Source organism: Dermochelys coriacea, chromosome 16, assembly GCF_009764565.3.
Source record: "Dermochelys coriacea isolate rDerCor1 chromosome 16, rDerCor1.pri.v4, whole genome shotgun sequence".
Lineage (NCBI taxonomy): Eukaryota > Metazoa > Chordata > Testudines > Dermochelyidae > Dermochelys > Dermochelys coriacea.
The window spans coordinates 24160426-24304604 of NC_050083.1; the positions used below are offsets into that span (position 1 = coordinate 24160426).

General features: G+C 46.3%; 1 protein-coding gene across 4 annotated transcripts; it reads left to right on the forward strand.

The window, feature by feature from the left end:
- The first annotated feature begins 1014 nt into the window (after positions 1-1014).
- Positions 1015-65920, forward strand: GAPVD1 (GTPase activating protein and VPS9 domains 1). Of its 4 annotated transcripts, none has more exons than XM_038374325.1 (26): positions 1015-1227; positions 23984-24199; positions 26145-26988; positions 32399-32485; positions 33769-33903; positions 34035-34224; positions 38189-38349; positions 44628-44757; positions 45822-45947; positions 46674-46847; positions 47180-47320; positions 48293-48427; positions 49103-49222; positions 49813-49890; positions 50065-50438; positions 51043-51130; positions 52197-52277; positions 52565-52687; positions 53271-53400; positions 55611-55720; positions 56559-56718; positions 57273-57460; positions 58543-58756; positions 59454-59526; positions 60920-61117; positions 61842-65920. In XM_038374325.1, the coding sequence occupies exons 1-26, from the start codon at positions 1220-1222 to the stop codon at positions 61980-61982; spliced, it is 4425 nt and encodes a 1474-aa protein (XP_038230253.1). In that variant the 5' UTR covers positions 1015-1219; the 3' UTR covers positions 61983-65920. The 4 variants fall into 4 exon arrangements, 3 of the variants coding, with proteins under 3 accessions (XP_038230253.1, XP_043354617.1, XP_043354616.1); XM_043498682.1 differs by having other exon boundaries at positions 1105-1227; positions 44628-44694; XM_043498681.1 differs by lacking the exon at positions 1015-1227 and adding an exon at positions 20284-20426.
- The last annotated feature ends 78259 nt before the right edge of the window (positions 65921-144179 follow it).

Genomic DNA, 144179 nt, shown 5'->3' on the forward strand with positions numbered 1-144179 from the left:
TTTAAAGCTTACTTGAGGACAATTTCATCCTCAGACAGTGTTGTTAGTTGAGCAGGGTGTTGTCCTTGTTGGCTGACTTACAGCTTCTTCTGCTGTTTTTACTTCATACATTTATGATCTCATTTGAGACACCCAGTCTTTATATTTAATTACATTTATGAGGAGTCCAATAAAAAGTGGAAGCTGAAATCCTGAACTGATGGTTACAAAATCAGAATAGTAAAAGATACAAAGATAAATGTCTCAGGCAGGCATGTTTATGAGGCATTTGTCAGAGGGTGCAAATTTGACTTAAACAACTCTCTTCTTTTGTGGTGTCTACAAAAAAATCAATCGTGGCTAAGTAGGTTTGCCATTGACCATTGTTTTTGATGGTGACCAGTACAATTTGTTCCCTTGAGCTTCCCATGCCAGTGTGTTTTACTCACCTGTTTTCTATAGTTTTATACTTACATTGCAAGCTCTTTGGGACAGGGGCTGTCCTTTTTCTAAATGGGGGCACACTGACTAGCACAAAAGGACCCTGGCCTCTAGGTACCAATATGAATAAACAATAAAAGGAACATAATAAATGTTCCTTATGCAAGCAAGAGCTTTATTTAGTTCAGTACACTTGGCAGGCCCAGCATCTACACCTCATGCAATACAGTAATACAAAGCGTTAAAATCAGAACTACAGCGTAGGCAGCCTGCCTGCCCGTGCCTGTGGGCTAAGGCACGCTGGGGTTCTGTGCCAGGCCTCCCTCCATGTACGACAGTCCGTTTCCGCTCTGGTAGCGGCTGTCTGCTAGTTCGATGCCCGTTTCTCCCAAAGGCAGCCCTAGGTTCGCAAAAAGAAAAGCAGTACTTGTGGCACCTTAGAGACTAACAAATTTATTAGAGCATAAGCTTTCGATCCGATGCATCCGATGAAGTGAGCTGTAGCTCACGAAAGCTTATGCTCTAATAAATCTGTTAGTCTCTAAGGTGCCACAAGTACTCCTTTTCTCTTTGCGAATGCAGACTAACACGGCTGCTACTCTGAGCCCTAGGCTGTCTTCCTTTTCTCTCCCCTCCTCTTTCTGTCCCCGGACCCCGCCCATCGCTCCCCTCCTGGAACCACATCTCCCAGAAGGCCTGGCGCCCCACGCCGCATGCGCAGTGACGGGCCTGCTCGCTCTCGCTGAGGGAGAAAGACGCAAGCAGCCGCGGGGTCTCGGTGGAGCGGCGGCGGCGGCACATGCAGAGGTTGGGCCCCTTCCCCTTCCCCTTCCCCTCCCCCTCTGGCGGCTGCTGGCCCCGGCCCCGGCCCCGGCGCGCGCGGGAGCCCTGGGGCCGGAGGCCGAGTCCTCGCGCCCCCTGCTGGGGCGGCGCCGGGGGCCTCGGGCCCGCTGCCTGCTCTCCGCCGCCACTCCCTGGGCCGGCGGCCCGCCGCCCCGCGCCGAGCTCGGCGCCGGCCCCACGGAGCCCGCCGCGCCGAGGGCGCGGGGAGGGGCGTGTCGGTGCCCCCCTCGCGCGCCTGGGAAGTGGGCAGGGGGCGCGGTGGCCAAGGTCACTGGGACCGGGGCTGTGGTGCGGTCCGGTGCCCTCAGCTCAAACCCGTCTTCCGTGCCTGGTAACCAGCCTGCCGCCCGCTGCGGGCTTCAGCGCTTGCGGGAGAGGGCGAGATGGACAATGGCAAAGCCGCAGCTCCCCCCATTCCGAGCAGTGCCGGGGGTGCTGGAGAGAGGAGTGAGAGAGCAAAGAGGAAACTGCAGAAAGAGCCCGCTCTTCTCGACGAGTAGTGCCACAGCGGGGAAAGAGGGAAAACCAGAAATGATAAGGGAATGTATTTGTTGTGATGTATGTTAAATTCGGTCATAGTAGCTGCTTTTGTTTCTAGACAGATGAATGTAGCTCTCAAACACATTCAGCATTTGTGGTGCAGAACCATTCAAGGTCCCGTTTGACTTCTTGCCTTCCCAGGAGCCATTGTTACCTGGCATGTCAATATTTAGCAAACTGCAGCCATTGAAGTATTAATGAGTCTTCTCCCCCTGGCATTCCAAAGAGAAGTACTGCAGGACCCTAGCCCTGTCTGAGCTAAGTCACTGTGACAGTACCAAGGTGTTTTAGAATGAATTTGGGTAGCTTTTATTATCGAAGTTTTGGATATATTCATGGACTAAAAAGCTTTACCTGGAAGAGTATCCCGACTTTCCCACCTCTTGGTTACTGATGGAATGTATCTGCTCAAATGGAATGCTTTTTTCTTTGCTAAGTCATGATATTGAATTCTTCTCTATGGGATCAGCTTTTATGGCATTAAGGAAAACGGCACTGTTAAAATTGCTGATCTTTATAACTGAACATATAACCCTTTGTTTACTAACAGGGGTTGGTCACTTTTTCCTTTTGATGGATGAAACACGTGGCCTGCCATGTGTGAGAGAGACAATCTGAAGATGATAGGGAATGAATTAATTATGCGACAAGTATGAAAGTTTTTGAGAGTGAACCTCAGTATACTAGGTAAGAAGATGGACAGGAGTCTTCAGAAAAGAGACTTGTACATTGTAAACTGCTGTTACTTCACAGAGAACTTTAAACTATTCTGTCTAGGCATCTTTTTATACATCCCATTTTCATTATTTATTTGATCTTTTTATTACTTTCTTTGTATGAAAATATGTATGTGTCCTGAGAGTTTTTCTGTTCCCTAATTGAAATTAGTTTTCACTTCATCTTTGGTTATAGTACCAGTCATTTCTAGAGACTTCAGATAGGAAATAAATAGGTGAATTCTTATGACAGCCATCCTAATTCTTAAAGAATGGGACAGAGACACAAATTTATTCTTAAATAGCACATTTTTTTTCAAAGTTTTCTGTGAGACATGGCTCTCTAACAATGACAGTGATTTCTTCTAACTGTACAAATGTGTTAGATATCAAGCTCGCGTGTCATAAATGTGTTATTGTCAAAAAGTATCTTGGGAAAAGACTGCCCAGTCGTATTTTGATGGAGTCCGAGGCTATGTCTACACTACGCACCTTTTAGCGACACAGCTAAATGATTGGGTCTAAATTAGCTATTACCATTTAAGAAAGAGATCTTGGAGTCATTGAGAATAGTTCTCTGAAAACATCCACTAAATGTGCAGGGGCAGTCAAAAAAGTGAACAGAATGTTGGGAATCATTAAGATAGATAAGACAGAAAATATCATATTGCCTCTATATAAATCCATGATCTGCCCACATCTTGAATACTGAGTGCAAATGTGGTTGCCCCATCTCAAAAAAGATATATTGGAAAAGGTTCAGAAAAGGGCAACAGAAATCATTAGGGGTATGAAACGGCTGCCATATGAGGAGAGATAAATAAGACTGGGACTTTTCAGCTTGGAAAAGAGACGACTAAGGGGGATATGATAGAGGTCATAAAATCATGACTGATGTAGAGACAGTAAATAAGGAAGTGTTACTTACTCCTCATAACACGAGAATTAGGGGTCATCAAATAAAATTAACAGGCAGCAGATTTAAAACAAACGAAAGGAAGTATTTTTTTCACACAACCTGTGGAACTCTTTGCCAGAGAATGTTGTGAAGGCCAAGACTATAACAGGGTTCCAAAAAGAACTAGATAAGTTCATGGAGGAAAGGTTCATCAATGGCTATTGGCCAGGATGAACAGGGATGGTATCCCTAGCCTCTGTTTGCCAGAAGCTGGGAATGAGTGACGGGGGTTGGATCACTTGATGATTACCTGTTCTGTTCATTCCCTCCTGGGCACCTGGCATTGGCCACTATTGGAAGACAGGATACTGGGCTAGGTGGACCTTTGGTCTATCCAATATGGCCATTTTTATGCTACAGCCATGCCTCTAAAAGATGCGCAGTGTAGCCTCTCAGAGAGAGCTCTGCCGCCGACAAAGCACTGTTCACACTGGTGCTTTTCATCGGTAAAACATTTGTTGTTCGGGGGAAGGGTTTTTTTTTTTTTTTTTTTCACACCTCTGAAGGACAAAAGTTGTATATAAAATACAAAAGTCCAGTGTAGACAAAGTGTGAGAATCTGTTCGACACTCCCCTTTATCTGCATCATCTTTAATCAGACTGTGACAACTGCCTATTTGTCTAGCCAGCCTACCTACATCAATCTCCTTAAAGGGGACTCCTGATTCAGATCTGTACCTCTTTATATCGTTATGGGCTTTCTTACTAATTTTAATATGAAGACTGCATCAGAACTTGTCTCTCACTGAATGCTTTCTTAAAGAAACCTTGCCCACTTAAGATCTCCCTGCTTTGTGCCCAGCATCCTGGTAGGACTGCAGGATGGTACTCATTTGTACATCTTCCTGTTCCAAGTTACAAACCTCTTCAAGAAGATCTCATAATTCGACATTTTTAATACTTAGCCTCGTACAGTAGAAACTAGATCTGTCACAATATTTTTATTTTCCTATTTCATAGTCTTTAAATATTTCAGACTAATTGGATATTTTAAATCACCCTTTACTTCCAGTTCTCAAAATGCAATACAAAACTCTCGAAGGGGTGTGTGATGGAGTGGACTGGGCCCAAAGACCCCCTGCTGGAGGCCTCAGGGTTCTGCCACATCCATCGCAGGGAAGGAGCAGTGAAGAGGTCCTCCAAGAAAGAACTGCAGGCCTGGCAGCCTGGAAGAGCCACAGGGCCATGGAAGGTTTGCTAGCAGGGACCGAGGGAGCATTGAGGGAGCTCCTGGCTGGTTGCTAGGAATGAGTAAGGACTCAGCCTGGAGAGGGCTACCGGAAGATAGTGTCTCCAGGGAGGAAGCCCTGGCGATATAGCCCCGTACCACGGCTGGACTACTTAAAGACCAAAGCCCAGGGAGGGCTAGAGAGAGAGAGACACCACCAGAGGGGTACTGAGATTGGCCCCAGTGGATCATATATCCGAAAGGGGGTTGTGCTGGTTAATATGCAGACAGTGTGACTCAGGCAGAGCACTATGTTGCTGACAAACGCGCCTGAGAAAGCGGTCACCAGCACTAAAGAACACAGACATGCCCAACTAGAAGAGGGCACTTGCGGTGGGTGCCAATCCCATTACAGGGGGTTAATCTTCACAATGTTGCTGGGGAAATAAATCACTTTTATCGTGTGTGTCTGAGGATATAGTCACATTAATTCACAGTGATCCTGCATGCTGTTCCACTTGAGCAGATCCCAGTGCTCGCATAGGGCCATGCTGACTTCAGTGGCCACCCGTGCAAAATAGTTTACAGGATAAGGGCCTAAATTTGCATTACATGAAAATAACCTTCCTAATATGAAAAATTATTTTAACGTTTTGTTATGTACAGCCTATTTGAAAATACACACTTTTAAAGCGATTATATATAAATATAGCTTCTCTTTCCAGCAGATGCTGAATCCTGCTAATGTGAAATAAGCCCTTCTTTGCTTCATAACTTTAAGACCCTCCCAATCTCGTATATTCTTTGGGGAGAGTGTCACTTAGTAAAATGTCCTAAAAATATAATCATGTATACACATTAGAAATATATTAGCAAGAAAGATATTGCTGGCCCCTTATTAATGGCCATTTTTAGCATCTCTTGTCTTTGTTATTACTTAAGAAACAGACAATTGTAGTGTTTTTTTTGTTTTGTTTTTGCTTATGTCATGAAAAATTTAAATGTAGTGGCATTGGTATTTACAGAGTTACAAAGTTTGATGTGGCTTCAGTAAACAGTTCTGTAATGTTTGTCTAAAAGTTCACCTGCCTTCCCCGTGTCAAATATTTCTTGTGAACTTTTGTTTTTTTCTGTAAATTTAAGTAACCTGTGAAAATGGCATGTTTACAAATGTGGTTTTGAAGTGGTTTTTTGATTCTTTTATTGTTTTGGTTTTTTGAGTAGGAAAGTGATCCTCTGGGATTAAGCTAGCAATTGTGGAGTCTGAAAGTTTGTCTCCTCTTGTAAATATAGACAATCTTAAGTTTATCTGTTTTTAACTGTTATAAAACCTAAAGCCTTCACACTGTTTGTTTACATTTCGCAGATACTATTTATTTATTAATAAGTATAAAAAAAATGTTTGGAGAGAGGGACTAATTCCCCACAACTACCTGTTTGTGTGTGATGACATCATTTCCAGACTTTCAAAGATGACTTTCTTTGAAGCTGAGATGATAGAAAATAAATTGGAATTGTGCTACAATGTACTTTGGGACTAAGATCTGAGTACTGGGCTTTACATCTGTAAATGAGAGAGAACAATTGCAATTTGAGTTTTATTGGTAATCATATCAATATTTGTTTAAATTTATAAAATATAAAAAGATGCCATTCTTAAAACAGTAGGTGTGTTTGACATAAATTAGAGGCAGATAATGCTAGCAACTAATAATCCCGAACTCCCAACCATCACACCATCCTTAACCCCTATCAAGTTCCTCTTACTTCAGAGGTCTTGGCAAATAGGTATGCTTTGCAGTGTGCCTTGGAGCTCAACAGACCTGGGATGCTTTGGACCAGGGAGAGGAGGTTGCAAGCTGCTCGTGGAAAACAACCTATTGGCATCCTCCTTTCTCTTAAATCCAAGGGATTCCAACTTGTGCATATCTGCTGTTGCAAGTGTGGTAGGATGGCATAAGAAGAGAGACAATGCCTTAAATAAGATTGTTCAAGCTATTGGGTTAATGATCATTTTATAGTAATACCTTCACTTATTTTTTGCAGCACAAAATGAGTCATCTGAAAAAATGGCTATGTCTACACTGCCCCTCAGTGTCAGCAGTGGGTAGGATTAGTGTAGAAACATGCAGCAATGAAAAGCAAGTTGCATCCACACTAGAGAGAGTAGCTACTACCCATCTCAATGAAAGACTCCATCAGCTGGAGACAGCTGTTAAAAATAGTGTAGATGTGGGAGGTGCTGCTTGGACTTCAGAGAATCCTGTAGGGTATATTCAGGTATACCTTTATTTGCCCAAGCAGTGCCTCCCTGTCTACACTGGTGTTTATCCACTTCATGGGGGGCGAACAGTGTATGTATTTATATGCTGCCATAAATGGTGTGCAGCGTAGACATATTGTTAGATGCTGTATAAGTCCATCCATCAAGTGATCGATGTACTCTCTAAAGGGATCCTGAAAATTAAGGTTTCAGTGTAGCAGCTATGTTAGTCTGTATTCGCAAAAAGAAAAGGAGTACTTGTGGCACCTTAGAGACTAACAAATTTATTTGAGCATAAGCTTTTGTGAGCTACATGCATCCAATGAAGTGAACTATAGCTCACAAAAGCTTATGCTCAAATAAATTTGTTAGTCTCTAAGGTGCCACAAGTACTCTTCTTTTTTTGAAAATTTAGGGACTTCCTACCTCGCACAAAAAAAATCCCACCTCATAGTTTAAACTATAAATTATTATTAGCCTAGATTTCAAGATGGGTTGAGGCTTCCACCGAAGACAATACTTTGAAAAAACAAAGCATCTTTTCTGTAAGAAAAACCTTGGAGATAGATGTGAATGTAAGCACCATGTATAAACATTTAGCCTTCTGTTAAAGAAAATATTCTATCTGAATTTTAAAACATTGTTTAGATAGATATGTTGTTGTTCTCTCTCTTTTCTTTTTTTTTTTTTTTTTTTTTTTTTTTTTAAAGTAACTCCTGAAGTAGGGTGATGAGACTAAACTAAAAATTTAGTGTGTGGTTAGTAAAGGAGGAAGACATTTGCCTTTTTGCCTATCGGAAATGTATGCAAAAGGTCACCAGATAGTGGTGTGGTTTTTTGTTTGTTTGTTTGTTTTTTGTTTTACCACACCAAGGTGGACAGACTTGATTACAAACACCACGATATTCTGATACTAGTTGTGCTAAATTGTGCCCAGGAATAGTAATCCTGTTAAATAGACAATACATTCAGTGTTGCAGTGAAGCCAGTGGGCACAGGTGAACTTGTAATGCAAAGTTAGGTTAGTCTGTTTTTGAAGATGAGGTTTGAAAATTTGGGATGCTGGTTTTTAAAGTTTAGAACTCAGTTCATATAATTTATTTAGCTGTCTTTTGTTTACAAGTGAAATTTTCAGCTTTAACTTTTTAGCTAGCTGTTTGAGACGCATGCCATTTATTTAAATCCAAATTCTGTTGCTTTTTAGCTGTTACTGTAAATGTTAATGACACAGGAAACGTTTGATATTTTCATGTGGGACAAATTAGCAGGAAAACCAAGCAAGCTTGCTTAGGAGATATTTTTCAGTTTGACGGAATGATTCAATTTTATCTTGGTTTGCCCTGCCTAAATTTGACCTGTCCAAACTTGCTATGGAAGCTGAATCCTGTGTTAGCTCCATGCTAAAAAAAAAAAAAAAACTCGAAGCAAGAAATCTTCCAAGGGAAAAGAAAAGGAAAACTATAACTTACTAGTGATTTTACTGCTTTGGTAAATAATCCTTATCAATTTTGATTAACGCCTTATTTTAGTGAAGCACAGAAGTATTTTATAGAGCTGGTTGTTTCTTTACATTACAATACAAAATCAGACATGTATTTCATAGTAAGCATTGGTTAAATTTTCAGTCATCTAATTCAATATAGTGGTTTTTAGGATTTTATTGCTTTTTGTCTGTCTGTCCTAGGCATTTATCACCTTGATATCTAAGCACCATATCCCCTTTTTCTTATTTTGTGACAACAGTTGTCAAATGTCATGTCAGTCAGGTATGCCAAAACATATTTCAGCTCATGCTATCCAAGAGCATCATGATGTGTTGTATATTATTAACATTAATCATTGTATTGCAGTACATTTTTGTGGATGGTCATTCTTTTTTAGTAGTATTTAAGCAACCTCATGATAATTTACAGCTGCAATACGCTGAAGTGGTTTTTTTGGTATCTACATTGAAATTACAGAGATACCTGGATTTTTCATATTAAATTCCTGCTATTCGCTTAAATTCTATTGTTTTTGCAGCCACATGGAATTTAAACTTCCGTTTGTCACAGAAGTTATTTAAATATCTGGATTTTATAAACTTTTGTCCTTTGGACAACTATAAATAATCTTTCACCTATTCAAGTTGATAGGTTCTTTGTCTGGGACTATAAAGTGATTTCATGAGCACTTATAAGCTAACACAGTCATGGGCAATCATGACCTTTTGTATTCCACAGAAGTTAATAAGAACATTCTTTAAAGTTCTTGTCTTGAATGCTGGAGTGAATTGACCTGCTTTCCGGTACAGGAAGGTTACAGCATATAAAATTGTTTGCTCATAATGATTTCTTTAGATAAGTATGAAGGGAGGAACTTTATTTGATTTCTCTTCCCCCCCCCCCAAGTATTCACAGGAGCTGGGTGTGACAGGTTGGACCCCTTAAGATGCCACCTGATGTGCTGGGATATCGCTGAGCCCACCTGTTCTGCCAGCCAGGGCCTCCTTTTACGCGTCTTGCTGAGCCAGGCTGTTATGCCTCCTCCAGCATACGCACGGGCAGGGCCACACCCAACTGCTGAACGACACAGACACTGAGATCAGCTCTGGGAAGCCTCAGTTTAAGGGACTTGCCCCAGCACTCGGGTGTCCCACCTCCCTTGGAGTGCAGGCCCAAAGGTATATTATGAAATCCGCCCTCTTCCTCAATGTGGAGGAAGCTGCTTCCACCCCCCCCCCCATTATGAATTGCACAAATGGGGTTATATTATAAACAAGAAATAAGTTTAACTACAAAAGATGAATTTTAACTGGTTAAAGAGATAGCACACAGAACAAAGCAGATGTCTAAGCAAACAAAACACACATACTAAGCTTCTTTTACTAAAGATGTTGGTTACAAATAGTAATTTTTCACCCTAAACATTGTCACAGAAAGATTACAGAAAGTCTTGAAAGGCAGCTACACTGGCCTGCAGCTTGAGACTTCAGGTAGTTCCACTCACAGTCTGGACACCCTGTCAGCCTGGGTTCAGCCCTTCTCCCCTTAGTTCAGTTCTTGCTTCCAGGTGTTTTTCAGCGTCTCTTTGGATGGAGAGGCAGAGGAAAACCATGATGATGTCACTCCCCGGCCTTGTATAGCTCTTGTGTATGGTGGGAACCCTTTGTCTCCCAGTGGAAGAACACTGGCATTCCAAGGGGTGGATCAGACCTGTGTCTCTGCAGGACTGTGTCAGCCATTACTCATAGGCTGTCTGGAGCATCCACAGAAAGACTAAGCTCTTTCACGTCCATTGTCTTTGCTAATAGGCCATTACCACTACATGGATTTTCCATTGTTGTACCTGAAGGGCTAGTTGGGAGTGACACCTAAAGTAACACGTATGAAATACAGATACAAATAGTCAATATTCCTAACTTCAGATACAGAAATGATACAGGCACACACATTGGATAACCACATTCAGTAAATCATAACCTTTCCAATGATACCCTACATGAGCCATCTTGTATAAAGTATACATCAGTTATGTCATATTCATTTCATAAGCATATTTTCATAAAGAATAGGGAGTGAAACATCACATTGAGTGTTTCAGAGCAGGCTGTATTCCTAATTGTATTTAGAGCAGTGAAAGTGAAACTGAGCACAGTCATTTATTGACATTGTTATTCACGTGCTTCTCTTTTTGCTGAATTGGAGTTGGTTAATTTGGTCACTTACAGTATTCAGTAATGTTTCTTTATGCAGTAGTTTGAAGACTTCCAACATGCCATACCTATCAGCTGCATTCCTTTACTTTCATAAGGACATGTCTACAAAATTGTTAACCTACCTTATGCCGGCATAAAGCCGTTGCAGTAATTACATCACTTGGCCTGTCTACACTTTGCTCCTTGGGCCAGCGATGTGCTTCCTCACCAGCAGCATTTGTATTGTTTGTACTGTCGGTCTGGGGCATTGTGGGATGGCTCCTGAAAGCCGGTAACAGTCGGTGGAAGCAATGCAGTGTTTACACTGACAAAGTGTTGACCTAACTACGTCGACCTTGACTCTATGCCACTCATGGAGGTGGAATTATTAAGTCAGAGTAGCAGGGCAGTTACATCAGTGGGAGCAAAATTTAAGTGTAAAAACTTCCTTACTTAGGTTGACTTAAGCTGCCTTGTGTCGACCCAACTCTGTAATGTAGACCAGACCCAATGTTCACAAGCTGTATCTTAGGGCTAATCCACACTAGCAATACTAAAGTGGTGCCGTGGCAGCACTTTAATGTGTCTTGTATGGTTGTGGCAGAAGCGCTCTAAAAAAAATGACCTCCACGAGGGGCGTAGCTACCAGCAGTGGGGGCATGGCCCCTAGGGCTGGTGCGCTGTCTATACTAGCACTTTACAGTGCTGAAACTTGTTTTTCACACCCCCGAGCGAGAAAGTTGCAGCCCTGTAAATTGCCAGTGTAGACAAGCCCTGAGTCTTCGTTAGTTTCCAGTCAGTTTGCCTTGTTACTCCAGACTTCCATATGATTTTAGAAGCATTGTTGAAAACTGGTGAGTGGGAGCAGTGCCTCTCATTGAGGCAGTGCTTTTTCCAGAGGCTGAGAGTTCAGTAGCAGTTGTTAGCAGGTCAACCAACTTAAAATATGGAGGACTATAAACCATAAAAGCTGTTTTCCAGATGAGATAAGATTGACTGCACCATGTGAAAATCCAAATTAATTAAAACTTTTTGTCAACACATTTTGTTCTTACTGGCAACCGATTCACCAGTTCACAGCTTTAGGTTTGTATGCACTAGTGCTTACTTCGATATAACTCAAGTCACTTAGGAGTGTGGAAAAGTTACCCGAGTGATGTAAGTTTTACCAACCTGAGCACCGGAGTGGACAACGCTTTGTCGGCAGGAGAAGCTTACCCGTCAACATAGCTACTGCCGCTCGGAGAGGTGGAGTAATTATGCTGACAGGAGAGCTCTCTTCCATCGGCATAGAACGTCCGTACTAGCAGCGCTACGGCGCCGCAGCTACATGGGGGCAGCTGCACCACTGTAGTGATATTAGTGTAGACTAGCCCTTAGTCTCACCCATCTCGACCTTGAATGGTCTTTTATTGTGTTTGAATTTCCACCACAAAGAGACACATTTTTCGCTTTTTGCGTGTTCATTTCAGAAACCATAAAGCTAGAGCAGGGGTGCGCAAACTTTTTGGCAAAAGGGCCGCGTTTGGGTGGGGAAATTGCATGCAGGGCCATGAATGTAGGGCTGGGGCAGGGAGTTGGGGTGCGGGAGGGAGTGCAGGGTGTGGGAGGGGGTGTGGTGTGTAGGAAGAGGCTCAGGCCAAGGGGTTGGGGCGCAGGAGGTTGTGTGGAGTGGGAGGGGGCTCAGGGCAGGGGGTTGGGGTCCAGGGAGGGGTGTGGAGTGTGAGAGGAGGCTCAGGGTTGCGGGCTTGGGGCAGCGGCTTGGGGTGCAGCTGGGGGCTCAGGGCAGGGGGTTGAGTGCAAGAGGGGTGTGGCAGGGGGTTGGGTGCAGGAAGGGTTTGGGGTGTGGGCTCCGGCACAGTGTCACTTACCTTGAGCGGCTCCAGGGTGATAGCAGCGCTCAGCGCGGCTAAGACAGGCTCCTTGCCTGCCTACCCTGGCCTTGTGCAACTCCCGGAAGTGACCTGCGGCCCCTGAGGGAAGGGGGGCAGAGGGGTCCACTGCCGTGCCTGCAGGTACCTTCTCTGAAGCTTCCATTGGCCACGGTTCCCCGTTCCTGGCCAATGGGAGCTGCGGTGGGCGGTGCTTGCAGGCGAGGGTAGTGTGCGGCCCTCTTCCCCCCCCATGGCAATCCCCCGGGTCAGATACAAAGCCTTGACAGGCCAGGTCCGGTGCCGGTCTGATGCCGACATCTGCTGATGAATGTAGTATCTTAGGGAAACTACAATTTTTGTATATTTATAAATATCTTTTTTTCCCTCTTGACAGCATAATACACTTTAAAAGATTATATTGAGGTAACCTGATGTGTTCTGCCATGTTGTGGCACTCTAACTTGTCAACTTATTTTTAGATATATTGCACTCGTGTGTCAAGATATTAAAAATGTGTGTGGGAGTGTTTAATTTGGATTCTGAGCATCACCTGATATGGAGTCACTCCTTTGTGGACTCTTGGAGTAAAAACATGCTGTGCTTTTATTCTGATGATCAGAATTAACCTAAATTGTTGTCTCTAATCTAAGCCTGTCCTGTATTTTCAAATGACTATATAAATGAACCAATGTCACCATAAAGCCTTACTTCAGTAATAAACTTCCCATCCAAATCCTCTCCATAGCCACCAATGTTGATCCTACAAATAAGAAAGCAGACTGATTTGGGGGTAAAGTATACTGAATCTTCTTTCCTGTAGAAGTTTTTCTTGAGTGGCTAGATCACCTATAGAACCATGACTGGCAAAGTTTGATTCATATCTTCAAATTCAAATCTCCTAAGTGATGTTTGCTGCAGTATGTCAGATGATTTACTGGAGTTCCGAGAGTGAGGCTCCACAGGGGATTTAGACTGAAGCTTTTTTGATTCATGTCAGGCGACTCAGTGTGCAAGTCGCACCAATAGTATGCACGTGGAACCCCTGTTCCATTTTCAGTTTGCATCGTGTGAACGTAGCATAGCATTCTAGGGAGGAAGGATAGCTCAGTGGTTTGAGCATTGGCCTGTTAAACCCAAGGTTGTGAGTTCAATCCTTGCGGGGGCTATTTAGGGATATGGGGTAAAAATTGGGGATTGGTCCTGCTTTGAGCAGGGGGTTGGACTAGATGACCTCCTGAGGTCCCTTCCAACCCTGATATCCTAGGACTCTCCAGGAGTATCCCTTGGTCCTTTGCTTCATTGCTCAGCAGTCTGCATCCTGGGATTGTTTTCACTGGGAATTGTGGGAAGCCAGGTGGATTCACTTAAAAAAAAAATCCTTTCTCTCCTGTCTTCACCCAATACTTCCTTTCTGGACTGGCTCATGCCATTTTCAAATTGCTATCGGTCAGCGTGGACCCAAAAAGCTCTGCTGCTGGTATGGTGACAAGCATGAGTACACAAAGAATGCTTGGTCTGTGTTACAGCATTCAGAGCTGGATGAATTCAGCATTGGACTTCGCCTGTCACAATGTGGAGCAGATGATGCAGCAGCAGCAGCAGGAGGATACTGTGCATTGGTGGCAGCAGGATGAGGGAAAAGAACAGGATGCTGCTGGGCTGTTAAAATAAGTGGAATGGCTCCTGGATCATTTACACAGTGTTCAGCGCTGTTTCTGATCCTGGGAAACCAGTGTGGATTGTCAGGAAAGGATCATTCTGCAAAGCTGGGATGATCAGGAGTGGTGAGAGAACTTCAGAATGGAGAGGGCTACTTTTTGTGAGATCTGTTCAGATCTGACCCTGGAGCTTCAGTGATAGCGCATCAACAAGTGGTGTCCCATACTTGTGGAGAATTGGGTTGCCATTGCTGTCTGGAAGCTGGCCACCCCAAATGTACCAGTGTGTAGCCAATCAATTTGGCTTTGGGAGATCAGCTGTTGGGAGTATTCTCATGCAGATCTCCTGTACCATTATTAAGGTGCTCTCTAATCAGGTTCTGAAGCTGGGTAATGCTCAGGAGATTATTGATGGATTGGCACATCTGAAGTTCCCAAACTATATTATGGCAATTGATGGAAGCCATGTGCCATCATTCCCCTTTCCTTCCCGCTATGAGGGCACAGAATTTATAATCCGAAAAGGATACTTGCCGATTTTGCTCCAAGGACTCAGTGCATCACTGTGGCAGGTTTACAGACATAAATGCAGGTTGGACTGAGAGGGTCCACGATGCTAGCATCTTTCAGAACTCAGTGCTATTTCAGTTATGAAGAAAGGACTTTGGGCTCAGGAGCACTATGGACATTAATGGTGTGGAGGTTGGTCCTATTGTTCTAAGAGACCCAGCTTATGCCTTGATAGTTTGGCTAATGAAGCCATACACGGGCTGCTTGGACAGAAGGAAGAAACATTTTAACTATTGCCTGAGTAGTTGAGTGTGTGTTTGGTCATTGAAAGGCAGATGTTTATGATATAGTTTGGAAGCAGAAGAAAAAAATGATTCAGCCATTCTAACTGCATGTTGTTTTTCATAATATTTGTGAGGGTGAAAGCCTTACTGGTGGGTGGGAGGTTGAGGTCCAGAGACTTGCTCAAAGGTTGAAGCAGCCAGCAAGACATCCCATGGAGAACGCAAACACCCAGGGGAATGCTATCTGGGGTGCCTCTTGTTTGTGTTTTGAATCTTATGCCTGAAGATGTTGCCCATGGGACAGTGGGGGCAGGCGGGTGTTGGGATGCAGACATTGTGAGCACTGGGGTATTTTGTGTGGGTGATTGAAGTTTAACATTCTGTATAGGCTTTTACAAAGCACATGAATTTTCAGCTTTATTTAAAGGATTTTCTGTGTTTAAAATCAATGATTTCTCATAATAGATGCATTGTAAACTGTTTTTTATTAGGAAATAACAATAAAAAACAAAGTTTTAATGAAACCCATGGAAAAATATCTTTGTATTTGGAAATACGTTTAACTAATCTTCTTAAGTAACTAGATGCACACAAACTTTTAACTACTGCAACGGGGCAAACAAAACTCGAAGTGCAATAGTAAGGACATTTCAAATACAACAATTTGGAGTGTTGGAGAGGTGTGCATAAAATTAAAGACAAGTATACATCTTGTTGCTGGTGGTTCTTGGCCGCATGGGTTCTGGGATTGAGTGTTGTGGCTTAAAATTCTCATGGCCATTGCAAGACTCAAAAGAGCTGGACACAAATGTAGTGTCTACAGCAGTGGTTCTCAACCTATTTTCTCTCCTTCAGGTTAGCCAGCCTACTGGAAGTAAATAGAGGCCCAGTCCTTGATGGTCTGGATGCTGCAGGCATTGTGGTTGTGGGAGGAGGAGATGGAAAGAGTCACTTATTCATATCCAGACAAGTCATGGTAGCTTTTTTTTTTTTAAGTATGTATGTGTGGCTTTATCTCTCTGAGCTTCCTCCAAAGAATGGGAAGTGATCTGCATGTATAAAGGGTAGTGTGTACATTTGGCTTTGTCTGTCATATCTACTTTCAAGCTGTTTGGGGTGGGTGGTTGGAGCTATGTTGCAGGTTTGTTTTTGCAGTTTGTGTGCTGGAGATGCTTCTGTGGCATTGGAGATGTAAAGGGGAGAGGTTATGGAAGGTGAGCTGGATAGTAATCTCCTTTGGGCTGTCCTCATTCTCGATGATGTTACACGGAGGCAGGTGACTAGGGGGAGAGAATGATCTTATTCAAAGAGACAAAGGGTAGACTAGTGAGAGATGCTCAGAAGTTATTCACCAGGACACTTCCCCGAGAAGTGCTGCAGGAGTGGAAGGAGCTTGCAGTCTACAAGGGTTGGGGGCATGGACATGAGGCTATTCCCTATAATGTGCAAAACAAAATCAAGGTATTTCTCAGTCTAAAGTTCTGCTATATCTCCCTTGCAGACATGGAGAGAGTGCAGAGAAAAATAGAAGGGATCCTACAATAATTGTCAGCTACAATGCATCTTGCAGGGCATTTGTACCTCAGCGGGGAGTGATATTGTTTGTGCCTTGACTGGGCAGGCAGTGTGCACTTATACCTCATGTAAACTAACCACATTTCTTTTCCTGTAAGCACTGTCTCAATAAACTGAATTTTGCACAAATGAATGCCTTCATTATTCAAATCTGCTGCAGAGGTAGGGGTTGAGAACATTGTAATTCCACCATGCTGGCAGGCACCATTTTGAAGCAACAGAAGGAGGTGGGGAGGGGGGAAGGAGGCAGAGGCTCTTAGCTAACATCTGCCAACAATAATGAATAATAAATTGTAAAGATAGGTACTTGCATGCTGAAGCTCCCATCAGGAGGTCTGACTTCCATCTTGGCTTGAGTTTTTGGTGGGGATTCAGTCTCATCCACCACAAGGCAGAAATCATGGTCCAATGGGACAGGGCAGGATTGAGGCTGGTGTTCCAGCTGTCTGTTGTCAGGTTTCTGAGTTCCAAAAGGATCCCAGCTCTCAGGGGACAGTTCATCTTCTGATGTGTCGAGCTGATGTGTCATCCTTGCTGTGGGGGACAGTGTGGGCAGCAGACTCCAGATAGTGCAGTGATTCTCAACTCTGGTCCACTGCTTGTTCAGGGAAAGTCCCTGGCACACCGGGCCGGGTTGTTTACCTGCCGCATCTGCAGGTTCGGCCGATCGCAGCTCCCACTGGCTGCGGTTCACCGCTCCAGGCCAATGGGGGCTGTGGGAAGGGCGGCCAGCACATTCCTCGGCCCGCGCCGCTTCCTGCAGCCCCCATTGGCCTGGAGCAGTGAACCACGGCCAGTGGGAGCCACAATTGGCCGAACCTGCGGCCGCGGCAGGTAAACAAACCGACCCGGCGCGACAGGGGCTTTCCGTGAGCAAGCGGTGGACCAGACTTGAGAACCGCTGAGAGAGTGCCTTGGTTGGGTTGTACTATAGTTAATACATTTAAAAAAAAAAAAAAAAAAAAGTGGACAGATCACATTCCCCACTGGATTGTGTCCTTTTATCCCTTGTGTCAACATACTTTCTTGTGAGCTGCTAAGTCTTTATCCGGCACTGGTTGGCATCTTGTGGATATCTGCTTTGCAGTGTCCATGAAAAGGTCCGTGGCTGGCCACAAGAGTTTCCTCAACTTATGCTTCACTCCAGATGGTGAGGAAGTCCAAAGTGTCGGCACAGCTGCATGCAGCATGTCGTGGGGCTTTTGGAGGTCTATTGTGGTTGTATCACCAGTATAATGGTACAATAGGATCCAAGGGCAAATGGGCAACATCTTGCTCTGCACCATCTTTTCAAGGGGAGAAGGGTTACCCTGGAAGCTTGGTATCAGGAAAGGGAGGGCACACATGTAAATGGATAGGTCAGTAATGGTTGACCTGCAAAGCATTGTGGGGTAGCCTTTGAAAGCATGCAAAAAGTGGTGCACAGCAATTGTGATCGCATAAAACACCAAACAAAATCCATTTAAAGTAGTCCTAGTCCACTGTGCAAGAGGGATCCGGTGTTCCTGATAAATGCAGAGTTAGTGCTCGGTGCTGGGTTGTGTCATTTGTATGCAAGCATTTTCAAACCAGATTAACTAGATTGGATCCAGTTTAAAACTCCAGTGTTAGGCAAGCCCTCTGAGAAGGCAGTAGCTATTATCTGAAAGACTTTTATTGGCTGATCTTGTTGGCCTGGTTTTTACAGGGAAAAGAAATGTGTTAATTGAGCTAACTTGAGGTGAAAACTAAATGAAGATAAGACGGTTTACATATATATTTTTTTTACACAGATTAGCAGGTCAAGTTAAAAGACTTTACACACAGCAGATGAAGTTAATCTACGAAATGCCTTATCTTCATTAGGATTTTACCTCAAGTTAGCTAGCTCAAGATAATGCCTCTTGATTTTCCCATACAAGGAAGATGAGACGAATGAATTTAAAGCTACTTCCCAGCATTGTTCATGAATTTGGGATGACTGTAAGGAGAAATAAGTTTCCCTTCCTGGTTTGCTGATCAGGTTTTTGGAACTTCTAGGTTAGTGAATGAGGGTGTGGGGAGAAGTGAGGCATGGTCTGAGTCTCAAATATCGTAAACTGAGCTCTGCTACTGACTCATCCTTGTGGTATTGGGCAAAAAACTTTACCTCTCTCTGTTTTTCCAGTCTATAAAATTATAATTCTTTACTATCCAATCTCCTCTCAAGAAATTTTATTTGATGTCTGTGACATTCCTTGAAGATAAAGTCTTAGCACTTATATAAGTATTAAAATCTCTTTTGAATTCAAATTTTAGTTATAGTCTGAAAAGTGACTTTAAAAATGATTGTGTTCTTCTTGCTTGTTCTGTTTATAAGTAATTTTTTTTTTTTTTTAAACTGTCAGCCCTGAAAACTCAGTTTAGGCATTGAAAGTCAAGCTGAGTTCTTTCAGGCACATGCATCATAATAAGTATTAAAGATTCTTAAGGCTATATTCTGCCTAGGTTTTACCTAGAGAACTCCATTGTCTTCAAATGGTACTGTACATCAGGTGTAACTTCGGTCAGAAGTTGATCTTGAAATTGGAATTAGTTGATCTTGAAATTGGAATTTAGTTTAATAAATCTGATATATGAGCCAGAATAAACTTCAGCTTTTTCTCCCATTGCTGTACTGGCTCTGAAGAGCTAACGGGAGTTGAAAAAATGACTCCCAATGTGACTTCATGTTAAGTGATAATATGGACACCACCTGGAAAGAAAAAGAGGGCAATCTAGAGAAATATTATGTAGAAAAAGAAGCCAGTGAATATGGCACTCGGAAACCTGACTGACCAGCACAAGACAAAAATAAATAGTGGAAACTGGTAGAAATCCTATGCACCTGAGGTGCAGGAGGATAAAGAAAGGAGGAGATAAATTTTCCTGTTTTCTGAAGTATCCACCTCACTCCTTCTCTCCACCCCCCCCCCAACCAAATAAATAAGTTGATATGACCAGTTTCATATTGATTAAGTTGCAGTCCTGGCTTTCAAGTTATGGACAAACGACTTTTGTAAGCGCTTTCTTTTCCTGCCTCATAACTAAGCTAGTGGGATTGAAAATATGCTGTCTGTATTTTTTGGAAAGTATGTTTGAAAGCTCTTGCACTTGAAAGCATTCTGGGTCCAAATTCTGCATTCCTGTGTGCCATGCAACTCCAGAGTGAATAATTGGAATTTGGCCTTAAGTCCAAAATATTATTTGTTTCCTATATTTTTGCTGTTTTAAAATCAAATCAAGTTGGCACTGAATTTGTCCAGGTATGTTTCCAGAGAAAATGTGGTTAAATATGTCAGTCTGAACTCCAGCTCGCCTTGTGCTTGAGTTAATTAAAATGCTGTTGTCACTTTGAACTCCAAGTAGGTCCTCTGTTCTATATCAAGGGATCCCAGGAATTTAGAAAAAAGAAAAGGAGTACTTGTGGCACCTTAGAGACTAACAAATTTTTCTTTTCTTTTCTTTTCTTTTTGCGAATACAGACTAACACGGCTGCTACTCTGAAACCAGGAATTTAGAAGTGTCAGAAGATTTTTTTTTTATTGTATGCAAATTCTCAGAGTTGCCTTAATGTTATTTAACTCCTTTGAAATCCTGACTCGCCTTTCTAAAGCTAGTTAGAGGATATTTCTTGCTTTTTTTTTTTCAGTACAATTTTGTGAAGGAAAGATGAGTGCACTGATATTTTAGCTTTTTAGAGATCTATCATAGGCAGTCTTTTCTTCATAAATAACTTTCTGCTTATACTCTCATTTCCTCTACAGTTGAAGGTAATGTTATGACTAGCAAACAAGAGGGACGTGTGAAGAGAGAGCTGGCTTCCTTCTTACCAAAGCTGAATTTGCATTATTGCATCCAACTACTAAATCTAACTGCAGGGATTTTATCATATAAAAAAATCTCATGTTTTAGTCACAAAAATAAAACTCCTTATTCAAAAGATGAGCAAATGAAGTCCTTAGAATAATGAATAGCTTTCCAAATAACATAGCAAAAATGTTTCATAAAAAAACATTTTAAAAGTATTTTGGTCTACTCCAGGTTCCAAATAGCATGTCTTTACATAATTGAAAATGTAGGATAAAGAGATCCATTTGAAAGTTGCAGTCTTTAATATTGAGTAAAGGCATACTATCCCCATTTTTAAATTACACCAACTATTAATTGGTGGTGAAAAGCATTGAATAGTCTTCCTGTATTTCAGTTTCCATTGTGAAAGAGGTTGCCTTTGCAAAGTAAAACTTCTCCCTAATAACAATTTGTAAAATCTAATGAAAATGTTCCTTACTCTTTTCTATATACACACACGCACTGTACAGTCCCCTTTTGAATTAAAAAAAACTTCTTTTTGTGCATGTCCAAGAAAAAAAACAAGCTCAACAAGAGATTGTTTTCACTATTTAAAACAAAGACTTTGTGAAACCCTATGCAAGTATTTGAGATGTAATTTTATTTTAAGGATCTGAAACTCATGAGATGCAGGTTAATTATAAAATGTCATTATAATAGGGGAACTTTGCAAAACTAGGAACTTGTCTCCCCTCAAAACGTACACAGTGCATTTTAACTCCTTCTGGATGAGAGACAATGAATTAATAATTCTACGCCATGGTGCCTGGGTACTGTAGAGATGAGGGCCATAAAAGTACCTAGGCAGCTCCTTAACTCATCCTGATGTGCTTCTTTATATCAAAATTTGTATGTTATAGCTAGCTTGTTTTACATCCATGTGCTTGGATTCCTTGTGAAAACAGAGGAATACAATGACGTATGTCACTATATACATCTTTTTTTCTGGTCACCTGAAAGTTGCTTTAACATAGATATTTATAATCTGTTTCTTGATTTTTATTGTAAGAATAATTTTGTTGCATGAAATCATTTTGTTAGAAACCTTATGCTGCTGGCACAGTTCTGTCACATTAATAGCACTTCTCCATTCATTTAATGAGGCAGTCACCTTTAAAACTTTTTGTAAAGGTACTTTGTATTCTTCTTGGAGTCCTTTTGGTTTAATGTATCAGAGGGGTAGCCGTGTTAGTCTGTATGCACAAAAACAATGAGGAGTCCAGTGGCACCTTAAAGACTAACAGATTTATAAACTTTCGTGGGTAAAAAAACCCACTTCTTCAGATGCAACTGAAGTGGGGTTTTTTACCCATGAAAACTGATGCCCAAATAAATCTTAGTCTTTAAGGTGCCTCCAGACTCCTTGTTGTTCTTTTGGTTTAATATCACTTTCAAGTAGAGCGAGGATCTCAGCATGAACTACAACCTTTGGATTGATTTTTGTTAAGGATACTCTGAGTCTCCTTTTGCAAGCTTAAAAAATGCTTTGTAAATTGAGGTGTTCAGACATTAAATGTTTAAACATTTCTATATAAAAAGATTATATGACAGCTATTTATGGTTTATATTCAGTTGGATTATAGGGTTTTGCTTGTCAAGTCGAACCATAGGTGAGGGAGCTTGGGTAAGTTGTTGTTGGTGACCCATGCTCTTGAACCATCAGGGTTTCTTTAAAAATTCTGTGCCCAGTTAAGGAAGCTAATAAATATTATTTGGAAAGGATCCTGTGATTTAGTGCTGGTATGGCCGAGAAGATCTTTAAAAGAGTACAAAAAGAAGAGTGATATGCCTGCAAATCATAAATCATACTCTAGTTCCCTGAGTGTGGGAGCAAGTAGCATTGTGAGATCCGGCTTCACTGAAGGTGCTAGAGCTGATAGGGAACAGACAAGCATTCCATTTATTATTGTATTTAAGTACCCATCACCATAGTATTTGGGTGCTCTAACATATACAGGGTGGTGGAGCTGGTTATAATTCTTCCTACCAAATTAACACTCAAGAAGGGCTACGTCTGTTGGTGAGGATGTGAGTGGTCAGCTAAGGTAATTTTCTTTGTATGAAATCAGGTGAGGTTAATGGCTGCTCAATTTTCTTCTCTGTAATTGTGCTTACACAAATTATATTCGCAAAAAGAAAAGGAGTACTTGTGGCACCTTAGAGACTAACAAATTTATTAGAGCATAAGCTTTCGTGAGCTACAGCTCACTTCATCGGATGCATTTGGTGGAAAAAACAGAGGGGAGATTTATATACACACACAGAGAACATGTTCTACCCTCTGTTTTTTCCATCTAATGCATCCGATGAAGTGAGCTGTAGCTCACGAAAGCTTATGCTCAAATAAATTTGTTAGTCTCTAAGATGCCACAAGTACTCCTTTTCTTTTTGCGAATACAGACTAACACGGCTGCTACTCTGAAACAAATTATATTGTCTTTGTTAACATGGTTTTCACAAATGATTCCTCAACGTCTTAATTTCAATAAATGGAGGGAAAAAAGGAAATTTCTTTTGAATAACTTGACCGTTTTATAATATATCAACAGCAGTATGCCTTATCTATCTAGTCTTTTAAATTGGGTAGTTAGCATGTTAGCTAACAGGTGCAAAGATCACACCTTTTAAATCCTAAACTAGACAAGTTGCATCTGATTAATATTGCAATATCTGATTATATCATCATATAGTTACATATTTGGCAAACACTTCTTAGTAGCCTTCATTAAATTTCTAATGTAATGAAAGGTTTTAAATACTATGATACTTTTTTGGTTTATTTAGCCATTAAGAAGCAAATAAGGTATTTACAAAGTACAACTTAGCTGCTGTTGTACTGTAAAGGACTGTGCAGATTTCCTTTCCAACTTGAGGTTTCTTCAGTTTGTTTTGTCATTTAGAGAATTTCTGGATCATGGCCTGCAAGTACATTCCTGTGAGTTGGGATGTTCAAGGAGACATTGTTGAACGAGTTCTGCTATTGAGTAGCAATGTATTCTGTAAAAAAGAAAAGGAGTACTTGTGGCACCTTAGAGACTAACAAATTTATTGGAGTATAAGCTTTCGTGAGCTACAGCTCACTTCATCGGATGCATCCAGTGAAGTGAGCTGTAGCTCACGAAAGCTTATGCTCCAATAAATTTGTTAGTCTCTAAGGTGCCACAAGTATTCCTTTTCTTTTTGCGAATACAAACTAACATGGCTACTACTCTGAAACCTGTCATGATACATAGAGTACATAATCGGCAATAACCCAAATTTAAGTGGATCGATTTAACAATACGGTTTAGATATTAGAATCCAAATACTCGGGTACATCACTCATGAAAAGTTGTACAGAGATTTGGTAGTGGAAAGCAAAATATATTGAGTGGAAATTCTCCCTCAGTAATTGAGAATTAGGTTGGTTGTCGATTTAGAAAATATGGTCCATGAGGAAAGTAGGGATCAATGAGGAAAATAGGGATCAAAGATAGGTAGGTACTGTAGTTACAGTAAGTCATAAATTTACAATTATTACTTGATTCTTAAATTTTATCAGGAATTTTTTGATAACTTTTCAGTATCCAAATTCTTTTTGCCTGTTGGAGTTTTAAAAAATAGAAGCTATGTATAATGTGAAATTCTTCATGTATTTTCCCTTTTGCAGTGAGTACTGTGTAGTCCTCTCACCCTCAAAGATGGTGAAGCTGGATATTCACACTCTGGCTCATCACCTCAAGCAGGAACGACTCTATGTAAACTCAGAAAAGCAACTTATTCAGAGATTAAATGCAGATGTATTGAAGACAGCTGAGAAACTGTACCACACAGCCTGGATTTCCAAGCAGCAAAGGATTAACTTGGACAGACTTATCATAACAAGGTGATAAATGCTTTGGGGAAAATTGAACTCCTAAACTCTTGTGAATTAAAAGAATTCCATGATTCTTTTCATACTGTATATTGAGCACAACAAGTGATTCTCATTACAAAATTTTAATGGCTATAAAGCCATTCTAAAAATTATTCTAAAACAGGAAGTCTGAGTTGTCTCAGATTTGCTCTGAAATAGTTTACTCTCTACTCTTTTTTGGGGGGGGGAAGGGGGCTTCTTTTGTGTGTGTGCGTACGTATGTTGCATCTCTTCTGATTTGTAGTTCATAGCAAGAAATTAGGTTTTTATTATTAAACACTTGAATTTGTTGTTGTAATGAAGCTCATACATTGACGAATATTCAAAAAAAAATTTTTTTCTGTGAAACTTACAATAAAGATTGTAGATATTAACTGCTACCTTTTTTTAAAGGAAGAATTCTTTCAGTGTATTTTTTACTCTGTTGTCTAGAGCAGCATTTTTCAAAGTTCGGGAGCAAACCAATACTGGGTCATGGAATGTCAGGCACTGGGTCGCTCTGGTCAGCACCTCTGACCAGGACATTAAAAGTCCAGTCGGTGGTGCTGCCCAGCTAAGGCAGACTAGTGCCTACCTGTTCTGACACTGTGCCACACCCTGGAAGCGGCCAGCAGCGAGTCTGGCTTCTAGGAGGGGGAGCCACAGGGCTCCGTGCGCTGCCCCCACCCCGAGCACCGGCTCCACACTCCTATTGGCCAGTTCCAGGCCAATGCTGGCTGCTTCAGGCTCAGCGTGGTTCGTGGCGCCAGGATAGGTGGGAAGCCTGCCTCTGCACTCCATGCCCCAACCCTGCACCCCAATCCCCTGCCCTGAGGCCCCCCCAAACCTGGAACCCTTTCCTGCACTCCAAATCCCTCATCCCTGGCCCTACCCCAGAGCCTACACCCCCAGCCAAGAGCCTCCTCCCCCATCCCTAATTCCCAGCCCCTTCGGTCGCGGGCATCAACAATTTTCCTCAAGTGGGTCCCCAGAAAAAAAAGTTTGAAAAACACTGGTCTAGAGCTCCTGCTAATGGATTCAGAATGCTGTTTCTTTTAGATTTAATTATTTGTCTATTAAAAATTAGGGCTGTCGATTAATCGCAGTTACCACATGCAATTAATTCAAAACAAATTAACGTGTTATTTTTTTAAATGAACATTAATCTTACACCTCTGGAGATGGGATGCAGCTGGGAGGGAGGCACTGCTTGCCCCAGTGAGCAGGAGGTGGACAGGAAGAAGCAATTTGGGAGAGCTGGTTTAAACACCTTCTGGGGTGTGGGGGCAGGAGAGAAGAGCCTGGCCTTACGGGGTGTGCGAGGGAGGCCACCACCCAGGGCTTGGTGCTGTAGGGAGAAGTGGGGAAGCTTCTACATGCCTCTGGGGCAGGGATACCTATGCTTCACTGCTGCCCCTGGCCAACCTGCTCTGGACCGGGAGCCTGCCTCCTGTCTTCTGCGCAAAGTGGAGGTGAGGGACTGATGTCGGGGTGTCCCCTTGCTCCTGCCTGGGTACCCAGTCATTGCTGAGGTGGGGGATCGGGGTGCCTGTCTGCTGCTGCCTCAGGCGTGAGTGCTGCCAACAGCAGCTGCTGCTGGCTGAAAAAAGCATTCAAGCATCTGAGTGCTCTGCTTAAAGAGACAGCATTCCCCCAACACGCGCGCACACATGCAAATATTTGTAATAAAAAATAATACAAAGTGAGCACTGTACACTTGGTATTCTGTATTGTAATTTAAATCAGTATATTTGAAAATGTAGAAAACATCCAAAAATATTTAAATAAATGGTTTTCTGTTATTAGTTTTAGTCACACTGTTAAACATGATTAATGGGGACTATTTTTTATCTTGTGATTAATCGCAATTAATTTTTTAATTGTTTGATAGCCCTGTTACAAATAATTAAATTATTTAACTGTTTTTTCTCTGAAGTGCTGAAGCTTCTCCTGCTGAATGCTGCCAGCATGCCAAAGTCTTGGAGGACACACAGTTTGTTGATGGGTACAAGCAGTTGGGATTTCAAGAGACTGCTTATGGAGAATTCCTCAACAGATTGAGAGAGAACCCTAGGCTTATTGCTTCCTCTCTGGTTGCTGGAGAGAAACTCAACCAGGACAACACACACAGTGTCATTCACACGGTCTTTACTTCCATCTATGGCAATTGCATCATGCAGGAAGATGAGAGCTACCTCCTTCAAGTTTTGCGTTACTTGATAGAATTTGAACTGAAGGAAAGCGACAATCCCAGACGGCTTTTGAGGAGAGGTACCTGTGCATTCAGCATTTTATTCAAACTTTTTTCTGAGGGACTCTTTTCTGCAAAACTCTTCCTTACTGCAACATTGCATGAGCCAATCATGCAGCTGCTGGTGGAAGATGAAGACCACCTAGAAACAGATGCAAACAAATTGATCGAGAGGTTCTCTCCCGCACAACAGGAAAAACTCTTTGGGGAGAAAGGCACAGAAAGATTCAAACAAAAAGTCCAAGAAATGGTGGATTCCAATGAGGCTAAGTTAGTGGCTTTGGTGAACAAATTCATTGGTTATCTCAAGCAGAACACATACTGCTTTCCGCATAGCTTGCGATGGATTTTATCACAAATGTACAAAACACTCTCCTGCGTAGACCGGCTGGAGGTTGGGGAGGTGCGAGCAATGTGCACGGACCTCCTGCTTGCATGTTTCATTTGTCCTGCAGTTGTCAACCCAGAACAGTACGGAATAATTTCCGATGCCCCAATAAATGAGGTGGCAAGATTTAATCTGATGCAGGTATGACTTTTTTTTTTTTTTGGTTACTCTAAACAAATGAGACCAGATAAGAATGGCCGTACTGGGTCAGACCAATGGTCCATCTAGCCCAGTTTTTTGTCCTCCAACAGTGTCCAATGACAGAAGCTTCAGAGGGAAGGAACAGGGCAATTCTGAATTATGCATCCTGCCATCCAGTCCCAGCTTCTAGCAGTTGGAGGTTTAGGGACACCAGGAGCATATTGTTGTGTCCCTGACCATCTTGGCTAATAGCCATTGATGGATCTATCCTCCAGGAATTTATCTGATTCTTTCTTTTTTAAGCTGCCCAGCAGACTATCAATTGCTGGGCAGTTCAGTTGTCCCTCCCCCCACTGCCTTGTGCTGCTCCTGCCCTCTGCCTGGAGCTTCTCCTGCTTGCTGTGCGGGGGGAGGAGCTAATGTCAAGGTGTCCCCCTCCCCCTGCTTCTGCCCCCCATCTCCACAGAGCAGGGAGGACATGACAGGGCACAGGATGGAGGGAGCTTGCTGGCAGCAGCTGCTGTCTCAACTTGCTGATCTACTTAAAAAGGCAATGTACTTAGAGTGGGGTCAGCATACTTAAAGGGGCAATGTGCACAGTGTGTCTCTCTCTGTCTCACGCGTGCACACGCACATGGTGCATCTCTCTGTCTCTGCTATGCTGTTTCTCCCCCCTCCTTTTATGCTGCCTTGTACAGTGTGAGGCTACAGTAACAACAATGTGTTGACTCTTATGGGCTCAGCAGAGTGCTAGTTCATCATTTAGCAGTAAGGCATTCACTGGGAAATGTCCCACCCTTTTCTACCCTCTGACTCCTCCACCACCTCAACCAAGCAAAATTTCCCTCCAACCTAACCCCCCCATTTACATTAATTCTTAATAGGGAAATTGGATTTGCTTAACATTGTTTTGCTTAAAGTAGCATTTTTCAGGAACATAGCTACAACATTAAGCGGGGAGTTACTGTACTTTTACCTTCAGCGCATCCCATGGCAATGAGTTCCATACATTGACTGTGTGTTGTGTGAAGAAGTTTTGTTTGTTTAAACCTGCTGCCTGTTAATTTCCTTTCATAATTTTATTGACCTCTATCATAGTCCCCGTTGGTTTTCTTTTCTAAACGGAACAATCTCTCCTTGTATATGGAAGATGTTGGATACCCCAGTCATTTTGGTTGCCCTGCTCAGTACTTTTCACAATTCTAGTATCTTTTTTGAGATGGGGCAACTAGAACTGCACCTGGTATTCAAGGTTTGGGCATACCATGGATTTTCTGTTTTCTATTTCCTAACATTGTTAGTTGTGTGGGTGTGTTTTTGTTTTTTTTTGGTTTTTTTACTGGCACTGTGTGCTGAGTGGATGTTTTCAGAGAACTATCCATGATGACTCCAAGATCTCTTTCTTGAGTGGTAACAGCCAATTTAGACCCCATCATTTTAATGTATAGTTGGGATTATTTTTTCCTTTGTGCATTACTTTTCACTTAGCAACATAGAGTTTCATCTGCTGTTTTGTTGCCCAGGCACCCAGTTTTGTGAGATCCCTTTTGTAACGCTTCACAATCGGCTTTGGACTTAACTATCTTGAGTAATTGTATATCATCTGCAAATTTTGCAACCCCACAATTCAACCCCTTTTCCACAGCATAAGTCCCAGTACAGATCCCTGGGGGACCCCACTATTTACTTCGCACTATTGTGAAAACTGACTGTTTTTTCATATCCTTTGTTTCTTATCTTTTAATGACTTACTGATCCATGAGAGAACCATTCCCTCTTATCCCATAACTGCTTAGTCTGCTTCAGAGCTTTTGGTGAGGGATATTATCAAAGGCTTTCTCAAAATCCAAGTATGCTTATCAACTGGATCACCCTTGTGCACATGCTTGTTGACCCCCCTCAAGGAATTCTAATAGATAGGTGAGGCATGGTTTCCCTTTACAAAAGCATATTGTGTTCATCCATGTGTCTGATAATTCTGTTCTTTACTATAGTTTCAAGCAGTTTGCCTGGTACTGAAGTTAGGCTTATTGGCTTGTAATTGCCAGGATTGCCTCTGGAGCTTTTTTAAAAATTGATGTTACGTTAGCTACCCTCCAGTCATCTGGTACAGGGGCTGATTTTAAGTAATGGGTTATGTACAAAAGTTAATAGTTCTGCAATTTTATATTGGACTGCCTTCAGAACACTGATAAAATTAATAGTAATAAGTCACCAGGACCAGATGGTATTCATCTGTTTGTTCCAGCCTCCTCTATTGACACCTGAATCTGGGACAGTTCTCAGATTTGATACCTGAAAAGAATGGCTTGTGTGAGGGTCTCCCTCATATCCTCTGCAGTGAAGACAATGCAAATAATTCATTAGCTTTGCTGCAACAGCCTTGTCTTCCTGGAGTGCTCTTTTAGCACTTCAATTATACAGTGCCCTACTGACAGTTTTGTCAGGCTTCCCGCTTCTGATGTACTTAACTTTTTTTGTTGTCAGTTTTTGTCTCTTGAGTTAGTTGCTCTTCATATTCTTTCGTGGCCTGCTTTATAATTGACTTGCCAGAGTCTATGCTGCTTTCTGTTTTCTTCACTAGGATTTGACTTCCAATTTTTAAAGGATACCTTTTTTGCCTCTTATTTCTTCTTTTACTTCGCCGTTCAGCTATGGTGGCATATTTTTTTTGTTTTTAAAATTTGGGGTATGCATTTTGTTTGATTATAATTAATCCTATTATAATAGTCTCCCTGTAGTTTGCCGGCATTTCACCCTTGTGACTGTTCCTTTTAATTTCTGTTTAACTAACTTCCTCATTATTGTACAGTTCCCCTTTTTGAAGTTAAATGCGACTGTGGTGGGTTTCTTTGCCATTTTTCCCTCTACACGGATGTTAAATTTAATTACATTATGGTGTCTATTATTGAGCAGTTCAGCTATATTTAACTGCTGGCCAGATTCTATTCTCCAGTTATGACTAGATTAAGACTTGCCTCTCCCCTTGTAGGTGCCAGGACAAGCTATTCTAAGAAGCAGTCATTTATGGTATCTAGAAATTTTTCTCTCCATCCCTTCCTGGGGTGATATGTACTACATCAATATGAGAATAATTGAAATCCCCTATTATTATCGTGTCTTCTACCTTTATAGCCCCTTTGTAGCCTTTCCCTGAGCATTTCACAATCACCATCACCATCCTGATCTGGTGGTTGGGTAGTATATTCCTACAACTATACTCTTATTGTTCAATCATAGAATTTCTATCCAGAGAGATTCTGTGGGGCAGTGTTATTAATTTAAGATTTTTACTTTGACTCTGTACTTTCTTTCACATACAGTGCCTCATCGGTATGACCTACTGTCATTCCTGTATATATTGAATCTGGATATTACCATGTCCCATCAGTTCTCTTCCTTCCACTAAGTTTTTGCAATGCCTATTCTGTCAATATCCTCATTTAATGCATCCGATGAAGTGAGCTGTAGCTCACTAAAGCTTATGCTCAAATAAATTTGTTAGTCTCTAAGGTGCCACAAGTACTCCTTTTCTTTTTTGCGAATACAGACTAACACGGCTGCTACTCTGAAACCATTTAATACCTGGCACTCTAGTTCACCCATCTTAGTATTTAGCTGTCTAGCAGTTGTATATAATCATTTGTACATTTTGTGTTTAAATGGGGCTCTTCTACATTTGACTGTTCCTTACTAGCTCCTGTCTGTACTTTACCAAATTCTTTCCTATCGTCTTTTCCTCCCCATCCACAAGGTTTGCTACCCTGTCAAAGAAAGCTATTAGGTTGGTTTGACATGGTTTGGTCTTGACAAATTCATGCTGATTGTTACTTATGACCTTCTAGGTGCCTGCAAATTGATTGCTTGATTATTTGCTTAATTTGTTTCCGGGTACTAAAGTCAAGCTCACGAGTCCGTAATTCCCCGGTTGTCTTTTTTCCCCTTTTTTAGATTGGCACTATATTTGCCTTTTTCCAATCCTCTGGAATCTCTCCCATCTTCCATGACTTTTCGAAGATAATCGCTAATGGCTCAGATATCGCCTCAGTCAGCTCTTTGAGTATTCGAAGTTGTATTTCATTAGGCCCTGGTGACTTGAAGACAGCTAACTTGTCTAAGTCATATTTAACTTGTTCTTTCCCTATTTTAGCCTATGATCCTACCTATTCTTCACTGACATTCACTAAGTTAGATGTCCAATTGCTATTAAACTTTTTGGTGAAAACTGAAACAAAGTCATTTAGCACTTCTGCTAAATGTCTGTCTCTTTTGTCCTCTGGATGGATGTACACCATGTTGCTTATTGGGAAACTACTCGCTGTATTAATGCTTTAGAATATGCCTTCAGGTGACAGAATTTGTCTTTGTACAAATGTTTTGGGAACTTAATATTCATTAGTGGTATTAAACAGCACCCATTTGACTAAAAAACTACTGCATGTTCCATGTACCTGGGGCAAAACAAGATATACATTGATGCCAAGTGTAACTGGTATACTGACTGACTGAAATTCATTTCAGTAAGTTTCATAGAGCAGAAAGAGTGCGCATAGCAGAAGGGGACCTTAGTCCTGAATGGGTTCTTTAGATGCTGCTGTAAAACAAGGGATCACTTATACACCTGCTGTATTGTTTTTTGTATATTCTTATAGGACTCACAATTTTATAAACCTCTTGGTGACAGGTGAAAAAGTTAAGGAGGGTTATTTTTCAGGAAAAAGATGTTAAGCCGTGTACAAACTGAGTCAGAGGTTTTGTGTTTTTTCCATGTGTGTCTAGAAAAATTTACATGGCCTTTAAAAATTTTCAGGTCTAAGACTTCTAGGTTCAACCCTCATCCCTTCCATATTTGCTGTGAAGAATCAGAGCCTAATAATCCAGCATAGTCTTAAAAACATACGGAAAATAACTGCTCCACATGCAATATTCAAACAAATGGCTAGGATTTCTTTTACAAATAATGAAATAATTTCAAATAAGGTACGATTATATACATTGTTCATTGAAAAAGATGGAATTAAAACAAAGCAGCCTTTGAGTTGGGAGAGGAAAAAAGTACAGTTTTCGTAATAGGAGAAAATACTCTTCCTGCTTAGATAACTCAAATAGCTTTTAGTGAAACTTTCATAGAATCATAGGACTGGAAGGGACCTCAAGAGGTCATCTAGTCTAGTCCCCTGCACTCATGATAGGACTGAGTATATTTCCACATAGAACATTTTACTTAGAGCCCAAGAACAAGTCTGAGAAATTTTAGCCCCAAAAGTAATGTTGGGAAAGTTTATATGTAAATTAAAATAGTCGTTTAAAATGGAAGCGCTTTCTCATTTGATTCCTGTATTACGATGTATCTCGTTGTTCTGTAATGGTTTCTGAAATATTTGTCCGAAGTGTTCTTTTTCCATTTTAGGTCGGGAGACTTTTGCAGCAGTTGGCAATGACGGGCTCTGAAGAGGGAGATCCACACATGAAGAGCAACCTTGGCAAATTCGACAAAGTAAGAGTCACAAAACAGTACTTATGTACGTATTTGACACTTTGCCTTTCTGTAGCCCCTTTCGTTTGAGAATCTCAAAGCACTTCACAAACAAATAAGCTTCACAACCCTCTTATGAGGTAAGTGAGCAGTACATATAATTTATGGATAGGTAAATGGAGGTACAGGTTAAGTGACATCTGCATGGTTGCATATAGTCGGGGTCAGAGCTGGGAATAGAACTTGGAGTCGTGCTTTCTGACTACTAGACACACAGTACTTAGAATCATAGAATATCAGGGTTGGAAGGGACCTCAGGAGATCATCTAGTCCAACCCCCTGCTCAAAGCAGGACCAATCCCCAATTTTTGCCCCAAATGGCCCCCTCAGGGATTGAACTCACAACCCTGGGTTTAGCAAGCTAATGCTCAAACCACTGAGCTATCCCTCCCCTGCTTAAATGAAAACATTAACAAAATGTCAATATATGGCACTTTCTAAAACAGATACTATGTGATTTTTTTGTTTTATAATTTTCTCTGCTGAATCTAGTGTAAACGACTTTCATTTAAGGGGACACCATGTAGTCAATTAAAAAAAAAAAAATTGCACACCTGCCCATGGATCTTCCTGTCAGTTTTTTGCCTCATTTCCTGTCTCTCCCCTCATCCCCCCTCCTTTTTTTTTTTTAAAGTAAATTGTTTACTCTCCAGACATTACTTTATGAAGGATGCACACACAATAGGGAAACTGACTCTATGGAGGAAACAATGAAACTAACTATACACGATTGCTTTCTGCATTTGACAGCATAACTAACAAAAACTTTTTTGCTCATTTCTTTCAATCTCTCTTGCTACTTGTAATGAAACTAGGTAAACATTCAGTCAGGTGTAACTTTTAAATTGACAGTTTCCTTATTTGCCTATCCCTGTGCCCTATAGTTTTGTTTCACTTGTAAGCTATGCTCAGCTGTTTCCTGAGGAAGGAACACTTTAAGTACAAGTTCATTACTGTGAGTTAGTTTAAGTCAAGTGCCTTTGCATAACAACATTTTTAAAACTGTACTTAAATAATGAGGACTTCAGAATCTATTTAAATAACACCTTCAAACGCAGATATGGAGTGAAGGGATCTCTAAATTTTTTGCATAATTTTGTACTTACTTTTCTTTGGCTAAAATATGTTTGATTTGCTATATATATAAGAAGCAGCAAAACTGACATACCTCTTGTACCTTTATGTTCTTCTGTAGCTCTAAAATGTGAAAACATTCACTAAAAACCTACGTCTTCTCCTTGCAGAGCTGTGTTGCTGCATTCCTGGATGTTGTTATTAGTGGGCGCGCTGTGGAAACCCCTCCGATGTCCTCAGTTAACCTTCTAGAAGGATTGAGTAGGACTGTGGTTTATATGACATACAGCCAACTTACTAATCTGGTAATATCCTGGTTCTTGAATAGGAATAATATTTTCCTGCACACACTTGCAAGAGAGACAGAAGTGGGTGTAGTAGATTAATATGTAGCTTCATGCTCCTTTTCTTAATTATACAAACTCTAATTTTGTAGGTTGGTTTTATGCGAAATGTAATGTCAAGTGACCAACTGAAGGAAGATCGGATGGCTCTGGAAAACTTGTTGGCAAACTTACCCCAGAACAAACCCGGGAAAAGTAGCAGCCTTGAAATGACTCCTTATAATACTCCACAACTCTCCCCTGCAACAACCCCAGCCAACAAAAAAAATCGACTGCCTATAGGTGAGGAAGATTGAGAGAAATTCTTACAGCAAAGGCTTTTTGTTCATAGGCTGTCCTGCACCCTGTATATGCTTCTTCAGCATTTCTTCAGTACTCTTGCAGGATATGCTTAAGTTTTCTTCACACCACTTCCACTGTGTGTGTGTTTGTGTGTAGCATAGCTGTCATTGAATCAGACTTTATGGAATGAAAATATCTGTTGGATCGTCTTTCTGGTGTAACCAATCTAGCTGGACTGTACTTTTACCATATTTTTTTTCTAGTGCCTTGTCTAGTCAAGTTTGAAATTTCCCAAACGATGTTTCCACCACTTTCCTTGGAAGAATATTCAATAATCTAATAGTTCCAATTCATATTGTAATTTTTCCTTTAATCCTACTTACACCTCTTACAGTCAACTGAATTTTAGTGTATTCATATAGTAAATGAAGTTGTAGGGTTCCCAGTTTACATGTAATGTAGATTTAATATAGTCTAATCAGCATATGGTAGTGAAATGGTGCAGGCCACTGGATAGGAGAGAAGGAAAGGAAAGAGTCAGAGATTGAGTGGTGGTGAGGATAGTGCAGTTGTCAACATTGATACAGAGGGGGTTTGGATATGAGGAGAGAGTAGAAGGAAAGAAGGATGTTCAGGTTTTGCAGTATTTAGAGAAGTGGCAGGATGTTTGTAATAAAGCGCTGTAGAGACAGGAAAAGATGGGAATCTGATCAGTTGGGGAGAGGTTAGGCATGGGGAGGTAGATTTAAATCATCACCGTGGAGGTGATGAGTGGAGAAGATTACTCAAGCGATGAGAGTGGAGTGGGGAAGAAAGCCAGGGTACAGACATTTGGCAACATCAGCATGGAAAATGGGAGGAAGGGGGATCCATTGAAGATAATGCTTAAAAAAAAAATGCTAAGCAGTGTAAGAGGGGAGATTGCCTTGTAATTATGCTGTCTTAAATCTGGCTATTGATGTAATGTAGCACATTCTCTTCTGAAGTATAGAATTTCAGGATCTTGTACCTTTTCAGCTCAAAAATATCCCATATCAAAATGTGACACTTTTTCCTCTAGATCCTAAAGTATTGTACTCTGTTCTAGTGTTTACTTATATGATTGGAATATTGGTATTCAGTAGAAAAAGAGCTTGGTATTTATCTGTAGCATAGGGCAAAAATATTATACTTAAAATAGTAAACTAAAGGTAGTAATTGCTAAAACCTCATTTTGGTTCCCTGAGTTATCCTTACCTCTCTGTGCACAACTGCTATTCTAAGTTTACATTAATGAAGTAACAACTTGTTTGTATTTATTTTACAGTTTAAAATATTTTTGTTGTTCAAAGGCTTGATTTTGTTTCTGTTTAATGCTGTCGAAAACCAGGACAACAGTTGGCAGCCATTACTGCCTGGGATACTTCTACCACCAATCTCACAGCTCACATTAATCTAGTAACCCCATTTGGTGGGTAATGGACTCTTTCCCTTCTTCCTCTATGCAAAACTTTTATTTACTTCATAAAACCATGCTTCTCATGCTTGTTTTTAATTTGCTTTGTGCCAGGCTTCTTCTTTTATTCCATTACAAAGGCCAATTCCTACTTAAATAGCTAGAAAAATGTAGTAACCTAAAAAGCCTCCTCTCCCTTTGATGCATGATAATTGAAGGTAAAAATTTCACTCTCAATTTGCGCATTTGGCCTCAGCTCCCATGTTTCAACCGAGGAAATTGATGCCATGCTAGATAAGAAAAGGAACTTCAGGTCTTTGACTCCTTCTCTAAGGTGTCCAGAATGGGGAGAGGAAGAGAAGATTATATTAAAAGGAGTTACAGAGAACCACAAAATAATCAGGATGGGGTTATGATGTTGCTTTGCCATGTGTTTGTCAGTTCCTGATGATATAACATTGGGTCTTCAAGTTTGTGATTTTTGTGTGCCTTCCTGCAGTTCTTGCTGGGTGGCTCTCCAGTGCAAGGTGTGGCATACCACTGTTCTGAATGACTTATTTCTCTTACCAGCACCTGCTCTGAATAGGGAAGAACCACCCAAGGCCAGGCTTAGAGTGGCATTTTCCATTTTATTTATACCATCACAAAAATTATAAATTAGCGTGCCCAAGAGGTAAAAAGAATGAGGGCTTACCAGCTTTTGCTTATAAGTGTTTGTTTGACACGTTCCATCTAGTATACACTTGAATCCCCTTTTATATCAGTTTTTGCTGAAAAGGACTTGCTCAATAAAGTACAAAACTGTCTTAAATGTCTTAATAAAAGGTTTACTCTACAAAACATTGAAAGCCTTCAATAATGCTGCTTTAGAACCTAGTCGCACAAAGGGCTGTGTGCCTCTAGTTTCTGTTGACTTTATTGGAAAGTGCTCAGCAAGTCATGGGATGAAGGGCCTTCATTCTTTTGTAGTGCTGTACATTTGGCTAGAAAGTTTTATATGTTGGTTTCTTTTTAAGTAAGAGTTCAGGTAGCTGCTTTAAACAGCACTGTCTGAATTGCTGCCACTGTGCCTTCCCTTACAATGAGAGGTGTGTGTCTCCTATGAATTCTCTGCCTGTTCTTGCAGGCGTTCAGGGATTGGTACCAGCTAACATATTTTGAGTAACTATCACTGATGTCTGGGTAAAAAGAAAGGAGTATTTGTGGCACCTTAGAGACTAACAAATTTGAGCATAAGCTTTCGTGAGCTACAGCTCACTTCATCGGATGCATTCCAATGTCTGGGTGCAGTCCAGAGAGTTTGCTGGTGAATGCTGAAGGGATACTTTTTATTTATTTGTATGGTGTCCCTAACCTCTGTTTGCTAGAAGCTGGGAATGGATGACAGGGGATGGATCACTTGATAATTCCCTGTTCTGTTCATTCCCTCTGGGGCACCTGGCACTGGCCACTGTTGGAAGACAGGATACTGGGGTAAATGGACCTTTGGTCTGACCCAGTATGGCTGTTCTTATGTTCTTATTAAAGTAGTGCTTTAACAGTTCTTATTAAGGATCTGGGCTTTAGGCACTGTACAAACATATAGTAGTAGATGATGCCCTAAAAAACTGAATTTATAATCTAATCATTATTTCACGGCCTAGTGCGTAGCATTAAATCATTCTGGTCAGAGGTCTTGGAGATTAGAATTTTAAATGCTGGTTCTTAGATGTTCAAGTAAAAAAAAAAAAAAAAAAAGTCTCTCCCCACTTCATCTTTCTCCTTCCTGCCCCCATATCCACCCTCTACATTGTTTCCGAACAGACCTCTTAGCCATAAGGAGCTTGATGCCCTTCTAGCTGGCAACGATAGGGTCTTTGAGTTTCCATGCTCGTTGAATTCAACAAGGGCCCAGCCAGAACCCATAAATGGTTCATTGCACAAATGCAAAAAATTGCTTTTCCAGTTGTTGGTTTGTTTGTCTTGGTCTCCTGCTTTTTGATGAGCATTTTCCTATTATTTAATGCAACGGAGATCTCTTATCAATGTAAGGTGCCTTTAGGTCATGAGGTTGTGAGGTTGGAATGACTGCAGTTTGTAGGGAAAAAAACACCACTACTTAAAAGGTATTTTAAACATGGGAACTGAAGTGCCTTTCTGGTAGTGCTCTGTTTTTGCAATGGTACAGAAACAGAGGGGAGTCTCTCTTGTAAAGGAAAAATGTGTGCAGATAACCTAAAGGGAAAGCTGTCCTGCCCATCTGGGTTTAATGGAGAAGCATGGTACATTATATGCTTCTTAAGCCACTAGGCTACAACTCTGATATTTTCACAGTAGTGCAATAGTTAAATAATTACACAGCCCCAGTGTCAATTTTACACATCCCCAATATCAATTTCCACCTTTCCAGAAAGTTGTAAATTGTTTTTTGCATTTTGCCCATTTTTTGATATGCATGTGCTAACATCACACTTGTGTATTTGTAGATAATCTGAGAGTTTAAATATTGTAAACCTTCATAACACTCTATATTTTAACATGTATCATTAGCTACCCGTAGCAGAAATAGATCAAATATTCCAATGGACCAACATGGAGACCATGAAGGATCCTCCCAGGATTCTATACAGGAAGTTCAGCCAGAAGAAGTACTGGTTATTTCTTTGGGAACAGGTCCGCAGCTTACTCCGGGTATGATGTCAGAAAATGAGGTATGAACTAGGTGTCAAATATAAATCACATGCTTTGAGAAATGAAGAATGTATATTCAGACAATGAAATAATACTAAATTTGTGATAAACTAAGACAAGGTTTAAATTGGAGAATTAGGGCGAAAACCCTTTGTTTATTGTATTTAGGTGTTGCAAATGTTCTCCAAACCACAACTGATTTCTATTTATAATGATTAATACGGCATCTAGATTAAACAGGTAGATGGGTGTGCCACAGCTTTCCATTCATAGATTACAAGGCCAGAAGGGACCATTGTGATGTAGGTTGACCTCCTGTATAACACAGGCCATAGAACTTCCTCAAAATAATTCCTAGAACATTTTAAAGTAACATCCTTTTAGAATAATATCTGGTCTTGGTTTAAAAATCGCCAGCAATGGAGGATGTACCACACCCCTTGGTAAATTGTTCCAATGGTTAATTACTCTCACTGTGAAAAATTTTATACTTAATTTTCAGTCTGAATTTGTCTAGTTTCAACGTCTAGCCACTAGACCATGTTATATCTTTCTCTGCTAGATTGAAGAGCTCATTATTAAATATTTGTTCTGCATATAGATATTTAGATATTGTAATCAAGTAACCCTTTAACCTTGGCTGTGTTAATCTAAATAAATTACTCTCTTTGAGGCCATCACTATAAGGCACATTTTCTAACCCTGTAATCCTTCTCATGGCTCTTCTCTGAACCCTCTCCAATTTATCACCATCCTTGAATTGTGAGCACCAGAACTGGACACAGTATTCCAGCATCGGTCGCACCAGTGCCAAATAAAGAGGTAAAATAACCTCTGTATTCCTAATCAAGATTCCCCTGTTTATCCGTCCCAGGATTGTGTTAGCTCTTTTGCCCACATTATCACACTTGGAGCTCATATTCAAATGATTATCCGCCATGACCCCTAAATCTTTTTTCCATCACTGCTTCCCAGGATAGTCCCCCATTTTGTAAGTATGGCGTACATCCTTTGTTTCTAGATGTATACATTTACATTTAGCTGTTTTTTAAAACACACATTGTTCTCTTGCACCCAGTTTATCAAGCAATCCAGATAATCTGAATCAGTACCTATCTTCTTCATTATTTACCACATCTCCAATTTTTGTGTCATCTGCAAACTTTATCAGTGATGGTTTTATGTTTTCTTCCAGGTCATTGATAAAAATGTTAAATAGCATAGGGCCAAGAACTGTTCCTACAGGACCCCACTGGAAACACAGCCTCTCAATGAAAATTCCCAGTTTACAGTTACATTTTGAGATCTGTCAGTTAGCCAGTTGTAATCCATTTAATGTGTGCAATATATCATTCTAGTTTTTCATTAAAATATTGTGGGGGGGCCAAGTCCAACACCTTTCAGAAGTCTAAGTATATTACATTTATCAACCAAATTTGTAAATTCATCAAAAAAAGATATCAAGTTAGTTCGACGGGGTCTGTTTACCATGAACCCATGTTGACTTGCATTAATTACATTGCCCACCTTTAAGTCTCAATTGAGACTGACATCAGCGTCTGGCTGGCAGGCCTATAATTGCCCAGGTCATCCTGTTATTCTTTTTAAAAATTGGCACAACAGTACCTATCTTACAGCCCTTTGGAGAACTGGGGAGGTTCCAGGACATATTGAAAATCAGCATTAATGGTCCCAGCAAGCTCCTCGCACAGCTCCTTAAAACTCTTGCATCAAAGAATTATCTGGACCTGCTGATTTAAAAATGTCTTACTTTAGTAGCTTCTGTTTAACATCCTGCAGAGATACTAGTGGAATGGAAGGAGTGGCATCATGACCATAGGTTGAGATTATATCCTCTGTTTTTTCACCAAATAAAGAACAGAAATATGTATTAAACTACCTTATCTGTTTTTTCACATTATTATTGATGATTCTACATTTCCATCTAGTAATGGAAATACCTTTGTCGGGATTCTTTTTGTTCCTAATGTGTTTTAAATACTCCTTATTGTCCTTAATGCTGTTTGCCATATATTTATTCTTGGGTTCCTTTACTTCCCATGTCCGTTTTCTACAATTCCTAACTTCTGATGTATATTCATTTTTGTCTGCTTCACTTTCCTTCCATTGGTTATATATTTTTGGGTGTCTAGTAAGATGTTCTTAAATGATTCCCAATTATCATTCACACTTTTCTGATTAAATTCTTCCTCCCAGCTGATTTGGCTCGTAATTGTTTTCAGCTTTGTAAATTGGCCCTATTAAAGCACCAAGTGTGTGTGTGTGTGTGTGTGTGTGTGTATATATATATATATATATATATATATATATATATATATATATATATATATATATATATATATATAGCTGGTCTGGACTTTATTCTGCACATTATAAATGTGATCAAGGAATGATCACTTGTCTTGAAGCTACCGTTAATTTTAGTTCTGTGGTCGGTTCCTCTTTATCTGTTAAGACAAGATCTAATAAAGAATTCCCCTGTCTTGGATGCAATACTTTTTAAGTTAGGAAATTGTCATCTATAATGTTTAGAAATTCCAAGGATGTTTTAGTACTGGTAGCATGAGACCTCCAGCATATGACGCTCAAATTGAAATCCCCCCTGACACGTTTTTTTGCCTACAGTTTATAGATAGGCACATAAGGAGGCCGTCATCCTGTTCCCTAGTGTGATCTGGTGGTCTGTAGCAGACACCAACTAATATCCCATCTTATGCTTTTATCTCTTAGGACATTGGTCCATAATCATTCATCATCACTTTCTTCCGAGTTATCTATGACTCGGAAACATTTTTGACATATAATGCTGCTCCCTCTCCCTTTTTGCCTACTTGATCCTTCCTAAATAGGTTATAACCATCGATTTTAACATTCCAATAGTGATACGTCCGACCAGGTTTCAGTAATACCAAGTAGATCGAATTTATGCTCACAAATGAGCAATTCCAATTCTTTTTGTTTGTTACAGGCTCCTAGCATTGGTATATAGGGCAACTGAGGAATTTCGTCTCTTTGTGTCCTTTGGGTCCGTGATTGATTTTGTTCTCAACATCTTGATTTTTGTGATGAGTGCTTTTGCTGTAAGTTTAATGCCCTCCCGATTACTCTAGCCATCCTGTTTTCCTTTTTACTGAGGGGGAGGCCATTCAAACTATATGGACCCCTCTCCCAACAGAAGTTAGACTAGTGTTTAACAAAACCAAAACCTTCCACCCACTTACCTAGCCAATGATTCACTTCCTGAATCTTCTGCTTTTCTGCTGTTGTGGGACAGGAAGGATCTCAGAGAAGGTTGCTTAAGTAGTAAGTTAACAGAGTACTTCCCTCTGTGTGTGTGTGTGTGTGTGTGTATAAAGTTGACACGTGGTCCATTTTAATGACTCTGAAGAAGCCATGGAGTACAACTGTAAAGTAAGTATTGTGTTTTATATGGCTTTGATATCTCTCTGCTGCCAGGTAAATGTGTGGTGTCTGCAGTTGGATTTTGAAAGCAGATAAACACCACCTTCATTAAGCCATCCCTGCCTTGTCATTCTGTGCAGAGACATGCCTTATCTTTCTTAGGAGGGTAAAGCCTTCTGATTCATAGATCCAAGACATTTTAGTTTTCAGAGTAGCAGCCGTGTTAGTCTGTATTCGCAAAAAGAAAAGGAGTACTTGTGGCACCTTAGAGACTAACAAATTTATTAGAGCATAAGCTTTCGTGAGCTACAGCTCACTTCATCGGATGCATTTGGTGGAAAAAACAGAGGAGAGATTTATATACACACACACAGAGAACATGAAACAATGGGTTTATCATACACACTGTAAGGAGAGTGATCACTTAAGATAAGCCATCACCAGCAGCAGGGGGGGGAAAGGAGGAAAAACCTTTCATGGTGACAAGCAAGGTAGGCTAATTCCAGCAGTTAACAAGAATATCACGGCTAACCTGGTGGCTGAACTTTGTGACTTTGTCCTGACCCATAACTATTTCACATTTGGTGACAATGTATACCTTCAAATCAGCGGCACTGCGATGGGTACCCGCATGGCCCCACAGTATGCCAACATTTTTATGGCTGACTTAGAACAACACTTCCTCAGCTCTCGTCCCCTAATGCCCCTACTCTACTTGCGCTACATTGATGACATCTTCATCATCTGGACCCATGGAAAAGAAGCTCTTGAGGAATTCCACCATGATTTCAACAATTTCCATCCCACCATCAACCTCAGCCTGGACCAGTCCACACAAGAGATCCACTTCCTGGACACTACGGTGCTAATAAGCGATGGTCACATAAACACCACCCTGTATCGGAAACCTACTGACCGCTATTCCTACCTACATGCCTCTAGCTTTCATCCAGATCATACCACTCGATCCATTGTCTACAGCCAAGCGCTACGATATAACCGCATTTGCTCCAACCCCTCAGACAGAGACAAACACCTACAAGATCTCTATCATGCATTCCTACAACTACAATACCCACCTGCTGAAGTGAAGAAACAGATTGACAGAGCCAGAAGAATACCCAGAAGTCACCTACTACAGGACAGGCCCAACAAAGAAAACAGAACGCCACTAGCCATCACCTTCAGCCCCCAACTAAAACCTCTCCAACGCATCATCGAGGATCTACAACCTATCCTGAAGGACGAGCCATCACTCTCACAGATCTTGGGAGACAGACTAGTCCTTGCTTACAGACAGCCCCCCAATCTGAAGCAAATACTCATCAGCAACCACACACCACACAACAGAACCACTAACCCAGGAACCTATCCTTGCAACAAAGCCCGTTGCCAACTCTGTCCACATATCTATTCAGGGGATACCATCATAGGGCCTAATCACATCAGCCACACTATCAGAGGCTCGTTCACCTGCGCATCTACCAATGTGATATATGCCATCATGTGCCAGCAATGCCCCTCTGCCATGTACATTGGCCAAACTGGACAGTCTCTACGTAAAAGAATGAATGGACACAAATCAGACGTCAAGAATTATAACATTCAAAAACCAGTTGGAGAACACTTCAATCTCTCTGGTCACTCGATCACAGACCTCAGAGTGGCTATATTTCAACAAAAAAGCTTCAAAAACAGACTCCAACGAGAGACTGCTGAATTGGAATTAATTTGCAAACTGGATACAATTAACTTAGGCTTGAATAGAGACTGGGAATGGATGAGTCATTACACAAAGTAAAACTATTTCCCCATGGTATTTCTCCCTCCCACCCCACCCCCCACTGTTCCTCTGATATTCTTGTTAACTGCTGGAATTAGCCTACCTTGCTTGTCACCATGAAAGGTTTTCCTCCTTTCCCCCCCTGCTGCTGGTGATGGCTTATCTTAAGTGATCACTCTCCTTACAGTGTGTATGATAAACCCATTGTTTCATGTTCTGTGTGTGTGTATATAAATCTTTCCTCTGTTTTTTCCACCAAATGCATCCGATGAAGTGAGCTGTAGCTCACGAAAGCTTATGCTCTAATAAATTTGTTAGTCTCTAAGGTGCCACAAGTACTCCTTTTCTTTTTGCGAAGACATTTTAGTGTCTCCAAAGGAAGTGGTTTGTTCTGTGCTTTGCAAGCATATTATGTCTTATGCTAATCCTCTAGAAAAATTTTGTAGCATGAAGTTACTGTGCATGCCCAAGTTATAAACTCTTGAAACGTAGTATTTAGAACGAAAGTGATGAAACAGACTTGACTTTACTGCTGCATAATAAATCATGAAGAGTTAATTCTGCCAAGCCTGTGGAGATGTTACTCCACGTTACATTGCTTGGGAGCAAACTTGAGCTGTCCTATCAGAGCTTGTAAAGGCTGAATATCCAAGTATTAAGTTATCCATCTGCAGCTGTTGGCATGATGTGTCCTTTGAATAAGAGGACAATATGCTTCCTTACATCTATTAGTGTCTTGCCCAATAGTTCAGATTCCCTTCTCTTGGAGTCCTGGACTTACCGATTGCTATGTGATATTAAGGTGGCATTAGAGTAAAAAGTCATTTGAGGTTCCATATTCATGATGTACTGCATGTCTAAATCTTGGCTATTTTAAAATCTCACCAGGCTGTTACTTCACAGAAAAGTGCTCAGTTTTGATTCAAATGACCTTTCTTTAAATGTGAGATGTTAGATACTGACAATGTCATTAAAGATCTAAAAAAGTTGAAAAAAATCTGGTTTCAGTTGTTAGACTGATTGTAAATAAAATGAATTTTTTCTGGGTCAATTAAACATGTTGATTCTCTTCCTTCCCCTCCCCCCCCATAGGTCTTAAACATGCAGCTTGCCGATGGAGGACAAGGAGATGTCCCTGTTGATGAAACCAAACTCCATGGTAAACCTGATAAAACCTTGCGCTTTTCCCTCTGCAGCGATAATCTGGAAGGAATATCTGAAGGTGAAGGGTTACTTAAGTAATTCAAAAAGTTTTGTGTCAGATTTTAATTCTAAAAGACACTTCTGTTATATACAGCATGTCATATCTGCCTTTGTAAAGGCTGTCTCATTTTCCCCTGCATCCGATGAAGTGAGCTGTAGCTCACGAAAGCTTATGCTCTAATAAATTTGTTAGTCTCTAAGGTGCCACAAGTACTCCTTTTCATTTTCCCCTGAAAGCCTACTTTCATGTTTGGCCCTAAAAAGTCACTCTTGGCTGAAACTTTGACATACAGGTTGCTGAAGATAATTTTGTACTGGAAAGGATGAACAAAAATTGACTGTAGTTGAAAAAAGGATAAAAGGATTTTCAACTTGGTGCATGTTATTGGCATAACTGAAGTCTAAATTGTCCATAAATTTCTAGTTCACATACTGACTTTTAATCTTATTTTCATCAATTTTTTTGTATGCCAAAATGTTAGGAGCTTAGAACAACAGCTCTTTTAAATGAGTATCACATACAGCAAAGAGGGGTTTATATGGGATATTGAATAGGCTTCTACAAGCTGTTCAAATGTTCCAGGTAATGTGTGTTGTTTTATTTAACTTTCCATAATTAGTTTTTTCTCTCCTTCTTGTTTTTCAAGATAAACAAAATCAAGATATTGGAGAAAAGTAATAATTACAAAAGTTTGTATTTGAATTTTGGCTAAAAGCTAGTACGATAATGATGTGCTAACCATGTGTGGCAAGGTATCTGAAGATTAGTTAATGTTGTGTGGCACTATGAAGTTGTAAAGTGTTAATTACTGGAGTGCTAAGTGTTCCAGTTTCCAATTCTACAAGATAATTGAAATGTTGGTATTTAACACACTTTCTAAATTCACCATATTGAGAAGAATTTTTGAGTTCCTCAGTTCAGTATTTCACATACGGTGGCTAATTTGTGTTGAAAATGACAGGCTTCAGCTAAGTTTTTTGCAGTCTTGCAAGTAAGTTGCATCTTGTACTGTTCATGCTACGAGTTTGGAAAACAAATAGGTTCGTTCAGATCAAACTAACAGAAAAATCAATTTTCATCAGGTCCTTCAAATCGCTCCAATTCTGTGTCCTCTTTGGATTTAGAAGGAGAGTCTGTGTCAGAGCTTGGTGCAGGGCCTTCTGGGAGCAATGGTGTTGAAGCCCTGCAGCTGTTAGAACATGAACAAGGTAGGTGCAGATACACAGTTCAAAGCGTGTAGACTGTTACAATTCCTCTAAATCCATCGGTTTGAATCTCTAAATTAGATATCTCAGAGATGAATAAAGGGGCTTTCTACATCATTTAATTACTTCCACACTTTTTTGAATATCTCACATTTTCATTTTTTTCATTAGCCAGCTATTGTCCACTAAAACAATGTTAACGTTATTCTCAGAACAGTGAACTTTATATTATATTTTGAAATCTCAGTCACTATAATAAAATATTTTTAAATTTTTGTTTTATGATGCCTTCCTCTTCAAGAGGGAAAAGGATGATAGACCGTAGATATTTTTTGTAGTTACCGACACTTTAACTGGAGAGGGCAAAGTGTTCCAACTGATAGGAATTCAACCTCTTCCCTTCCACAAACTAATCTCCCTTCCAGTCAGTTTTTGCCATAAATTAATCACTCCTTGGTGTCAGTCATTCATAGTTGTAGACCATTATGATAGCTCTGTTTGGCAAATATATACACTTTTTAAACCTTCTCTCATAAATCAATCTCTAGTGTTTCTCAAATATGAGTAAAGAATGTTGTCACATTGCATCTATTTGAATATACAAAATATTGTGATTATTGTTAGTGCTGTACAGATCCTAGTTATTTAAAACTGCATTTTACTTGACAGAATTAGTTTCCTGTCCTATAGCATATTGGAGAATTTTTGAGACCTTTTATTTTTACATAGCTACGACTCAGGATAATCTTGATGACAAGCTCCGTAAATTTGAAATTCGTGATATGATGGGATTGACTGATGATAGGGACATATCAGAAACTGTGAGTGAGACCTGGAGTACAGATGTCTTGGGCAGTGACTTCGATCCAAATATTGATGAAGACCGTTTGCAAGAAATTGCAGGTAACTGACAGCTACTGAAACTGAACACTACTTTACTTTAAGCTTGCTGCAAAGCAAGGAGGCTTTTGGAGCTCTCATTCAGTCTCTCTGTAGTTATGAAATAAATGTGTTGTTAAATCTAAGTTTCTTTGTAGGAAAACTTTAGACCTCTGTCCTGCCTTTGTTATGGGTACTTTCTTCTGGTTTGTTTTGTTTTTGTTTTTCCCCAATAGCTGTGATGTGTCTTTTTTTTTTATAATGACTTAATACTGGACACAAAATTTATGGTGTCTGTCTTACTAGAATCCTTTCATCTTTCCTACCTGATCCTTTCTTCCCTCTTGGTTGTGCAGGTGCAGCTGCAGAGAACATGCTTGGCAGCTTGCTGTGTTTGCCTGGTTCAGGATCTGTGCTGCTCGACCCCTGCACAGGGTCAACCATATCCGAAACCACCAGTGAAGCTTGGAGTGTGGAGGTATTGCCAAGTGATTCAGGTCAGAATCCCACAACTCCTCTTTAGTTTGGTCTTTGACATGAACTGCAAAGCATTATTTCATAAATAGTTTTAGATAAGTGCATCACTTGAAACCATCACTTTGAGAGGGAATATTACCTGCCCAAAGACAACACAAGCTATTTCAAAGGGCAGGTGATAATCATAGTGGTCCTTTTTCAAACAAAGATGATTGCTTATTATTCCAAAATAAAACTGAGAATTATGGAAGTCTTTAAGATTGACATATTGTGAATACAGATACCCTATATAGCACTCTGGCCGCACAAAATAAGCGGGTTTGTAGCCATTCTGCTACAATGCTGTGAGGTGGGGGAAGGGTGTATGATGAGCAATGACTAGGAGGATGGCAGATGTGCTGTGGTGTGTCTTGTTTTTAATTCGTTTGGGTGAGTTAGGTGCAGTGCACAAGGATTTCTAATGCACAGGAGGGGCTAAGCTTTGTGACTCCATTAATCTTACCACGATGGACAGAACACATAAGCCAGAAGACTAGATTATAATGTGAGAGCAGATCTAGCATGGCTTGGTGACCGTTTACAGTGTTCTGGAAAAACTAAGAATAAAACGAGCACCGTAGAACTATGGGAATCTTTCTAGGCAGAATTTTTACATAGTTTCAATGTTTTCATGAGCATTTAATATATGATTCCATAGTCTCTGGCTAGGAAACTCAATAATTCAAATTTTGTTTTTTGTTAGAGTAAAAATAGATGTAACAAAATGCCCCTGCAGATATAAAGGACTATCTGCATTGTCTTGCCTGCAGTACAGCAAAGTAGAATTGGCTGAAAATAGCTCAAATTATTTGTTGCCATTTCAGAGTACATTTCACAAAGTTAGCTAGACTCTCTTTACATTAAAATCTAAATCCCTACACCACCTTTTTGCATGTGAATTGTAAGAGAATATAACCTCCGACAGTAATGCATGCACACCATTTCCTATTTAGAGGCCCCAGATCTAAAGCAGGAGGAAAGACTGCAGGAGCTGGAAAGCTGTTCTGGACTGGGCAGCACCTCTGATGACACAGATGTGAGGGAGGTCAGTTCTCGTCCCAGTACACCAGGCCTCAGCGTCGTGTCAGGTGTGTTTTTATTTTCAGGAGCAAGTTCTGCTTTGTTAGATGATAACCAGTATGTTTTGCCATGTGCTTAGTTTCATCATATTTACTCTCATCCATAAAAGGATTTTTTTTGTCTGGTGCTCATACTCTGATTTCCAGAGCGGTAGTACCATGCTCTTCATCCTCCTAAAAATAGAGTGAAATCCAGAGAATCTGATTGTACAGAAGCAGAGACTTGCAATAGGGTACCTGAATCTAAGAAATCGCCTAATATTTCCTTGCATTTCACTATGGACACCTGTCTTCAGCTTATCTTCATCCCGTTTTGTGTAGCACGCCTCTGTAGTCTCTGTTGCTGCATCTTCCTTAAATTTCCGGTCATAGATTTGTGCAAATTATTTGTCAGTCTTAAGGTCCTTTATATTGCCAGTCATAGCATCAAAGAATATATTGTGTATATTAAATAGCGTAATAAAAAGATGGAACCCAAAGGTTACAAAACCGTATACCAGGAAAATTCTAAAGTCATGGCTCTCAGAATGTCAAGCTGCCATTTCTCTTGAATTCAGTGTTTGGGAGTTGGCAGCAAGAACACCTCAGCTCATTGCAGCTGTCACAAAAAAGTTTAATGTTTTTGATTTCTGCATTCTATTTGTCTCAAAGATCCTCACAGATCCTTCTTTTGTTATTTGTAAGGTATTAGTGCAACCTCTGAGGATATTCCTAATAAGATCGAGGATCTTAGGTCTGAGTGTAGCTCTGACTTTGGAGGGAAAGATTCTGTGACAAGTCCTGATATGGATGAAACAGTTCATGGTAAGTAAAGTCCTTGGATAGTAAGTGAAAAATGTACTGTATCTTAGATGAGAGCTTATCAGGAATTGTTAAACTTGTGACTGTAAAACCTTTTAACACTTTACATGCCAGTAAGAAAAAGTGCAGTAAATGCTGTGTAGAAGAAAAGTTCACTTATATTTAGAAAATGTATTTTCTGGTTTTTGAGAAAACGCTTACAAATATTCTTCTCTCCATATTTGTTCATCAGAAGTGTTTATGCTTATGACTAGAAAGAGGAGGTGATGACATACTGCAGAGTCTGAGATCTGAGTCTTTATTCTACCAAGTTAGGTTGACTGCTCTTTTGCATTTGAGACTCTCTCCCCTCACTGTGCTCTCTCTTTTTTACAGTTTGTATAATAATTTGACTGTTCAGTCCTGTGAGTGCTTTCAGGTGCCTTCCTGTCAGTACATTTTGAAGTGTGTTAACCATTTATTAACATTGTAAAAGGATCTAAATGCTGCCTGTTTCATAAGCTCTGTGAATGCATTTGTATTGTATAGCACTCTAGCTAAGAAGCCGTGAATAGTGCATGGTACATGCAGACCTACTTTCTGTATTGTTTCAGGAGCCAGTCAGTTGACTTCTCCCCCTTCTCAGTCGGACTCTTTGCTTGCATTGTTTGACCCTTTGTCATCACACGAAGGTAAATTGTAAAAAATGGGCTATTCTTGTTTTTAAGATCTATACATCAAAGGCTGCTGTCCACTTTAGCTGGGAAAAAGTCTTACTCATTTGAGAAATGCATGTATCACCACACATAACCACCACGGTATAATTCTAATGTTTGGTTCAATTATGTAATGTTTCATTGCTTCAGGTGTATCAGCAGTGGTTCGGCCTAAAGTGCACTATGCAAGACCTGCTCATCCGCCACCAGATCCCCCAATCTTGGAAGGAGCTATGGGAGGTAATGAGGCCAGATTACCAAATTTTGGCTCCCACATCTTCATCCCAGCCGATTTGGAAGCGTTCAAACAAAGGCATTCCTACCCAGAAAGACTGGTCCGCAGCAGAAGCTCTGACATAGTGTCATCAGTTCGGAGACCTATGAGTGACCCTGGCTGGAACAGGCGGCCTGGTAATGAAGAAAGGGAGCTTCCTACACAAACACCCAACATTGGGGCAGCTGCTTCGGTGGCTGCGCCTCAGTCCTCTTCATCATCCCCCAGTAAAGACTCCTCTAGAGGAGAGGTAAGACATCCGGTGTGAAGCTGAACTGATTTTGCATGTTTGTTCTTTTTCTTACATGTCATTTTTGAGTAGAAATGTGTGTCTAGTGTTGTTAGCATTAAATATATTAATTAGGGAAGCATAGTGCAATTCTGGCACCTTCTGAAAGGTGGCCTGTAGTATGACATATAAAAGTCAAAGCTTAAGATGTGGTGAATGGCCCAAATAGACAAGGTCCCTTTTTCAATTTATGTGATGTGCTTTTAGTTGTAGGACCCTCAAAATGAATCTTTAACCATAAAGTCTTGTAGTGGTAAACTTAAAATGCGTCAATGTAATGAAAACAAACATTGCCTTTTTGAGAGAGAGATTTTCTTGGATTGTTGTAGACCAACTTTTAGTCCAGAACAAAGGGTTACACTCAAACTTATAAACACCCCTCCAAGGGAGGACTTAAACTTTCAGGAGCAGGTTATTTTACTCTGTTGTAGTGCTGTTTTGCAGGTAATGTGATATGATCTGTTGTTGGTAATCAAGAAAATATTTTTCAGTCTTCCATTTTACAAAATCATGTAATGATTTCAGCATAGTGTAGAGTGAAGTAAAAAGTTCACTTTCCCTATAGATTGAGGAACGAAAAGATAGTGATGATGAGAAATCTGACAGGAACAAACCCTGGTGGAGAAAGCGTTTCGTTTCTGCCATGCCCAAAGGTAACAGAGTCTCACATTTACACATTCTTGGCGCCTTTAGAAATGCTGCATATTGCTTTCAATAAATCTGCACTTTGGTAGGAAAACTTCTGTGACTAACTCTCCAGTTACAGTGAGATCATATATTAAATGGTCAGTCTGAATAGTTGACTACATGAAGGTTGCCACCAGTCCAGGCTCATAGTACTGTCTTCTCTTTCTATGTTATTTTAATCCAAGATTGTTATGGTAATTACTTACCAAAGTCAGGTAGTGCAGTCGGAGATCTTGTAAATGATTCAATCTGTCCAGTAGATCACAAAAGTGACTTTGAATTTATGGGTATTGGTACTGTTTTAGAAGTAAAGGATATTAGGTATACATTCAGTCTTAAAGATAATCTCTAGTATTTAAGACTTTGCATACATAAAATATTATCTAAAAGTTAAATGTCACAACACTCATGTGAAAATAGAACCGCATTGTCCCCAGTTTACAGAGGAGAAACTCTTCTTAAATGAATTGGATTTAAATACTTTTATACAACTGAATTTTGTTTTTCTACATGTTTTAGTATTGCACAGTGGATTGTGACTTTTATCAGGAACCATTAATTGGAAGGTGTTGCCAGAAAAAATTGACATTGCTATAATCAATGCATAACTCTGGATCTGTGGACATATGGCTAGAGTAAATTTGTGAAACTAGCCAGTTTCAATTCCTAATCAGTAAATGAAAAATACTGAATTCAGAAGGCACTGTGCTTCAGTGCCTTTTGGTGGTGCTGATTGTCTGGGTTAGTTTAGTAGCTATTAAGGACATAATTTGTAATATGATCACAATAGGCTTCCTGTTTCAACACACAGGCTTGGGTGTCATTAACTTTTTTGTATTTAAAGAGAACTTGTGTTACTGAGAAGCTTCAGACATCACTTTTGCAGTTTCTTACACATCTAAATGCCCTTCATGGAGCCTTTATATGATGTTAAACTTCCCATTTCTTACAGTTTCTAAATGTAGTTTGTAATTCCATGCTGTATTGTCTCCATGAATAATGTGTCTTATACAGACTTTCTGTAATTTCCAGCTCCCATACCATTTAGAAAAAAAGAAAAACAAGAAAAAGACAAAGATGACTTTATGTCTGAGAGATTCTCAACACTTCAAGGTTTGTAAATGATATTACCCTTGCAGCTCCTTTACTAAGACTATGCACCCCAAATGCTCTCCTGGAACAGCCAAAACATTACCTTTTACAAAAATGTATATACTAGTATAGAGAGAACATTTTAATATTCAAAATCAGCTTCCTAACTGAGGAGGTTATTGTGGTTAGTCAGTACCTGCCCTGAAGACTTAATGGGTTTTAAACTTGTTATGCAGTGTTGTTTACACTTAGCATTGAACTCAGCACCACATGGAGCTAATTCCCATTATATTTTCCTCCTTGTTCAGATGATCCCAATCCCAGGCTAAGTGCCCAGGCACAGGCTGCAGAGGATATCCTGGACAAATATAGGAATGCTATTAAGCGAACCAGCCCAAGTGAAGGAGCTATAGTAAATTATGAAAGTGCAGGTAAGAACTTTTTCAGTGCTACAGCCACAACATTAAAAAATGGGCAACAGAAAACCTCTTGGTGGTAATGTTGAACACCCCTTAAATATTCTAGTGAAATGATAGTACTAATACCTGAACTATATTAACACTCTCTCTTTAGTGCAAGGAACAAGGAGATTTCTCTTTTTGTTGAATTTATAATTGCATCTACGCTGATAGTGGGAGCTAAGCGATAATCTCCAAGGCCAGAACTCCTTGATTGAATCAATTGGGATTTCTCAGTGTTATTAGCTTATGCATCTCATATTAGCAATTTTTTAGAAAAATTGGAAAACAGTAAAAGGACATTGAGATATAAAACAGAATTATATGATTCCTTTTAAAAGCAAATTGTACATTACATATTTTGAATTTTTTTTTAATTTACTCTAAAATTCCTTTATTTTATGTTTGTGGATGGATGGATGGATTGACTTACGTTTCTTTTCCATATAATTAAAAAATCTTCTTGGAAATTAAAAATGAGAAAAAGCAAATAAACAATATAGTGCTAGACAGTCAAGTTCCTTTCTATGAATTCTCTGTTGGAATGTTTGCTTAGAGGTAATTGGAGATGGTGAAAGTATACACGACTCTCCACGTGATGAAGCCCTGCAGAATATGTCAGCTGATGACCTCCCAGATTCTGCAAGTCAAGTAGCACAGCCACAAGACTCTGCCTTCTCTTACAGGTAAACGTAATATTTCTGTGTGTAACTTTGATTTTGGTGTTGGATTAAGACAAAAGCTGAAGCTATGTGGTTGATCTGCAGAGAAATCATGATATATACTGCAGGTATCCTAAATCTTAATAGCGGAAAAGAATTGGTCTCCTGGGGACCAGTAGTATTGTTTCTTACTGTACACTTCCAGATATTTTGTCCAGTGTAGTTCAAAATATGTAGTTAAACGATAGGATATCCACCACTTCTACTGAGTGTATTTTTCAGGCTGTTAGAGCACACTCTCAAGAAGGTTTTCCTGATGTTCCACCTATATTTCCCTCCTCTTAGTCCCACTCTTTTCCTCCCACTTATACTTTTTAGTATGCCAAATAATTTCTCTCTCTCTCTGGGTCTCTTCTTTGTCCTTCTTTCTAGCTCCCTGATCATTTCTGTTGTTCTCCTCTGAACTTCCTCCTGTCCCCTTTTTGGAAATTAGGGGCCTAAGAACTGAATACACCTGCCCAGGTGCAGTTGCATCACAGCTGTATAGAGAACGACCTACACCCCTTTCCCATAATGTGATGCCTCCACAAATGCAGTCCAAAGTTGCATTGGCTTTTTGCTGTTATATCATGTTACAAGCATATGTAGCTGTATGCCCTTTTTCACCTATCATCTGTCTTATTCAGCTTTACTGCATTCTAGGTTTCTCCTTTTTGTTCTACCTCCAGTTTCTTTCAGCATTTGAACCTCCTGTGATAAAGGGTCTCATACTTATTTTAATGAGCCTGTTTAACTTTTGGAGTGAAGCAATTGGTTCCATCTGTCTCTGTGCATATACCATTTAGGACTGACACTTCAAAAAAAACTCCCAGAATTGTATATATTCATGTGGATTCGTGTTTGCTAAAGGAATTAATATATTTAGTTTGTGTTGGTAGAAAGCCCTGAAAGGTAATTCCCTAATGAAGATTCCAGATATCTGGGCCGCATGTCTAAAATAATATAGGGTTAATGTAGAGATGCTTAAATATTATACATTAAATTATGTACTAGCTAATATACACAAGGTGACTGGATTGCTCAGGGGGTTGGTACCGGTATATTGTACCTATTGCGTCTAGGTCATTGCTTTGAATTCAGCCCTGCTTAATAGTAACTGAAAGTAGTTACTACCAATATCTCTTCAGTAGACTACATGATTTTTTGGTATTGGTCCAGTTATTTGTGGACTTGTGCCTACATAATTAGAGCATCCTGTATGGTAAGTTCTTTGGGGCAGGGACTGTTTTCTTATGTGCCAGCTGCAGCTTTTCCAATACAGTTCTGCACTTTTGGTACAAACATGTCTGGCACTTTGGAACTGAAAATGCTCTGTTGCTTATGTAGACCAAGCTGTGCACCCAGTGAGAGAGAGCAACCTATCGCTGTTGCATGTGATATCTGTAGGCAGCAGTAGCACTAGAGAGATTCTTCTGCCTGCAGCACCAAGTGGGCATTGTGTGGGCCTGATTTTGTGAACATCAGGCTTCTCTACTTGTCCATCTTTCACCAAAATCAAAAAGATTCTGTCCATTAATGCTTAAAACGTTTCCTGAAATTCAGGAATTGATTGAATGCAGAGTTCAAAAGTAACTGGTTACAGACAAACAGAAATGCCAGTGAGTTGAACGTAGGGCTTCACTTCAGTTGGCCAATTATTAGCAACCTTGACAGTCCCAGTGGAAAGGCCAAAGATTAGTGTTCATAGTCCGAGAATTCTGGGAGGCTGCTCCAGATCAGTGTTGAGGAACATTGTCAAAGCAGTGTGATACGGTCTGTATGCTGTGCCTGTTATGGATGGAGAATGTCAGTCTTCAGGGTTGCTAAGCTGGACACCTTTCACGAGCATGAAATTCACTGAAAAGATGTCATTAATTTTAGTTGGTAAAGATTCCGAAAGAACCAAGGTCTGGACTAAGTTTCATGAAGTTGCATTCCAGTACTTACTGAAAGATACCTTTTCAAAATCTAAGTGTTAAATGAGAGCATTTTGTTTGAAGAGCTGAACTACGTAGCGTATCGTCAAAAGTATTATTGCTGTTGGCACTATTTGAAAATATTAAATCTTTACCATCTGAGTCTGTTAAGATTGCATTAAAAAGTTTCTAAGAGATTTTAAAGATGTAAATACTTGTCATTGCAAGTGTGTTTTAAGAAACACTGTATTTAAAGAAAATAACACTTGTTCTCTTTAGGGATGCAAAGAAGAAACTGAGACTGGCTCTTTGTTCAGCAGATTCTATTGCCTTCCCAATGTTGTCCCATTCGACAAGAAATGGCCTACCAGATCACACCGACCCTGAAGGTAAATCCTCTTACATGTACAAACACACACTTCTCTATTTTGCATTGTTTTTCCTACTCCTACTCTCATCATATTTTTTTTCCATGCTTCCCCCACATATAGGACAACCTGCCAAATCCCAGTTTCCAGTGTGTTGTAACAAGGTATCTTGGCAAAGTTGTAGTATAGGCAGAACCTTAGCCTCCTGTTAAAACGTTATGAAATGGAGCTGCAGAGAAACTGTAGGAAAATGAGAGAGGATGCACTAAATGAGTTAAGGAGTACTTGTGGCACCTTAAAGAGACTAACAAATTTATTTGAGCATAAGCTTTCATGAGCTACAGCTCACTTCATCGGATGCATCTGATGAAGTGAACTGTAGCTCACGAAAGCTTATGCTCAAATAAATTTGTTAGTCTCTCTAAGGTGCCACAAGTACTCCTTTTCTTTTTGCGAATGCAGACTAACATGGCTGCTACTCTGAAACTAGATGAGTTAGTGTCTTTTCAGATTAACTCAGCTTTTTGCTTAAGAAAAGTGTGCACATGTGTATGTGTACATTTGCATGTATATAATACATGTATGTGCAGTTCTAAGTTTTTTACTTGCAGTTTTTCCTTTATTTATCTCTTATCTAGGGCATTTAAAGGCCCTTCCTAAATAATTGTAGCAAATGTATATCAAAATAACACAAGTGCTGGATATTGCTTAACATACATAAGTGTAATGATTTGAAAGTATTATGTGCACCAGCTTTTCCATGCAGCTCTCTCAGATAAAAGCACTCTTTCACCTCATTTCTGTCTGTGGGGGAAAAACCATGTAGGCAGTATACTAATTCTGTCGTGTTTTTGGTCAGACAACGAAATTGTGTGCTTCCTGAAAGTTCAGTTAGCTGAAGCTATTAACCTACAAGATAAGAATTTGATGGCCCAACTGCAGGAGACAATGCGCTGTGTAAGCCGCTTTGATAACCGGACATGTCGAAAGCTGCTGGCCTCCATTGCAGAGGATTATAGGTAATTTGTTTTGTGTATCATTATTAAGCAGTTGCCATGTGCAGTTTTTATCCATTAGCAGATTGGAAGTGTCCAACTTGGCTTAGCAAAAGACAACTTTTTACATCTCCACTTTCCCACCAAATGCTAAAATTCTCTCTCCTTTCTGGGAATTGAACCATAAAACCTTAAATCACCCCCAACTAGTAACAAACTCCAGTCAGAGAATGTTGTTAGGCTAGCCTGAGAGTGCTGCTCTGCGTTGGCATACAGGAGACCTGCATTTAGTTTCTGCTGCAGTCTCTCACTTCTTGGAGTGGGAGGGCTGTGGTGGCAGTGAACCAGCAGTGGAATTTGGATAGTTGTGTCTTACTGCCTAGTAAGTAACCTACTGCATAGGCTGAGGCACTGAACAGAAGGTTGTGCAGTAGCTTGAATTCAGGACTTGCTCTTCCATAAAACCTAGGAGAGTTGAAGACTCCTCTCATGCCAGTCTGTAACCAGGTTAGGTAGCTAATGTCCTACTTCTGTCTTTATTGTGGGATCCCTAATGAGAGAAGCATTTTTAATTTTAGGAAAAGGGCTCCATATATTGCTTATTTAACTCGGTGTCGCCAAGGCCTGCAGACCACACACGCCCATCTGGAAAGGCTCCTGCAGAGGGTTCTACGTGATAAGGAAGTGGCCAACAGATATTTCACCACAGTTTGTGTGAGGTTACTTCTGGAAAGCAAAGAAAAAAAGATAAGGGAATTCATTCAAGGTAACTTAATGTAGCATGTGGGTCATCTGTACCTTTTTGTGTTCAGTATTTAAAAATAAATAGACTGTGCCTCAAGTTAGACTTCTAGAATAGATTTGTTTACTGGTTGAAACCAAGTCTGACTGCGTCTCGGAGGAGACAGGGAACAGTTGGTGTTTGAAAAGCTTATACATGGGACTCATCTTGGCACAGGGTACCTTAGTCTAGAGAACTACTGCCTTAAAGTAACTACTTTTAAAAATCTATCCACATACAGAATCTGAAAGTAATCTGAGCAGAGAAAGGTAGAGGAAACAAGCGATGCATCGTCACTCCATGGTTTTGGGCTTTGCTGTGCTGCAGCTTAATAAACATTTTCACTGGGCGGAAAGGAGAAATTTGGTCCTGAAAGAACATCTGAGCTGCTAGGCTGGGGAGAAGAATTAGCAACTGTGGCTGCAGGGGGTAGAATTGCTAGCTGTGCGTCCTGAGTGGGAGGAACCAAGAGGGATGGCCAGTGGTCCTGTTACATTGCATTACCTTGGCTGCATTGCACGCCCTGTATTTTAGTATACATTTTGTTACATGAATATGACTATAGTAACAATGCATATTTAATCAAATACAAGACTGGAAAATGGTACACATGGGCTTTCTTAACCTCCTCCCTTCCTAGTGATGATGTCTAGCAGCCTTAATGCTATTGGTCCCTGTTGGTGACCTTTACAGTAATTATACTTAGTACTTTTCCTCTTCCTAGTGCACAGTGAGGGAGGTAGAAAAGTATTGATGTTTGGGGGGGAAGGGGTTAGTCATGAGAATTAGATAACTTCCTCAGGGCCTCAGATGAAGTGAGTAGTGCAGTGCCAAGCAGAGTGCTTAGACCACACAGTCTGCAAAATGTATTCTCTACTTTTTTCTAATTTCTTCACTGGAATGACCCTGTTCCTCCCCATACTCCCCCACCAACCACCCACCCACAAAGCTACAAACAAGAATCCTTACCACCATTGACCAGTTTCTGGCTCTACTTTCTGGAAGTGCCATAGGAAACTGCTAATTTGCCTTTTTAGTTGAGTTTCCTGCTTTTGCTTTGTATTCAGATTTCCAGAAACTCACTGCAGCAGATGATAAAACAGCCCAAGTAGAAGACTTTCTTCAGTTTTTATATGGGGCCATGGCCCAGGATGTCATTTGGCAAAATGCCAGTGAAGAGCAACTCCAGGATGCACAGCTAGCCATAGAACGCAGTGTGATGAATCGCATTTTCAAACTCTCATTCTACCCTAATCAGGATGGAGACATTTTGCGTGACCAGTAAGTGAACAAGACTAGATGTACCTGAGTTATCTCACAGTGTGTAGAGGGAGAAGCACTGCTCTTTCCAGGAAACAAACTTGACTGCCTAGGCACATAAGCCAGCCTTACCACACAACCCCTTTGTTTTGCCTTAATTTAATTGTTTACATTAAATAGTTTCTCTCTCGTACAGAAAACCTATTTTAGGTTTTTACTTTAGCATCCTATGCAAAGATCTGCAGTCGCAGCAAGCTACTAAAACCAGAGGAAAATAATCCTAACTGTATGATGTAGGAACTATATGATAACCCCTGTAATTTTGTGTTCCACAGTGGCTAATTAAAACCTTTGTCAGGGCACACATCCTCCATTTACAGTTTTGGTGCAGTTGGCCACGTGCCTCCTGGGCCTTTCATCTTCCAAAGGGCACCAGGTTTTTGACCGCTGCAGCCAGCATGGTATTGAATTTGGTGTACCATAAGGCAAGTCCTGCTGTTAGTGAGGCCAATGCAAACTGACCAGGGTTACTATTTGTACATGGTGTTCCTGTTGTTCACTCTTATGTCTGCAGTGTATCGTTCAGATAGGTCTAATTTATAAACTTGTCTTATTGCATGGGAAATCCAAAAGGGGGTTTTACCTCTTCTATGAAAGCTACATTTGTTTGGCTGTCTTTCTGTTTTTCTCACTTCACTTTTGTTCCCCTCTTTTTCAGAGTCCTTCATGAGCATATCCAAAGGTTGTCTAAGGTAGTGACTGCAAACCACCGAGCCCTTCAGATACCAGAGGTAACAACTGCTTCTTCCCTCTATTTTTGTATTTAAAATTAGAGGAAATAATAGCACTTCTCTTCCTAAAGCAGGCGACGTAGCTGTACAGTTTACTCCTTGTCACGGGGTGATACTGTTGTTATACTCCACTGATGAAACAAGTTTGAAGATGTATTTACTATTTGTCACTTGTGCACTGATTAATATTAAACTAATATGGAGGGTCCTTCATTTAAAAAAAAAAAAAAAATTCCACTGACAATATCCAACCCACCTGAACTGGCAAGCAGTAACTCTGTTAAAAAGGTGGCTTAGGTAAAGGGCTCAAGACTCAGGTACATCGTAGTTGTGCTTTATATTCACCAGGGAAACTAAAATATCTTAGTATTACCTAGGTTGGAAAATACTTCTAGTAATCTCTATCCCTGCATCAACGCAGGGATAATTCTATTATTCCCAAGCAATCCCTGAGGGACAGATATCAAGTCCAACCTTGGGTGTCTCTAATGAAGGTAATTCTTCAACTTCCCATGGCTGCTGATACTGCCTTCCTTATCTTCCTAATAAGATTCCAGGATTGTCACTGTCTAGGTCTCATTCTGAAGCCTAGAATATCTGTTGAGTCAGGGTGGAGCAGTGGAAATAGCCACAAATGGCTGAGAGCTAATTTTGTTTAGAATATCACCAGCGTCAATCATCACTGGGACTTGTGGTTTGTTACCATCTAATTTTTGAGTTGTCAGCTATTTTCAGCTTTTTTACACACATGACTTTAAAAATTATACCTGTGCAACAGCACAGAATTTCAGCTACTAGTCCTAGCATAATGGTTTTTAACCTGGATAATACTTTGCCCTTTTTATGCAGCATGTTTCTTCCTCAAATTGCTTTACAACAGTAAATCCTCACAGCGCCCCCACGCAGGAAGGAGGAAATTGTTATCCCTATAATACAGGTAGGGAGACAGAAACAAAACGAGGTTAAGTAAGTAGTCCAGTGTCGCAGGAAAAAGTCCATGTCAGAGGCAGGTTTAGAACTCATGCATTCCTGGCTTCCAGTTCAGTTCTTGTTCTGCACCTCTGAACAGGTGAGGGTCAGTAAATCATTTTATATGGAAGCTAGAACCTCATGTCTCCGTCTTCTTCTGAAACACTATCTTGGGGAAAATCAATAAAAGAACAAGCTGATTGTGTGCAAGTCACACCATTAATACTACTTCCTATCAGTGTTGTTTATACAGATGGAATGAGAGATGCTTCCTGATACATGTGTACTGTATTGATTTTGTCCCTTAATTTCCCATTCCTCAGCGTGCTGCTCCCACCTTTAAGTCTCCAGTATTTGAGTGCACTGCAGAAGAGCCTTAATCGCTTGGGCTGACTAGAATTGTAAATGTTTTTCTTCTTTTTAGGTGTATCTCCGGGAGGCACCATGGCCATCTGCACAGTCCGAAATCCGCACAATCAGCGCTTACAAAACCCCACGGGACAAAGTGCAGTGTATTCTGCGAATGTGTTCAACCATCATGAACCTGCTGAGTTTGGCCAATGAAGATTCAGTCCCTGGGGCAGATGACTTTGTTCCTGTTTTGGTGTTTGTTCTGATAAAGGTGAGTCTTCTATCAGAGAACATAGATACTTCATAGATAGATATAGATGTGTTTCCTTTAATTCTTGTGGTAAACCATCAAAGCCTCTGAAGAGATATACATTCTGTTGACTGTATATCTGATTTAAAGTGCAGAGTTCATCTGTATGGCACAACGTGAACCGGAAAGTTAGTTGCAGATGGGACATTGTTCTGATATATGCAAATCTGGGAGTCAATCAGCTAGAGTGCTTTGCCTCAACATTTGCCTGTGGCTCCGTTGGTACTGAGAGCAGCCTTGCCTAGGGCCAGGTTCCTCATTAGAGCTCTGTACCCATTTGCTGACTCAAAAGAACTAGGAATTGGAGGATGCTCTCACCTGCGTGAGCTGATAAAATCATAGTCCTTTGTACCTGTGGAAGTCAGTGGTGACTGGAGGAATTTTAAAGATCCTGGGGACTCTTTCAGGAGAGAGTAAGTGTTACCCTTAGTGTGTTAGCCAGCATGCCTCCTTAGCAAAGCCAATTCTTGCACACAGAGCTCAAGGAGCTGCTGCTGAGTGTGGAATGGTGTCCGTATTTGTTTGTACAGTTATTGCTGTACTAGTGTGTAATATTCAAAACCTAGGCTGAGGGGTGCTATATACATAATATTACATTTCTTTTCTGTTACATTTGTAACACTTATCTTTAAAACATCGGTTTCAAACTTAATTATGACATGTACCTTTTCTTTTTCACTCCCAGGCAAACCCGCCCTGCTTGTTGTCCACTGTTCAGTACATTAGTAGCTTCTATGCTAACTGTTTAACTGGAGAAGAATCTTACTGGTGGATGCAGTTCACAGCAGCAGTTGAATTTATTAAAACCATTGATGATCGCAAGTGACCCAAAAGGGCACCTTTGTAGACAGACTGTTAGCAGCAGAGAGCCTGTAAGAATGTATATCAACTGTTTCAAAGGCTGAAGAAATACTTTCCTTGTATAATAATTGTACAAAGTGGAAGCATTTAAAAAATTTTTTACTAATCAGATTAATTAATTTAACAGGTTTTCTTTCCTCTCTGTTTTGGTTGCATCTTTTCCCCCCGATAGAGATTAGCACGGGAAAAAGGGACCACATTTTTCAGGTATTGTGGATTCTCAAAATCATTTAGGAAACTCTACTGTCACTGCCCCTTTCACACAGACACTATTTTTCCCTTAGACTTCTGTTGATGTAAATTCATTCATTTTTCTTTGTTTCCAACCAAAAAGATCGTGGCAAGCACTTTTAAGAGCCTTTCTAGCTTAATACACCTTTTGTAAAAAAAAAAACAAAAAAAAAACAAAAAAAACCAAAAAACCACCAGCTGCACTGAAAATTTGTAGCAGTTGACATAATTATAAATTGTACTTCACCTATGGTAAAATTAAAACCTGAGGACAATGTAAATATATTATATAATATTTAATAAATTGCAGTCATCTTTGGACTCATTATCTTGTCAACCAGCAAACAAGCAGTTTCTCTCTCCTACAGCAGGTTGTGACATACCGTATTGGGTAATGAGATGACTTCCTCAATAGGATAAGTTTAAAAAGGGCAAACCTAAATATTTATTAAAATTTTAATAAAGTTTACAGAACTTTCTGAAACTGGAATTTACAATTCACAGGGCTCTCACTTGAAAGTTTAAAATTTTTGGCTCGGGAATTAGAGCGTTTTAAATAAATAGTTTGGATTTATAGAGGAGAGGGGCTATAAGTTTCAATAGATAAGTTCTAATATAAAAAGGAATAGTATATACCTTATTGTAATATTTTTCATCTGAAATACTGTGTATACTGTACAAACCCCAAACAGAATTCCTTACAGAACCTGAAATTGTAATATATATTTTGATTATTCACATTAAATACACATGCCAGGGGTTTCAGTGAATGTTTTTTTACTATGTGTTCTTTGTATCTTCTTCTCTAGCAGTGCAGGTTTTACTATTCATATAAAATATTTTAAAGTACCACATTGTCCTTTATAAAACACGTCATGAAATTAGTTCAGGGAATCTTTGCAGATGTCTCAACCCTCTCCCTTTTGACACTTGACAATTACGAGAAGAGCAGTGCGCTTCCTTGACGAGTGAAATAGTAGCGTTCCCATAGCTGGCCCAAGCCATTTCTTATACGCGTGAGAGTGGTCACTGGCCTTTGTCATTGTAGAGCTATCTAAAAAAAGGACTGCGATCAATATATTTTTTTAAAAGGCACACTGCTTAACCCCTTGATGCCAGCATTACTCCTTGCTCTCTCCTCTTCCTACCAGTGCCCATCACTTTCCTGGCAATGAGGTGAGCCAGATTTGCTGGCTTTGAGCAGTAAAAGAAATGACATAATTTGCATCCCTTCTTTAAATAGAAGAACCATTTATATTTCTAAACGCTGCTCAAAAATGGGTTGAAGATTTTTTTTGTGTACTTAAAAAGGCCAACATACCACATGTTAGAGGCCACATGAGCTGTTTAAAAAGGGAATTCATAAAAATCTAAGTAACTATTACTTCTGAAAGTCATTAACTGAAATTAGAATGATCTATGTACAGTATTAAGTGATTGAGATGTGATTGTGTTACCCGTCTAGGCATAATTCAGTGAAAGAAACCTTTGTTTTCAAGGACTTAATCGTTAATGTGTAATTCAGTATATCATTTTATCATGTTAAATAAATCATGGGGATTCAAGTGAGATGGTATTTTTTTTTTAAGTTTTTGTTTATAGTCTTTCTCCTCTATTATAGACTTACAGGGTACAGCAATACTTTCTAGTAGCAATGGAGTTGCTGTAGTCTGCTTTACTGCGATCTTGAGTCTGAATGGCATTGTAATACTCTAGTTGTGTAGTCGTCATGGTTTTTTGGTGCTAATATATTGCATTCACAGCCCTGACCAATAACATTCAGCAGCAAAGCACAATATTGCCCTTTAAGAGAGAGCCAGAATTACATCTAAAAGCAATGTACATTTGTTATACCACAATTCAGAAGCGTTCTGTTGTGTTAAATTATCACTTAGTATTTGCTGTGTTGATATCAAACTACTGACGTACCCTTAATTCTGCAGTTTTTGGTTTTAGTAACAGAGAATATTTGGTCTCTAAAACCTGTCTTATTCTAAACTGTTTTCTTATTTAACATATAAGCTCTCTAAGGAGGAGCAAATGATAGTCAATGATTATCATGCATCTTACCTTTTATTATGAGCTGACTGGACACAAAAAGGAGTTGATCGGCTTAATTGGGTCTTCAGGATTTATTCTCTTTACTGGAAAGTTTTTTCTCCTGGCAAAAACCATTTTCTTCACATTTATATCACTTCACTGCTTTTCTTTATAGAAAAGTTATTGAAGAACTTGAACAATTTTTTAAATAAAATTATTTTAAAAATGTTTAATATTTGTATACGCCCCAATGTAGGTGAGAATCTTCACAGCAGGATGGTCCTTTGCTTCTTTTTTAACCTGCTATAAAAGCCTTTTATACAATGTTATAAATGTAGTAAAAGAATTTGGCTTTCCAAAGAATTAGGAATCTTATGGTAATGTATGTCTCTCTATTTTTTCCTAGTGTCCTGATTTTGTTTTAAAATGTTAAATTATATGTAAAGGAAGATGACTTTAAGTTTTCTGTTGTGCAATAGTAAGAAAATAAAGAGGAAAAGCACATTAAGGACCAAACAATAAAAGAATTGTTTTGCCAAAAGGCTACAGCCAGCCATGCGCACACATTGCATTGAATCAGTACTCATGACTTCAGTGCTTGCTGTTAGAATTACTTCAGCCCTTTAACGGTGAACTGAAAAATGTTTTGTGAGTTGAGGAGTGGAGGTTATTAATAGCAGATCATATATGCAGACTCAAGGCCCAATTATTGAAGTTCATGGTGCTGCTGTATGAGTAAGGAGTACTCACCTATCTGTGATTTCATATGATTGGGCCCATACATGTTACAAAAGCATTATTTTTCTTTGTTGGGATGGGGAGCAGGAAGGAAGAGGCTTGGTTCGCTCTTCTGCAGGGGAATCCCCTTTTACTTCTAACCCCTGATTATTTATCTTTTTTAAAGCTTGTTCTTTAAGAAGAATTGCAATGTATGGCCTATTTTTATTTTTATTTTTTGGTACTACCAAATACTGAATGTAACTGCCATAAATTTTAGGAAGAAGCCACAAACACAATCCTCTTTACTGTAGGTGAGTTTGTGGGGCGCACTAAGTGTTGCATCAGATTGTTTGTTTGAAAATGCTGATGTTCTATGAAGCCAAATTCTAGCAGAAATTTGCAATTTCATTGCCATGTTAATGCTGAATAGTTTGTAGAGGGAAATTAGTAGGTAAGAAAGGGGAAGCAGTCAAGAGCAGTCCCACTTCTTAAAGCTGCATGAAAGTGAAGCGCATTTGTCTAAAAAGTCCTAATAATTTATGAGGCATATAAATAAAGCAGCCTTAGGCTAGCTGTGTGGCAGGAGATCTGGAGCAGTAGAAAAAATAGTGGACTGTTGGGAAGGGAAAGTACTCCTTTTATTTGGGTAACAGCTGATAGCTTGGTTGAGCCTGTACTACTTGAGAATTAATCGCCGAGTTACTATTGTGTGTTCTGTACCTTTAATTGTGCTTCACCTCTATTTAAAAGCTTTGTACTGCCTCTCTTGAAACTGGTAAAGCCTTTAAAAATTTAAATTAATGAGCTTGCACAATCTTGTATACAGGAAACCCATCTTGTCTCTACTGTGATTATTAATGTATTATATCATTCTGTAAAAACCGATTAAAAAGGAGAGCAGTTTAACTGTGACTGGGTTTCACGTCTGTGCATTGTAACATTCATGTCATGTTCTGTATATTCCACAATGGTACTGAAGCCAGCATTGCAAGCATATTTTATTGTAATATATACAACTTTGTTTCCACTAATTTTTGCACTTTTTCAATTCAGCACTGTTCTGTAATTTTGCATCTCTAGACTCCTCCCATCTATACACATGTACAGCTCAAAGGGTGTGGTGTGGGGAGGGGCAGAAAGGAAACAAGACCCCAGTGCTAGGAAAAGGAGCTTTCAACTTCTAGGGCACTGGTTAATAGTGATGGTAGTTACCAAGTGGCCAATTGGTGGCATGTGTGAAATGAGTTCGGGGACTTGCACTGCAGTGTGATGGACAGAGGTCTACATCACTGTTTGTACAGTCCTGAGCATAGTATTGCATTCCAATTCTCACAAAGTCCACCATCACTACAGAAGCTAATTGGTCCTGTGGCCAATCTCCACATGGAACAAAGGATCAGCTACGTTTGTAGTGAAGTCATTCCTAGCCCTGTGCAGGTGATGGCTTCAGTACAGGGCTCTATAACCTGGGCAGGACACGCTGGAAGAAGAGCTTTGTTACCTGTACTATACCTGATCAATGGATAGAGGATTTCATTCACCATGACTCTCAAGTCCATAAGCACTAAAGTCACTTCAGTTTTTCTTCCCTTTTTAAAAATGTCTCCTATTGAAAACTTAAGACCATAACAAATGGTTCAGGTTAACATACTGCTGCCTGAAAGATGAATAGACGGACTATCTTAAACAGGTTAATCTACTAGTAACCTCATTTAATGTTATCTGGCCGTTACAGGATGTAGACTTTGCTAGGCTCTGTTCTCCTCCATTTAATTTGACTAGTAGAGTGGAATAATTTGCAACAGTCCAACAGCAGATCTTGTACAGCAAGAATCCTGCAGCTCTTATGGATTTTGAGACAGTGCTGTGGTTTGCAGCTGAAATCATTTACATGGTAATATTTTGGGATGGGAAAGCAATTCAGTACCGTCCAATGACCTGTCTTGTCTAATGTTTGAACAGCATCTACCTTGGCTAAATGTAAAAGTTTAATAGTAATTGGTTTTTTTTCCTCAATCCATCTGGCCTCATTCCACTTTGATCTGTTCAAAAGCAACAATATGTAAAATTAAGCTGTCATACAGTGTATATTTTTAACTGAAAAGCTTCTTTCAACATACACAGTCACGATAGGACTAGGAGAAAACCATCTGTTTGTTCATTATAGAGAACATTTTCCCAGCAATATAATTTAATGTCAAAAGTGAAGTCCTTAGCTTAAATGTGCTTCTGAAAAGAGTTCAGCAGGAGTTAATTTTGTTCACATTTTGTCCACTTACAGCAGCCTCCATAAGGGATCTGGTTTCATAAAGCCTTTATTAACAAAAATGAAATTCACAACACATCCTCCTGTCAGAATAGAAATGAGTAGGGAATACGTAGCACTGCACTTCTCCAACATTTTTCATATAAGGCTCTCAAAGCATGAACCACTTTTGTCAGATAATTGTGGTTGAGGAAACAAAAAACACAGAAGGGTGAAATGACTTGCCTATGGTCACTCTGTAACAGCTGGAAATGGATGAACTACTTGGCTGCTACATATGTCACAGGGAGGGCTTCTCATCAGCATCCGTAATCCATCTCTCCAAGAGGCAGTAGCTAGGTCAACAGAAGATTTCTTCTAGTGACCTAGCACTGACTACACTGGGGGTTAGGTCAGTATAACTACGTCTTTCAGGGCAGTGGACTTTTCACACCCCTGAGAGCATAGCTGTACCAATGGCAATTCCTAGACCAGGACAATGGAAATGAGTATTCACAGCTTAAGGCTCTCCCTCAGACCTACCTCACCTCCTGTGTCAGGGGAAAGGGTTTATTGTACATCTATGGGGCCTATTTTGCTCCCTGGGCTTGAGGCTGCTGGAAAATCATTCACCCCCATCACCACGCAGCTCTTCTGTTGTCACTTCTCTGCAAAACTTTTTGGGTACAGTCAAGAACCTCTCTTTCCAGGGTGGAGTGACTGACACAAGCTGTGCTGGTTTCCTCTGGCAGGACATCTCACGAGGGGAATAGTAGCTGGGTGGAAAATCAAGACAGGGCCATAGTGACAGGTAAGAGGAATGGGAACTAACTCAGCAGTTTGCCCTTTGGGGGAAGTGAGCTGGCTGCAGGTGGGTACAAAGGTGGTTTGTTTTTTTTGTAGGGTGGGTTCCTGGGGAGAGAGCTTGAGACCTGCCAGTGAGACTTGGCTGTAATGGAGTGAGTTGGGAGGACTGTTTGGGGGGAGGGGTGTAGCTGGAGCCCTGTGTATGTCACTCCTGGGGTACGATGCCAAAGCAGGGTGAGATTAACCGTGTGTCTCTTGCTGCTGCCTCATTCCATCCTGTTCCAGTAAATGCTCCGTTGCCTGAGGAGGTTCTATTGCAAACAGGGCTGCGCGCTCCCTGTCTCAGGGTGGTTGAGCAGATGCAGGTCTTCAAGCGTCACATGTACCACCTTCAAACAGGATGATGCGACAGTTACAGCCCACCACGTGAGCAGTAGAGATGCGTTCTCCCCCACCCCACCTGCAGACAGGTCCCACAACATGGTTCTGACACACCAAAGGGTGCTCTTGTTCCGGGTCAGATCCCCAATGCTGTAATTCCTGGTCTGTGGAAGAGACAAGTTGGGGGAGGTGTAACATCTTTTACTGGACCAACTTCTCTTGGGGAAAGAGACAAGCTTTTGAGCTACCCCGAGCTCTTCTTCAGGAAGATAAAGCTTTAGGAAGAGCTCGGGATAGCTCAAAAGATATTGCATCTCTTCCACCCTGTCTCTAATATCCTGGGATCGACACAACCACACCAATGCTGCGTGGCTCCATGGGAGTGGGTGAACTGCACCAAGTTACACTAGTGAGACTCTGGCCCCCTGTTGTGCCCATAGACGCTGATGGTTTAGCTGGGTGGGGGAGAATCATAAAGCTCCCTTCTTACCCCATGTAAGCACAAGAAGGGGCCCTCAGTGCTACCACAGAGCAAAGGACGGGAGCCAGGCCACGGGGGAGTCTTTGTGCTGGGATGCTGGTCTTTTGCAGCCAGGCTCATGGTGCCCATAATGGAACTTTCTGCTCTGCAGCTGCAGGAGGCAGGATCAGGCCTCATGGAGCTGAAGTGCCAACAGCTGTAGCTGAGGCTCATGAGCAGAGCCAGTGGGCCCTGGAGGGAGGGCTTCACAGAGATACTGGAAGGGCAGCTGCCTTGCCTGGCTCAGCTGCAAGGGAGTGGCATGCAGAGCAGCTCTTTGCTTCTGCCTGGGGTGCAAAGTCCCCTTACCCCCAAGAAGAGCAGAAAGAGATTCACGCTGGAGCCAAACTGGGATTCTTCTGTGGATGGCCTGAGCTCTGTCGCTGAGGGAAAGCCAGGGACTAGGAGGAGCCCACCGGTTGCTGTGGAGAGCCAAGTCCCACCCCAAGCAATTGACAGGCCTGGTCCTGCCTGTTGCAACTGCAGAGCAGAGGCACGCGGGCTGCCAGGATGACAAGCCTAGAATTGCCCGGGCATTAGATTCCACTCCAAGGAGATCCAGGCCTGGATTGTTGCAAGAAACCGCAAGACTGATTCGTTCTCAGCCCCTGCTCTGAGTGGCCACTGGCCTTTCTCACCAATAATTAATTGGCTGTTCAGGCAGAAAATTATTAATACATGGTGATGTCCCTTTCTGCCTGACTTGGGAGCTGGGATGGATGCAGGCATGAGAAGCAGGGTTTTTTTTACTCACCATCCCTGGTTTATTAGCTTTCTGCATCCTGCCCCAAACACAGAAACATGAGATGAAGCTTTAACACTTCCCTTTCTCTGATAATTAACCCTCTCTAATGCTGTGACCTCAGAGAGGCTGCCCGATGCAGCAGGGAAGGACTTTCCGGGCATGTACCTTGCTATGGTCTGGATCGGGATAGTTGCAGACCCCTGCTGGGAAGGCAGATCTCATTAAGTTCTTCAGCTCCTTTGGGTAAATGTAAGTCGGATACTTTGTTTTCTCCAGGCCTATTCCTCCTTCCCACTTTAAATACAAGCAGACAGGTTACGCTAGACAATAATACAAAATGGGCACATTGTACACAACCATTTCCTCCCCAAAGCAGCTGTGAAAAGGGCCCCTCGCATGCCTCTTTGCCATGAACTTCGGCATCACATGTAGATCATGGAAATCACTACAGCGTAAGGCTGTGGACCGTACCTGGCACTGCTGCTATAAATTCAGGCCTAGTGGAAGCTGTCTTTACTTTATTGCAAACCCACTGTCCATGCCCTAGCTAGCCATGCAGCTCTGTAGTGCGTTGCAGCTCCCTGGAAGTCCATTGTGCTGCACACGTGCCATGTAAACATGTACTCAATGTAACGCTAGAGCCAGGTTTACCCGTTAGCCTCCCCTTCGCTCCCAAGGCCCCCTCTCTTTGAGGGGAGCCTGAAGCAAAAGGCTGGGCTCCTTCCCCACCTCCTTTGCTCTCACCAGCCGCCGGCGGATGAGTCTGTAGGCCTTGTGCCTCCTGCTCCTATCACACTTCATTGTTGCTGCTTGCTCCAGGACAGGTGCCACCCAGAGCGGGATCCTGCAATAGACAGCTCATAAGAGCCCAGCACACAGCAGAGACTGGCACCCGGGCCTAACGACACATCTATCGCTGGACAGAGCTTTGTCCTGCCCTCTCGCTTTTCCACTGAGGACCCCCAAGCATGAACTCACCCTCCCAGATACCAGGATTCTTATAGACATTTTACAGGGCAGAAAACTGAGGCCTGTGACCAAGCCGCAGGAATCCAGTCCCCCCTGCTTTAATCCACTAGACCCCACTCTCCTTCCACAGCCAAGAATGCAGCCCAGGAGCCCTGACTCCCAGTCCCCACTGCTCGGATCCCTTAGACAACACTCCCCTCCCATCTCCAGTTCTTAGCTGGTATATCTGGCTCCTGCATAGAGTTCCACTGGCTTCTGCTATGTGCACAGCATGTCTGGGTTTCCCCCCTAACCTGGAAACAAACCTCAGCCAACAGGCTGATGGAGCAATGAGAGGAGCCCAATGGCTGGGAGGGAAAATACAGGCACATTTCCTGGCTTTGGGTGTGCTTACAAGGGAGTGCATGTGAGCATAGCCCCTATGCCACTGGCATTAGCGTCAGGCAGGCACTTTGCCACAGAAGTTCCTGTCTTGGTCCAGGGCAGGGTCCTTCATCCCAGCATGCTCTGGGGAGCAAGGGAAGCTGGGTGGGCATGAAAAGGGCACTGTCAAGCCAGCCCTATCTTTGGGTGGCTGGAGGGCCCCTCACTGTGGGTGTCCCCATGGCACTGAGCTACCAGTGGCCTCACAGACCAAGGGGCCAAGCCCCACCTTGGGTTCCTAGAGCTCTGGAGGAGGCAGGGGTCACTTACCCATACTGCTGACAGAGCCGTGCCATATTCTCCATGTGAGCTGGCCTCTCTGGCCCTGTGACACTGCAGCCTGTGGACACGTGCAAATCCCAACCAGAAGGCAGCAGGCTGGGAAGGGGAGCTGCCTTTGCTCGGGGCGGGTTGACCTTTTCACCCCTCATCTGGCTGGGCAAGAGCCGGTAAGTGACTTGCACCAGCCCTGCCTCTGTCCTCCAGCTCCAGAGCCCAGCCAGAGCTGGCTCCTCCATGGCCACATCAGGCAGTGCAGTGAGCCAAAGCCTGGCCTGCCATGCACTGGGCCCATTCAGCGCCATGCTGGCTGGCTGGCACTGCCCCCGGCCTCAGGTGAGGAGGGAACTGGAGCAGTGAGGGGCCCCCTGCAGAGCAGGCCCTGCACCCACCATGAGAGCATCGTTTGCGTATAGCGTGCGGCAAGGGAGCATTACACCTGCCTGACTCTGGGCGCGGGAGGGGAGATGCTGGCAGGCAGCACATGGCTGCAAGCCCCGGCTGGCCTCTCTTGTGCCCTTTCCAAGGGTGAGATCTAGTGGCTGAGAGCCCCATGCTCATCCCCCAAGGCCCTTCCACCCCCAGGGCACCTGGCAGCTCCCACTAGGAACTGGCCTGAGCCCCTGCCTGGCTGATAACAGCTGAGCCCCTAGCTGCCCGGTGCAGATGGGAGCATGTGCCAGAGGGGAAGCACGGCGCATCACCCACTCAACTCCCTCCAGAGACCATTCTAGTAGAAGCATCCTGCGAATGCATTTGTCCTACAATCTCTGACTGCCCCCCCCCCCCATGCCCCCGCAAGGCTCAATGCTTCTAGCTGTCACCGTGAGTTATCGGAGAGCAGAGAACGCAGGAACCATGCAATGAAAACCCACCCATGCCCCCTCCTCCTGCAGCCTGCCTCTGGGCCGCCCACCCCAGCACCGTGAGGCATGCAATGCTTTATTGCAGAGCCCTATGGAGAGCTGGCTGGACGCAGGGGCTGGTTCCCCGCTCTTCTGTCCAGCTGCTAACTGTAACTAAAGGTCTGACGATACTTTCCAAAGACAGCTATGGCAGAGCTCCCCAAGGAGGCTGTTCTGTCACCAGTGGGCGAATGCCCCATGCTCACCATGGGAGAGGCTGCACGTGAGCCCAGCTCTCTGTCCAGATACCACCTGCACTGACACCTGGGAGCCTGGACAGAGAGCGTGAGATCCTCAGGAGGGGCCCAGGGAAGTGCCACTAGGGGCACCGGTCAGACAGCAGCCTGGAGAGTGCGACAGCCACCCTGCGGCCACCCTTCCCAGCCCTCTTCCTGCATGGTCCTGGGGCAGCATGGGGCTGGTCAGAGTTCATGCAGAGACAGCTCTGCACCTTCCTCAGACACCCCAGGAGGGCTCTTCAAGCATTCAGACAACAGGACCTTCATTACTCCCATGTACACACTTGCACTGGGCTGGCCCAGAGCAAAGCACATCCTAGATGGTGGGGCTGAGAGGGCCTGGCCTGAGGAGACAGACAACCCGGGCACATGCAGCAACCTGAGGGACCATCCCAGGGCAGCTGGAGTCCCTGAGGGCAGGGTGGGGAGCTGCCTGCCTAGAGGCTCGGGGGTAGCACACGCTGCCAGCAGAAGGGGGCTATGGTGACGGGGCCAGTGACAGGCTGTGAGGAGAGGCAGCTCCCCACCGGCATGTGAATGTCCCTGTAAACAAGAGAAAACAGATGAGCGAGAGGCCAGGGACCCCTGGTGGGTGGTACACAGGCAGCCCATTGCCACCACACCCTGCAGCTTGGAGCCATGATGAAGATAAATGGGGAGCCCTTCCCTTGGAAATCTGTGGCCGATAAAGCCAGGCACCTGCCCAACAGCCACTGCAGCTGCAGAAATGTTATGGTGGGACGTGTCAGCTCCAGCTACTGCCCCAGGGAGAGGCAACACCAGCCCCCACCCACGGGTCTGGAGCCTCTCTCCTATGAGGGGAGCCCCTCGTTCCCCCATCTCAGTCAAGGGGACAAGGAGGAAGAGGCAGCAGCTGTGGGATCTAAAGCACCAGCACTGGGTGCTGGCAGTGGTCTCGCAATTCAAGGCACCCCAGGTCAGCTGCCAGGCTGTTAGTGATGGTCACTGATCTTTGTCCAGGCCTGTACTGTCAAGAGGTTAAGTCTAACAGCTTCTAACAGTGGAGGGAGGCTGCCTGGACTCCAGCAACCCCTTCTGCGGTGTCCTTCACCTGTCCTCCCCTCCCTCAGCTGGGTTGCTAGCCCCTAGGTGCAAGCAAGCAGGCCCTGATCACGCTCTGGCATGGTGGAGCCCTGAGCAAAGAGCTGAGTCTCAGTCTGTTGGGCCCCATGCGGGCATTTCCACCATGGGAAAACCTCCTGTCCCCAGCAGCACTGAGGTTTTGATCAGAGGAGCTAAGGAGCCCACCTGCAGGGACCTGTGAGCCTGAGCCCTGCCCCCCTTGGCAAAGTAAGAAGTTGGAGGGCGGGAGTTTCCTTTCTCAGCCATTTCCATTAACAAGAAACCCAACCCATGTCTTGTCGCGGTGCAGCCATATTTCACTGACACCTGCCTTGCTGCAAACTTTGTGGCCAGCTCCCTGGGCCCCTGCTCAGCTGTGCTTTGAGTGACAGCCCTGGGATCACTCGTTGAGGCCTGGAAACAGCAGGGGAAAGGAGGCACCTGGCCCACAAATGGGGCGTGGGCTGCAGCTCAGGAGCTGATGGGGATCACTGAAGGCCCAGTGAGTCCCAAAGCGGAAGGTGTGTCGGGCACCAAGGGGACACCCTTGGCATGATGCAGTGTGGAGCCATTCCTGCAGAGCTGCATCAGTAGCAGCTAGAGCAGAGGACTGGGTCTCAGATTCCTGGGAGTAACTGATAGGTGCAAACACCTGCAGACCCCAGATGGTCAATGTAAAGGGGAGGCTCAGAGTCTTCCTGTGGCTTCCTCTGCTGCATTGGCACAAAGACCCCGGCCTGCAGGGGTGGACTCAGCTGGCTGGAGAAGCTCCTTGCCCTGCACCATTTGTGACTGGAGAGGAAGCCATGCTTGGAGTGACCCTGGGCCTTTAGACATCACCTTGGGCCAGAGTCCCCCGCTCCCCCGCCCCGATTGGTGGATGAACCTGCCTTGCTCTTCCTTGGGCTGCATCTGCCCTTTGGTGTCATGTTGGGTGCAAATGCCTCGTTCCTCACTAGCTGCCTGGACTGGTGACTCCTGCCCCCGCATCAGACGGTGGGAGGGTGAAAGTCCATCCCGCCTGGACAGACTAGTTCAGGCAGGGTTTTTCAGTCATTTCTAAAACACACAATTCACCCTGTTCAGTTCTGTTAGTTCATTAGCTGAAATGCACACTTGAAAACAACAAAGGCTGAGGTTTAAAAAGCAACATGCAATTTTTATTATCTGTATCCAGGCCCACCATTAGCTCAGTCCCTGCAGTGTTATTGACCTTGATTCTCGCTCATTTGCATCCAGCATTTTTCATCCTTTAGAATATGGTGTTTGGGGACCTTTCCATCATTAAGTGGATTTACAGCAATTTCCTTATGTGTTTTCTCCAAGGGATTCTGTTATGAGAGGCACATTAAATCTCCATTAATACCTCATTATCCAACTGATAAGATTACCATGATAATGAGGCAGAAATTCTAATTGTTTCACTTCTTATTGTGCCTTTCATTAAATCATATACCTGAAAGTTAGCATCAGAGAGGTTTTCAGACTCCAGACCTTGTTAGTTGAGTCCCTTTCCCGAGTGTGTGCTGCATTTAGCATGTGCAAGGGATTTCATGGGACAGTCCCGGGTGCAAGGTGTCCTGATCCAAGAGCCCCTAGCCAGGGAATGCTGGTTATCGATGGCTCCTACAGTGCTTATAGCAGAATCCCGCGCATTGCTGGCATGGACAAGCACAAGGGCTGGGCTCGCGCTTCCTTGCCTCCATTCGCCCATCGCCTGCGAGTCTGAGCAGACTGCCAGGACTGCACTGCAGTCAGCTCGCCAGGCAGTCGGGCCCGGGAGGGCTCATTCGAACGAGAGCTGAAGGCATCAGGTTAAAACAAAAAGGAAGGTTAAAGAAAAGGAGCTGGGAGGCCTTTGATTAGAGGTTTGTGACCCTGCCTGGAGCTAGAATGAAGGGCCGAGGCGAGGCCCTCATGTGCTGCAAACGTCACTTCAGACCAGCCTAGTTCTCATGCCATACGGAGCCCAGCCTCATGCTCAGCACAGTTCTGGGCACAGCAGAAACTGGGTCCTGCCTCGGCTAGACAGAGCCAGTGCAGACAGCAGGTTGCATGCCCTGGTGCTCAAACCCGCCTGCGTTTCCTGAGAGTGTCTCTCTGCATTTCACTCACCGGCAGCTCCAGGCCCAGGAAACCTGCTGCCCTTTCATGGACTCTGAACAATGGCAGCTAAGCCTCTGCAGATTCCCTGGCAACCGGGGCAGCAGGAACCAACACACCCAGAGAAGTGTCCTGGCTGCTAGGAGGGCTGCGTGTGTCCCCTCTCCCCTCTTCCCCCCCCCCCAGCATGTATCTGGGAAATAGCCAGGCCCTGTGTTCTGGCCCCAGGATCAGGAGCAGTTTATTCTGCAGCCAGCTGCCTCTCCCGAGGGAGCACATGCTGGGCCAGCTGGTGGTTTCTCCTGGGGAGGCTGCTCCCTTGGATTTTTCATAATGTATAGTTGAAATTGTGTGTGAAGCAGGTGCTGTTGGAAGAGAGACTTCCAGGCATCAGACCCGCCTGGGATGGGGGGTCTCCCCCAGAGTCTCCAATAGGGTTCCCCTGTAGCTCTGCTGGTTCACCTCAGGCCTGACAGCAGCACCTGCACCTTCAGTTCCTGGGCCCTGCTTGGGCAGAGACAGTCAAATCCGTGGTGGTTCTGTGACTGGAAGAAATCTCCACTGAACTCAGCAGGATACACACTCAACTTACTGCTCGCCACATCCTAACCCCAGAGAGGAGCTTGGGTTTCCAGAGCGATCAGCCCAGTGCCCCATTCAGTGGGTCATCCAGTCCCATCACCCTGTGAACCCCTGAGGCTCTTAGAACGTCAGAAAACAGCCTGTTCCTGGGTTTGCACTTCAGATTCAGGAATTGCCCAAAAGCAAACTGCTGGAGCGTCTTTCTCTCTTTGCTCACTAGGGCTGTCACTGCCCTGGCAGCTGTGCATGCACTGGGTCCACCAGCATGGAGTTACTGAGGAGGCCTCATGAATGCAGCTTGTCAGGAGTCAAAGTGCTGGGGCGGGGTATGGAGTGGGCTGGATCTTTGAGGCTTTGTTCTCGAGTCCCCCTTGTTCCCCTTCCTTGTCTAAAGTTTGTGCAATGTGGGGCTCAACAGATGCTCATACTAATCATGGCTTTTCAGCTGGCGGCGAGAGGAGGTGGGTTGGAGATCACTATTTTTCACCCTGGCCCTGTGGAATGTTACCTGCTGGCCTAATAACAAGCTCTGTCATTAATGACTTGTTCCCTATGGCTTACCCAGCTGCAGTAGCAGAGCTCATGCTGGGCTGTCTACTGTATCAGCCAGGCTGAGAGCAGGCGGCTTGGCCCCTGTACGGCTTCCAGAATAGCAGCATTAAACAGGCAGCGGGGTGCCAAAGGAGCTAGGAGTGACTCTGCTCAGAGGGGTCGCGCTCAAGCCAGATCCCCAGAAACTCTGCCCCCGCTGAACTGCATGGCCCCCAGCCTGGAGCGCAGGCGGCCCTTGGCCTGGGCTCTCCGGAGCAGACAATAATGTTTTGTTTAATTCCTCTCCTGGACAGAGTTAGCCCTGCGTAACCAGCAGGCCTCTCTGGCTTTCACACAGGGCAGGCACCATGCAAGTGCCTCTGCTGTCCCTCAGTCCTGGCCTGCAGCCCCCCTGCTATCTGAATCATGGTCTCCCCTCCCCTCCTCTGCCCCTCCACCCTGAAGCAAAACCCCCTTGCTACTCTGGGCCCTGGGCTCCCCACATCTCAGCTAGTGCCACTCTGTCCCAACCTACAGCCCGTGGCTCCCTCACACACAGCTCTGCTGATGTCCCTTAGGCCCAACCTGTAGCTCCCATCCCCTGCAATTCCAGTCTGGGGTATCTCAGGCAGTTCTACCCCTGCTCTTGAGCTAGACCTACAAAATCCATCCTTTGTCAGAGCCTGCACGCCCACCGCTGCCACGGAGTCTTTGCAACGTTGATAAATAGTCATCAGGTTGGGGTAACAGACGCATGTCACTGGTGAGCCTCATTCTGCTGGGGTGAGTGGCCCCAAGCACACCGCTCCCAGCAGCCCAACTCCCCACTGTACCGGCACTACCCGCGGGGGACAAGTCTCTTCACAGAAAGGGATGTCTCTGCTCTGATGCTCACCTCTTCTTCCTCTCAATCCCACCGTCTTTCTTTCCTTCCCCTTCTCTTTCACGACTGTATCCATCCTCTCCTCTCTCCCCGCTCTGTTCTCGTGGCCCACGTTGCTGGCTGGGACATTGCTCAGCTCCACACCATCTCGGGAGCAGTGATTTCCCCTTGGACCGAGCTCATAGAATCGAAGCACTGGAAGGGACCTTGAGAGGTTGTCTAGTCCAGTCCCCTGCACTCATGGCAGAACTAAGTATTATCTAGACCATTCCTGACAGGTGTTCATCTAACCTGCTCTTAAAAATCTCCAATGATGGAGATTCCACAACCTCCCTAAGCAATTTATTCCAGTGCTCAACCACTCTGACAGTTAGGAAGTTTTTCCTAATTTCCAACCTAAACCACCCTTGCTGCAACTTAAGCCGGTTGCTTCTTGTCCTGTCCTCAGAGGTTAAGAAGAACAATTCTTCTCCCTCCTCCTTGTAATAACCTTTTATGTACTTGAAAACTGTTACCATGTCCCCTGTCCGTCTTCTCTTCTCCAGACTAAACAAACCCAATTTTTTCTATCTTCCCTCATAGATCATGTTTTCTAGACCTTTAATAATTTTTGTTGCTCTTCTCTGGACTTTCTCCAATTTGTCCACATCTTTCCTGAAACATGGTGCCCAGAACTGGACACTATACTCCAGTTGAGGCCTAATCAGTGCGGAGTAGAGCACAGGAATTACTTCTCGTGTCTTGCGGACAACACTCCTGCTAATACTTCCCAGAATGATGTTCACTTTTTTTGCAACAGTGTTATATTGTTGACTCACATTGAGCTTGTGATCCACTATGACCCCAGATACCTTTACACAGTACACAGCCATTTTCCATTTTGTTGTGTGCAACTGATAGGTTCTTCCTAAGTGGAGTACTTTGCATTTGTCCTTACTGAATTTCATCCTATTTACTTCAGACCTTTTCTCCAGTTTGTCCAGATCATTTTGAATTTTAATCCTATCCTCCAAAGCACTTGCAACCCCTCTCAGCTTGGTATCGTCCGCAGACTTTATAAGTGTAGTCTCTATTCCATTATCTAAATCATTGATGAAGATATTGAACAGAACCAGACCCAGAACTGATCCCTGTGGGACCCCACTCGTTATACCCTTACAGCATGACCGTGAACCACTGATAACTACCCTCTGGGAATGATTTTCCAACCAGTTATGCTCCATCTAGGTTGCATTTCCCTAGTTTGTTTATGAGAAGGTCATGTGAGACAGTATCAAAAGCCTTACTAAAGTCAAGATATACCACGTCTACCGGTTCCCCCCTTTCCATAAGCCTTGTTACCCTGGCATGGCCCCACCTGGGTTGACGTGTTGCTGCTGACAGGCCATCTCAGCTCATCTCAATCCCTGCACATAGGGAACAAGAAAAAGCTTTTCTTAGGGTTAAAGACACTGAAGAATAAGCTCCCCGCCAAGCAGTGGTAGGTCTCTGGTGCATCCCGATGCTTCTACCTCCTGCCTTCCCCCTGGCTCCAGGAGAGCTCTGGCCCAGTTTAACCATGTAACTTCCACACTCAGTCCCTCCGTTTCCCATGGAGCCCCAGGCCTCTGGCCCCGCTTTGGTGTCCTGCTCCCACTTCCTGCCTGGGTCACAGGGGCTTGTGGTCTTTCCCTGATGGGAGTACTTTCTGCTCCTGTGGTTCTACCCTCCAGTGTCTCCTCCTCTGGGCGGAACTTGGGCATCTCTGACTGTGGAGTGAAACCATCCAGCTGCCCTGCGTGGCTCCAGCCCAGCCCCATCATCCAGCCCCGCCAGGCTCTAGACTGGGTGCTTCAAGGTAGCTGGCCTCAGCCCAAAGCTTCCAGCTTCATGGAAGGTGAGAAGAGCAGGGCCTGACTCCTGTGCCCTACAGCAGCTGTCTGGATGGAGGGTGGGGTGAAGCCTGGGGCTGTAGGGAGCTGTGCACCTGAGTGGCTAAAGCCATGGCACATTAGTTGCCATTGGAGAGAGATGCTGGCCCTGTCTGTGCTACAGCAACGCCCTCCATGCGGCTGCCAGGAAGGGACGTCTCTAAGGATCTTTACCTGCGTGCGGCCAGGGTTGTGGGGGCTCGGCTCCTCAGTGTCAGTACTCTTGCTCCAATAAATTCGCTTCCAAAGAGGACGAGAAACAGAAGCAGTTCCTGGTGATTCTCCTGTAAGAGGGTGAATGCCATGAGTGTCAGACCAGGCCTGAATGTGTGTGGGCCTACGCGCATGCTGGACTCAACCCAGACATTCTTTCCTACAGGTGTTTAAACACAGGGGCGTACTGCGCTTTTGCAGCCTCCTTCAGAGCTGTTATGGCCCATCAGGTCAATGATCCATGAATTAAAAAGTCTCTAAGCAGGAGCAATTATTGTCTGTCATGTGTCAAAGGCGCCCATATTGACCCTGATAGATGGAGCCATTATGGTCTGTTGAGTCAATGGTCCGTGAATGGGGGAGTCCCTGGGAGTGAAGGTCTTGACACACTGGGCCATAACGGCCCCGTCTATCATGTCTAGTGTATCTGTTACATATGAGCTACCAGAGAAGCTCTGGGCTCCAGGCCAGGCCTCCACTCAAGGTCCACCTGGGCTGGGATCGGGAGGTTAGATGGCACCAGCTCCCGCGTGCTGAACAAGGTAAAGTCCCAGTGAGGGAGTAACGTGACTAGCTGTGTGCTGGGCCGGTAGATGGGAGTCTGGCCTGCATTGCTGTGGTTCCTCTATCCCTTGTCTAGGCAGAGCCGGGGGGCTATAATCTGTGCTTCCAAACACACCATGTGTGACGCAGCCAGGCTCCCGGAATGAGCCTGAGGGACCTTCCCTGGCAGAATCATTCAAGGAGGGGGAAGAGGTGGCAGCACCAAACCTCTCCAGCCACTTAGCACTGGGTTGGGGCAGACCTTGGGGAAAAGACTGCAGGGAGCTACCCTGGGTTGGGTCCTTATAGCCAGCCTCTTCCCTCTGTGGGCATCTCTACCCTGGACACCACAACCGAGTCTGTGGGACCCGGGCTGGTAGACTTGGCATTTCCAACTCCGAGCTTGAGCATCCAAACTGCATTGGAAACCGGGGTTTACATGGGCTGGATCCTGGTCTCACAGCCATGCTAATGCGTCCACACTGCACTACGCAGTCCTTCTGACTCGGGTCTGTGGCTTGACCTGCATCCACACTGCATGACAAGCTTGGACCTGCGTCCAGCAGGACTTGGGCTCTGATGCACTAGCAGGATCCGAGAACCCAGGCCCTGAGTGCTGGCTGACCCAAGTCAGACTGATTTGTGTGTGGGCTGGGGCTGAAACCTGAGTCAAAGGCTGGATTGAGGGTGCAGAGTAGATGTGCCTTATGGGTCTGATACAAACACTCGCTTCCAATAACAGGCCAGCCTGTGCCTCTTCTTGCAATGAAGTCATATCTCCCAGCCAATCACATCTTCCTCCTCCTATAGTGCCGCCAATCAAATCCTTCCTGCTCCCTGGGCATTGAGTCAGATTTCTGTGCTGAGTAATCCATGCAGCCCCGGTGCCCCTTTGCCACTCTGGCCTCCCCACTGGGTCTGGCTTTCCTTGGTTGCTCTTGCTCCTTGACGTGCCTGACAGATGGGGCAGGGCCTGTCTCCAAGTGGTTTGAGTGAGGCATCCTGCACGCTGCCAGGTGCTGGCAGGGAGCAGCCAGGAGCGGAGGAGACATCACATGGCTCTGGTGGTCTCTGCTCACTCTCTACCTGGCTGCAAAGGCTGAGGGCCCAGCTGCAAATGGAGGTTGCACTGATTTAAATGAAACTGGTTTAGTTAAACTGGAGAAACATTTGTGTGTGAACTCTCTCTGATTGGTTCTGTGGGTTTAGCCTGTGCACTTACCAATGCAGGCTAGATGGTTACGAGCCAGGGTGACTCAAGAGGAGGGTCCACACACGCAGCTGCGCAGGTTTGATTAAACTGGTACAAAGCCTCATCTTTAGCACTCGCTGCGGTGCTGGGTGTGCACCTGGGCTGAGCCCAGGAAAGACACTCACAGCCACTGCTGGTGCTGGCAAGAGCACCTGGCTCCGAGCTGTCTGACAGCAGTGCACACAAGGGCTTGGCCTGCTCCTGAGGTCTGGGTGTAGAGCTTGTGCTCCCCTTGGGCAGGTCACCCAGGAAGAGGAGCTGTGCCCACGGCATATAGCCAGGGCCTGTTTGCACAGTCAGCAAGTGCTGGAGCTGGGTGGGAGGTGCTGGCATCTCTATGGCCTTGGGGGAGGGAGGGAGAGTGAAAGGGTGTGTGTCTCTGTGTGCGTGTGTGTGTGTGCATGTCTGTGTGTTTGTGTGTGTCTGTGAATGCAAATGCGTATGTGTGTGAGCAAGTGTGTGTATATGTGAATGAGTGTGTGTGTGTCTGTGCACAAGTGTGTGCGTGAGTGTTACGTGTGAACATGTGTGCATGTGCAGTCTTGCCCCCCCGACCCACACCTGCGTCTCCCTAACCAGGATTACAGGTTGCTGGGATTTTTGTTCCAGGCGGTGTGCTGGCCCCAGCCTGTTTCTCTCCACTCAGCAACAGGAGCATTTGCTGCTGTAGAGTAGAATGACCTTTTTCAAGCATGTGATTCCAGCAGGGCCAGGCCCATTCTAAAACCAGCACATGGGCTGACCCCACACTTGCGGAACGCTTTGTCACCTGGGTGCGGAGGCTCCCTCCCTTGCGAGTCCCCCAGCGGTCGGGGCTCTGTGGCTAAGTCCAGCCCCTGGTGTTGGGGACTGTGAGAAAGCCCAGGGCTCTTTCAGAAGCAGCCAATCAGAATGCTCTCCGCTCACCTCTAGGTATCAGAGATGCCATCGGCAGTGACGGCAGGCGTGTTGAACCTTGAACTCGTGCCCTGGCAGGCCTGGGACAATGGAGTGGCCTGAGGTTCGTATGTGTTAGAGCCAATTTATTTCCGTTGCGTCAGAGTAACATGGATTCTGAGCTGGGGTTTTAAGCAGACTTGCTGGGAGCGTGGTGAGAATGACCTGCAGCTCCCTTTCCAGTATCCTGCACTGGGCGCCATTGCATTAGTCCCCAACACCCAGTGGCTGCTGGCCTGGCCCAGGAGCCCACCTGCTGCCATTCCCGAGGTGGTGTGCGCGGGAGGGTTGGTGGCCATGTTTCCATTCTCCCTCAACGCATGTTCTTGCCAGTGCCGCTATCTGATCCCAAGGCCTGTGGCTCTGAGGCTTGGGAGTTGGCCGCATATAAAGCCATGCTCTGGCAGCATGCCAGCTACAGGGGGCTTTCAGTCTTCTCCAGCTTTTTTTCTGTCTTTCATACAGGGGAGCGCTTTCCTTAAAGCGCCTGGCTTCCCTCAAAGCCATAATCAGTTGAGCTGCTGCTCCATCACGGTGCTGGGGAAAGTAACCAGCCTGACTGCTTTGGGGACCTGCTGGTTCATGCCCTGGGAGACTCAGTAGCCTGGACACCTTGTTGGAAGGCACAGGTGCATTCAGTGCCTTCTCAGCTGTGTGTTGTTATCCAACCGCTGCTGTGGATCGCTGGTGATTAGAAATGTCTGGGCTTCTGGGAGGATCCACTGCCTTGTCCCTCTTCTGTGCCTGGGTCAGGACAGCACCATGTCTGGGCGCTGGGGGCTCCTGACACTGATCCTGGGGTGCAATGAGAGCTACGTGGACAGGAGAATAGCCTGTGTCCTGACACCTGCTGATGGGAGGGAGCCAGGGGGCAGCCCTAGGGAGCTATCAGGTCAGTATCCACGAGTAGCTCCTCACTGCCTGACCCACTGGTTTAAATGCTCCAGAGCGCCAGGCCTGGGCCCCCCATGGGCCTAGTGTTCTGGTGGGAGGGTGAATTGAGCCCACAGGGCAGACAGGCAGTGCAGCTGGATAACTGGGGTGGAGAGCCCCATGTGGAAGGGGAGCAGAGTGGGTTCTGCCTGGTTGGTTGGTTGTTACCTGTCATCGGACACCAGCCATTGCTGGGACTGACTCTCCCACAAGAGCAGGCTTTGCAGCGCTGTTAGCAGGCCAGGTGGTGTGTGAGTCTGGGGAGACCCATGCCCTACACTGACCAACACGAGAGTGTCACAAGGCGATGCAGGGCAAGGAGAACCCAGCCAGTCCAGGGCCTGAAACTTCCTGCACTTTGATGCGCTGTAAAGCACCACAAGGGACCCAGCCTCTCCCTGGCTTTTATTGCTCTTTCCTGACGCCTCATCTTAACTTTTCCTTCTTCCTTATCTTCTATAGTTCCTCCTTGGATTATAACACTTATTATAGCCATAAGGCTGCTGAGAGCTGCTAAAACATTTAAGATGCAAACATTAGGGCTGCAGAAGGGTCTAATTTAATCTAAACTGCCAACGTGCCTTTGCCAAGTCATTGCTGTAAGTGCTGGTAAGGAGCAGAATGTAATAACACACGAGCCACCATGCCTAATCATATGTAATTGCTGAAATCAGTGGTTTTACACCATCCCCTGAACTAGTACAGTGTGTTTCATAGAATCATAGACTATCAGGGTTGGAAGGGACCTCAGGAGGTCATCTAGTCCAACCCCCTGCTCAAAGCAGGACCAACCCCAACTAAATCATCCCAGCCAGGGCTTTGTCAAGCCTGATCTTAAAAACCTCAAAGGAAGGGGATTCCACCACCTCCCTAGGTAACCCATTCCAGTGCTTCACCACCCTCCTAATGAAAAAGTTTTTCCTAACATCCAACCAGTTTATCACTGGCTGGATACAGTGCCAGGTTTACAATGGCGCCAGTGGCTCCATGGAGCCGGGCCCATGCTCAGAAGGGGTCCCGGCCTGCTCCACTTGCACTGCACCCCGAGACCCTGCTCCTCCCGCCGCTGTCCACTTGCTCCTCTTGGCCTGCCTGTCAGCTGGCCAAGGGATCCTCTCTACCTCCTGCCCCAACCCCCTGTTCCTCTTTGCCCCCTGGCAGGACCCCAGGGCACCTCTGGCTTCAAGCCTGTGGGGCCCCGCCTGTCTCCCCAGAGCCGAGCCGCTTGGGACTGGTGCAGAAGCCTGGCCAGTCTCAGCCGGGGGTGGGGCGGGGCGGACAGTGTTGGGGGGCTTGGCTGGGCCCCTGCAGGCAAGTGTGTCTTGAGGGAGCCCGTTCAGGGCAGGCCTTGGCCTGCCTGATCGCACCACTCCTGAGGGCCAGAGCGATTCCTGGCCCCGGGACTAGCAGCCCTGGCTGCGCTGCCGGCTCACCCCAGCAGACACACTCACCTCCCAGCAGGGCTGGTGAGTGCAGCCGGCAGGCAGGGCGTGGGGGAGCAGGTCTCTGGGGAGTCTGAGGGGGGTTCTGGGCTGTGAGGGGGCAGGGAAGATGTGTGGGTTGGGGCACTAAGGAGTGGGGGTTCTGTGGGGGGTGCTAGGCAGTTGTGTGGGGCTGTGGGTGGGGGTGATGTGCAGGGCACTGTGCATTTGTGGGGGAGGTCTGGGGGGCGCTGGGCATAGTGGGTCTGGGGGGCTCTCATCATAGGGAGTCAGGGGTTGCTGGGTGGGGGGCTCTGTGCTGTGGCATGGGCCCGCCCCCTCAGGGGAAGGGACATGCTGGCATCACAGGGCCACTGTGCATCTGGCAACAGCTGGTTTGTAAATAGTGCCCTCGCACTGGGCTGGGCGGAGTGGGGCCGCCCCTGCCTGCCATGCCCCTGGCTGGCCCCTCGGTCTTGGGACTGACGTTCCTGTGCCATGCTCCATTGCCTCAATGGGGGCCCACAAATATGTTTGGCATCAGGCCCACAAAAGGTTAATCCTGGCCCTGGCTATGGTTTCACCGGGGTGTCCCTGAAAAGATTTTCTTTCCAATAATTTGTTGCTTGTAGAACAATGCTAAGGTGCAGCATATCCTCTAACAAAGGGGTGAGTCTGAGACACAGTGCACGCATGCCCTGCTCCTTTTTCAATGAAAAAATGCCATTTTGTCAAAATTGCAGCTGTTCACAAAACAAGGTCAGCGTCACTCAATTGCCCCACTTGAAACATGTTTTGAAGTGGTCAAACTGTTTTGTTTCAACATTTTTTAAATAAATAAACAAACAATTGGCTCAACAGCAGTTTGCATTTTGAAATATAAGCTAATTAGGCTGAATAAAAGGTTATAAAGAAAAAAGGTCAAAAATCGAAGTGAAACATTTTGATTGACCCAAACTAAAAACGTTTCAATTTTTTGGTTCTTGAAAATGTTCAATATTTCTACTTTTTTTTCAAACTCTTGAAAATCTTCAGCGGACAGACCAATTGATTCCTGCCCAGCTGTGTTAAAGCCCCCATCTCTCCTGCTGCCATCTCTGGACAGACCCTTTGCTGCCTGCCTCCATGTCCCCTCTCATGCCCTCCTCCAGTTTGGTTTCAATTGTTCCCTTTGACCTTTCCACACTAACTGTTCCCGTGGTCGTCTGTCTCTAGGGTTGTGTTTGCCATAACTGGATGCCAAGTGCATCCTCAGGATTAGATTCTGGCTGGGCCCTGTCACTGCCTGGGCTCGCGCTAGCAGAATTCCCCCTGCGCTCGCCGAATGTGGGCAGGACACTCAGGCTGCCCCCTCAGAGTGGATGAACAGGGAAAATATTCAGGAATCTTGGTGTCTAAAAGCAGGCCTGAGGCGTGGGGTGGGTCATGGCGAGAGCTGGTGTGGTGTATTGGTGCGTGTGGGGCCAGAAGTGCCCACTGGGCAGCAGCCGGTGCTAAGTGACCACCCTGAGAACAGCCCCAGGCCAGGGGACTCAGCACTGAGGAGAAGAGGTGGTCTCCAGGCTTTCCACTGTCACTGGTTCACTGGTGACACTGACAGTCATATGGGGAAGCTGCCCCTGTGCTCTTCTCTGCCTTCACTGGTGGCTGCGAAATCCCACCTCTGCCCTGCTGCTCCTGGAACAGCACTGCAGAGACTGAGGGGTGGCTGGCAACACAAGCCACAGCCTGCCCTCTGTGGCTCCATGGCTACCCCCCGAGGAGCTACGGGTGTCTTAGCCCTCTGGCTCCAGAACGGTCCCTGGGAAGAGCGGAGCTGGGGGGAAGAGTTACCTGGGACGCAGTGTCCCGTGGCACAGAAATCTCATTCATGCCTGCTCTGACGGCGGGGATCGGACTGCCGGCCATTCCCCAAAGGCCAAATCCAGCCCATTGGAGTGGGAACAACACTTGGCTCTAAATGTCTGAGACTTGGGGGAAAAGCCTTTGTGCGGGCCAGGTCCCCATGCCCGGCGCAGGACGTGCAGGGAACTCTGCAAGCCGCTAGCAATAGCCAGGCACAGTAGTGCTGGCTTCTGGCCCATGTCTGACTTCACAGGGAAAAGCTGTGGGGCTCTGCTTGGAACCAGCCCCTTCTTCCAGTCTGTGACTGGCCCTTGGGGCATCTGGCTGTGGGCCCTGTGCTCCCTCCCCTCCCAGCCCAGAGCTACGCACGGCAGCAGGAGGGGACCGTGGAGGAAGAGGAGGAATGGGGGTCGGGGGGTGCGGTATTTGTATCGATGGTAGCGAGTGCAGATGTGCTTAGCAGCCACCACAGACACTGCCCCAGCACACGTGGGTCCCTTGTGCAGTGCGCAGTGGGCTGGGGCCGATATAGCTTCATGGGAGGGGTGGGCAGGTGCTGGGTGAGCGCGGCATGTGCGGCTGGGGGCTGCCTGTGAGAGGTGGGATGGAGTCAGCAGAGAACTAAGGACAGTGCTGGGCATGGTGGGGATGTGGTTGGGGGGGTCCTCCCCTCTCTCCCCCACCTGCTCTCTCTGACTGGGGGTGAGATTTGTATACGCTGCAGAAATTAATTTTATATGGCACTAGTGGACTTCACAAAGCTCCTCCCAAACTAATGATGAGGTTGTTTCCATAGTAACTAATGGGGAGGCTGAGGTAGATTAAAATGCAAACGGCTGTGTTAGAGCCCGGGCTGGGCTGATCCCGGGCGTGTAGCCTTCCGTGGGGTGCTGGCCTTGGGGGTGGAGCTGAGAGCTTCCATTGCTGGCTGCTACTCTGCATCCCGCCCCACCCCAGGGCGCTGGGGTGTATGCTGGGGAGAGGCAGACCTTGAGTGGGGGAGTGTCACTGTGAGAGGGTCTGGCACCATGAAGGGCTTTGAGCGAGTCGGCTGGGACAGCCACTCTGCTGAACCCCCGGATGTCATAATGCCACACGGTTCGCTGTCCCTTTGGCCCACAGTCCATGATCTAGCCCCACTTTGTGGCCTCTGGGGTGGTGGGGAAATGGTGCTGTGCCCCCGGGGCCGTCGTGAAAACCGCAGCTGCCGAGGGCAATTCAGCGAGCCCCCTTCCCGTCTGACTAAATGTCACAAACTTCTCCCTGCTGAGCTCGAATCTCCTGGTGGCTTGGGTTCGTCCTTTCATGTGTCACGGCCTCCCTGTGTGATGCTAGAAGGTGAATGCCCTGCAGTGCGCTGCTGCATTGGGCAGCACTCTCCTGGCTGTCTCTGGCCAGACACACTCTTCTCCTTTTCTGGGTTGAATCTTTTTGTTCCAAATGTACATAGCAAAACCCGAGGGTTGTGGTCTCCTTGTACACTAGTATTTCCTCTTGAGCTGCACCCCAGAATAGCAAGACGGCTAGTTTCCCGCCTGGTAATGCAACAAAGTCGTTAAAAATGTGAGGCAGGATCTGAACTCCTGCAGTCTCCTGAAATGTGAGCAGAAAGGGGCCAGCAGGACCTGGAGCTCCGCTGCAGGGCGCCAGACCCTGCTGTCTCTGCAGGGATTTAACCCTGACCCTTTACACAGCAGGATGTGGGCACAAGAGCAGTCGTGGAGCCCAGGAAGCTGCAGGAAGTGGGTCTCTTTTGGAGTTGCACGCTGGAGGGCCGCCCTTGCAGCTACTGAGCTGGTCTGTCCCCCACACAGCAAGAGCCTCACACCCATTTCAATGGCCAGTCCTTGCTAGACTGGCCTGGCGCTTTCCTACTTGTGCCCCACGAGCATGTTGCAGCACCTGCACCTGGCAGGTGTGTTTGACGGCTGTAGCAAGCCTGCTTCCTCCTGCCAGCCCCCGTTAGCAGCACAGTCACTTAACAAAATCACGGACAGAATCATTCGGCTGGGGTTAATCAACATTCATTCATGTTTCCAAGTTTAAATGGAGCATTTGTTTAATTATGTGTAAGTAGCAATACATTCTGGCCATTATCTAAATCACTATTTTATTTCCTGGATGTGGTTTCATAATGCTGGGTTTGTGCTCCAGCCTCTGCATCATTAACAGAGAAGAGTTAATGAATATAAAAGCGTAAAGGCTAATTACACTTTAATTTACAATCATGGTCTCATTTTGGGACCACATGAAATCTGTTTCGAAAACAATTTAAAAAAAAAAGCCCAGCTCAGGCCTGATAAATGGAAGGCTTCAGCTGCAAAGTGAGCTGGGAGCTAGCCAAGGGGGCACGGTGCATCCCAGCCACCCTTGGCAACAGATGGTCCACAAGGATGGACACGGCCCTTCTCTCCCCTCTGTCATAGGGGAGCCACTAAGGCCTCCTGCATTTTTTCAGAACCTCCTCTCCGGCCCTGTGGTTGGGGACTTGCTGCCTCACTAAACAGACCTGGCCATCACACTGAACTCTACACGGTGCTGGTGACTGCCTGGGAGAATCCTCTATTCAGGTCCTTTACTGTGACCATCACTGTGGTGTCTGGGCCCCTGGCATCCTGCCCTGGGCTCATCACAGCCAGGAGGGGCTGTCAGTTCTAAACAGTTTGTCCAACACAGCAAACTGGCCTGTGGCCCGGAGAGCAGCACCTAGCACTCTGCTGGCATCTGATCTCATAGCGCTGCAACTTTGCACCATTTTGTCAGCCCCACGACAGCAGAGTGTAGGATATGGGACAGTTCAGGGGCCATCTTCCCTCCCCAAGGGTTTGCACCCTGCTTTGGCAAACCCCACCGTATAGATGGGAGCAGAGCTTTAGGGATCTGCTCTCCCTGCTGGCGTAGCTGAAGTACAGCATACCTGTGAGCCTATGGGGACAAGCCCAGGTAACATTCTCCCGCGGGAGGTTACAAATCAAGCAGCTGCCAGAAGGACAGTGACCCCTCAGGGGTCAGACACCACGCAGACTGCAGTAAACAGGAGCCTGCGCAGAGCGCAGGGAGCCTATAGGTCACCTGAAGGAGACAAAGATTTATAGGGTTGCAGATGTCGAAAGCAAAATCCAGCAGGACTGCTGACTCAAGCACTTTGCAGCATATACAATTACTGGAGCTATAATGGCATTCTTTTCAATGAATGGGGCTTGTTCTGGATTAGATACCGGTGCCCAGTTATTCTGGGTGATGGTATCTGAAATCGAAGCTCTCAGCAGAGAAGGCGATAGATAGTGGTTTCAGATCCCATTTTTGTAATGACATCTGCAGAGGGGGTGTGTGTGTTTAGGGCTGGCTGTGCAGTAGAAATTGGATCATCTAAAATACAGTGTTTGGAAGCCCAGATTTGCTTCCTGTGGGCTGGGATATGGCAGAGTTTATAGGTCTGGCAGCAACTGTTCATGGCTGAGAGATTGTAGCAAAGGAACCGAAGGAGTTTTGTGTGTGAACTGGTGTAACCTGGCGCCAGATCCAGATTGCTGTGGTCCCTTCTCCTGTAAAGTTGTATGCCCCAAGTGAATTGTTCTCCGATCTGTCACTGGTTCCCACAGGCTCGGGCTCTGGGGTTGCTGGCGAAGTTTTCTCCCTTGTACACAGCAGAAGTCCCAGAGGAGTCAGAAGGCTTTCTCATGGCAGGAGGTGAATCCAGTGATAACTGTGTGTCCCATCAACGGGTTGGGTGGTTACAGGTCCCAGTTGGTTCAGCTCAGCTGCTGAACGGTTGGGTGCAGGCAAAGGCAGGTGTCTAGGAGAGGAAAGCTCTTCACACGTTTATGCATGCAGGTCTGGGCCCTTTCTACCAGGCTGTCTCCAGAGCATTGTTCTTTCCAGATGCAAAGCTGAAGCCTAAGGAGTCCTTGTGCCAGGTCTTGGTGTCCTTCCGCTGGTGCAGTCAGGTGTTGGTGGAGAGTTGGCAGAGGTGGAGGAAGTCATTGCTGGTAAGACAGCACCATCTATCCCATACCAAGAGCGAGGCCTTTGGCACTCCGGGTAGGGCTCTGATGGGGCATTTGAAGACACATACACCCTTTTGTTGGGGAATCTTTCAAGTGCGCTGCTTCCTTTCCCTGTGGTGTCCCTGGGAAGCCCTGGGCTGGGAGAGGAGTGTTGTTCAGGGGAGGATCCGTAGCTGTGTTTACACACCTGTGGTCTGCCCTTCCACCCCGATGTGGCAGGAATAGATGGTGCGCGTATATTCAGAAGGGAATAGAAATGACAATGCTCCTGTATTTTCCCCCTAAGGGGCAGCCAGAGTCACTCATTAAGGGAAGAGATGGCCAGCCCTCTGTAGGGGAAGAGATGGCCAGCCCTCTGTAGAGATAGAGGTGGTTAGGGACTATTTAGAAAAGCTGGACGTGCACAAGTCCATGGGGCCGGACGAATTGCATCCGAGAGTGCTGAAGGAATTGGCGGCTGTGATTGCAGAGCCCTTGGCCATTATCTTTGAAAACTCGTGGCGAACGGGGGAAGTCCCGGATGACTGGAAAAAGGCTAATGTAGTGCCCATCTTTAAAAAAGGGAAGAAGGAGGATCCTGGGAACTACAGGCCGGTCAGCCTCACCTCAGTCCCTGGAAAAATCATGGAGCAGGTCCTCAAAGAATCAATCCTGAAGCACTTAGAGGAGAGGAAAGTGATCAGGAACAGTCAGCATGGATTCACCAAAGGAAGGTCATGCCTGACTAATCTAATCGCCTTTTATGATGAGATTACTGGTTCTGTGGATGAAGGGAAAGCAGTGGATGTATTGTTTCTTGACTTTAGCAAAGCTTTTGACACAGTCTCCCACAGCATTCTTGTCAGCAAGTTAAGGAAGTATGGGCTGGATGAATGCACTATAAGGTGGGTAGAAAGCTGGCTAGATTGTCGGGCTCAACGGGTAGTGATCAATGGCTCCATGTCTAGTTGGCAGCCGGTGTCAAGTGGAGTGCCCCAGGGGTCGGTCCTGGGGCCCGTTTTGTTCAATATCTTCATAAATGATCTGGAGGATGGTGTGGATTGCACTCTCAGCAAATTTGCGGATGATACTAAACTGGGAGGAGTGGTAGATACGCTGGAGGGGAGGGATAGGATACAGAAGGACCTAGACAAATTGGAAGATTGGGCCAAAAGAAATCTAATGAGGTTCAATAAGGATAAGTGCAGGGTCCTGCACTTAGGATGGAAGAATCCAATGCACCGCTACAGACTAGGGACCGAATGGCTCGGCAGCAGTTCTGCGGAAAAGGACCTAGGGGTGACAGTGGACGAGAAGCTGGATATGAGTCAGCAGTGTGCCCTTGTTGCCAAGAAGGCCAATGGCATTTTGGGATGTATAAGTAGGGGCATAGCGAGCAGATCGAGGGACGTGATCGTTCCCCTCTATTCGACACTGGTGAGGCCTCATCTGGAGTACTGTGTCCAGTTTTGGGCCCCACACTACAGGAAGGATGTGGATAAATTGGAAAGAGTACAACGAAGGGCAACAAAAATGATTAGGGGTCTAGAGCACATGACTTATGAGGAGAGGCTGAGGGAGCTGGGATTGTTTAGTCTGCAGAAGAGAAGAATGAGGGGGGATTTGATAGCTGCTTTCAACTACCTGAAAGGGGGTTTCAAAAAGGATGGCTCTAGACTGTTCTCAATGGTAGCAGATGACAGAACGAGGAGTAATGGTCTCAAGTTGCAATGGGGGAGGTTTAGATTGGATATTAGGAAAAACTTTTTCACTAAGAGGGTGGTGAAACACTGGAATGCGTTACCTAGGGAGGTGGTAGAATCTCCTTCCTTAGAGGTTTTTAAGGTCAGGCTTGACAAAGCCCTGGCTGGGATGATTTAACTGGGACTTGGTCCTGCTTTGAGCAGGGGGTTGGACTAGATGACCTTCTGGGGTCCCTTCCAACCCTGATATTCTATCATTCTATGATTCTATGATTATGGACAGCTTGTGGTGAAAGGGGAGTTGCCTCAGTTTTGGGAGGTTTCCCCAGAGCCTGTGTGCTGGGGATGGGGGCGGGGTGACCCTGGGGACAGGTAGTAATAGGCTGGGAGATTATATGGGGGGCTGATGGAGGATTGTGTGCAGGGGCCCCGATGGCTTGGTGAAGTGGCCGTGGGAGGGAAAGGCTGTGACCTTGAATAAAGGCCCTTCTGTGGAGTTTCCAGAGACCTGTCATATATGGTGCCCGCAGGAGAAATGGCTGGAGCAGGTTTGTGTGTCCAGGTAGGACCCACCAAAAGCGTGTCTGTGTGTAACTTGGAGAGTGAAGAGCTGCAGTCTAGCGAGCCCTGGGGAACAGACGTGGGGAGCAATTCCTGGCCCATGGGACAAGATGGATGCGAACCATTTATCAGTCTCTGTGACTAATCTCCCACTTGGAGTAGCACCTCCCAATGGCCAGGTGGCCTATCCTGATCTGTTCCCTGAATTGTTTGGCAGGATGTTGTACTCCACACGCAGTGGCTCTCTGTGCAGCAAAGACAGCAAAGTTTTGATTACATGCCATCTCTGCCCTGTGGGGGCACAAGGGAGGGCCCCCCAAGTCCCTCTGCTCATCTACCAGCCCCTGTGCAAAAGGAGCACATTGCAGGGGATCTTTTCCCTTCTCCCTCGTGTGAGCGCTATGCGAGGGAGCAGTTGACCATTTCTCAGCAGCTAGTCCTTCCCTTATTTGGAAGCCAGTCAGCGATGCTGCGCCAGACAGGCTGCGGCCTGGCCTGAGTGCGTCCGAGCCCCTGAGCTGCAGAGCCATCACCGTGCTGGGCCCTGCCCCACAGGGTCTCTCAGGGAAGCACTTCCAGGAACGGCGCCTGGTGTGGTGGGTAACTCAGAGTGTGGGTGTGAGAGGACCTCAGGGTTCAGCCCCCATGGTGGTGAGTGAGGGATAAATGCCTTGCTGACTACCCAGGTTGCAGTTATAAATCAGCTGATTCATCGTGTCTCGCTGGTGTATAACATGGGAGAATGCAACACACCAGCTCTGCATGGAGCCAGAGGGCACATTCTGGCCTTTGATGCAGTCTCTCTCCCAGCATGGTGGGTGCATGTGGGAGGCACAGGGCAGCGATCTCCAGAGAGAGGTGCAGAGACATTCAGTGCTGCTGACCCTTGTGACTTTATCAGGAGTCTCCCAAGAGCTGCTGTTTGTCTTAAAGCCCCAGCACCTGCAGCCAGGTGATTATTTGCAAATCTCAGCTTTCATTTCAACCAGCAGCGAGCATCAGGCCCTCCTGGTGGCAGAGAAAAACTGGGAAACATGCCCCCCTTGTCCTCTTGTGGCTCAGAGAACAGAGGAGGGAAAATAAGCCCAATGTTTATTATTTGTAAAGGACTCTCATGTGTGGTTTCATGATTTTGGGGGCTCAGACCCAAGATTTTTGAACAGTTGGGGATGGCTGTGTTGGCCATTGGACAGAGCTGTGATTTTCTCACTAGCCAATGGGGACAGAGGAACAGGGTTAAACAGCAAGAGGAACAAGCCCGGTTAAATGCTGGCACGAGTCTCCAGACTGAGCTGCCGGAGGGGCTGTGCAGTCCCCATCACCGCAAGGAGGGTCATGGCTGAGGCTGGATCCTCGTCTCTGCGGGTAGCTCAGGGCTAATGACACTGTACCGCCTATGGCAGGACTGTGCTATGTAACTCACTAGAGGTGCCTGTCAGGGCAAAGGCTCTTTATGCTGGGCATTTAACTGGCACGCAGGCAAAGGGACAGATTCAGGGCAAGGGATCCCGTTCCCAGCAAGACCAGGCAGTTTGTGCTCATACCTCTTCAGAAAGCTGCCATATTTCCAGTCTGGCATTGAACTGCATGTGGACTCAGGCTTAGGCCTCATTAGTTTATGCAGCTTCCCGCTACCCTTTAATTCATTCCAATGACACAACCACTGCCAAGCATGGACACCTTCCTACAGGAGCGGGTCCAGCTCAGCCAGAGGTTCTGGGCTAGAGGCAGGAATCACTCGGTGCGGTGAGATTCTCAGGCCTGTGTTATGCCATAGGTGAGACTAGAGGGTCACCATGCTCCCTTCCGGCCTTAACATCTTGTCTTTGTTTACATTGCCACTCGCTAGTGGTTACTCCGCTACTGAGAACGGGCTGGGGAAGGGGGGAAAAGTTCCATTTGGTTGTAACAATACCGTGAGGTTGGTTAGTTTTCTGGTGCATCCATTGGTGTGCTCTAGCCCCTAGATGGCACGAGTGAGCTATCTTTAAAACCTCTTTGCACATTGAATTTGATATTTGATTTACAGGTTGAGTTACTGTGTGTAATGTGGCTATAGAAAACAATACCACCCTATCTGTTTCTGTGCTCAGATACCTGGGCTGTGCGTGTAATTATCCTGTTTATCTGCATGGTAAAAACTGTGGACAAAAGCCACCAGTTCGAAGGGTGAATTAGACAGCCACCAACTTCCAGAAGTTCCTTAAAACACCAATAACCTTCAGCTCCTTTATAGCAAAAATAAAAGCAGAGGAAAAACCTTCCCGTCACCCAGCTGTCCAGCCAGAGAGAGCTCAGCACTGAGATACCACTGAGCACGCTGGACATGACGAGATAGTTAATGGCAGCTGGATGGTCCTACCGTACTTTTTTTCTGTACTGTGGGAGTGCCCAGGTTCCCACTGGGCTTGGTGGCGCTAGGTGCTGCACGGACACATATGAAGACAGGATTCCAGTGGCTCTGTCTGCTCTGCTAGGAGGATGTTTTTAACCTCTTGAACATCCCAGCTGCTCTCTCCAGCAGAGCCATTTGTTTTCTTGCCCTGCCCAGTAACTCTGTGGAACCCAAAGTGTGTAGTGTATAATCGCAGCAGCCTTGGATGGTAGGTCCCATGTCCAGAGAGAATGGTGGTGTTTAGCCCACGCAGTTACGGATGGGGCGGGATCTGTTGAAGCTAGGGGTTTTTGCTGGAGCTGTTTCTTCCTGCCCAAAGAAGATTATGCCCACATGAATCTACATTTACACTGAATTGTCTTCACACAGCATGTTGCTCCCCAGAGGCATCTGAGCATACACACAACAAACCAGTGCAAATGGGCTCATGGCAAAATAGTCAATTCCTGACAGAGAACAGAAAATCAATGTTCGCTGGTTCTACCCATGATTGTTCTTGGACTGGGAATGTAATTACTTCCCTTTGATCACTATGTATCCCCTCTCTCTTTGCCACCTTCACTTTGCCTTTGTGGAGTGAGCGATCTAGGTTAATGTTCTGACAGGAGAGGTGTGCGCAAGGCTGGCTGCATGGACCCAGTGGGAGAGGTGCAGTTTACATTCTGAATTCTGCCCGGTAGGATGGTGTTGAGGAGGTGTCTCTTGCCCCATGGAGGGAAGATAACATGCCGATCGAACTCCCTTTGTCCCTCTTGTGCTATAACATGAGGCTGGAAGCGGTTCTGTACTTGCATCTTCCCAAGCTGCAGCTGATAAGCGGCATCTCTGTGATGCCTGGCCACTGTCTGTGCACCTAGGGACAGGACAGCCTGCCATGCCCACAGAGCCAGGGCATTTGCTTGAGAAGATTCTCTCCACTGGGAAGCCTGGCCTTTGGGTGCAGCCGGGGATTCCTGAGGCCTGGGTGATGCTGAGAGGTGCTTGGTTGGGGTTGTTTGTTGAACTGGCTGAAGAAGCCTTTGCTTGAATCCCCCTTACCAGTTTGGGGGGCAAATGGGAGGGGGTGCTGACTCATCCGTCCCTTCAGCCCTTCTCCCTCTGGGACTTGCTGGGTCTGAGTCGTCTGCCTAGCTGCAGATTTAGAAGGTGCTTTGACAGCTTGTTTCTTTGCGGTTAGATTTTCCAGGCACTGTCAAGCCCCCCTAACATTCGCTGAGTGCAATGGGCCCCAACCCCCTGAGTGAGCGTGGATCTGGCTGAGGTTCAGGAACGTTCCCTCATAATTCAGCATAAGCTGAGTTTTAGTTTGTTGACATTTAAAATATTATAACAGCTGGTCTTGCTTTAGCCCAAACAGTCCTGTCTGTGAGTGCATCAATCACAGCCAGGACTGTAACTCTTCCTGCAAACGCCAGGTAAACACATCTTCTCCTCCCCTGCCAACTGCCCCCAGGACATTGCAGAATATTGCATGGCTCTTAGGTCTGTCACCAGGCTACCTAGCACCACCTACTTTTAAATCAGTCCTCCTCCTGCCAGCTCTGACCCAGTGCTCGTCTCTCTCCAAGGGTGCTTCCTGCTCAGAATTGATCCATACAATCAGCTCTCTCCTCTGACCAATGATTGTTAATCCTTGGGCTGCCCGGTTCAGCACCGGGCTGGCTGGGAGTTCAAAGCAGCACCCGGAGGCATGTGTGAGATCTGGCAGCCTAGCAGATGGGCACATGGCGCCTGGGCAGTCAGACGTGCGCAGACACGACAGTGGGTGGCAGTGAAACCCTTGGAATGGACGATGTCCTCTAGGTGATTCTGCAGCTCCAGCCAAGTGCAGACTCTGCCCCTGGGGTCCTGCGCACATCAGGACCAGCTTTCCCTCCCAAGCGTTCAGTCCTGGAAGGGAGCGGCACGGGCTCCTGTCTGCTGCCTTTACCCTCCTTCCACGGCCCTGCCTTCAGCGGAGAGGCTTGAAGAGCAGAGCCCGTGGGGTGGCTGGGCCTGTCCCCTGCAGCTCTCCCAGCCCCTGGTGGCTCAGAGGAGGAAGAAAGGGGTGCTGAACTCCCGGTCGTATACTCCGGGATTGTAGAACAGAAGGGCTGGCTGGGTGCGCCTGGCGCGAGGGCTGCAGTCGGAGAAGGGGGTGAGCCTGGGCCACAGGCTACCCTGGGCCAGGTTAATCCTCCTGTGGCGGAGTGAATGTCTGTTTGTACTGGCTTTATTGTTCTGATTCCCTTGCAAAGGAAATAAAAACCTGGCCCCCACCCCACCAGCACGGAGTGAGCTGCTTGTGCTTTCTGCTGGGCTGGCTGCCTGCAGCCGGCAGCGGAAGTAAATCTCCCTGAGAAAACCACTTTGCTCACACAATGTCAGTCCAGCAGGGCACAGTGGCATCACTCACTTCTTGTTTTATTTAGCTGATAATTGTTTATTGGACCAGCAGAACCTTGTGGAAGCGCAGTGTCGTTAAAGGGCTGTCACAGGCGCTCAGAGCTAGAAACTTGCCCAGACCATCACCGGCTCCCAGCGAAGAGCCTTGCCAGGCTCACCGATATTTCTCCCTCCCCCTCCCCCTTCCAGACAATGACTGATGCCCAGGGAAGTAAATCTTCCTCCCAAGGCTGAGCCCAAGTAGAGCGCGCGGCTTGGCAATGCGTCTGCAGTGCCGGCTGAACCCGGGCAATCTTCTCATGCAGCTGCGTTCATTCTTTGCACGTTTCCCTATCATGCCGTGCAAAGCCAAGGCAGCTCATGGGCATGTGTTCTCTTGCTCCCCTGGAGAGGAGGCTGAGGGAGAGAACTACAGCACTTCTCCCTGTTGAGCCAGCACATGGTGCTGAATCAATTGTCGGGTTGGCAGGGGTCTGCTGGGGGGGGAAGCTTGTAGCAGTGCTGCAGCCTGCCTGCTCTCACAGCACCCCTTGGGAGCTGGTTTTAAGGATCCACACAGCAAGGGGAGCAGCTCTCAAGGAAAGAAGAGCCGGCAATGGCAAGCTCTGAGCAGGCCGGGACTCGGAGGCAGATCTTTCCCTCTGGCTGTGGCTCACTTTGCCTTTTAATATTGAGCCCTGGAAGCAGGGGGACGTGGGTTGTTGGCTCCTACAGAGAAGCTGCAGCCTAGTTGGTTTTGTTTTCCCCACCTGCAGAGAGTTAAATGACAGGACGTGTCTTCCCAAGCTCCAGGTGTATCTGAAGGTGGCTCCACGGCCATCTGTTCAGGCTGGATTTCAAACATTCAGCATTCACCAGGGCCCCAAGAGACCCAATTCAGTGCATTCTGCAAACATAGTTCCCCATAATGAATGTGCTGAGCCTGGGAAGGAAGATGGGCTCCCTAGGGTCTGCGCTCTGACAGGCCTCCAACCTGAGAGACGGCTTCTCCTTCTGCCTGCACTCCCTCCCCTGCGTCCTTAGCTTTGGCGCCAGGCTGGGCAGGTACAACCCCTTCGGCCTTAGTCCTGGCTCTTCCACTGACTCCCTGGGTTTGGGCGCTGGTGTCAGCGGGAGCTGGAGATGCTCAGCACCTCTGGAAATCCCACCTCTTGGTTATTTCAGGTGTAAATTGAACAGAATACTCCCCGCCCATAGCTGTGGGGCCAGCTGGCTAATTCCTGTCAGAGCTGGGGGATGTGAAAGCTTTTGCCTGGGAGAGGCGAGACTTTAAAGTTCTGTTTTTAAAATGTCCCTCTCCTGTAAGTGCTGGGGTGGGCAGCGAAGGGAGCCCCGAGGTGAGCAGGCTTCCTCCTCTGCCAGCTGCGGATTCTCCCTTCCTCGCCTTTTTCTCCTGAGCAAACATTTATTCTGCTCTGTGTGCAGCAGCTCTGCTGGTGCCTGAGAACCTCCATGCCTAGCAAATGAGTTCAGTTGAGGGAGCTGGGCCCAGAGTGGTGCAGGTGACTTCTCGGGGGTCACCATCCTGGCTATGGGACGGACATGTGGAGGCAGAGGAAGTTGGAGAATAGCTTGTTTTGAAGCCCAAGAATCAGAACTGTGTTGAATGGTTCCCAGGCTAGGTCATCAAGGGGAAAACACTGAGGTCAGTCAGGAAACCGTTGTGTGGCATCCCTGGGCACGGAAGTGCTCGAGAAAGGAGTCTGCTCCCGGGACTTGGTGCTAGGAATGGACGTGGCTGCCTTTCTGTGTGCCCACTTGCTGATCTGGTGACCTCCAGGCAGAAGTGTGAATGTAACTAGAACAGCCCTCTGTAAAAGCCATCCTGGTTATGTTTCTAAACCCAAATCTCCCACTCCTGAGACCTGAGTAGCCCTTTGACTTCTGTTTCGACAAATACAATTTGTACCTACCTCCAGGGTGGTTCCAGAGCACCAAGGGCTGGAGGCTTGGTTTGCCCAGAGGTACAGGCAGGAGCATTAGCAGCAGCTCTGAAAGCTCCAGCAGTTGGCTCATATTCCTGTTTGTCTCCCTTCCTGCCTGCTGGCCTGCCCGTTGTCCCAGAATCATGCAAGGGGTTTGCCACACTCTGGAACCCTTGAGACTCCCTTAGACAGTCTTGTCATCCAGCTTGTCCCCAAATGACAAGGCCGTGTCATTAATGAACACATCTAGCAGTGTGAGCACCATCAATCACTAATTGAAAGGGTTCTCAGCTGGGAGCTAGCGTGGGTTAGACGCACGCAGCACTAACGAGGAGCTGCACAAGAGCAACTTCGCCCACAACACCAAGGGCCTGATTCTCTCCTGGGGGAAGTCGGTCACACCAGTGCACGGTGGGTGTAAAAGCTCCTCACTCTGCTGGGTGGGGGTGTCTTATCCCCACTCTGCACAACATGCAGGGCAGTGGAGAACTGGAGTCACAGTCCTCATTGCTCCCTACCAGATGTTGATCCTGGGATGTGTGTGCGCAAACTCAGAATGGGCGTGAGTGGGTGTCATTCCACAGGGTTCTTCTGTGCCATCTTTGATCTCCGTAGATAAAGGTTTATCTGATGTTGCACGTGCCTGGTTCCCCATGGGGCTTGGGATGTGTCTGCATTGATAGATTGTCTGTACAATTCCCTCTAAATCTTAATCGGATTTTATTTACTGCTATATTTTTGTGCATTTTCTCATTGGTGTGGTCGGGGTCTGAGCAGTGTCTGGTTTTCATGTGTACATATAACTCTATTGCTTGATGAATTTGCTGTATCCCGTAGAACGCCATCCCCTGTCTATCAGATGGAGTTAGTGGTGTCACCTGGGAGCTTCAGAGATGTTTGCAGCAGTACTTTATAAAGTGATTTCAGTGCTTACCTCCGGCCCCCAGCAACTCCTTGGCATTAAAACCAATGCGGTAATGAAATCCAAAATAACTCTCCTCAGTAACTTCCATTAAACAACACATTAAAAATGTGTTCATCAAAAATTGTACTTAGCGATTTAGGCTGGGAATTTCCAAATAGTCTGAGGGATTTAGATGCGCATTTCTCTGAATTCAGGTACCCAGCGCCCTTAGGATCTGCTGGAAATCCCAGCTGTATTTTAAATCCTACCAGGCTGGAGGCCTTCTACTTGGTGAAAGCTTGTCACACATGCTCACCCACCCTTTGCTGTGCTCCCAGCTCCCCTGGTTCCTGGAGGAGTCATGCGGGGGCTGGTCCTTAGGAGTAAGAGCCTAACGGCCCTGCCCCTTCCCCCCACGCTGACACATTAGACCGCACTGAAGGCTCATCAGGACTCTCATGATGCTGAAACTGCTTTTCTGCTGCATGTTTTTGTGTGAGTCAGCAGCCGTGGTATCATGCCCAGAAATATCCGACCTACATTTCCACACTGAAGCCTGCTCCCCAGTATCTCGGATCTGCCCTGAATACCATCCTGCCCTTGTGCACAGGTCAGAGCTGTGCTCTCTGCTAAAATCAACCTGCACTGCACCAGGTAACCAGTCCTTCAGTTGTTCATCACAGTCTTGGTAACCATGCTACTGGCTACTTCCCCCAGGCTAACCCACCCTGCCTGCTGTCCACTGTGCAGAACATTAATAATTCCTGTGCCAGCCGGGTGAGCGCAGCCCCTTCCCATTGGCTGAGGTTGTTTGTAGCAGCAGTTGAATTCATTAGAACTACTGATGATCTCAAGTGATGCAGAACACCACCTGCATGGGCAGCCTGTCAGGCAAGAAGGGCAAGGAACATACACCAGCTGCTTTGGGAGCCTCAAGAATCTGACATATTTTTTCTCTTCTGTGGTATCTGTACGTAGCCCAGGCACTTTATCTATTAAACCAAGCACTGAGTTTACCAAAGAGGTGTCTTCTCTGTCCTTTAATGTCAGCAGCTAACACAGGCAGCCCGCTGTGGTGCTACTGTCATTTCCTTTGTGAGGTCAGAAACTTCAGCCAATTTGCCTTAGCCCTGGCAGTGGGCAGGGGCTGTGCTGTTCTGAACTTGCTGCAGAGGGTTGCTGGCCTACGTGAGCCTACTAAGGTCATCTAGAGAAGAGGCCTAAAAATCCTTCTGCTGATGAATTGTGACCCCAGGCTGGGGAACGTGCAAAGTTTTGCAAGTGTAGGGCCAATGGTGTGGATGCCTCAAGAGTTAACCTGTACGAGCCAGCTCCCAAGGCACTGGGATTGTGGCTGCTCTCTCTTGTCCACCTGGGAAACCCTGTGGCAGGGGCTAGCTCTGAGGTGCTCCCGCCCTGAGCACGATGGCAGAGTCCATCTCTAGAGTTCTATGCAGCAGGGGCCATTCATCTTCTCTTGGCCCGTCTTGGCTGGCATTGATAGAGAGGTGGATTTTCCCCCCACACTCCTTCTCATCTCCATGCCTTCTTCCATGCAGCCCTGGACACCTGCGTCCCCCTCCCTCAGCAGCTCTCACACCTCATCCCTCCCCTTCTGCCACCACGTCTTTAAGCACCACTCCTCCCTTCACACAAGTGAGAACACAATGGATCACATGAAATTAAAAACAAATATAGTATGGTGGGGACACAGCCCTTGTTCTAAGTCTCAGGCACGCTGGAACCTCTTTGGAAGGGACTGTGGGGCTTTCAAAGGGCCAGGAACAAAGGAACTTGTCTTCAGGAGCGTGTCCTGTTATTGGGGCAGCTCGGGCGGTGATGGCAGAGACGTGGGGGCCTGGTGTAGGCAGGCTCCTGGGGTGTTAATCACTATGTTGCCCACACAAGCCCAGAGCAAGGTGAGATGACACGGTCGCTAAAAGACCAGAGCATGGCTTACACCAGCACCCCCCCGCCCCCTCGCTGGGAGTAATGCAGGGCTGGGAGAGCCTCAGGGATAGGCCATGGCTGACCCAGCCCCTCAGTGAGGATGGGATGAGCGTAATCAAGCAGCCCCATAGCCCCCTCGCTGCTCTCAGAAACAGAGAATGAAACACGAACCGCTTCCCAGTTAATGACCTATTGGGGAAAGTGGAGACTTTGCTTGTATTGGACACGTCTGACCTGAAAAAATCCAGTTCAACCTCTCATGAATGTAGCGCAGGAACATGCTTGCAAATAGGATATGACAGCGTAACACACAAATATGGTTACCAGCTGTCTGGGCTTCATGGGGCAGCACTGCTTGAGAAGGGAATGTCCCAGCCACAGATGCACTGGCTGGGAGAAGGGGAGAGACTCGCAAGTACATGCAATTCAATGAGACTATGATGAGCTATGCAAGTGTGTCAAAATGCCACCCCCTTCACATACACATGCACAGAGCCTCATAGATGTGTGCACACAGAGACCCACAGAGAGACCCTTCCCCCTCAACCCCCTTGTGCACATGGGTCTCCTGTATGAGCTTTTATCCTGCAAAGGAAGGGGGCTCTTGGGTCACTTTGGCAGCACATCCATGCTGGCCCCTGCACCCCCTGAAAAGCCCTGTTTTTCACATAATAATTACACTAAAAATGTCACATTAAAGTCTCAGTTACTTGATCGTCTCTCATATCTGCATCACACTAATGCAGGGCCAAACCCCACTGTCCTCACTCGGACTAAGCTTCAATTGAAATCCACTAGAGTTTTGCTGGAGTTAGGACTTTAAGATTTGGCCCAAAGCCAATTTTGGGGGGGAATGCACCAAATCTGGATCTCAATGTGAGTTTGAAACTGACTTCTCTCCAGGGACCAGATTCTGGGAGCCTGCTGCTATCTCCTCATCCTGTCTGAGGCTGGTGCATTGGTGTCTCTGGGGTTATGAAGCAGGTTGTGCTTTCTTATACAGTACAAAGCACTCAGTGTATTCACAACTGTGCCGAGCAAGACAGCACTCTGCTGTGCTATCAGAGGGGGGTGTCTCCCACCCAGATTCTGGGCTTAGCCACGGCCACGACACGCAGCCAGTCCTTGGCCAAACATCCCACCAAGTTTATTGGTTCCGCTTTCCATCCTGTAAGGGCTCTTGCTACCCTTCACCCTTTGGCCTCTGTGTGATTTAAATTCACTCTCCTCTAACCAGTCAGCCCTTTGCCACTGCAGGTCTTGCACAGGCCTCAGTCTTTGGGATGTCTGATAGGTTGGCTGTCGTAGGCTTATGCTGCAAGTCCGATTAACTTGCTGCACAGGGACTTTGGTGCTGGGCTGTTGCCACTTTGTTGGTTTAGCCTCTTGTCCTTTGTCCTGTGTAGGTAGCTGGAGGCTGCACATAACAACTCTCATTGCTTTGGGACCCAGGACATCTGTAAAAGCTTGGCCTGCCCCATCTATGGTTCCAAGGGCTGTAGCATGCGTGATCTGCCTTTGGTTATCCGTGGCTATGAGTAGCCGTAGAGAGCTTTCACTGCTCCATGATGCTCCTGGAGGGAATCCCAAGCAGCAAACACTCAGTGCCTGGGATGCTTACCTAGCAGTGGATGTCTCAGCCGGCTGGGAATGAGCCATCCTGTACAAGGCAGCTGAGCTTTGTCTTTCCTCTTTGCAGCAAGACACCTTCTGTAAATCTAAATTAATAAGATTACACAACTATAGACATAGGAACACGTACTGTATCTTGTCTTTGTCGATCAATGCATTATATCATCCCATAAAACTGATTAAAAAGCAGAGCAGTTCATCTCACCGGGGTTTCATGTCTCGACATTATAAATTTCATATTATGGTTAATGATTGTCAGTAAAGACTGAGTACATGCAAGCTGATCAGTATTGTAGTTTGTAATTAATTATTGGAGCGTCGCTGCAAAGGACGCAGGAGAGGGGGTGGCTGCTGATTAGTAATTTATTATTTTTAAAACTCCAAAGGAGCAATTTGAAATTGAAAACAGTAAATTTCATTTGTTGTTTGAAGTTGACTTGTGGAGGGTCATGGGCACAAAGCGGGACTGTCAGTGTCTTCCCCATGCTCGACGTTGCTACCCTCAGAGCAAAAGCCTACGCCAAGCTCGAGCAGTTGAATATCAGGATGAAATGTAAACTGGGGGCAGGTTGCCCAATGCGGAGTTCATGCACCTTCACTGAAGCACCTGGTGCTGGCCACTGTCCGAGACAGGACACTGGGCTAGACAGGCCCTGGGACTGATCCAGTCTGTCGGTTCCTGTGTTCTCAGGTTACTATAGTCTTGGGCCTGTAAGGGTGCCATCCCTGTGGCCACCAAAAAAGCAGAGTGCTGCAGCAAGATTGAACGGTGTGGTCTGTCTGGGCTACCCTGTGGAAAAGACACACTCCCGGGCTGCCCGTGTAATGCTGACAGAACCCCAGTCGTCAGTGGGCGAGATCGAACCGGGGACCTCTGGAGCTTAGTGCATGAGCCTCTACAGCATGACCTAAAAGCCAACTGGCTCATAGCTAAGGCTGTAGAGCAGATTCATTTAACTAAACTAAACTAAACTAAACTCTCTGTCTCTCCTCGGTGCCACTAGATGGGACAGAACACCACACCCAGGAGGTGTGTGGGTTACACAGGCAGGGGGGCAGCTGTGTGGGTGACAGTAGCAGAGGAGATTCATTCCCCGGGGAGCAGAGGCTGCCTGGCCTGGCTTTGGTCTCTCTACTCTTTGTGTTGTATTTCACCTCCACCTAAACAGGCTACCGCTTGCCCTCTGTCCCTGAGGTGGCCTGCCTGTCTGGGTCTCTGCCCTCTCTTTCAAGGCATCTGGGTCTCCCCAGCCCCTTTGCCTGGGGACCAGGTGCCTTCTCTGGGCTGGTCAGTTGTCTTTGAACACAGTGTTGGGAGACTGGGCAGCAGAACGCACTTGCTTGGGGGGGGACATCTGTGGGGTCTCTGCAGAGTCTAGGGCTGCAGGCCTCCTAGAGCAAGGGGCTGCAACGTCCCTGGAAGCCTGCCTGTTCTATAGGAGCATACACCTCGTGGTTCATCTGGCTGGCAGCTGGGAAAATGCCAAGAGTTAATCCTAGGCCCCTCACATTCCCCCTCCAGACAGCTGATATCTAAGCATCCACACCATGGGCTGGGAGTCAAGGGCATCAGCTGGGGCCAGCATAGCCTTGCCTGCAGCTCACAGCCAGAACTGGAGACAACTGCGCTGCTCATCTTAAATGCACAGTAATACAACCGTCAAAATGCAAGTGCGAAGGTGCTTTGAGCCTCATCCCAGGTGAGTTCCCTGGCAGGAGGAGGCAGGAGCTGGGCTGGTGGCTGCTGTAATGAACCCACTGTCTGCTTCTTGTGCAGGGTAATGGCCACAGCCAAATCCCCCTCGCTCTCCATGTGCCCAGCTCCATAAAAACCCATCCACTCTGCTTGCTCATCCTTCTCAGATACCTGCTAAGAGGGCAATGTTCAAGCTGGTTAATCAGAATGCAGATGCATTATACAAGCAATATTGCAGGCAGTTAGCCTGGAATGATCGTTTGTGTTCAGAGAGTGTAAGCAAATACAATAATAGTAAACGGCATGTAGTTTAAACTCTGACATGGAAAATGCTTCCAAAATGTGCCCAGCAGCATGAAATCTGCAGGAGGTGCTGTGGGGAGCTGTTGGAGAAGAGGCAGCCCGGATCAGGAAGGTGTTTGGGATGGGACATGCACACAGCCAGGTATGGTGTCCTAGCAGACGGCTGGGCATACAGTCATTCCCTGGCTGTCAGAACCAGGCTGTATAGCAAGGCTCAGCTGGCCCTGCGCTCTCCTTGCTGCCCAGGGGAACCAAGGCCTGTGTTGTGTAGGAGGAGCACTGCCGTTCCGTGGTGCCCTCTGGCTCGTCCCAGGGTGTGGGTGAGAGTGAGACTCAGGGCCTCCAGCTCCCGAGCTGTACAGATAATACCCAGGGACTAGTGATCAGCCCTGACCTTGGGAACGACACGTCAAAGTGCCTGAGAATGTTCAGTTACCTGCCAAACCCTCCTGTCCTGCTGGAGCCTGCTCCCTTGCTGCAAGTCTGCCGGCTTCTATGCAGGGTGATGGCAGCTGCCCGGGGGAGTGGTGGGCAGATCTGGGCCAGAGGGTCACAGCCAGACTGGCCCTGGGAGGAGAGGGGCAGCGTGAGGCCATCTATTGTGCCCCCTATTATGAGAGACAAACTGGGGCGGCTCCTCCAGGTGCTGGCTGTTAGTCCCAAGAGCAGATCCCCAGTGCTGGTCCCCAGTTCTCCTGCGAATGCCTGGCTCCCCCGAAGAGTCAGACCCTGCTCATTAGCACTTGGTCTCTGGGAAACGTCAGTTCTGTGCTGTTGGCTGAGCCTGTTCCCACCACAGGCCTGCTCAGACCATTCATCCCGGTACAATACCAGGCTGTCAGTGATGGAAAACGGCCCTCACTGACACCATGAGGGCATGGAACTGCAGGCTGAGAGGAGCCTGTCCATACAACATGTGTGTGGAGGACAGGCTGGCCGTGCTTTTTGCTCTGGGATCTCGTTTGGGAACATCCCTTTTTAACAGTGCGGCTCTGGCACAGGGATATTCGGGTTGTAATAAGCCATGTTGTCTATGGCACTGTTGGTACCCACCTCCCTCCTGCCCTAATACACTGGTGAACTGCCGTGCACTGAAACTTCCAAAGCAAGGCCAGCTACGCCATCCCAATCCCACGTGCTGTGACGCTCCCCTCCATGCAGCTGCTCCCCTCCAAATAATTCCTGCTCCAGCATGGAAATGCAAGGAATCCAAACGTTTGCTGAGCTTTCCCATTTTTATTGTGCTGCATGTAACATCGCCCCGTACCATTGTCACCCTGTGCCAGCTTCACTGCAGTCTCTGCAGCTCTTCCGAGTCGAACTCACTTTGGTGGGGCTGCTCTGCCCTTCTGGCATTCTGTTGGCTCCCATGACCTGTTGTTTACAAGGAATGTTGTCCAGGATGACAATGGTCTTTTAACTCCCAACCCACTGAGGTGAACAGATGTCTTCAATACCAACTATGGACATCAGCTGTTGGGTCCCTCAGGCTATATGGTGACCTGGTTGCAAATGAAGGAGTAGCAACAGCTGCTTGCAGTGCCACTGGTGAGATGAGTACAACGACTGTCTCCGTGGGGAGGCCAGTACCCGCTCCAAAGCGGCAACTTGACTAAAATGAAATGACTTCACATTTCCGTACGGACTCTCCTCTGTATTAACTGTGAGGGAGGGCTGTGATCAGCTCGTCCATGGCAGCCCACTGCTGCTGCATGCACCTGTCTGAGAGCTGGGCAGAGACTTGAGTTTGCCTTTGAACGTGTCTTCTCTGTGCCCCCACATGTTCCAGTGCCCTCTCTATCAGACTTCGTGGCTAGCACATGTGTAAGACAGAGCTGTTCCCAGGATGTGCAGTTGTGTGCTGGAACAACTTGTGAGGTGTAGATCAAAGACTGGACTGTGCTGGACTAGCTGTAAAGCAACTAAATGCAGAGACATCCAGAGACTCTCTGATATGAGCCAGAGTCCTGATTCCACATCCTGTCTGTCACCGCCTTGGCCAGCAGGGTTGTTAGCAGGACCTTTGTCTTGGTCTGTAGTGACTTGTCTTGGCCCATCCAGGAGCTGCATTGTCCAGTTCTGGGGGGAGTCCTGACCAGCTCTTAGCAGCTGTCACAAGGTCATCAGCAGGGAGGGGATCCAAGCCCGACGAATGCCTTTGTCATGGGAACCCCCAACAGAGGTACTGCAAGGGGAGGACTCTGGGGATGGCCAGGTGAGTTTGGGCTCCAGCTCGTCTGGGACGAGGCTGGGAGTGTCACAAAGCTGGGAGCCCACAGTGGGCATGTGTGTGCTGTGTCTCATAAGCGACTTCCTTCTGAAGGACACAGGTGGGTAAAGGAACCAGATTTCCCAGGGTTGGTCCTGGCTTTGTGGGGGATGGCTCAGTGCGCCAGGAACACCCTGGGGGCACCTGCAATATCCCGGGTTTTCATTTAATCAATCCAAACACTCAGGGTTTGCTTTTCCCAGCTGCCCAGTGCTAGTCCTGCTGGTGGCCTGGAGCATGCGGGCTGATGGGAGAAGTGCTTTGTGCAGCGAGGGGAGGAGCTGGGGAGGGTTTGAGAACGGCATTGAATCATAGAATAATAGAATATCAGGGTTGGAAGGGACCTCAGGAGGTCATCTAGTTCAACCCCCTGCTCAAAGCAGGACCAATCCCCAACTAAATCATCCCAGACAGGGCTTTGTCAAGCCTGACCTTAAAAACTTCTAAGGAAGGAGATTCCACCACCTCCCTAGATAACGCATTCCAGTGTTTCACCACCCTCCTAGTGAAAAAGTTTTTCCTAACATCCAACCTAAACCTCTCCCACTGCAACTTGAGACCATTACTCCTTGTTCTGTCATCTGCTATCACTGAGAACAGTCTAGATCCATCCTCTTTGGAACCCCCTTTCAGGTAGTTAAAAACAGCTAGCAAATCCCCCCTCATTCTTCTCTTCCACAGACTAAACAATCCCAGTTCCGTCAGCCTCTCCTCGTAAGTCATGTGTTCCAGTCCCCTTATCATTTTTGTTGCTCTCCGCTGGATGTTTTCCAATTTTTTCACATCCTTCTTGTAGTGTGGGGCCCAAGGGTGGACACAGTACTCCAGATGAGGCCTCAACAATGCCCTATAGAGGGGAATGATCACGTCCCTCAATCTGCTGGCGATGCCCCTATTTATACATCCCAAAATGCCATTGGCCTTCTTGGCAACAAGGGCACACTGTTGACTCATATCCAGCTTCTCGTCCACTGTAACCCTAGGTCCTTTTCTGCAGAACTGCTGCCGAGCCATTCGGTCCCTAGTCTGTAGCGGTGCATGGGATTCTTCCATCCTAAGTGCAGGACTCTGCACTTGTCCTTGTTGAACTTCACGGGGAGGCTGCTCTGGCACAGCGAGTGGATTGACCTGCAGCAGGATGATTCTTGTAGCTGCCTGCATTAGGGATTGAGTGAAGCCGCTGCAGCTGGCAAGCTGGCAATAGCCCTGTCACAAGAACAGGCCCAGAGAGGCAGGGTGACCCAGGCAGGACTGGCACTTGAGACCTGGTTTGTTCCTTACGCCATCTGTGTGGCCATGGATCCGTTCTCCTGGTACCTCACAGATGGGAATGACAGCGCTTCCTTTCCCTTCCTGATGGGGCTGTGAGGGTAACGATGCTAGAGACTGTGAGGTGCTGGATGCTGCCATGAAAGGCCTGTGTGAGTACTGTCAATAGGCTGCGTCTGCAGCATTCAGCAGGAAAAGACATGCTAGAAAACATCAAGAGAGTCACCTCTGAGAGTGATGCTCGGGTGACTCCTTGGCAGCCTGGCACTAGCTCAGGGTCTCCGACAAGTTCTTTGGTAATGCCTTGGAGCTACTGAGTCAAGGAACTGGCTAGTAAGGACGTGGATGGAATCTGGGATTTTAAATTGCTGTGAAGGTTGCAGTGGCTGAGTGGTGTAGTGAGAACAGGACACTTCTCAAGAGACAGGTCATTCCCACGTCTATTGGTACATGATCGTTTTTTATGAAGGACGTGGGGAATTTAAGTTTGGTGCCAACACTAAATGTTGCCTGTGCATATTGCACAAGTCTCCCGAAGGAACGTACAGTTGTCAAGATCTTTGAGAAAGTTGTAGGACTTTTGTGGAGAAGACTGTAGACACACCAAAACTACTAGTGGGTTCTTCGATGCGGGTGGGGTGCAGTCTATCTGAGGATGCTCAGACTCATGTTCTACATTCCTGGCCCCCTTGTGCACAGGTCTATCAGAAGTTCTTGGACAAGGTCATTAGTTCTCTCAAACTCTCCCAGTAACCTCTGCAATCTTGCTTTCCTTGCATATTCTGGGACCCAGCAGTGATTGCTGAATTATTAAGCACTCGCTGGTGCCATAGCTCCTACCCACCTGAGTACAGCCTACAGCGGGGTGTATTGTTCAGTACAAGGATGTTTATGTGCCAAACTCTAACAAGGCAAGAAGGCAGGAAAAGAATGTTCAAAGAGACAAAACAAAGCCCAGGCAATAACTAACTGGCTCTTTGGGGGTGATGTTGGTTTTGGAAGATACATCAAAGGCACATCGTCTGCACAAGCTCACAAGACCCCCAAGTGTGGGTCTATGCCAAGATCATTGGGATAGACCCATGCTGGTGTGAAGTGGTGCCTCTCTTCTGCAGTCCACGGAGCGGGGATTACTCATGCCAGAGGGAAGTCTGGCCTGTCCACTACACAATCGTGAGCCATGTCAATACCAAGCTATTGATCAAAGTTAGCTTAGGCACAGACCTCAGGAACAATCCTGCAAACTCTTATTCACTTCACTGGAATGCTGCAGCATCTGACCCTTAGCCCTGGTCATTCCCTCCACTGGGTTGGAATTCTCAGATTTCTGGCACCATTCTGTCATCCAGATTTTCTCCAAAATAGAGCCAGGGAAAGATGGAAGATTCTTCTGGAGAAGAACAAACAAAGTCCCATTAAAACAGAAGAATATTGGGGAGCAGGGAGATATAATTGGATTAGATCTTTATTTGATCTTTCTGCTTATAGAGGGAGGTGTGAGCAGTCCTGGGGCTGCAGAGAGTTAATCAGGAAGGCCAGGGGGTGCCTTCTGTTCCTCCACAGGGGGTGTCATTTTATCTAAGGGGGTTTAACTTTTATTGACTAATAACACTGTTTTACAGAGAGAGAACCAGGGACACAAGCCAAAGAAACGTGCCTGAGCATCAGGAAAAGAGACCAGCTCACAGCGATATTTTGATTTTGGTTTTTATTTTATTGCTTAGCACTGAGATGATTTTAGTCCTCTAGCAACAAAGAGACTAAACTAATCAAGCCAGAATGCAAATGGTTATGTTAGGAGACGATGGTTTTCTTTACGGCTCTGATTGTCTGAACTTTCACAAGAGAAAATGGACCCTGAGCGCCTGATTGGAAAATAGACCCTTTGAAAAAGGGAATTGTTTACCAAAAAGTTTGTTGTAACCGCTGTCTAACGCTTCCCCTTTATCACTTTATATACCCAGTCTATGCAGCTTATTTATCTGGTGGGGAAACTGAAGTCCATTCAGCCAGTTCCTCCCAAATCATTGAGTGGCTAATTAACTTTAGGGTTTTTATTATAATCTCTCTTTTACTCAAGTGCTTCTGGTTGATATTGTCCCACACTGGACAGTCATTCCGCTGCAGTAATAGGCAAGTGATAGACCCACACATGGGAGAGTTGGAATAGCTGTGAAATTTTCTTTTGACCATGAAACAAACTCATACACAATGAATGTCTGAAGAGAACTCTCTAGGCACCCAAAATATCCCAGCCAATGCAGCAAGGGGTGTCAACAGTGCTTTGAAGTACCTAGCAAAATAATGAAAACACAGCAGTGCTGGCTAACTTTGTCTAGCTGACTTCTCCCACCACCTTACCTCCTAGCAATCTGCCAGCGAGCCCTTTTATCCAGCACATACAGCTAATCCCTTAGAGTAGTCAAATGCTTGGGAAATGTTGAAATTTTAATGTATGTTAACAGGGTATTAAATTCTAAACCAAAATTTATATGGAAATATGACATTTAAATATTTTTTAGCTTTCAGGAATATGGGGGCTTAAATTTTATACTACAGACAAATTTTATCATTTTAAAAAGAATTAGCATTGAAATATTTCTTGTATTTCCATGTTGAGTTAATGCATAAAGATCTGAAAACAGCCTGAGGCAGTTATGCAGATGACACGGAAATCACATACTGTGTAAAACCAGCAAGGCTCACATTGCGTGACTCTGAAGCACATGGCCAGCCTGGAAAGAAGGAAAGCGGGGTTTCCTAAACTGAAAGACAGCATGGTACATGGCATGTGACTGAGTGTGGCTTTAATAGTCTGGGTTTTTTTTAAATCCATATCCATGTTGCAGGGATGAATGTGTTCACTGTAACTGTTAGCCGAGGGTATTAAATGGATAGTACTAAAAGTGTTCAGTGGAATCACGTTATAGAGTTTTAAAAGGTTCATCTGATGGCCACAGCCCCTTCTTGCTATGCTAGAAGAACCCAGCAGAATGAAAGCAGCTGTAGAATTGCAAACACATGGGAGTGCGACGCTTGATCGTTTTAGGTTTCTTGTTTCCTGGAGGTATTATTTCAGGTGTTCTGGGTGCTTGGGGGAAGCTGTTTATTATAGCCTGTAAACTCTGGAGGCCCAAATGGAAGTTTAACCTCTCAAATGCTGGAGTCCTCTTGCACTGTGGCCAAAAGGAAGTCTTGGGAGGACCTGCATGTACGATCATAGATTTTTAAGGCCAGAGGAGACCAATACGATCCTCTTGTCTGACCTCCAGCCTATCCCAGGCCAGGAAATTTCTCCCAGTGATTCCTGAATCCAGCCCAGAGCTTCTGGCTTTAGATAACATAATCTGAAGACTTTAAATTCTGGATGGCTGTTTCTGTTATACTGACGGTTCTGTTTTCAAAGTAACTAAACCCTCTCTCTGGAAGAAATGCCGTGAAATTAGAAATGGAGTGAGGACCCAGAATCTTTGGGAGGGGCTGGGCATCTGTTCAGCTGAGGCCCTCTCATCACTGACCTCCTAATGAGATGGCTGCTCCTGAAAAGCAGTTAGTCAATGCAGACTATTTCTAGAGGGTTTCTGGGCAGTGATACACTGTAGCCAGCTGGTGTTTGGTCACATTGAAAGAGCCCACATTCCCACCAGCTTGGAAGCATAACTAGTCTTTGTAAGAAAAAGCCAAACAAGATGAACATTCCAAAAAGGGCCAGGAACCCCGACACCGGAGCAGGTGATACCGGAAGGGCTGTGGAGTGCATGGTGTACACATCCCTGCTGAAGGCATGCAGTGTGCGGGTGAAGATTCAGTCTTGAAGGGCCCCTCAGGTCCATGTGGGTGTTGGGGGGCATCTCACACAATTGTGACACGGCAAAAGCCCTCTCCGTCACCGGGCAGATTCCTGGAGGGACTCGGTCCAGAGAAGGACGTGTCCCATTTGGCATAAAGCTGACCTGACCTGGGCTTGACTCAGCTGTAGTAGTTCTAGAGGCTCCTCTAAAAGCTGGCTGTGAATGCCCAGTAAACCCCAGCAGCACCATCGTAATGTTCTTTAATGCAGCGAATCTCTTCCCCATGTCAGACAATGAGGGGGCGAGTCTGGAAGTTGTGACTGATTGTGGTCTCTGGCCCATGTTTTATCTCAGAGTTTTGCACTGATGCTGTCAGATCAGGGCTACCAGAGCAAGGGGGAGTAATTCTGACTTGACTGAGGATACTCCCCGAATAGAGCTGCCTTCAAGCCGGCTCACCTTGCACACTGGTTCTTCTTTGCTAGGCTGGTAGAACTGGGGTAGCTCGAGTTCTAGTCTGCAGTTTATACTGTTCCAGTTGGTCAGAGATGTAACCCCCTCCGCAGGATCATGGCAACATTTTATTTTCCCCCCATTACCTCCGGGCAACAATGACCCCTCAAATCCTCTGCTCTAGAAGTTGGGAAACGTCCAAGTTTTCAGTTGCCGGTGTACGGCTTGGTCTTGAAATCTCTTCAGGCTTTTTGCTCAGTCCTTCCTCGGGCAAAAGTCCCACTGGTGCAGCATAGATTCAGGAGGCCTAAATCCATGGCCTAAGGTCATGCAGTGTGAGCACCCTGGCTTGTGTGAGGCTTTCAGCCTGCCATCAGGTGTGGGGGGTCCTGTGAGGTGGGCTGTTAGTGGCACTTCCACACAGGTCCCACATTTAATTTCTCTGAGGTGCTTTGTGAAATCATGTCCTATGAGTTTGTACCTGGGGGGAGGGGGAGGGGTAGGCCAAGAATCTGCACCCCGCTGAGCTGTGTTGGGAGACTGCGTTGTCTGGCCTCCTCGCCAGCTCTTCCAATTGCTCCTTCTTCCCAACCCTGGCAGTACTTTATAAACCTTAGCCGCAGACCTACCTCCATTTTATCCTGTACATCAAGGTGGTGTGGGATTCCCAAGCAAATCAAAGGCAAGTGGGTGTCAAGGGCAGGAGATCACTTATTCTAGCTGTTGCATAATATGGAGGCTCCGACAGGTGCCAGTGCAGGGCTCATAGGAGATAAATCTGAGACTAGGGTTAATGGGAAGAAATCCTACCATAGCACCATAGTGTCATGCTAACCGGGACCCAGCTACACAGCATCTGAGATGGTGAGAGGGGGCGACTGGGCTAGATCCACTAATGGGCCTTTTCGCATTCTTTCAGCACGGAGAGAATTAATACATACCAGATGATAAATTGCAGCTAATCGTCGGCTGTATAAAAACAAATTTTATAGCAGCTCCTCTTTGTAAGTAGCCCTCTGGAGCATTCGGGGTATGGGCGTAAAGCTGGTAAATAGCAAAAGGAGGTCGAGACCTGTGCTGAGCTCCAACTCTCTGAACAACTGGAGCTCAGAGTCGGGCCAGAGTGTTGTAACTCGAGAACAGCCACACCCCATTTCCAGGCTGCTTACTGTGAGCAGAAGAGTTCAGAACTAAACCCCTCATTCTCTAAGCGAGAGGCTGATGGGGAATTCTGCCACTCATGGGTCATGGCTGCCGTTAAAATCCCAGGGGATTAATGGGAAGAGCCACTGCAAAGGTCTCCCTCTGCTAGGGAGCACTGTGCCAATTCTCTCCTCTTTGGTTTGTTTTTACTGTAAGTAAATAACCATTTCGAAGGCAGATGCTGCCTCTGAGCAGCATGGGCTCAGAGCAAGTGCACATCAGCTGGTTTACTTCCCACGGCCTCAAGATGGCAAGCGAAGTCTGTAAAGCAAGCCCAGCTCTGATCTGTTTGCAGAACAAAGACACATTAGCCCATCACCTCTGGGCTTGAACATACTCTCTATCCCATATAAACCAAGGCTTGCAGGAGCCATTTCAAAAACTTTAATTACTGGGGCATAAGCCTGACTCAAACAAAAACAGCATGTTTATTTTTCAAACACAGTGGAGGGAACTCCAGGTTCAGAAAGAAAAGATGCTATTTCATTATCGAATTCAGGCTTATTTCATTTTTCATCACCATGCGGCATTTGAATATTGTTTCCTTCAAGCAATGGAATCAGACCGACATTCCAAAGAACAGTCATTCAGACACCTTGGCAAAATGACAGGAATTGGTGCTTTTTAAATGTAGATCCTTGGAAATTCCACATCTTGCTACTCTAGACAACCACTGTTGCTGCTTGGCAGGAAAATGGTGCAGCATTGGTAACCAAATGACCTGATTGCTCGAATGATATTAAGTCATAAATGGGCTACATTAATACAATAAATACCAAGACTATTAGAAACTGTCTAGCATTGTCTATTATAAAATTGACTCCAAAATACTGAGGGTGTCTGTAAGCAGCACACAATCCATTTTTTCTGCTTGCACCACAATTTGTACTGTTACAATACTGAATTTAAACCCATCCTGTGTATAAATCATCTCCAGTGTGCCGATTCTAAATTACACTGCCTATTAAAGGTGAGTTATTAGCTCCATAAATATCTCCTTATATAGCTAGTCTCTGAAAGGGCTTGCAGGCTTACAAACAAATTCCCAGGCAGGATAGCAGGCCTTTCTGCAGGGGGATTGCTTGCTCTGGCTCTTTAACTCAAGTTTGGCTCATCCTACTATGAACTTTAGGGGGAAGATAAAAACAACTTATCCATCTGACAGAAGAAGGGACTAAGTGCTGGTGGTTCGATTTCTTTTCCTTTTCTTTGCTGTCAGGGAGGCAAGCTGCTCTTTCTCTCTGCTGAGTAACGTCACAATACCTCTGGCAGAACATCAGGATTAATTAGACCAAATGGAGAAGCCAGAGCTGAATGGCGGGAAGGAGTGCTGTGAGCTCCAGAGCTGTCTGGCAGCCACACTGGGAGTGGCCAGCGAACGGTGAACTTGACAATGACTTATGGAAATAGCTGGGTACTAGACACAGAGAACTTGAATGCTTTGAGGGCACAAATAGGTTGAAATGCAAACAAACTCGGAGTCCCCCACCCTTCCCTACCACTGATATGCTTTCCTGTAAAACCACAGTTTAGAGAATTTCCCTGCTTTTGTGTCATGTGTCACATGGGAGCATGTCACATCAGGGTGCGTCAGTCACGAAGCTCAGGGGCGTGACAAGACTGATGTTATGTGTCATAACACGACGTGTCTGCAGGGACATTTAAAAAAAATGTAATTGTCTCCCAAGCACTGTTCCTGGCACGGCGAGGCGGTGGGGCAGGGAGGTCATGGCTTGGGCCTGCTGACAATGCACAAGAGGCCTGGGGTGAGGGCTAAGGAGTTGTCTGCTCCCCAAAATGTTAGGGTTAATTGGTAGCCTGCATCACTTCTGGGAAAACTGTTGTCCCCTCCCCACTACCAAACTGAACCAGCAGTAGGAGGTGCTTTCAGCATGTTTGCCCAATGGTCCCGGTTCAGCAGCCAGTCCCTCTCAAGCAAAGCCCTTAAGCAAAAAGTGATTAACTTTAAGCATATGCTTCCAGGCTTTGCTGAATCAGGTCCTATGTTAGGTACAAACTCACCAAGTAGAGACTGACTGTTCAGTTCCAGCTCATTAATGGTGAGCTGCAAAGGACTAATTTAAACCAGACCTTGTGCCTTTTCTTGAATCTTTATGGACCCTAAGGAATTTTTTTCTTATATTTACATTAGAAATTCAGGTCTCTTTTTCTGACTTTCTAACACTCTATTAGGCCCTGGAGAACTAGCCTCAGGATTTATAACCTTACTGGACCAGTGAAGTGAAACCTGATTCAGAGATCTCCCTGGGAAACGTTATTCCTGGCCTGTGAACATTTTGGAGATTTCAAAATTTTTCCTGTAGCGCATGAGGCTGAAACTGTGACCTTGGGCAGTTGAGAGGGACAAGGTGTCTCTTGCTGGAGACCTCCCAGCTTTCTCTGCTGGTTAACTGAGGAGGAAAAGCATCACATTCCGATCGTTTTAAAACACTCAAAAACGTGCCAGTGCACATGGAGGAAAAGTTCTTTGGTAAGGAACCAGCTGTTTAGCCCTCCAATTCAGGTCTGGGAAAGGTCCCCACAGGAGCTCTGACTCAGCTGTGTGGGACCTCAGACAGCTGCAGCGGCACAGGAGCTAGCAAACAGAGCTCTAAACAGGGGAGTTTGAGTGGGAGTTCTGTTGGAGGAGAAGGTAGTTGTACTTGGTTTTGTATTTTTAGTATTTGTATTTGTGTGTGTGTGTGTGTGTGTGTAGGGGTTTTGTGCTGGGAGAGCAGCTGAGCCTGATTAGGGGGTGGGGCTTTGTGCTGAGAGAGCAGCTGAGCCCTGCCTAGGGGGTGGGGCTTCTGACTAGGGGCCCTATAAAGGTAGCCAGCCAGTCAGGCAGCGCCACAGTATCAGGATCAGCAGTGGCACAGGAGCTAGCAAACAGAGCTCTAAACAGGGGAGTTTGAGTGGGAGTTTGAAAGGGGAGTTTGGATTGTGGTGCTTGTTTGGGGTTTGCTTTTGCTGGGGGGTTGTGGTCTTCTTGGTGTGGCTTGTGTTTCCCAGATTAACAGGATTTAGGTGGGAAGGAGATGACAGATACAGAGGCAGCTGTGGGAGTGACTCCTGCAGTGAAAGACACATTGAGGATGACTGGATGTGGAAGCTGTGGTATGTACATGATCCTGGAGGGGGGAACCGGTAAGAGTTTTGTCTGCATGAAATGCCATCTGATAGAGCTGATGGAGGAAAAGATCTGAGGTTTGGAGATGCAGGTGGAAAGTCTGGTTGAGTTTAGGAAGGGGTTTGAGCAGATGATGGAGCAAAGATATGAGGTATCTGAAGGGAAAAGCTCAGACTCATGGATGGAAGCAGGGCTGGGGAATTTTGAGGGGAGACTGGATGAGGAAAGTGGTCAGTGGAAACATGTGACTCAAAGAACCAGGCAGAGAAAAAGAAGGGCTAGTGAAGGAGAAATAGAGCTTAGGAACAGGTTTGCAGAGTTGGAAAATGAAGAAGGGGCTCAGCAGGTAGTCGCTGAAGGTGGAAGGGTAAGGAAGAAGAGAAGAGAGGCTAGCCCTATAGAAAAAGGGGAAGAGTCAAGGGAGACTACACCAAATATGAGCCCCAGGAGGATACAGGATGGGTTGAAGAAGATTGTAAGGGAAAATAGGAATGGAAAGAACTTGCAGCCAGAGAGAACAGGGGAGACACTGGAGAATAGCACTGTCACCAGGAAAAGGCAGGTCTATATGATCAGGGACTCTTTATTGAGAAGAATAGACAGGCCTGTAACTAGAGCTGATCCTGAGAATAGAAGGGTGTGCTGTCTTCCGGGTGCTAAGATACGCGATGTAGACCTGAGGTTGAAAAGGATCCTAAAGGGAGCGGGAAAGAATCCCCTAATTATCCTTCATGTGGGAACAAATGATACGGCTAGATTCTCGCTGGAAAGTATTAAGGGAGACTATGCTAGGCTGGGGAAGACGCTTAAGGAAATTGAGGCTCAGGTGATCTTTAGCGGGATCCTTCCTGTTCCTAGAGAAGGGCAACAAAGGTCTGACAAGATCATGACTGTCAACAGATGGCTTAGGCAGTGGTGCTATAAGGAGGGCTTTGGGATGTATGACCACTAGGAGGCATTCATGGACAGAGGTCAGTTCTCTCGGGATGGACTTCATCTCAGTAGGGAAGGAAATAGACTTCTAGGATCGAGGCTGGCACAACTGATAGAGAGCTTTAAACTAGGAATTGGGGGGAGATGGATGGGAGATGTCCAGAAAATCTCCACGCCAGATTTTAGCATTGAGAGGGAAGAAGATGAAGTAAGAATGGATACAGCCGTGGGTAGGAGAATGTATATAAGGAGTGAGGGCGGTGTGGATACTAGTCTAATAGATTATACTGGATGTAGAATGACTGTGCCTAATAGGGTACAAAATGTGAGCGAGGCCAAACAGCAAAAATTAAGATGTTTGTACACCAATGCGAGGAGTCTAGGTAACAAAATGGAGGAACTAGAGCTACTGGTGCAGGAAGTGAAACCAGATATTATAGGGATAACAGAAACATGGTGGAATAGTAGTCATGACTGGACTACAGGTATTGAAGGGTATGTGCTGTTTAGGAAAGACAGAAACAAAGGTAAAGGGGGTGGAGTATCATTGTATATCAATGATGAGGTAGAATGTAAAGAAATAAGAAGCGATGCAATGGATAAGACAGAGTCCGTCTGGGCAAAAATTACATTGGGGAAGAAAACTAGTAAAGCCTCTCCTACGATAGTGCTTGGGGTGTGCTATAGACCTCTGGGATCTAATTTGGATATGGATACAGCCCTTTTTAATGTCTTTAATAAAGTAAATACTAATGGAAACTGCGTGATCATGGGAGACTTTAACTTCCCAGATATAGACTGGAGGACCAGTGCTAGTACTAATAATAGGGCTCAGATTTTCCTAGATGCGATATCTGATGGATTCCTTCATCAAGTAGTTGCTGAACCGACTAGAGGGGATGCCATTTTAGATTTAATTTTGGTGAGTAGCGAGGACCTCATAGAAGAAATGGTTGTAGGGGACAATCTTGGCTCAAGTGATCATGAGCTAATTCAGTTCAAACTAAATGGAAGGATTAACAAAAATAAATCTGCAACTAGGGTTTTTGATTTCAAAAGGGCTGACTTTCAAAAATTAAGGAAATTAGTTAGGGAAGTGGATTGGACTGAAGAACTTATGGATCTAAAGGTAGAGGAGGCCTGGGATTACTTTAAATCAAACCTGCAGAAGCTATCGGAAGCCTGTATCCCAAGAAAGGGGAAAAAATTCATAGGAAGGAGTTGTAGACCAAACTGGATGAGCAAGCATCTTAGAGAGGTGATTAAGAAAAAGCAGAAAGCATACAGGGAGTGGAAGATGGGAGGGATCAGCAAGGAAAGCTACCTAATTGAGGTCAGAACATGTAGGGATAAAGTGAGACAGGCTAAAAGTCGAGTAGAGTTGGACCTTGCAAAGGGAATTAAAACCAATAGTAAAAGGTTCTATAGCCATATAAATAAGACGAAAACTAAAAAGGAAGAAGTGGGGCCGCTTAACACTGAGGATGGAGTGGAGGTTAAAGATAATCTAGGCATGGCTCAATATCTAAACAAATACTTTGCCTCAGTCTTTAATAAGGCTGAAGAGGATCTTGGGGATAATGGTAGCATGACAAATGGGAAGGAGGATATAGAGGTAGATATTACCATATCTGAGGTAGAAGCGAAACTGAAACAGCTTAATGGGACTAAATCGGGGGGCCCAGATAATCTTCATCCAAGAATATTAAAGGAATTGGCACCTGAAATTGCAAGCCCATTAGCAAGAATTTTTAATGTATCTGTAAACTCAGGAGTAGTACCGAATGATTGGAGAATTGCTAATATAGTTCCTATATTTAAGAAAGGAAAAAAAAGTGATCCGGGTAACTACAGGCCAGTTAGTTTGACATCTGTAGTATGCAAGGTCCTGGAAAAAATTTTGAAGGAGAAATTAGTTAAGGACATTGAAGTCAATGGTAAATGGGACAAAATACAACATGGTTTTACAAAAGGTAGATCGTGCCAAACCAACCTAATCTCCTTTTTTGAAAAAGTAACAGATGCTTTAGATAAAGGAAATGCAGTGGATCTAATTTACCTAGATTTCAGTAAGGCATTTGATACCGTACCACATGGGGAATTATTAGTTAAATTGGAGAAGATGGGGATCAATATGAACATCAAAAGGTGGATAAGGAATTGGTTAAAGGGGAGACTGCAATGGGTCCTACTGAAAGGCGAACTGTCAGGCTGGAGGGAGGTTACCAGTGGAGTTCCTCAGGGATCGGTTTTGGGACCAATCTTATTTAATCTTTTTATTACTGACCTTGGCACAAAAAGTGGGAGTGTGCTAATAAAGTTTGCAGATGATACAAAGCTGGGAGGTATTGCCAATTCGGAGAAGGATCGGGATATTCTACAGGAGGATCTGGATTACCTTGTAAACTGGAGTAATAGTAATAGGATGAAATTTAATAGTGAGAAGTGTAAGGTTATGCATTTAGGGATTAATAACAAGAATTTTAGCTATAAGTTGGGGACGCATCAATTAGAAGTAACGGAAGAGGAGAAGGACCTTGGAGAATTGGTTGATCATAGGATGACTATGAGCTGCCAATGTGATATGGCTGTGAAAAAAGCGAATGCGGTTTTGGGATGCATCAGGAGAGGCATTTCCAGTAGGGATAAGGAGGTTTTAGTACCGTTATACAAGGCACTGGTGAGACCTCACCTAGAATACTGTGTGCAGTTCTGGTCTCCCATGTTTAAAAAGGATGAATTCAAACTGGAGCAGGTACAGAGAAGGGCTACTAGGATGATCCGAGGAATGGAAAACTTGTCTTATGAAAGGAGACTTAAGGAGCTTGGCTTGTTTAGCCTAACTAAAAGAAGGTTGAGGGGAGATAGGATTGCTCTCTATAAATATATCAGAGAGAGATAAATAGAGGAGAGGGAGAGGAATTATTTCAGCTCAGCACCAATGTGGACACAAGAACAAATGGGTATAAACTGGCCACCAGGAAGTTTAGACTTGAAATTAGACGAAGGTTTCTAACCATCAGAGTGAAGTTTTGGAATAACCTTCCAAGGGAAGCAGTGGGGGCAAAAGATCTATCTGACTTCAAGATTCTAATCGATAAGTTTATGGAGGAGATGGGATGATGGGATTTTGGTAAGTAATTGATCTTTAAATATTCAGGGTAAATAGGCCAAATCCCCTGAGATGGGATATTAGATGGATGGGATCTGAGTTACTACAGAAAATTCTTTCCTGGGTATCTGGCTGGTGAATCTTGCCCATTGCCATATTTGGGGTCGGGAAGGAATTTTCCTCCAGGGCAGACTGGAGAGGCCCTGGAGGTTTTTCGCCTTCCTCTGTAGCATGGGGCATGGTTGACTTGAGGGAGGCTTCTCTGCTCCTTGAAGTCTTTGAACCATGATTTAAGGACTTCAATAGCTCAGACATGGGTGAGGTTTTTCATAGGAGTGGGTGGGTGAGATTCTGTGGCCTGCGCTGTGCAGGAGGTCGGACTAGATGATCAGAATGGTCCCTTCTGACCTTAGTATCTATGAATCTATGACTCCATCCAGAGAGAAGCCTGATGCTCCTGATATTTCTGAGGGAAAAAACAAGCCATAGTCACTCTTTTTAAAGAGAGAAAGAGGAGGAGAAACCTTCCCGGGCTGTAAAGATGTAGAAAAAGCCCATTCCTTCCAGTTCCCCCTTCCCATAACAGGGACTCGGTTCTGGGCTCAGCCCAGGGTGGGGCTGTCATCCAGCTAGACAGAATAAGACCAATGCTGCCAAAACTGCTCTTGGATTAGGCTGTGCAATTGGAAGCACCGTGGGCCTGATTTCTGGCAGTGCTGAGCACCCACCATTTGAACTGAAGTCATTAGGAGTGGTGGGTGCTCAGCTCTACTGGAAATCAGGCCCCACATGCCTCTGGTTGGGTGCCCAAATGCTGAGGCTACCAAGTGAGTGAGCGCTGTTGGAAACACCTCCAGTGGCTTGTAGCCACCTTCCCCGGAAGAAGGGCGAGATGTGTGGCTAATGCTGGTTTAACATGAATTTCTGCAGGCCCTGACCTACAGGTATTTAACAAGCCCAAAGCCAGCTGGCGGCTCGGTGACCCTTCTGGTGCCAGCTCCTCAGCCATTCTGAGACCAGGCACCAGACACAAGCGACCAGAGCAAAGCCAACTCTTCCAGCATGCACAGCCACAAGGGGAGCCACAAATGACAACATGCATAGCTCTGCAGGTTCAGCCTCTGGAGCTGCACACAGGGCAGCTCTCTGATGGCCTCTCCTCGCCCACAAAGGCTCAGACACTTGAAATGTGTTGCTGCCTCTGTGATTCCCTCTGAGCAGCCCGTGGGTCTCACGCAGTTTACCTCCAGCACTGTGCTCCTGACTCCTGCAGAGATCGGCCGTAGGTGCCTGAGCTGGGACCCTCCCCCAGAACTTTGATCTCGAGATGTGGGCATGAGCCTAGGCCAGGATGAAGCATCCCAGCGAAGTGTGCGTGAGAGGTGCGCCGGGTTTAGTCTATTACGCCAGAGCTAATATTCAGGGCCAGCTCTAGTGAACTGCCGGTACTTGATTATAAGTCTAGCACTTAAAATTCATTTGGCTCCTGCAGGTGTCAGTGAAGTTACTGTTAGTTCTGTTTCCTCTGTAACAATTGCTGTGATTTCTATGAATTTCAATGACTCAGTGGTGTGGCTGGCTTCCACTTCATGGGACAAAAATAGGCATTGAGAGGGGTCTGACAGTCGATGTTCCTGAGCTAGCACTGGAATAAAGTCCTGGAATGGAGCAGCCCCACTTCCTAGTGAGCCGTTCGCTCTTGGTTTTAGCTCTTGCGGTCTGTCCCTTCACTCTGTGCCACATGTAATTGTCTGTCTGGAAACCTCAGAGCATCTTCTACTAAACAAACCCTTCTTGGCATCCGTCCTGAGACTCCCCTCTTTGAGGAGTCAGGCCACCCTGCGCAGGGTGCTGGACCTGTTTCCTTGTTGTTAAGTCTTTCAACCATGGTGACAGCACTTTGTTAATTCCCCTGCCTTGCTCTGCTCCCCCTTTGGTAGGAGCCTGCAAGCTGGAACCCATTTACCTCAGACCAGATCAGTGAGCCATCTATTAGAGGGCCCTCTCCCTGAGAGTGCCCAGTTCTAGATGCTTTTCTGGAAGACACAAGCTCCCCAGGGTAGAGAATTCTGTAATAACATGGCCATGGGGAAGGTTCTTCCCAACCCCAGGGCTGGTCCGATGCCCCAAGCGCTACTGATGATCCATGGTTAATTCCATCCTTGCTGCTGAGGCTGTGCAGAGCTGTACAAACATCTCATGCTTTTTGTCTGAATCCAGCTTTGCTGGTCTTTACAGCTGCCTCATTTTTAAGTGCACCCTGTATCTCAGGGCCAGGGTGTTTCCTTCAGAGTCCCTGGAGGAGCAAAGGAAACAAGCTGTGTGAGGTGCCCATGTTGCTAATTAAAGTGTGGTGCAGAGAAACTCTCTCAGGTCTGGCTAGCTTGACATTAAGCTCTAAATTTGCTGTAAAAGCAAATGGATATGCACACCCACATCCATAAGGCTTTTAGTTCAGCAACAAGTGAATCCATCAAAGCCCAGCACCTAATTTAATAGCAATAATGAAAGGTGTGCGTCACTATTAATTTAAGCACTCCAACATTAGCCTTGCACTCAGAAACCAGCAAGGCAAAGCTATTTACAAATGAATGTACCAGGGCAATAAATTGAAAGTACGGGTTTGACCCATGGTGGCTGCTTTTTTCACTTATACATAGATAGATTTCTATGGATGCATTTATTCCCCTCGCTTTAGTGAGGCCTCCCTAATTAAGTTGAAGTGGCAGTGAAAGTGCAGCAGTAAGTGTGGAAAGAAGCTGCTAAAAACATATTTAATTCATTATAAATAATCTTTGATACCATAAGGTTGGATAAAGGTTTACAGTATCAGAACAGGCCGCCAAGGAAGGCCAAGGAGATTGCTCGTAAGCAATGAAAGCATTTACATCAAACAATTTAACCTCTGGAGATCGGGGTTAAAAAGGAACGAGGCTGGTGTATGAAACCGTGTCTGCCTGCTGCAGTGTCATTTGGGAGCCACAGTGCCTGCCTCTCGCACCCAGCCTGTGGCTCTGGCCCTGCAGAAGGAAGGACCCAGGAGCGAGGCCAGGGGCTCTGCCCTAGTGGTGTCAGAGGGATTTAGGAGCCTAGCCCGTGGGTGGCACTCTGTAGAGGGGTGTGTGTCACACACAAATGAATTTCCAAACATCTGGAGCAGCCTTTGCTCCATCCTGCTGGGCCTTGTAAGGTGGCTAAGCAATACTGATGGGGGAGGAACGTAGGTCTGCAGACACCGCGGGACAGCACAGCAGAGTGAGTTTAACTCGGGGTAACCGACTGGAATTGGGGGAGGGGGAAATCCAGGCTAAACCTGGGGACAGACCCAGCTCTCTGGGGAAAGGGCAGAGTTCTAAACTAGAGGGGCTGCTAGAAAATGGGCTGTGATAGGCATCTCTGACCCATGCTGGCCAGCACACCACACTGGGGGCTTGGCATTGCACAGCCTAGCCATGGGCCACACAGCTGGGCACAGGAGTTTCCCTCAGAAGCTTATGTTGAGTGTCACATGTCCCTGCAACATCCCTGGGCTGTGCCCTAGTATCTGTGTGTGTTGGGGGGGGCCTTGCACATTGTGGGTGCTACTGAAGTGTAAACGAGACAACACTGACTTACCCAGCCCCTGGGTGTGGCACGAGCCCCGACTTGGGAAGAGTAGAGGACACTCCCAGCTCTTAGTTCAAGTGCTGCCCATCTGTTACTAGGCCAACTCCAAGCACTGAAAAGCCCCAGATGAGCTGGAGACAGGCTTTGTCTGAAGCTGTGCTCTGGTCCCGAGGGGAGCTCTGGCAGGTACAGGTGGAACCTGGGGAGGCCTCAGTGGCCGTGTTGTACCTCCATAGCCCCCCAGTGACTGCACTGGGCGGAAGGAGACGACAGGCAGGTGTTGGGCTTTAAAACCCGTCATGTCAGTTGGTGTCTGAGGCAGTGTGTGTGCACGATGCTCCCTGCTCATGGCCAGTACGTCTGTGCCCACCTGTGGGGGTACTGGCTGCCGTGGGGTCCCGGGGCTGGCTGAGAGAAGCTGATGTACGAGGTGTGGGTGTTGGAGATGCTTGGTGAAATGTGTACCTGGCCCATGTGTGCGCTCGGGGTCTGGAGCTCCTGTATCAGCATGTGTGACGTGTGACCCAAGGCTGATGATGTATGTGAAAAGGAAGGTGTGTGTCACTCGCATTAAAGGAGTTTAATGTGCTTGGAGTCATGTTATTGTACCCTTGCAGAATATATGATCTGTCATGCTGCCTTTGCAGGCTGTCACCTCACAGAAAGGCTGCAGCGTTCCAGGAAACCATTACCCGACGCTAATGATAGTATCTCCATTGGCCTGTGCTGTGCGGGGAGGCTGCTGGGGAGCCCGGGAGGAGGAGCACTAGCGTCTCTGGCCTCATATCGCAGCGTCTCTCTTCCCTTCAAGCCCCCACGAAGGCTGGGAGCCAGCAGGCCAGGGGGACATTTTCCCCTTCTTCCCAGGGCCTCCTTCAGTCCGGGGATCTCAAAGCACATTGCAGACTGGAATTTCGGCACCCAAATGACTCTTGTGAGCGAGGGCCACGTTATTATCGGCATTTTACAGATGGGGAACCTGGGGCAGAGGATTCAAATGACTTGCCTAAGTGCGTCAGTAGCAGAGGTGGGATTGGGATCCTGGCGCCCTGTCTCCCCGTGTTGTGAGCATAGTTTGATACTAATGCTCATCCTCCCTGTTACACCTCTGCCCAGGGAGCCTGTCATGCAGGCAGCACCAAACAGCTCATGTGTCCTGCCCAATGAGTGTGGTTCTGCTGCAGCAGGATCCGCCCCCCAAGGCCTGGAGCAAGGTGTGGGAGGCCCAGAGGCCAGGGGGCCTGTCACAGCCTGGATGCTGCCAGGAGTAGAGGGTTGAGGAGTGGGCACAGATAACGGGACCTTGCTCCTATGTCCTTTCAGCTTTTCCTGTAGCGCACTGAGCTTGTGGCTAGTTTGCATTTTGGCTGGTTCTTCCCCTTCCCCCAATGCCCATTTGCCTCCATCTCCATGTCACGGAGGCATCAGGTGCTTCCCGGCCCAGGTGTAAAGCAGGACAGAGTTCAAGACCCAGCATCCAGAAGCACTGCCGAGTTCGCCAGCGGCAGGTGACGAGTGCTTCATGAGTGCTGAGAGCTGGGAAAGTGCAGGGTGCTGTTAGTGTGGCAGTGACATCATATGGTCCATTGGTCCAGGAGACCCTTCTGCCCAGCCCGAGCTGTGTGCTTGGGGGCTCATGCTGGCTTTTTGTCAATCCATTCTGGGGCCTGGGAATGTCGAACATTAGACCAGCTGCTCTAACAGCCGGGCTCCCGCTGGGTTTGGGGGGCTGGTTCCTGGGCTCGTTCTGCTGCAGCCTGCCAGGAAGCTGAGATTTTTGGACCCGTATTTCATGATCCCAGTGGTCCATCGCTCGGGTTTCTGTCATCCTGGGACCCAGCTCCCTCTTGCCCTGAGCCTTGTGCCAGTTCAGCACGAGTGCCCAATGCTCCAATACTAACATTTGGCCCCGGGTAAAAGTGAAGCCCAAGGTGCAAGGTCAGCTGCCATGTTTCGTGGTCAAAGACAAAGCTGCAAAACCACTTGTGACCCCCAATCTCTTTGAATAATGAGCCTGTCGAAGTAGTCACCAGCTTTTGCTATTGGGGTTCTAGACTTACCAGTTCCTCCACCTCTTACATGGCGGTTCTGCACTAGATCAGCACTGCAGCGTCTGCCATGGGGTGTTTACAACGCATATGGACTCAACATCATCTCGCCTCAACAACCAAGTTCAGGATCTATTTGAGCTGGATCCCCTCTGTAGTGCTGGACGGTTGTGAAACAGGGACACTGTGCTGCTCAGTGGGCAAAGCCGAAGGTTTTCCACACAAAATGCCAATGTCAACAATTGGGCATAAAGCAGAACAACTTCACTGGCAATGCAAACGTTGCTGGTCACTCCGGTCTACGGACTACTGGTAGGGTGATCAGATAGAAAGTGTGAAAAATTGGGACGGGGGTAATAGGTACCTATATAAGACAAAGCCCCAAAAAATCAGGCCTGTCCCTGTAAAATTGGGACATCTGGTGACCCTAATTACTGAGGCCTTGTTCACCGCCAACACCATGCGCTTTTCGGACATGGCACAAGAATGCCACAAGACGTTCCAGCCAATGCCATTCACCAGGTGACTTGTAACAGCCGGGATAAAATTCCACCAACCGAGGGGCAGAGGCGGCTCAGAGGCAGATGCCTCATCACTTGTTCCGCCATTGGACTATCGGCCCCTCAAGCCCTTGCAGCCGCAAGGGACCAGCCCAAATGGCGAGCGATCGCTACAGCCGATGTTCAGCTAAGCGCTGAAGGCGGCAGTGGTGGCATGGGTCACTGGTGAGCGTGTGGCAGGCGATAGTGCTCTCGTTCTGACTCCAATGAGGTGGGAGCACTGCTTTAGGACATGCCAAATTGCAGACGGCGGGGGAAGGCTGCGTGCCGGGGCCGAGCAATGCCTCCCTTCCTAATCTGGGTGGGACAGTGCTGGTGACGCCCGGCCACAGCTGCCAGGGCATAGGAGGCTCTTGGGGAGCATTTAGTTCCTATGATCTGGCAGCTGAGGACTGGGCAAACCTGACTCAAACTGGGGAGCAGCATCTTCGACTCTGTAGCATTTGTCCAGCTGCAAATAGCAGGCCGTGCTTTGAGGTGGCGGTGCTGGGTGTGGTTCTCCAGCACAGTCAGTGGGGGCCTGGGAAAGCACTGGGAGGGCTCCCCAGGGCAGGGCAGGGGGAAAGGCTGGCTCTGTGTGGCATTTCTGTCCAATTTGGGATATTTGTCTGGGGGTGAACACTTGAAACTGGACAATGACTTTTTCTCCCAGGCCCTTTCCTGCTATGGGTGTGAGATGAAGCTGAGGGGCCCAGAATGCCCCACACCTCCCCGACTCCAGGCCCCCAAATTGTCATTTCTGGGGCTGTGGAGCATGTTGCTGGGCTCTCTTTTCAAGCTGGGTTCTGTGTCCCAGGCAGGCGCCCTTCTGGCTGCGCTGATCCCAGGTGGGACCCGAGGGACCAACAGCGTTTTGTTGCTGCGTGGACAGTTTGGGACCTTGGGCCATACTAGGGAGGCAAGGTCAGTAGTGTAGCTAGTGACTCTCCCCCTGTGTTCTGGGGGTCCCTCCCCTTCTTTCGGGGTGTGTTCCCTGGGAGATCGGAAGAGTTGTCCCAGCTCCGTCCGGCTCAGGATTTGCTCTCCCCGCTGAGCTGCTGTCCAGCCCGTGGCCCTGGAGCGCTCCCCGGAAAGGATTCAAGTCCTGCTTTGGACCAGGGACAAGAATGGTCTTCAACAAACAAGGAAATGCTGATGTGAGGCCTGGTTCCAGGAACCACTCCAATAGGGCCAGCCTAATGGCCAGCCATTCGATCAGCACGGAGCCAGCAGCGAGTGGGGCTGTGGATTTCTGATTTCACTGAGCTCGCAGAGACGACGCTGTTTGTGGCAGTGCACTGTGCCAGCCCGCACAGCGATGGGTGCTGTGGTTCTGGTAACAGGGTGTGTGGGAGGGGCTGTGTTGCCAAGTGCCACTGGAAACATGCCCCAGCTCCCTGGAAAGCAGTTCAAGCACCCCAAAATAGAGCCAGGGGGTAGAATGTGCTCCTGATACAGGCAGAAGGGGCAGGGGGGGACGAAGGGGCTGTGGAGCAGTATGGTCCCGTTTCGTTAGGACAGTGCCTCTGTGTAGCACGGGGGCTTTAACATGCCTTTGGTAAGAAAATCCTGAGGTTTGCGTTTCATCAGCCCCCTGAGCATTTGTCACATGGGGAAACTGAGGCACAGAGGGTCAGTGAGTGGTCCAAGGCCACACAAGAAATCAGGATGAGGGTATTTCTGGCTCCTAGCCTTGTGCTCAGCTCACAAGGACCTGGCCTCTCAAGCCTTGTAGGATCTCAAGCCCTTTAATGATTGTGGTCTCATGGTGCCGCCAGTATTAGAGGCACTGAGATACTTTAATGAGGGCCATATAAATAACTGGCTAGACAGTTACATGATTGGGGCTGAATGGATGGACAGAGGGTGTTTATGGTGTGGTGGCTGGCGGGGGAGTGTGTGTATAGGGATAGGGATGGGAGGATAGAGGGGTGTGAATAGGGATGGGTGGGTGGATGGATAGAGGGGTGTGTATAGGGCTGGGAGAGTGGATGGATGGATAATCTGCAGCACAATCCAGTACATGGAAGCTGCTGGTTTCCTATAAATACCCTCAGGATCACCATGCTCTCTTTGTCACCCTGGTTTCTGCATGTGCGTGAGACATGCCATACACAGGAGTGCGCAGCTGGAGCAAGCGACACGCACAAACCTGGCTGTTGTTCTATGGCAGGTCTTGAGTTTGAGAGAATAAAATTGCAGAATCGGCCCCCTTGGATTCCCCCATATCCACCCTCCAGCGCAGGGTTCTGCCATGTGACAGAAGGCTGTGCTATCTCCTCGTGTACCCAGCAGACAGGCATGGACTTTAGGCTCAAGCCCAGCACTCAGTAGGAGGCTGCTGCCAAGCTCGCTGCTGGGTGGATGTTACAGGGGTTGCCAGGAAAGTGCCAGCATTTGCCAGCCCTGCTGGTGCCATGTCTCACGCCATGGGCGTTATTTCCTGCCCTTATAGAGGCAAAGTGCAGTATGTCAAATGCCCATGTGATATCAGCAAATGTTGGCACTGCTGAGGCTCACGGTTCATACCAATACAAAGCCCCATGCAGTGACGCTGCTCTCATGCGTCATGTTCTATACGGAGTGAATGGGACTGTATCAGGGATGTTCACAGCAAAGCAAACTCCCCCGATCGCATGCGACTGTGTCTGTCTCTGCAAGCCAGCCCTGCCCACTCTTCATAGCCTTAACCATGAACGCGTTTCTGCACCAGAGAAGCAATGCACATCGTAAAGCAAGTTAGTAACCCAAGAGGCATGCTGAAGGCAGCTAAATATTGCTCTTCATTCCCTGGTTAGGTGACATTAAAAAGGGTGAGAACCTTCTTTTTTGGAGTGTAATCTCTCACCTGCTACAAGAAGCTGTGTAAACTGATAAACTGCAGATTAAATGACTGCCACCCGCCACTTTAGTCCCTTGCTGTTAATTTCACACATTGTGCAACCCACTGCTTTCAGGGCCTGTCAATTCCACCTAATCGCAGAAGGCACTAAAACACTCTGCCCTGACACTCCCAGATCAAGAAACTCCTAACTCCTAACGCAGGGGGATTGCATACATCACTTATGCACAAATCAGCAAGATGCCAGCAAGGAGGAATTATGTCAGCTGACAGCACAGACATGAGGTACATATTGCAGAACTGAAGCAGCCTGAGCCTCCTTGACAAATTGCAGCAAGGTGCTGCTGAGCTGGCTGCGGGGAAGCAGCTCCCGCACTGTGCTATCCCAGCGCAGCCATGGAACACGGCCCGGGCACCCTAAGGCTCAAGGTTTGGAAATCCATTTTGGGGAGGGGTTTGCTCTTTGGGGCAGCACAGAGGAGACACAACAGTCACGTCCCTCAGCCGTTCACGTTCACGCTGTTGTGCTGCAAACAGGGATTAAATAGCAGCAGCTGGGCAATGATCTGACCCATGTGTGAGTATGCAGACCCCAGGGCCCTCCAAGCACTGTACATGGCAAAGGCATTGGCTGGGTTGTTTGGGTCCTCAGCCTCTGATTCCAGACTAAGGAAGGGCTGCATGAGTTGTTGTGAGACTGGAGGTGGGATCTGGGCCCCAGAAAGCAGCCCACGCCATGGCCCAGCTTGCTGGGAAGCTGGCAAAGAAGCCAGAGGAGGAAGCTCAGTGAGGGAGGCCGGTGGGCCATGGGCATGTTCAAGTGGAATGAATAGTAGCTTGAGTTCTGCCATAATTTTGCCAGAGTCCCTTCCACAGTCATGCGCTGAGAGTGCCTGGGCAGCGCTGGTTACTGCCCACACGGACTGCACATTCTCAGGTGTGCGGTGGCGCTAGGGGTGCGTATGTGCTTGGCATATTGGGGAGCTGATGCACTGGCAGGCAACTTATCTGACCAACCCTTACAACAGCACTCGGATAGCGAGAATGAGCAAGCAACCGTTGCAGAGTCCTGTTCAGGCCACAGAGAGAACCATCCTGTGCAGAGCTAATCTATGTTTTCCAGAGAATTTCCCAGGTACTGAGGGATGCTGAAGGAATGGGAGGAAATTGAGGCCTGGTCACAGATGTTCCTTGAGCAGAGAATGAGGCATCACTGGCCGGGTAAAGGACTTGTTGTGATTTAGCCAATTCAACCCATTTTGACTTTTAATGCAAAGGGACCAACATTCTCTCCCCCTCCCGCCGCAGGACACCCTGTCCCCATGGCGCCTACAGACCTCATCTCTCACAGGTGTCCTCCTCCTCCCAGCCCAAGAGATTTGCAATCCCCAGGTGGCCCCATTCTCCAGTTAGCTGCGTGGGACGTCTGTACCCAAAATGCTCATGCCTATCTCAGCAGCTGGGAAAGGCTAGCAAATCCGTCCTTCAGTTCCAGCCCATGCCATTCCTAGACCACTCTGGCAGTGCACGCTCTGCTCACGGCAGCTGGAGACTCCACGAACAGAGCGAACCTATTCTCCAGGCCATAGCCTACCTCTGCAGCCAGCGCAGGGCCCATAATAGGCCAGGCCCATCTGCAGGAAGTGCTGTGCATCAGGGGCCATCAGCCTGGCTGCTCTTACACTCCATGTATGGCGAATGCAGAGGGGAGACCTGGTTGCTGTGGAGGGAGATGGGAGGCAGGAGCAGGTAGCTACCGACAGGCTAACTTCTGGCACAGCAGCTGACTCGAGCAGGTTTGATAGGGTTCCCCAGAATGAACCATCCAGCAGATATCAGAGGAGGTTTGGGCCAGTGCTGAGATGAACAACACCCAACTGGGAGGCTGTAGACATGGCTGAGACCCACAGTGAGGGGACTGCAGCGGGGTTCTGTGCAATGCCCATGGAGCAGCCTACGGGACAAGGATTTGGACGGGTTCTCGTCTAGTCCCTGGTGGTTTGTCTAGAGCACAAAACAAACCCATGGCTGGCATGCCCTGCTCAAGGGGGTGCTAGGGCTGCAGGCCCAGTCTCGGGGCACTGGCAGAGCTGTCCTAAGGCTGTAACCGCTGGGGTTACACTGCCCTGGTAGAGCCATAGGGCCGGATCTGCACCTTCACTGGTCAATGGCTCTCTCCCTTCCAGCTGCATGGGGCAAGGCTCCCAGTCTACAGGGGGGGGTTTACCTTTTGCCTGCAGATCAGTGCAGATCCTTCTGAGGCCATAGGCAGAAAACCTAGTTGCTGTCAGTGCCTTATAACTGGGGGGAAGGCGCCTGCCCAAATTCAGCACTATGGCCAGGGCACGAAGTGATGAGCAGGAGCTGGGCTTGGCTATGGGGCCTTGCTCCCAGTGGTCTATGAGCACAGGTCCAGTCCCATGACCGAGGGAGCAGGGGGCTGAGACTGGGACCTGATGCCCAGTCAGTGAGTCGGACTGTGGCGGCTGATGGGACTCGCTTCTGAACACACCATTTAAACTGTCCTAGCAAGTGTACTGGGGCAGCGAGGGAAACACACCCACCAGTGCCTCTGACCTGTCCCAGTGCCTCAGCCTCCCTGCCTTGCTCCAGCTTTGTACTAGCACCAGTGATGGACTTTCTGGCAGCTCCTTTGCTGTGCAGGCTCCAGGTTGCACTGCTCTGAGCTGAGCCTGGGAATCCAGCAGATAACCTCACGGCTCTAGGTTCCTTCAGGTGTTTCTAGGGACCATGCGACCACTCTTCGCTCAGCTGCTGCTGGCTCCATTGAGCTGGAGATGTATTCAACTGCTCAATGAGCTCACAGGCTGAGCCAAGCTCTTGGTAGCTGCTCTGCTGCATTTCTTGGCCTTCCTAGCTGCATTCACTGCCTTGAATGGTGATTTTTTTCACAGGGATCGTTTGCTGAATGGAGCTGGATTTGAATGCTGCATTCATCCTGCATGCCCTTCAGGGTGACTATATGTGTCAGGAGCACCAACGCCAGGCACTGGAGTGAGGACTGTCTTGCACATCACACACCGGGCCCTTCCTTAGACTTCTAGTTTCAAGTCCACATGGACTGTTTTCTGTTGCAGCCTCTCCAGGCCCTACTCCAGCCTGCTGGATCCTTTCAAACAAAAGGACAGTCAGATCAACTATGTGCTTGTGTCTGTTCCCCTGCCTCCTAGTCAGGCATTCACTCGTAATGTTGTATAGGAAGTGCCAAACTCACCTCCCCGGAGCTGGTTGCATCCAGCCTGCGCCAATCCTGTAAAATGGAAGTCTGAGAGAGGCAGGTTTTAGGCCATGTGTTTCTCTCGATGATGGGGCCTTTTTTTTCTGCACACCACTGTGTACAGGCAGAGTGATACTGATCCTGAGTGAACTGGAGAGAAGGGGGAGGTGCAGCATATGGGTGAGCCTCCCTTATGCTCTTGGAGCCAGAAGCAATGAGATCTTGAAGTCCCTCTTGGCACTTGATTAGCTCCTGAAAAGAAAGAAAATACTAACTGCATAACTAATAACCCCTTGCTCTGCGTGTGTATAAATCTTAGCCGCCCTAGCGCTGCGTTCACATTTCACTTGCCTTAGTCTGTGGTCCTTAAAAGCTTAAATTAATGACAACCTTGCAGTTGCTTGTTAATTTCTTCATTACTGTATGCGATTGCATTCTCTTGACAATAGTGGTGTTTGCTGGTGTAGTTCTAATTATCTGGCACTTCAGCTCCCTAAGAGGGCCCCAGCAGGCCTTTACATGAGAGCAGCCTCTTCAGAGGTGTGGGCAGCACCCAGCCTCTTGCTACATCTCCTAAGCTCCATGGCTTTGTCTGTTACTAGGGCCTAGGAAAGAGGCTTGCACTTCATTAAAGGGGCAGGTCCAAAGCGATTAAAGTCTCATCTCTGACACTGGTACCATGGCACCAAGCATTGTTAAAGGGAATTAAAACCAATAGTAAAAGGTTCTATAGCCATATAAATAAGAAGAAAACTAAGAAAGAAGAAGTGGGGGCCGCTAAACACTGAGGATGGAGTGGAGGTTAAAGATAATCTAGGCATGGCCCAATATCTAAACAAATACTTTGCCTCAGTCTTTAATAAGGCTAAAGAGGATCTTAGGGATAATGGTAGCATGACAAATGGGAATGAGGATATGGAGGTAGATATTACCATATCTGAGGTAGAAGCGAAACTCAAACAGCTTAATGGGACTAAATCGGGGGGCCCAGATAATGTTCATCCAAGAATATTAAAGGAATTGGCACCTGAAATTGCAAGCCCATTAGCAAGAATTGTTAATGAATCTGTAAACTCAGGAGTTGTACCGAATGATTGGAGAATTGCTAATATAGTTCCTATATTTAAGAAAGGAAAAAAAAGTGATCCGGGTAACTACAGGCCAGTTAGTTTGACATCTGTAGTATGCAAGGTCCTGGAAAAAATTTTGAAGGAGAAATTAGTTAAGGACATTGAAGTCAATGGTAAATGGGACAAAATACAACATGGTTTTACAAAAGGTAGATCGTGCCAAACCAACCTGATCTCCTTTTTTGAAAAAGTAATAGATTTTTTAGATAAAGGAAATGCAGTGGATCTAATTTACCTAGATTTCAGTAAGGCATTTGATACCGTACCACATGGGGAATTATTAGTTAAATTGGAGAAGATGGGGATCAATATGAACATCAAAAGGTGGATAAGGAATTGGTTAAAGGGGAGACTGCAATGGGTCCTACTGAAAGGCGAACTGTCAGGCTGGAGGGAGGTTACCAGTGGAGTTCCTCAGGGATCGGTTTTGGGACCAATCTTATTTAATCTTTTTATTACTGACCTTGGCACAAAAAGTGGGAGTGTGCTAATAAAGTTTGCAGATGATACAAAGCTGGGAGGTATTGCCAATTCGGAGAAGGATCGGGATATTATACAGGAGGATCTGGATGACCTTGTAAACTGGAGTAATAGTAATAGGATGAAATTTAATAGTGAGAAGTGTAAGGTTATGCATTTAGGGATTAATAACAAGAATTTTAGTTATAAGTTGGGGACGTATCAATTAGAAGTAACAGAAGAGGAGAAGGACCTTGGAGAATTGGTTGATCATAGGATGACTATGAGCTGCCAATGTGATATGGCTGTGAAAAAAGCGAATGCGGTTTTGGGATGCATCAGGAGAGGCATTTCCAGTAGGGATAAGGAGGTTTTAGTACCGTTATACAAGGCACTAGTGAGACCTCACCTAGAATACTGTGTGCAGTTCTGGTCTCCCATGTTGAAAAAGGATGAATTCAAACTGGAGCAGGTACAGAGAAGGGCTACTAGGATGATCCGAGGAATGGAAAACTTGTCTTATGAAAGGAGACTTAAGGAGCTTGGCTTGTTTAGCCTAACTAAAAGAAGGTTGAGGGGAGATATGATTGCTCTCTATAAATATATCAGAGAGAGATAAATAGAGGAGAGGGAGAGGAATTATTTCAGCTCAGCACCAATGTGGACACAAGAACAAATGGGTATAAACTGGCCACCAGGAAGTTTAGACTTGAAATTAGACGAAGGTTTCTAACCATCAGAGGAGTGAAGTTTTGGAATAGCCTTCCAAGGGAAGCAGTGGGGGCAAAAGATCTATCTGGTTTTAAGATTCTACTCGATAAGTTTATGGAGGAGATGGTATGATGGGATAATGGGATTTTGGTAAGTAATTGATCTTTAAATATTCAGGGTAAATAGGACTACTTGCCTGAGATGGGATATTAGATGGATGGGATCTGAGTTACTACAGAAAATTCTTTCCTGGGTATCTGGCTGGTGAATCTTGCCCATATGCTCAGGGTTTAGCTGATCACCATATTTGGGGTTGGGAAGGAATTTTCCTCCAGGGCAGATTGGAGAGGCCCTGGAGGTTTTTCGCCTTCCTCTGTAGCATGGGGCATGGGTGACTTGAGGGAGGCTTCTCTGCTCCTTGAAGTCTTTAAACCATGATTTAAGGACTTCAATAGCTCAGACATAGGTGAGGTTCTTCGTAGGAGTGGGTGGGTGAGATTCTGTGGCCTGCGCTTTGCAGGAGGTCGGACTAGATGATCAGAATGGTCCCTTCTGACCTCAGTGTCTATGAATCTATGTTAAACTCACGTTCCTGGAACCTGCAGGCTTTGTCTGGCTCTGCCGAGCTCGCCATGCCCTGCTTCAAACCCAGCATCCCTCTCTGCCAGGCTGCAGAACTTCTCAGCCAGGCCCTGCCATCTCCCAACTCCCCCCATAGCTGCTCAGACTGACCCCTGGAGCATCACTGTGGCCCTGTTGCTCTTTGGACTGCAAAGCTCCTTGCTGTGCAGAACCAGCATGGTCAGGAGTTAAATAGACCCACCCACACAGGCATGCTCTCGGCCAGCTTTCCTCCAAGAGAACAGCTGCTGTCTTAGCAGGTCCAGCCTCTGGCACACTCCACCTTTCCCCAGCATGCACGCTCCAGCTGTGGGTCCTGGTGCAGAAGTGGCGCCTTTCTGGCCTGAGCAGGTGCTCAGGCTGGGATGAGAGGGTTGGGGCCTGCTCCTGCTCATCCGGGTGTGAAGCAGGAATAACCCTGCTGCCAACAGGTGTGACGCAGTGGAGGGCAGGCGAGACTCAGCACCAGACCCTGAAGGAGCTCCTGTCAGGGCACAGGGAGTGGGGTAGAGATGGGCAAGCAGGCCCCTGCCCTTGCTGATGTTCTGGGACTAGACAGGCTCCTTGGTTCTCCCGCACACTCATGCCAGGAGCAGTCATAGTCTTCTACCCAGACAGAGCCCCAGCTGCTCCTGTGACAGCCGAGGCCCAGCTCCCGGTAGCACCCGGCACTGGGGATGGGAACGTGACTGTGCCCTGCTTGGTGCACGTACGTGTTCTCATGCAGCCGTGTGGCACGTGTGCCTCTCTGCCACCCAAATGTCTCACTTTGCTGCGGTGACACAAGCTGCTTCCTGGCCCGGCGTTTTACTGCTGGCACTTATCCCCAACCCCCTGCTCATGATGCGATTGCCAGGAGAGGCGCATGAGCGTGATGGTGTGCGAGTGGAGGAGGAGAGGTCGCAAAACCCAATGAGTTTGCTACTGACTGAGCTGTCGCGCTATCCCACTGGCAGCCAACTCTCCCTGAGCTGCCCTGGCATGTAGGAGATGTCATTTGTGCTCGGTTTCCTCCCCACGTTTGTCAAACACGATCCCCCTGCCGTGTGGCTAGAGCCAGCTAACACCACTTGTGGGTTCCAGGCGAATTGTCTTCGTCCTATGCCGGCGACGAGGCCACCTGAGGCTCTGCTAGTATCACTGGGGCCAGAGGCGCGGGCTCGGGCGGTGGGGCTCATAGGTCAGGGCGGCTAAACCTCCCCTAACCCAGGCCATGGCCCTGCCCATACTCCACCCAAGGCCCCACCCTCGCTCCCCTTTACCCCCAAAGCTGGCATGGCTCAGCTCGGGCTGGCTGGCAGCCTGGGGGTCAGGGTGGTCTGGCCAGGTCTGGTTAAAAATAAAGCAAAAGAAAACACACTGGCTAGTGCCTAAAGCTTCGTGGGCTACAGGCTCAGGCAAAGACTTACTGAGAGGCAGGACCCAGCGCCCCCAACCCACAGGGCTGAAGGCACCACCTTGCCTGGGTCCAAGCACTCTGGCCTGTTTTGGCCCTTAAGTGATGTTAAACTAAACTATCTTTTTGCTCCCTGTATTTTACCCAAAGGCCGGCGTCTCTGTTCAAGACCCAGGAAGACTGGTGGCAGCTGTTAGCTTGATGATTTTGTTTACCTGATATATAGCTGAATTTTCATTGTCCTCGACCTATAACCAAGCTGGTCAGACAGGTAAGTCCTCATTCCTTTGTCTGGTGCAGGGCTGGTGTCATGCACACAGCATGGCCCCAGTTTCCATATGACACATGTCAACAAACCGTTGGGGGTAGTGAGAGCATCAGGCCTGATGTGAGTTACAACATAGGGAGGAGCCCTCTGCCAGTGGGCATTGAGGGGCACCCAGTGGGGAAGGGGAGGACGGACGTGGCTGGCTGCAGAAAAGGGCAGCAGATGCTTTGCTCGTCTCTGAAGTTTCACATTGGCTCCGTTTTCCCCAAACTGCCATGTATGTTTTGGCATAAGCTCCTGGCTCCAGGCACAATGCCAAGGGAAGCCACCACACCCCTCTGAAAACCTCACTGGTGTCTAACTTCAAGGAATCCTCTTTGAAGCTGCACAGTCCCTTGGTGAAGAGACCTGCCAGGGTTAGCCAAAAGCATTTTTTCAGTAGCTTTTATCATGCTGCTGTCTGTATTCCAGCACTTTCCGTCATCCGAACATGGTGCTTGGAGGGAAGAGATGAGATGTGAAATGCAGCCACTGCCTCTGGCTGCCCTTAGTGGCCGTGGGACACTTGCCCTCCAGTCTATCTCACTGTTTGAAAGGGGAAAGGGGCAGAACTGTGAACTGGGATTTCAGAGCGATGAGCTAGGCTCGCTGCGGCCTGGGGGGGGGGGGGACACTAATTTACATCCATGGAATTACACTTGGCCAGCTGCCTACGACCATCCAAACCGCTGCTGTGGCAAAGGGAAATAAACACATCCACTCCTCTGGGCCACCTGCAGGGAGCTTGCAGCATATGTGTGCGGTGGGGGGCTGAATCTAGGGTTGGAGCGGGGCCTGGGGAGGAACAGGTCTCTGTCCAGCTGTCTGTCTCTCTTCCCCTGCCCCGAGCTCTTCAGGAGCCCAGCAGCTACTCAGTGGTGGCTGGTGAGGGGTTGACTTGGGGCAGATTTTCTAGCGCTGCACCCCACTGTGCATGTGGCCCTTGGGTAGGTGTTTCGCTGGGCACTGAGCCCTGTCAGAAGCCTGGCCCCGCTGGTGGGTGCTGGGCACAGGAGAGCGGGACCCGGTGCTCCTGGGGGGCTGAGGAGAGGAGGGAGTGGTTGGGAGCGTGGCTGGGAGGCAACGAGTGGGAGATGACCCCCCTCCCCTGCCCCGTACCACGGAGAGCTGGTAGGTCTGCTCTGGTAGCATTGGCCACAGACTGACTCTCCAAGGCTGACAATTAGCTGCTCTGAGGAGCCTTGTCCAGAGACTTGCAGCAGCATGGGCTGAAATCTGCTCTCTGTGAACTTGGCTAGTGATCGGGGAGTTGGTAATCTTCTGCTTCCCCAGAATCCCTGGGCTTCAGGAATCTCAGCTCAGCTAACGCTCCTCCACAAGCTGAGCACGTCTCCTTCATGGCACATGGAGAACCTGAGTCCTCAAACCCCCAATAGATTTCCCACTAGAACCCAGGAATGGTCCTCAAGGGGGAAGAGTCCTTTGGGCAGGGCTGAGAGGGGCAGCATCCAGCTGGGCCCCAGCCCCTCCTTTCTGCCCTGGGTGCATGCACAGGGAGTCAGATGGTGAGCAATAACGGACAGGGCTCAACAGGGCCTAGCCCCCTCTGCAGCCCGACAAGCTCTGCAAGGTGACTGGCCCAGGGCCCTCAGCCGGCATGAAAGAGGAGAGCGACTTGGTGCCCAGCTGCCCATACCTCCTGGAGTGGAACAGAGGCTGAGATCACGCTCTGAAGATCACGCCCTGTGAGAAGTGACTTGGCCAGCAATTAACAACAGCGGCAGGCTGGAAAACAAGTATTGGGGACTCTCAGCTGCATGTTGCAGGGATGGGAAGGTTTGCACCAGCCATTATGCAGAGACCCTTCCAGTGGAGCAGCCCAGAGGGTACTGAGACTGCCAGCTACAGAAGTGCTCCCACGCTGGTGCGGCCCTGCAGTATGTCAATTTCATGCTGCACAATGCCACTCAGATAATTGCTCGATGCCACTGCAAACTGGCCCCAGGTGGGCAGGGGGAGTGACACCTCCCCAGCAGACAGCTCGAGAGAGAGAAGCCATGTCAGTTCCATGGCAGCATGGTCATGTCATGACAAGTGCACAACCACCTTGTCCCCACATAATGACAATTGCTGATGAGTTGATTCTTTAAGGTGCTGGAGAGTAACCCGAGGCAGCGACTGGAGCTGGGCTCTCCAGCAAGGCAGCTATGGCTATTTCTGACAAAGCGAGTGCTGGAGAAGTAGTTCATCTTGTGAGACCAAAACCAGCCTGTCCTGGCGGACATACATCCCCTCCGAGGACACTCTCTTGCTCATTCCAGAGCAGCATGGAAACCAGTTCTCTCCCTGCTGGGCTCCCAGATGCAGCTCTCTCCCAGCAGCGATGGGAGTCGCTATCCTCTGATTTCAGACAGCTGCGGAAACATGGTGCTAGCCATGTTGCCGTTCATTACACAGCATTGGCCCAGTTGTGTCCCAGCGCCTCTGGGGCCTTTGCAATGCAGCCTCCAGGGCAGGCTCATGCTGAGCTCCTCCAGCAGAGCTAGTAACTGCTCACCAAAGTGACACTAAAAGAAAAGGAGTACTTGTGGCACCTTAGAGACTAACAAATTTATTAGAGCATAAGCTTTCGTGAGCTACAGCTCACTTCATCGGATCCACTGGCAGCTAGGGCAGGAATTCAAACGCTGTTCATCAGCCCCTCAGGGAAATTTGTCAGGCAGCAGCCACCCGGGATTCAGTGGCACCTTTTTGCTACTTGTGGCTGGGAAATGACCACTTGCACCATTTTATTCTGAACAGCCTGTTTCAGAACCCATTAGCTTCCTGCACCGCGCCGCAGTCTGAGCGCTTGGGAACCCCTTCGCTTCCAGACCTAGGGGAGGTCACTCATTTGTAGTTAAAAATCTATTGTGACTTGTCAGAAAAATGAATAAACGAGCACATTGTTTTTTCATTTTGGAGCGCAGCATCTGTTTGTGCAATCAGGAGATAGCTGGGAAAGGCAGCCAGGGCTGGTGAGCGCATTTTATTTAACTTTTCCTCTGTCAAAGGAGTTTAAATGTGTAATGAACAGGCCATGGTGATTTGAAATATAATCCCATTACTCTGATGAGATTACCAAGGCTGGGAGAGTTCACAAATCATGCTTAGGGTTTTTATAGCGAACACCCTATTGAGATTTCGCATTTAAACAGAGGTGTGTGGCAAGAATAAAACATGACAGAGCTTAACCCTTCACTTGGTCTGCAGCCTTACCCTTCTCCTCCTTTTTCCAAGAGATGCTGAGTGGCAAGGGAGTGCAGGCGGAGCAGGTGGGGGGAGGCACATCCAAGCTTGATGTCACTGTTTTGCATTTCCAAGGCCCAAGTCTCAGGGGTTGGGGGAGAGGCCCATTCGGATGGGCTGCACTGCAGCAAAACAGGAGTTATTCCCATGGGAATTTGTGGCTAGAAAGGCAGTAGGAAGCAGCCTGACAACTAGGTTCTTCCTGTGGAATCCTTAAGTACCAGCCACATGCAAAGACACTGAAGTAACCAATTTTTATGCCTCTAGGTCATTAAACAATAGTATCATTAATCTCTGATCTAATACAAATGTCACGGCAATCCAGCACCCACATTCTAACATGCTGTCTAGGACAGTATAGAAAAGGGCAAATGAAGGGCACTTGTACCCAGAGTCCTTTGAGATGGCTCTGCATATTCACACTGTTGGGTGTTTCAGTAGAAATCTCTGGCAGTCAGCTTGAGTGCTCTTGCATCCACTCCCGCCCCACCCTGCTACCTTGCGTCTCTGCAAGGGGGGAGAGCCCCAGAGCCCAGGCTCCTCTGAGCATCACACCTACACTGCAATGTTAGAGCTCGGCAGCCCAGGCCCTGTGTACCCACGTCCGCTGACACGGGCCAGCTGTGGGTGTTTTATTGCAATGTAGACACCCCTTTAGACTGATCTGAATGGGCAACTGCTGATGTTTACATTTTCATCTTATTTGAAAGCAAGCACAAAGTTATCAATCCGGTTTGAAGCAGAGGGCTCATTAGCATGAGAGCCATACAGATCAGATTTCACACACGGATTAGTCACTGCTGCACTGTTCAGGCCATGGGACACCGTGGTCACCATCGCCCAGATGCTGTTGCGCAGCTATGAACAGGAATACACCATGGATCATCATTCATTTGATGTTTTATTCTTTTGCAAATCTCTTAAATGCTTTGGCCACCTTAAGAGTGCAGCGCAAACATTTTCAGGTATTTTCCTCAGACAGCACACTGAGTCATAATGCAATTAGCTATCTATGTTCAGACAATTCACTAAGAAAAAGCAAGTTCGTTTAGCAATTGCATTGAGTTCCTCCTGCTAACCAGCTCTTCAATCCCAGAATGGCCTGGGATACCTTCCCTGATTTTAGAAGTGGGATATTTGGACAAAAAGTTTCCATCTAGAGGATTGGATCACTGGTGCCTTGACACACAAATTAAGCTTTCCAAGGAAAGCTCAACTGCAGCAGGACCAGACATCTAGAACTCAGGGATGGATACTGCTCAGTTTAGGAGCCCAGAGCTGTCCCAGGTAAGTACAGGCCACACACTGATTAACAGCATTAACAACTTTGGGTGAGCAAGAATTCCACTGTCCCTAAAGCCAGCCAGTCTTCAGTCCAGAGCAGGTCAGCAGCAAGCACTAGGACATGCTGGTGGGAGAGCTCAGGATACTACCAGGGCTACAGGGTGAAATCCAGCCCTGTTCAGAGGGCCACCATAATCCCATTTGAGTTCCTCAAGCTTTAAGCAGCACACAGGGCTTGCGCTGGCTTTCTACCCAGGGCTGGGGATTTCACCCCTAATGAATTCTGAACGACACCGATCACAGGCCAGCTCTAGGTATCCATTTGTCTAATGCTGCTGCTGCTGCTTGCTTGATAAGCTGCATGCTATATTCATGCTTCATGGTCATGAAGGT

Bases quoted from the DNA above. Each gene is read 5' to 3' on its own strand.
- GAPVD1 (XM_038374325.1), top strand. The intron at 38,350-44,627 runs GTATGAACTAGG...CCCCCCCCATAG, and splicing joins GTATGATGTCAGAAAATGAG to GTCTTAAACATGCAGCTTGC. The intron at 47,321-48,292 runs GTCAGAATCCCA...TTTCCTATTTAG, and splicing joins GGTATTGCCAAGTGATTCAG to AGGCCCCAGATCTAAAGCAG.